General features: G+C 44.1%; 4 protein-coding genes across 11 annotated transcripts; 2 read left to right on the forward strand and 2 right to left on the reverse strand.

Annotated features, from left to right (window-relative positions):
* Positions 1 to 15,670: 15,670 nt before the first annotated feature.
* Positions 15,671 to 42,912, forward strand: slc4a3 (solute carrier family 4 member 3). 7 transcript variants are annotated; one of them, XM_029136515.3, is made up of 24 exons: positions 15,671 to 16,069; positions 17,833 to 18,097; positions 20,430 to 20,797; positions 23,002 to 23,176; positions 23,319 to 23,563; positions 23,642 to 23,826; positions 24,996 to 25,222; positions 29,397 to 29,542; positions 30,732 to 30,912; positions 31,082 to 31,217; positions 33,314 to 33,497; positions 34,057 to 34,162; positions 34,396 to 34,580; positions 34,658 to 34,877; positions 35,793 to 36,008; positions 36,090 to 36,238; positions 36,315 to 36,509; positions 36,629 to 36,820; positions 37,079 to 37,168; positions 37,251 to 37,417; positions 37,499 to 37,752; positions 38,314 to 38,483; positions 38,861 to 39,034; positions 39,955 to 42,912. In XM_029136515.3, exons 3-24 carry the CDS (start codon positions 20,744 to 20,746, stop codon positions 40,030 to 40,032), a joined length of 3,729 nt encoding a protein of 1,242 aa, XP_028992348.1. In that variant the 5' UTR covers positions 15,671 to 16,069; positions 17,833 to 18,097; positions 20,430 to 20,743; the 3' UTR covers positions 40,033 to 42,912. The 7 variants fall into 7 exon arrangements, with proteins under 7 accessions (XP_028992348.1, XP_028992349.1, XP_028992350.1 ...); XM_029136516.3 differs by having other exon boundaries at positions 17,833 to 17,921; XM_029136517.3 differs by lacking the exon at positions 17,833 to 18,097.
* LOC114847123 (receptor activity-modifying protein 1-like) lies at positions 42,646 to 44,968 on the reverse strand. 2 transcript variants are annotated; one of them, XM_055504874.1, is made up of 4 exons: positions 44,656 to 44,968; positions 44,267 to 44,321; positions 44,060 to 44,195; positions 42,646 to 43,408 (listed from the first exon to the last, which is right to left on the reverse strand). In XM_055504874.1, exons 2-4 carry the CDS (start codon positions 44,319 to 44,321, stop codon positions 43,174 to 43,176), a joined length of 426 nt encoding a protein of 141 aa, XP_055360849.1. In that variant the 5' UTR covers positions 44,656 to 44,968; the 3' UTR covers positions 42,646 to 43,173. The 2 variants fall into 2 exon arrangements, with proteins under 2 accessions (XP_055360849.1, XP_028992355.1); XM_029136522.3 differs by having other exon boundaries at positions 44,276 to 44,321; positions 44,656 to 44,962.
* A 2,289-nt stretch (positions 44,969 to 47,257) lies between these two features.
* On the forward strand, positions 47,258 to 62,277 carry LOC114847626 (insulin-like growth factor-binding protein 2-B). The gene is made up of 4 exons (XM_029137560.3): positions 47,258 to 47,708; positions 56,665 to 56,795; positions 59,476 to 59,616; positions 61,609 to 62,277. Exons 1-4 carry the CDS (start codon positions 47,351 to 47,353, stop codon positions 61,780 to 61,782), a joined length of 804 nt encoding a protein of 267 aa, XP_028993393.1. The 5' UTR covers positions 47,258 to 47,350; the 3' UTR covers positions 61,783 to 62,277.
* A 3,254-nt stretch (positions 62,278 to 65,531) lies between these two features.
* Positions 65,532 to 75,592, reverse strand: LOC114847341 (insulin-like growth factor-binding protein 5). Its single transcript, XM_029136948.2, has 4 exons — positions 74,880 to 75,592; positions 68,560 to 68,780; positions 68,359 to 68,478; positions 65,532 to 68,250 (listed from the first exon to the last, which is right to left on the reverse strand). The coding sequence occupies exons 1-4, from the start codon at positions 75,217 to 75,219 to the stop codon at positions 68,116 to 68,118; spliced, it is 816 nt and encodes a 271-aa protein (XP_028992781.1). The 5' UTR covers positions 75,220 to 75,592; the 3' UTR covers positions 65,532 to 68,115.
* Between the last annotated feature and the right edge of the window lie 68,587 nt (positions 75,593 to 144,179).

The raw sequence follows: 144,179 nt of genomic DNA on the forward strand, positions 1-144,179 counted from the left end.
TCTTAAAGGTGGAGAGTGTGTCAGCTTCTCGAACCTGAAGAGGGAGCTGGTTCCAGAGGAGAGGAGCTTGGTAGCTAAAAGCTCTGCCCCCTGTTCTACATTTAAACACTCTAGGAACCACAAGTAGCCCAGCGCTCTGAGAACGAAGTGTTCTGCTGGGAGCATAAGGAACTATAAGGTCTTTAAGATAAAGAAGGAGCTTTATCATTGAGTACTTTGTATGTGAGTAGGAGAATTTTAAATTCTATCCTACATTTTACAGGCAGCCAGTGCAGAGAAGCTAATGTAGGAGAAATGTGATCTCTCTTTCTAAGTCCTGTCAGAACTCTGGCTGCAGCATTTTGAATGAGCTGTAGGTTTTTTAAGGAGCTGTTAGGACATCCTATGAGTAAGGAGTTACAGTAGTCCAGCCTAGAGGTAACAAATGCATGGATCAGTTTCTCTGCATCGCTCTGAGAGAGGATGCTTCTGATTTTAACTATATTTCTAAGGTGGAAGTAGGCGGTTCTGGAGATTTGTTTAATGTATGATGTAAAAGAGAGATCCTGGTCAAACATGACACCAAGGTTCCTCACAGTAGAATCTGAAGCTAATGTTATGCCATCCAGGGTGGCTATCTGACTCAATAGTGTCCTCCTCTCAGATTTTTAGGGCCCAACAATAAGAATCTCGGTTTTATCAGAGTTTAGTTGAAGGAAGTTTTGGGACATCCAGGATTTGATGTCTTTTAAACAACCCTGAATTTTGACTAGTTGATCTGTTTCATTTGGTTCCAAGGACATGTATAGCTGAGTATCATCTGCGTAAAAATGAAAATTATAGAATGCTTTCTAATAATCTCACCTAGAGGAGACATGTATAAGCTAAACAGAATTGGACCCAGCACAGAAACCCTGTGGAACTCCATAGCTAATCCTTGTGCGTGTGGAGAATTTATCATTAACATGAACAAACTGGAATCTGTTCAACAAATAGGATTTAAACCATCCCAATGCTGTTCCATTAATCCCGATTCTATGTTCTAGTGTCTGTAATAGAATGTGATGATCAATTGTATCAAATGCAGCACTAAGATCTAACAGGACAAGGACAGAAACTAGACCATTGTCCGAAGCTAATAGAAGATCATTAGTGACTCTAACCAGAGCTGTTTCTGTGCTATGATGTTTTCTAAATCCTGACTGAAAATCTTCATACAGGTTATTCCCACTAAGGTGGTCAGATAATTGTTTAGCCACAATTTTTTCCAGAATCTTGGAAATAAAGGGTAAATTTGAAATGGGCCTATAGTTGGCTAGTTGTCCAGGGTCAAGGGTTGGTTTTTTCAATAGAGGTTTGACCACAGCCACCTTAAAAGCCTGTGGTACATAGCCTAGTTGTAAAGATTGGTTGATTTGATTTAATATGGATGAGCTGATTAAAGGTAGAACTTCTTTGAGTAATCTGGTTGGGATTGGATCTAAAAGACAAGTGGACGACTTGGAAGAGTTGATTATTGAGGTTAACTCCATATGAGTTATGGGGGAGAAGCTGTCTAGGTAAGACAGAGGATTTAATAAATTTAAAGTTAATGGATCTAGACAGTGCTTTCTGTCATTTGGAAGAAGTCGCTGCTGAATGTTTTTTCTAATGATAATAATTTTATTAGTAAAGTAGTTCATAAAGTCATTGCTGCTGAGATTTAAGGGGATAGTAGACTCAATACAGCTATGACTCTTTGTCAGCCTGGCTACAGTGCTGAAAAGAAACCTGGGGTTGTTTTTGTTTTCCTCAATTAGGGAGGAATAATATGTTTTTCTAGCAGCACAAAGTGCTTTTTTATATTTCATTAGACTGTCCTTCCATGCAATGCAGTTTACATTTATTTTGTTGGAACGCCACTGTCTTTCTAGTTGTCTAGTCCTTTGCTTTAGACTGCGGATGTCTGAGTTATACCACGGAGCTAACCTCCTCTGATTCACTGTCTTCTTCTTCAGAGGAGCCACTGTGTCTAACATTGTACGTAGAGAAGCTGCAGCATCATCTACAAGACAGTCAACCTGTTCATAAGGATTAAGGTGACTGTTCTCTGTGTATCTGCAAGACATTGAGGCAAAAGATGATCATCTGCTTGAATCTGGCAACAGCATTGTCAGATAAACATCTGCTATAGTAACATTTCTTTCCAGCTGTTATAGGGTCAGTTGTGCTAAATTCAAAAGTTAATAAGAAATGGTCAGATAACAGAGGGTTTTGGGGAAGAACTATTAAATTATCAATTTCAACTCCATATGTCAGGACAAGATCTAGAGTGTGGTTAAAACGATGAGTGGGTTGATTTACCTGCTGTGTAAAACCAATAGTGTCTATTAAGGAGTTAAAAGCAGTGCTGAGACAGTTGCTGTCAACATCTACATGAATGTTAAAGTCTCCCACTACAATGACTTTATCTGTGCTAAGAACTAAGTCAGATAAGAATTCAGAGAATTCAGTTAAGAACTCTGAATATGGAGCAGGAGGACGGTAAACAATACAAAACACAACTGGTTTCTGAGTTTTAGAGTCTGGGTGAGAAAGGCTCAGAGTGAGGCTCTCAAATGAGTTATAACTATGTTTAGGTTTAGGAGTAATTAATAAATCTGATTTATAAACTGCTGCTACTCCTCCACCTCTACCTGTACTTCTTGGAACATGATAGTTGATGTGACTCATTGGAGTCGACTCATTTAAAGTAACATATTCATCCTGCTGCAGCCAGGTTTCAGTGAGACAGAACAGATCTATGTGATGGTCACTTATCAAGTCATTTATTAAAAAGGATTTAGATGAGAGAGATCTGATATTTAATAAACCACACTTCATTAGCTTACTATTACTTTGTTCCGTAAGAGGAACTGTTTTGATGTTTATTAAATTCTGGTAAGTCACTCCTCTTTGATTTGTTTGTGACTTGTATAGTTTAGGTGGTCGAGAAGCAGACACAGTCTCTATGCGATAACTAAGACTAAGAGTGGGTCGCGGCTGTAGAGAACATGCAGAGAGGCGTGTAAGACTGCGACTCTGCGTCCTGGGCTCCACTCTGAGTTGTCAAGCAGTGGGGGGGACTAAGCAACATGGCCATGTTACTAGAGAGCAGAGAGGCTCCGTTCAACGTGGGATGGACGCCGTCTCTTCTAATCAGCCCAGGTTTTCCCCAAAAAGTGCTCCAATTAGCCACAAAGCCCACATTGTTTGCAGGACACCACCTAGACAACCAGCGGTGGAGCGATGACAGCCGGCTATACATGTCATCGCTGGTCACATTGGGGAGGGGTCCAGAGAAAACTACGGAGTCCGACATTGTTTTGGCGAACGAACACACCGACTCTGTTAGTTTTAGTGACTTCCGATTGGCGTAACCGGGCGTCATTAGCTCCTGCGTGTATTACGATCTTAGCGTACTTACGTTTATCCTTAGACAGGAGCTTAAGATAAGACTCAATGTCGCCCGCTCTGGCCCCAGGCAAACACCTAACTATGACCGCTGGATTCTCTAACTTCACGTTTCGGACTATGGAGTCACCAATGATCAGAGTGGGTTTCTCGGCGGGTGTGTCGCTGAGTGGGGAAAATCTGTTTGAAACGTGAAGCGGTTGGTGGTGCACCGTGGGTGCCTGCCTAAAGCTACGTTTCTTACGAGCCGTGACCCAGTCGTTGCCCAGCTGCCTGGGACCTGCCGGGGGACTGGTAGCAGCTAAGCTAGGAGGCTCCGCACCGGCTAAAGGGACCTGGCTAGCTGGCCTGTTTTCTAAAGTGCGAAGCCGAGACTCTAAGTCTAACAACCTCGCCTCCAACCCTGCAACTAGCGTACACCTATTACAGATACCATTACCATCACTAAAGGAGGCGGAGGATAAGCTAAACATAAGACACACCGAGCACCGAACAGAGGGAGAGGAAAAGGGGGAAGCCATAGCAGGAAAGTAAGCTAGGAGCTACGCTAGCGGAGAAAACACTTAGATAACAGTGTAAATTAGCAGGACGTTTAATGAAAGGAAAAGATGCTTGAGTGTTACAAGCTTGTTTTGAAACTTTTAGCAGTCGCTATCGGATATAAAACGATAATATTTAGAAAAGAGCGGAGAGTAACGCTGTACACACACAGCGGCAGCGAACCTCAGTAACCGGAAGTGACGCGATACGCTTACCGTCAGTCAGCCGTCAGTCAGTCGGCTGCCAACATACTGCAGAGGAAATGAACTTCATGCATTATTCATGTTGTCATGACATTAGAACTGCTTGAATGATTACTGGGCTTTTCTGCTTCAACGACTGAGCCAACTGTGTTCCTGGAGGCAAAGCTTTAGAAAAGCTATGACACACTGACTCATCGCTTTCCTGTGGTGTGGATTTGTATTGGTATTTAAGCTGAGATCGATAACTGATCAGTAACTAATAAAGCTTTATCTAAATCAGAGTAGATGATGTGACCCCTCAAACCTCTAAAGACACAAACAGAAGCAAACTTTAGGAGCAAAGGAGGAGCCACATACACATGCATCTAACTAGCCTCTGGGTTCACTGGCTATTTTCCACTTCTGCTGACAATAGCAGCCCTGATGCTGTAATGGTGATAAATGCTGCTAAAGACATTGTCTGAGTTTTCTGAACAAGTCCCAGCAAAGCCTGAAGCCAGGACCCCAGTAGGAATGTCAGGATGTGACAAATGACGGATGAGGGGCAGAAGCCAGAGCACAGCGACCGGCTGCCCTGATGAAGCGGGCTGGGGGAGGGATTTCCTGTGGGAGGACACGAGAGAAGACCATGGAAAAAGAGTGATGTCAGTATATTGGAGTCTGTAATGTGGTTTGTGACCACTGTTTAGGATGCTACAGGAGCAAACCTTCTGCCTTACTGATCCATCTCACACTAAAAGAACAGTTAGAAGATGCCTCCCTGCTGTGATGAAGAGAACACCAGCCTCTTCTGGATGAAGATCACTTCTCTACAGCTGCAGCAGGACCGTTTCTTAGCTCCACTTAGTCTGGGAGGTGGAACTTCTATAGCTTTTCTGTGGTTCCATGGTGAACCACTTCACGTGTTGCATGGGGCTGATTTACACCTTTTGGAAAATGTGAGGAGGACTGAGGCCACAGAGCATGAGTCATAGGCTGATATCTTGAGGGGGGTGGACGTCCTGCCTCTGAGAGCTGGACTCAGACATTTGTTTACTTTGCAGGCAGAAGCGTTTAGAGGCACACGAAGGGAAAATGCTTTCACAGGCTGCACGATGCCTGCAACGCTGCAGTAAAAGCTGTAACTGAAATGATCTGGCATGGCTTTAGTTGCAGATGCTTTATTAAACTGCAGTGGACTCGCAACAGTTGGTTTGTTGCATGAGATCACGACAGGTCAGTGTCTGAACAAGACACAGAAATGTATCCAGCTCATTCAGAGCTGAGAGAGGGTCAACACGAAACATCATCATAAATCACATCCAATTATTTGTTATATATGAACAATTAATTTATATCTAAATAATTTCAGTTTATGTTATGAGTAAAACATTTCCTTCTGAAACACAACTTAAAAACAACAAAATATGCTGCATTAGTCGGGGTCTAATAATAAAAATACAAACAATCACAATCTGGAATTACTAGAAATCAAACCACTGCTAAACATGAAAAAAAAACAGAGCTACAGTATCAACTAACCAACAGTCCTGATAAACTGACTGAAGATATGAATGGAGCTGGAGGTCGGGGAGTGGAGGCAGAGCAGAGAAGACAAGAGGTGAGTATAAATACCCAGACCAACAAGGATGATGGAAAAAGGAGAACAGGGACAGAACCCATCAGCACAGAGGATCATGACATTTTACCTAGAGGTCCACTGTCATGTTCAGTCTACTCAATTCTACAAACTTCACCATGTGAGGATGCTTTTAGAGAAGAAGCAGATTCACTGGGTCATCATCTTGTTCATCGTGTTCACTGTTCTCAGAGGGTAATCACTCTTCACTCTTCCATTTAAGACAACTCAAACCTGGTCATGAGACATTCAGTCGGAGCAGGACTGAACCTGCGTGTTTGTGAGCGTGTTCGGAGCCTTGTGTTGTCGTGGAGGTTTTGAGGAAGCTTAAAGCACCTGATGTCAGCGTGTCTGGAAACTGTCAGTTTGCCGTGCATGCGCTCACATGCACTTAACCTGAAGACATGAAGAATGAGTTTATAGCTCTTAGCTTAAGCTGACAGGCCCCAGAGGCAGTAAGTACCAGTCACACTGCAGTCGAGTCAGAGGTGAAACAAGGACCTGATCACGTCAGCTGACCTGTGGTTGTCAGAACCTCTGCTCATTCATTTTTCTCTCATTCTACTGATAAACGACATTCATCATGGAAGTCATCTGAAAACATCTGGTTAATGTTTTTTATCTTGTTTCTATCTAGTCATTTATTAGGATTAAAAGGATTTTCCTTTACTCAGCTCGGTCATTCTGTCGTCTAACCCTTTAATGAAAGGCGAGAAGATGAGAGCAGAGAAAGAAATAGTGTGTGAAAAGTAACGGTGTGATTCAACTGCTGTATGAAATGTACAACAACAGTACTGTAAGGAAGTGAACAAATCCCCACAGTTCTGCTCAGGCTTCAATGTTCAGACCCTCCGTGAACCTTCAGATTGGCCTCTTCCCAGTAAACGAATCTGATGTAGTGATATTGTGCTTTAATATCACTTCAGCGCATTAGGAAATAAAGTTGTCAAAATGAAATAATCTCGGCTGTTTCTCAGAGAATACATGTCTTTAATGGTGCTATTTCTACTTGTTTCTACAAAAGCTGTTTATTGCATCATTCTAAAGTGAGGGATGCTCCCTTCACCATTATGGGTAGATGCAAATGAAGGCCCTTTGACTCTAAGCAGTTAAGTGTGGTGTAGGAAGAAGGTTCTGCTTTGTAAGAGACAAAACAACACAATTCTTTACAGGTGGTAGGACACTTTATAACTGCATAAAGCTGTCACTATCTACCACAACATGGCAGACTGTGCTTTAAATGTGCTCTAGGACCAAGAGACAGTCGCGGGGGGGGGGGGGGGGGGGCACTTCATTCAAAAATAGAAAACCAGAAACACACTTCGACAGTGCTGCAGCTGGAGTGTTGATGAGTTTAGTGACTTGGAATTCTAACTGACTAGCTGAACTGCAAAGAGGCCCAGGCCATGTTAGAGGCCATTACTGGTGTCTATGGGCTGCTGAGCCTTCAACATCTGCGCTGGACATCAGATGCTGCACCAACGTAGACGGCGAAGACCGTAAAACATCCTCAGCAGATCTGTCCATCCATCTGCAGCGAATGAATAACAGTAAAACAAAAAACGGGGTCTACTTTACTCAGCAGTATGGTTTTATAGCACATGGAGCACAGAGGACGTGATCTGCATCCAGGCCCATGTTACCACAAACTGGCAAACGATTGTGCATGCGAAGGCAAAAAACCTCAGGCCTCAGAGCCTGCTCCTGTTACAGACGCTCTGATCCACGCCACAGTCTGAGACGTACACTACATATAAGACACTCTACTGAAGACAAGACTAAGGAACACTTTGACCCAATCAAAATTCAACCAACAGAACCGAGGCGATTGAGGAGCAATTTGCCCCATGGTTGCCATTAGCAACGGCTCCAGCCAAAGCAGCAGAAAGATCAACCCAGGAGAAAAAACACTGGAGCCCATTTTTCTGAGAAAGTTATCGTTTTCAACGGGGAGATAATGACTAGGTATAAAACAAATGCATGTTCTCTGGTGATGTCAGCCTTTTATTAGTGTGTGAGGCCTTTCTTTCCACAGCCAAGGGGGAAAATATTCAACGCTTCCACAGATGGGTGAACCGCCATGTGTGTCTGGAGAGTGGGGGTCTCCTCTGGTCCAAACTGGAATGAACCAGACAAACTCATGGCCCTGTGGTGTGTGAGTCACAGGGAGGTGGATGTAGTAGTAGTTCACCATGGAGCTAGAGAGGGCTGAGTATCTGTGGACTGTATTGGTGAAATGCCATCCACTCAAAAGCTGAATGAGCTGACAGAATCAAATCCCTGAAGCTTCTTCTGGTGGGGAAATAAAAGTAATGGCCTGCGCCTCCCCTGATTCCTGGGACGTGTGTGTGTTTGCCTTTGGTCTTTGCTGCATGCCTGCACACACACGGAGTGGTGCAGAGCGAAAGCTCACCTCAGGCAGGTAAAATCACAAATAGCTGACAAGTGAGTAATGGCAGCTCTCAGAGCTGTGTACTCAGACGTGTAGCTGCTGCATTCACCTCTCTGGCTTTTGTCATGTATTTTTTTTAAAGGAGAGGCTGATGCTGATGTGTTGAGTTCCTCTGCCAATAATTCATGAGTCCACCTTCCTCATCCTGTACTGACTTGAAGCTATGAAAAGCAAAGCGTGTCACTTGATCTTATATAAGGAGTTAGTCGTGCATTTACTGTCGGGGCCAAAGCTTCCTTCTTTGACCTTTTATTCTTGTTTCAACATCATGTTTTAAGTTTGCCAACATTAACCGCTTTTGCAGTTTTAAATGATGATTCATTCAACATGCTGCTTTTTAGAGCATAGTGACTAACACACTGCCTCAGAGCTCACAGTATGTGAGCAGTGCCCTGCACACTCTTCTCCTCTGTACTGCAGCGCCCACAGTAGAGCAGCAGGGCAGATTTTGTGTCTGGCCAGACGCTTGTTGCTTCTTCAGATTCTGATACTTGTCCTGACTCCAGAGGAACAGGAGGCTCATACTGGAACTGAGACGGGAGAGTCTGAGACCACCAGCTCTGCTCCGCTCTGGTGTTGGCCAATCGACTGAAGTGTATGTACAGAATACATCTCATTTAAAACTAACAGACCCGTTATTCGCATGTATATTATTAAATACATAAATGAGGTACTGTATATTTATGCAGTGGCTTCTACACACAACGGTAAAAACGCTGACATTAACATTCAGGGTCTGTCACCTGCTGCTGCTACTAGGGAGGCATAAGTCAAAGGATGATGGGATGATTAGTCCACACTTGCTCTGAGAGCATCCTCTGTATCACATCTGCATGCGTAGAGGCCGTCCCACCACCTGAGGCCTGGCTGGTGATGTTTCCTAGAGAGAGAGGCTGCAGTAGTAATGCTGGGGTGCCGGTGTAACTGTTACACTGTAAACTGGGAGTCTGTTTCCAAATATGCTGCACACTGCCAGCCATAACACAGCACCTCTGAACCCGTGGCTCAGCTGTGGTTGGCACCACCACTGTTTTCATTCTGTCATCAGAATCCAGCTTTTGTTTAACTGAGCTGCTTGCTGCTTTAACCCCCCTGACTTGTTTTTTATGTGTTCACCACGTTTCCATTCATGTCGCGGTGTCTGTGGAGTCATGTGTGCAGGGAGCGATGGTTGTAGGCGTGAAGTGGGAGGCTCAGTGAACCCATCAGGCTGCTCAGCGTCACTGTGGGACAGTTACACACTACTTATTCTCTTCATATTGTGACTGGTTGGTGTTTACGCAAAAGCCATAAAACCAGTGCAAATCCAGCAGATGTGTGGCGACACATAAGTCAAGGTTTAAAGAGGTTTTTTGCATTCGTCCCTACAACATGGTTCACCCATAAAATGCAGAGGTCAACAAACGTCTTGGTCAAGTCTGGGCTGGCGTCCAGTGAAGGAGAGACTTCAAACACACAAGGGCAGTTCCTCCACTCCTCAGTGCATGTAAACTCACAGTACTACCCAAGGTAGTTCAGTATAGTCGGAAATGAAACAAACAGACCCACAGACTGAGTTTAGGTCTAAACAGCGACGCTAGCTTGTTAAGATCAACTAGACAAATGGACAAGGTTCACAGATTTCACAGAACAATCTTCCAGTGACCTGATGTTTATTTAGCACTGACTGAAAATACCTGTACAAACGTGTAAAACTGTAGATGAACAACGTTAATGAAGAAACGGCTGAAACTCAGGTGTCCAGAAAAAACAACAACACAGGATCTTAACAAATGTTCAGGTATTTACAGCAAAATCTAAGTTCATATTGAAAAGGATGGACCGGGCTGAGTTTGTGCTGATTCTGGGGCGCTTTACTTGGTGTTAACTCGTGTTCTGCCTCTGTTTGGTGAGGCCCTCACACATCCCTGCTTTCTTCCTAGTGGGACCGTCTCTCTGCTTGTTGTGGTTTGTTGCTTAGACCTTCTTCTTCAAACAGTGTTTTTCCAGTGGTTTCAGTTAAAACCACTAAGATCTTGTCTGGTTCTCTTTTTGTTTTGAGTTTGTCTGTTGGGCGATTCCTCTAAAAGTTTTATCTTCGTTCATCCATTTTTAATCATCCGACCAACTTCCTTTAAAAGTTTCTGCTTCTCCAACACAGATACATCCTGAAGAACAGATCATTATTTAGAGCATATTTAAACAGTTGCTAAACTATGGGCCCTCGGAATTTATGATGGTCTCCCACCCCCATATGCATATGCATATGCATATAACTGGAAAGCTGCAACTCTCGGCTTTCCATATAAACCATTTACAGCAACAGCAATCACAGTGCAGTCACCTAAAGCTCAAAACCCTAAAACCATAAATACATAAATTGTCATCACTTACTTTTGACAACCCCATGCGTTGTGCATTCACGTCGTGTGTGGTCTTATTGTGTCCATTACAGCCAACCAAATATAATACAGTAAAGCATTTTGGTCCAAAATACACAGCATATCCACAATGATCCGAAAACTGCAAGTGTTCTGCTCGAACTCCTCAGTGAAAAATTATTTTCCTCCTCTTCTATGAGCAATAATTTGCTACGTACAGTAATGAACTGAACGTAAAGCTGAGAATACAAGATGGAGGCCACCTCCCTTACGCTTTGTTTGAAGCAAAGCAAGAGGGAAAAGGCCCAAGTATGGAGTTTCCTCAACAGCAAGTAGCTAATCATGTTTAGTTTCCTGTGAACCCCCCCCCCCCCCCATGAATTATTGTGCCATATTGTTACATATAAGCTTTTAGGTTACAGTGAACGCTAATATAGCATTATAGGGTCGCTCTACAGCCTGTAAGAAGGCTTCTTTTGAGCCCTCCCTGGTGTCTCTACTGTAGGTTGAAGCAGGCCAGAGTTTGTGACCTGTTGGGGTCACAGGACCCAGGCAGATTTGAAGGGGGGTGAGGGGCAAAATGGAATATCATAAATGTATAAGACATTTGTCCTATATATTGTTTTTTGACACTATTTGATTTATTTCTGTATATATGAATGCATTTGGCTTCATTCTTTGAATCCCCCTTTTTAATCCATTCCACCATTCACCAGGGGGATATTTGCTTGTATTTATAAAAGGAAAATCCAGGCGAGGAGGAAGATTATTTTTTTCTCTGCTTTCTATAGTGTACAACTATTTACCATTTAGATCTAAAGTGAATTTGACAGCTGTGGTGTAAATTAGTGTGTTACCTGTTCATCGAGCCCAACCATTTACTGTACATATACTCCAAGGAGTTAAAGAACAGCTTGCATTTGAATCTCTCCGTTTGTTCATACCCCTTGATTTACATGGAATGAAATGGCCCAGCATTAAATAATTAAACCTGTTTTTAGAAACATTCAGTGAGTGGGTTAACGTTTACAATCAACATTTATATCACATTAAGATTTTAATCTTCCTGTTTGATGCCAATTCCAGGTGACTCAACACAGTTTGAACACATTTGGCAAAACATCTTCTCTGCTTTAGTCTCTCCTGAGTTGTTTGCAAAGAGCGAGTCTGCAGCTGCAGAAGCAAGCTGCGACCTGCTCATCACACAGAATCAGTGCACACAAAGAAATTAACAGGATAATTACTGCAGCTGTTTTCTCATTTTAGTAGTTCCCAAAGACATGGATGCTATTAGTATGAGTCTGTTGAACGGGTCTCAGAGATAGTTAAAGCAACTAAGTCCTTATCTAACCTTGATGTTACAGCCTTAGTAGAGTAGCTGAAAGATGTTGAGCAGTTATGTTGCTGACTTAAGATTGTGTTGTGTTTTGTATTGCTAATAATACAAATTCCCCATTATAAACATAAACTACTATCTAAACTAAACTCAAACCACTGCAATGCAGGAGAGAAGTTCAAACACTAAAGATGAACTTAAAATTACAGGCACAAATCTCACTACAGGGTAACTGACTGAATCAAAGATCCAAGAACCCTACTCAGAGCAGAGAGACAGGACCAATAGATGAGGACAGAACCACAAGAGTGCAATGAGAAAGAAAAAGGTGTCAGTGATGGTCATGACAGACACAGACAGGAAGTGACATCACAGACAGATGAGCTGGAGGCCTGGACTGTCCCACATCTGTCCAGGTAACGTCCCAGCTGCTAATGTCAGAGCTATTTTAATGAACACTATTGGCTTCACTATAATTAACACTAAATATGTTGTTACTCATTATACTGATTGTTTTTCTTGGTTTGTTTTCCAAATGAAGCAATAAATTCTTCTCCCTGTAGCCTTAAGGTTCTGTACTGGTTATGGACCAGTTTTATTGATGCACTCAGCTGTAACCGTTTAGCTCTGATGCTAGTTCCTAACCAGTCTGGGACATCGGCGTCTTCCGACCAAACAAAGGCAGCATCCACGTGTCTAGACAGCTCAGATGTGGTCTCCCTAAGTTTGACATGTTCTCACCACCGACTCTATGGAGGTAAACACACTAATGTGAAGCTCTCATGTCACTGCAGGTGGTGACTATAGAATGACTGCAGTGTAACAATCTCTAGCTCTCATGGGATGTTCCAGAGTCAACCTTACCTAAACTACTTGTGTTGGACATTACATTATATTTACAGCTGATGTAAGCACTTCACCAATTGTCCCTTGCAGAAAAGAAACTAAAATGTTCTCAAATCAATTGAGACCAAAATAAACACATGGTGTGAGAACAGAGCTAAGTGAATGACTGTTTTTTGTGGATGACTGGGGTGTTGAAGCATAATTTCCCCTTCAATTACCCATCAGGCAACTTTGCCCACTGTGCTGTGAAATCTGAGCCTCGGGTACAGATGGAAGCGAGGTACATAAGATCAGTGGAAGGTCGCATGAAGAGACAAGCTCACAGTGAGTACCTGCACCCACTGTTGATTCATTCATTCATCGCCTGTTTAGATCAACTCTTTGCAGGCTCAGCATGTTGCACAACTCATCCCCGCATGTAAAACCAACTGAAAGCGTGAACGCAGTAAGTGAAGGTCCTGCTACACTCTGCACAGAAAGACCCTTTCAGTGGGAAGTGCAGCAGCTGGGAAACGTCTGTGTCGTATGCTGAAACATCTGGAAGCTTCAAACACTAACAGAGAGTCCTGCCACCAGCAAGTGTTTGAAGGATATAACATGCTTCTTGCTTCTTCTCTATGACCGAGCATGTTTTATGTTCCTGCAGTCTGTCTTGGTTTTCTACATTACTATAAGCTACAAAGTGTTTAATTACTAGCTTTTGGTACTGTGCTTCATTTAGAACTATCGCATTCTGAGTTCCATATTTGAAGTTAGAGCCCCCTCTAGTGGAGTGCAGCATGTTGGCACATGCACATTAAAATAAAATACAGCTTCAACTAGAAGAGAAACAGAACACATGACAAATCTGTGTACAAACTGCAGAGACTGTAACATGATGGAACACTTACATAGACACAAAGTAGATTTAGGACATAAGGCTAAGCCGATGAATTTCCTAAGAACAAAGGAGGACCAGAGTTTTAATGAACACTCCTTTCAACAACAGCTGCAGCTAAAGATCAGGGGGCTAAAATGCCTGCAACAGAGAAAGCATCTCACCACCACAGCAACGCAAAGACACACGGCTGTGTGCATGGCTACAGATAGGCATGGCTGCAAGTAACAAGTAACATGGCTACAGGTGGACAAAACCTAATACAAGACAAGACAAGAAGTCAGTTACAAGACCAGAACTCTACACGGGTTCCATGGCTGACAGATGCCAGTTAAAAGAGATTATTTTTAATTTGTGGCTTTTTTGCTGGAATGCAGGACATTTCCATCAGTTTTCGGCTCATTAGTGTTATTATTTATATTTAATTCTTTAAGACCTATGATTTTAAGTATACAGTTTCACCAATATGATGTCCACTAGATGCACTAATTAATAATGAATTTACACTATGTACAGTATAAGATGAGAAAATTGACACAAAATGTTTTAATTTACAGTATCTTCATCTTTTGTCCTCTCACTATGAGATTCACCACAGACTTACCTGAAGACAGACAGGACGATTGGACCAGAGACCTGTTGGTACATCGACACCTCTCACTTTTTTTTCTTGTGTGTCAGGTTCTTATGGACAAGTCAGCTTCAACATTTTCTATTTGCACAGCAACAAATCAAACAAAACAAAAGTAAAATAATTTCTTGAGATAGTCAATGTTTCTTTAAAGGGCGCTTTCTCCACACTCAAGATGGAACTATTGGTTTTCTACAGTACAGAGCTCTGTAGTGGTTGTGTTATATCCACTACAGTACATGGTAAAGTCTTACTTTGTTAAGAAACACCAACAACTCTTTTTTGTCCAATACTTTTAACAGTCATGTGTAAATAAATCATCATGATCAGCTGAGGGTGAACCTGCTGCTAAACTTCACAAGGATCCTTCATCAGCTCGGGCTGAAGCTGGCTCTTTATGATAGTGTGCAGTTATTACCTTTGTGGTAACGGACCTTAGTAACTAACAGGACGTTTCATATTTAACGTTAGAGCTCCCTCTAGTGGAGGCAGCGCGTTAGCTATGCGTCACAGTTTAGTGTGACGTGCTTGCTGCTGCTGCCCTGTGTACAAGCGTTGGGATTTATGGAGGTTAAATACAAGCCTTGGTTTCATTAGATGGCGTTAAAACCCGTTCAACACCTTTGACATTGCAGGAGGAATTCAAGCTGAAGTAGAGGGTTTGTGTAGTTTGAGTAGACAAAAACTTGTGTTTTAGTCTACGTAGTTTGGTTTCCAAAAACATGTCATCAGTCTTTGTTGTCTTGTGCATCTGTAACATATTTGTTACCAGTCTCCTTTTCTGTTTCTCTCCATTGAAGCTCATTGAAGCTTACTCTATTCTAGCTTTAGCCAAACTGCTTTTGTAATAAACTGAAAATTAATGTTATCTGCATTGTGGAAAAATTTAAAATTATTTTTTTTTTATTTAAAGCTGCTGGTAAAGTAATTTATGCACTCGGGTTTCTGCATCTAGACATCTAGAGAAAATCAGTGAACTCTGACTGCTGTCGGTGTGGGTCACAGACTGCTGGGTTCACTCCTCCAGCTCCTAGAGGAGGAAAGTGGCTCCACCACAGCTGGATGTGCTGATCTGTGGTCAGTTAGGTCAACGCTGACTCTGGCTTTGAAAAGAGACACAGGTAAAAAACTAAAACAAAAGGAGAACAGACTGGAACTTAAGTCAATGTAACCTCGTGGTGTTTGGAGACTGGGCGAGAGGTAAACAGAGGGCAAACGATGCACGTGATGCAAAGACACCTAATTTATCTATTTTTATATTTAGAGCAGCTTCCTGCTTATCGGAGTACCGACATATTGGATGTGAGACAGTCCCCCAATAACAGAGATGACAGCACACACTCAGAGGCTACTGGTTACTGTACGAATCCCCGTCACTGACTTCACTGGTCACGTGGTCCTGGTGAGGCAGCTCCACTGCAGCCATGTGTGCTCGCAGCATCTGCCGCTTGTAGCGCCGTTCTGCTCTGCGTCATCACAGGTAAATCAGGCAGGAAACTACGCAGAGCCACGACAAAAGCTGCGCGTGGACACGCTGATGCTAATGAGGAGCGTCGCGCGCGCAGAGGCAGCGCACGGCTCCCGACGCACCGTAGTAAAAGTGCGTTGTTGTCCAGTGTGAAGGGATGCGAGACGTTCTGTGAGCCAGCATTCCGAGATTCAAGTTCAGACGGGGGAGGTGGAACAGATCGCGTCCAGGACTAATGACTCAGCATCCATCGTCCGCTGAGGAACCAAACTAATGGCGCCGCACGGGACTTCCAAAAAGTGATCGCAGCAAAGCGGAGGAGCGGAGGTAAGATGAGCTTCCGTCTATTATACAGCATCGACTGATCTGTGAGGCTGAGCCAGTGCCACTCTCCCAGGAGGGTTCTGGATGAATGAGCTCAGAAGGACCGGTCCCTTCTAATGAAACGTTTGCGTGTTTCAGCTTCTGACAGGCCGCTGTGAGTGTAAAAGGAGAGATCTGGACCCGACTCTCTTCAATTTGCAATTTAAAAGAAGAATCAAAGCAGCTCTGTTGTGGACGGCATGCACAGTCTGAGTGTCCAGGCCATCTTTTATTCATGATACAACATATCAGATGTTGATACTGAGACTCTATTGGACCCATTTGAAGCTGACGCCAGTGACGTCCACTCAAAATCTCTGTATGGTCATATGTGTTGGAACAAAGAAACAAGGTGTCAGATTTGGTCATACAAGTAAAAGGAAAAGTAACATAGTTCTGACATGAAATACTGTAAGTCCAAGCTCCAATCAGTGTAGGCTCATACCAGGGCAGCAGGTGTGGATTCGAGTCCAGGGTCTTCCAGCTGGTGCTTGACGGTGTGAGGCACTTACCTCCTAAACATGGAACTATGATAACATTAAACCGACCTCACACTAACTGAGTCCAGGCAGGACTCAAGTTAGCAATAAACACAAAGCTGAGGCTTTGAACCAGGGTTGTAAAGGGACCGTGTCATTTTAAAAAGCCATATGTAAAATCTTATGCTTCTAGTTCTTCATCCTTGCCTCAAGGACAGAAGTGGTTCACTTCCTGTCCCCCAGGAAGAATAGTCCCTCCCCTGCACTCGATCTGCTGTAAACAGTCATTTTAGGGCTCAGGAGCAAAGCTTCATACACTTGTGAGCCACAGTCTCGTGTAGAGCTGTGGTGGTCAGTGCATGAACACAGGAACCTCAGGAGAAGCTGTTGTATCTCAGACTTCTATTTCATTTACTTATTGGGAAGTGGCTTTACGAACTTTGAGTGAGGTTCCTTCTTCCTTTTCCTGACGCCTCCATGATGTAAAGTGGCAGCGTCCACGTCAGAGTCTGCATGTTCTCCCTTTGTCTGCCTGGGTTTTCTCTGGGTAAAGAGCAGATCAGGTTCTAAGCGCTGGACCGGACGCGATACAGTAATACCGGTGTAAACATTTACATCATAAAGTGTCATATCACAATATGTTAATGAGATAGCGACACATTTACGTTCAACATACAGTATTTACGCTCCGATGGCAAACAAACTGTCTGAGAACAAGCAGCGCGTCAGCCTTTAACGAGTCCAGCGTCATCCGTTCAAAAAAATGCCTGGCTCGTCTTTTACAGTTTACAGCATAGCAGTATGAATGAAAACTCTGACTTAAAGAAGAACTGTGAAACACATTTTTGGCATTTGACACTGAAAACTGTGTTAGTTGTTAACTTTGACTGTGAATAACATGACGACAGACTCAAACTAGCAGCTCCTTGTTCCAGAGGAAGTCTTCTATCTGTGTCCTGTTACTGTGTAGTTTATTTAGTCATAATTAATCCTTAAAATGTGAGTGAAAGAGGTGAAAATACTGTAGATGGAGTAAGAGTTATTCTATTTCACTTCAGTCAGACAGTTTGTCATCGTTGTTGTAAAAGAGGGATGGAGACGTCCTTCAAATGTCTGTGAGCTGCAGTTATCCATACAATTTTGTTGTGAATTTGTTTTCTTATATCGTCAAACAGTAAATATATTGCAAATTTTCATGAACTATCATGATATCACGCTGAGGCTGTATCTCCCTCCCCCACGGTCCAGGGTGAAGTCAACGGACAGCCGGGACGCGCTCCATCAGGCCGGCGGCCCTGGACCCATCCACCGTTTCCCATCAGTGCTCTGTGCTCACAGTACTTACACTTCTTCTCTGTTCTCTGCGTTCGCTGCCCTCCTGTCTCTACATGCACACAATGCGGTTGGATTTGGACAAAAGCGCTTCCTCTGCGGGGAGAGCTGCCGTCAGCTCAGTGGTGATGCCCGCACTACAACTGTAGTGTGTGATGCACCAGACTGTGTTGATTAACAGGTTAGCTATGGTCTGTGTCTGCGCTGTGAGGGAAGTTTTGTCATGGACGTAGTGTGAAATCGAGATGACTGTGCACCGATGCCAGCACCCACTGCTGAGCTTCACTCTCAGCTGTGGTCCTGCACCATCATTGCACCTACAGCACACATGAGGCACATGGAATGGTCATAACATGCACGTTTGAATCCAGCCAAGGCTTACTGAACCGGATCGGTACCACTCATTCAACTAGCTTCTTCTTCAGCTGGTTGAATGCCAGCAGTCGTCTGGAGCCTGCAACGTCCATTTATGTGGGTCCAAACCTCCGCTACCACAAGTTTCAGCAACCTTCTTGTTCTTTAGCATTTATATATATTTTTCATCATGGCACTAAAGAGAAGGTAAGATCATTTAGAAAATGTTTGTCTCAGTTTAGATTAGAAAGTCTCAGGTTTGTTGGCCCCCTTCAGTACAACGTCTGTAAGTGAAACCTAGAGACTTAACCCTGACAGAGAGCCTGGTTTTCTCTGGTTTCTTGGTTGGAATTCATTCTCTGATTGCCAGTGCCCCTTGTTCCTCATTCTGCCGCTGCTATTTTGGGAAACATATTTGGCATCAGACTGCTTATTCCTGGAAGTCAGCAGCTATTTTAGCAGGACAATGCCAGCCCCCCCCCCCCACACACACACACACACACACATGTACAGTCAGACTGTCTTTGAAGCCCGACTTCAAACACTGCGTCTGACCGGCCTCCCTGCGTCTTGGTCTGTCTGGACTGTACGCTGTTTACTGGAGAGAGAGTCTGACAACGGACTCCTCAGGCCCTGTAAGACTGGGAACATATTATTATATATTTATTGTTATTATCTGTTCAGCTGACAAGAAAAAAACATAAACGTCTTTGGTGATGAAGTTTCTAGGCCACCAGAGTGTTCCCTAACTGGTCTTACTGGGAGCTGCATGTCTCTATCATCTATTCATAACCACACACTGGTCCAGAAAGTGTGTGACCTGCTCAACACCCTGTCCAAATCAGAGCATTTACTGTATATTTAGTTTTCTACTATGAATGTGGCCAGAAGAAGGAGATGTGCTGTCACTGCAGTACTGTTGCTTTAGAAACAAATAGTTTAGATACACAGGTGGTTCACCCATTAAAGCAGCAACGGCAGGTTACAGGATGTTATGACAAAGTGGTAAAGGAGAGAAGGTCGACACGGCTGTTTCACACATTATTCAGGTCATCAGTTGAACTCATCAGGCCTAAATAGATTACCTACTGTATTAGCTGGGACAGGAAGAGTTTGAAAACCAGCAGGACAGGAGCTCTCGAGGACCAGGGTTGAAGTCCCCTGCTTTAAATCAGACCCAGAATTCAACTGTCATGAACAAAAAACAGGGATCTATGTGTGAAGCAAACCTACAGGTTACTGAACGGTCACACCATGAAGTCTCATTGAACTCATCTGCTTATGCACCAGGTGTGACCTGTGGGATTAGGATGTGACATCACCAAGGAGTCTGACAGAAACAACCAAAAGGACAATGACAGAAGCAAGTTGTCCTAAAGCTTCAAGCTTTGCAGCTTTGCTTTGAAAAATGCCCTTCATTTCATTTCATAGGACCTACCAAACTATTCAATGAAGTTCATTCAGCATATGAACGATTTTAGCGGTTAGCTGTTAACGGTTAGTTGTTAGCGGTTAGTTGTTAGCGGTTAGCTGTTAGCTATCCCTTTTGGAGGACCAACAAGTGAACCTTGTCCTTGACCTGTGCCAAGTCGCTGTGTCTCAGTCAGGTGAGGCCATACTGTACCTGTCATTGTTAGTGTTTGGACATTAGTAAAATGTGGAAACAGGAGAAGGTGCACTTTAGACATACTCCGTGTCTGTCTATTCCCTAGAGTCGTACACATGTAACAGGATGTCTACAAAGTGGACCCTTTAACACCCTTCTCTATCTGCAGCACAATAAACAAGAAGATGTTTGCTGTTGTACAGTATTAGTAAAATACCAAATTACTGGACCACTTCTCACTACTGTATCATACATACATACGGACATAGGATCCGGCCTTGACCACATATAAGATGATCAATGGGTTTGGGTCCAGAGGCTCTGTTTGGCCTTTTACCCTCAGCCACGCGTCATGTGGGTGAAAGCAGCGATTCACAGATATAACAGTAGCTAAAAATATTTACAAAGCAGTAGCTAACTTCTTTTAGAAGCATATTTGTTGATTGCAGCTATTTCGTACAATACAGTAGCTGTCTTTTCCAGTGGCCGAGCTGTTCATGACACATGCAGTGTGTGGGTCATACGTGTGTCTCTGCTGTCCTGTCTCCTGCAGGTTATGCCACTCCAAAGGCTTCCTGGATCCCCAGCCTTAAAAGAAAAGGGCTGATGCCTGCCCCCCCCCCAGGGTCCTTCTATCTTGCACCTTTTCCACCATCTTCCAACCCCCATAGTTCAAAACGCTCCCCACCTCATGCCTGGCACCACCATCCTCCACCACCTCCAGGGCTTTCTATCCAGCCTCCCTCCCAGCACAGACTCCATGTGAGGTTTCTCCTCTTCCTCCAGCCTCAGTGAGACCTCCCTGGAGTCTGCTTCAGTTCTTTGTCTGCTGTTTGGCTTTTATCCACTGGCTGCACGCCAGGCCCCATGGCTGCAGGAGGTTATGCCCCTGAAAAAGATGTGTTGAACAACCTACAACAGGTAAGAATGATTTTGTTCAGTGCGGGGACAAAAATAACCACACCAGGATGAGCCCAGCTGGTCAAAACAAAAGGAAACATACTACTTTTACTTCAAATTATTACTCTAATTTTTAAAGAATCTTAAACATACATTTTAAAGTACATTTAGTCTATTTCCTCATAAACAATTGGTGCCACAGTTTATTGAACATGTCAATTGGCTTCTTGGCACCTCATTGTCTACATGTCTTGCTGTGTGGCAGCTCTGATGTTTGAGTTTTCTCATCCAGTCTTTGAAAGTTGCACCAGCACCACATAACAGATATGCAGACATGGACTTCTGATATTTGGAACAAGTGAGGGGACATTTGGAGGAAAGCTGCTCCGTGCCACAGTACTGTAGCAGTAGAGACAAGCCTCCTGTGGGCTGTGAACAGAGAGATTACTTTTCCTGCCTCACTCAAATTCGCTGTGATTATTAAAGAGCCCGAATCATCCCTGCAAGTCACATCCGAGATGAGTCACACGCAAATCTGTGCTTATTCAAGCTCTGCCAGCGTGTAGGTGATGTGTCATTAGGCCGGTGGGGTCCAGTTGTCTCCGTGTGCTATGTATTTCATGTACTGAATCTTTTTCCACATGCACCCAGCTACACGAGCTGTTCGAGCACTGACAGAACCAACTGGTCAGGATGCACCAGTGTGTGACACTAAGCTCCTTTCATTCATCATCCTGCTGCTCATAATCACCAACCTCTGGACCAGCCGTGCAGCTGTTTCTAGATCAGACTGCTGCGTGTTTGCAGGCCTCCAGCCATCTGGATGAGTCCTTACTTTCACCTGCTTGGTTCAAGTCACACATCTTCACATTTATCCACTGTCATGTCCTTTATCATCATGTTTTGCCTTGGATGGTGTTCGCCCAGCGATGCTCCATCTTCGCTTTGTTGGTTCACAACGCTTTCCTTATATGACTTCAGTTTTTGCTATATGATACGTTTTTGGCTCTTGTTACTTGATGAAATATTTAAAACGCCCACTTCAGTCCCCCATCTCACTTCCTGACTCATCACCTCCCTTACAGTCCAGCTGTGCTCCCGCCTCTTCCTTCACCACCAACTAAAGTTGGTGCTGGTAAGAATCCAAGCAAATGAATCCAAACATGGAATAAAGAGCAGACTCCAAAGCTTGTTTGCTTCTTTAGCATGTGGCTTCACATGTTGATGATAATGTGAATCCATCTCCTGACATTCAATTAAATAGGAAATACTAATGTTACACAGCCAGGACAGAAGGTTAGATGAGATGTTTGCAACTGAAGTGTTGGTGAGTCCCGTCCGAATGTTGATTAGAAGTGGCATGTAGCTGTGAAGCTGTTGTTTTAAAGCTGATTGGCCTCATGCTACTGACCTCACTAGTGTTGATTCTCCACCGCCTAAATTGTGGCTGTCGTCCTCTTGTGACCCTTCAACAAAACTTACCTCAAAGCCGGCATCAAAGAGTTTTTAAAACATCTTTTTTTTAGTATTTGAGGGTCAGGAGATGAAAAATAATTTACAAGATAATTGGTTTGTATGAATACAGAGCATCTGGAGTGACCAGTAAACAAAGCTTTACTGCTTGGTACTGTACCCCCCCTTCAGGTACTGTAGAGGGGTAGATCATTCAGCGCTTCCTGTCCCTTCATCCCTCTGCTAATTAGCCAGTAATGAAGCCCTGGCACACAGAGCTGTAACCAAAGCGCTCACCGAGCCAAAGCAGCCGGTCCCAGTGGTCAGACCCATCAGATGCAGGACACTCCCTTCAACCTCCACCATCTCCAGAGGCGGACGAGTGCATTAGTTCTGCCACTTAGCACTTTATTATATTGATCTGATGTCCTCTCTACATGAAGTGGGGAAGATTCAGGCCCTGTAGCTTTTTCTCCTGACACAGCATCATGTTAAAATATGTCCAATTACAACTACAAAGCACAGAAGAACACAGTTGTGGGCTACACGTGGATTGATGTTATGAACATTAAAACAATCACTTTCTTGTGAGCCTGCTACATCTGACATCAGAACCTTGACACACTCTATCAGAACAAAGCTTACTGATTCCAAACCTAAAAGTCATCTAGATTTCGTATTACTTGTGTGCAGACGTTGGGACGCAGCCTCAAAACAAACACTTTGGCGCATCTACTGAGAAGCTCAGAGTGGCCACATCTGTTTTCTTCCAGGTGAAGGTAGATGAGGAAGATGAAGAGGTTTCAGTGGAGGAGCAAGAGGACGAGGAGGAAGATGAAGAGTGGGAGAAAGCTTTGTCAGTGGAGCGCTTCAGGGACATCATCGGTGACTCGGCTTCCACCAGTGGCGAGAGGATGGGCCGACACTACACCGAGAAAGACTTTGAGTGTAAGCAAAGCTGCCACGTGTCCACGATGGACTATGTCTAGAATGAATTTGAGTTAGACTTTTGTATTTAAAGCACCACGCACACACAGCCTTTCATTTGACAGCATGTGCTTGGTCACTAGACCTTTGGCTTTCTTTTCAGATCACAGACACACTTTTCATCACACACACCACCCGCTGTCGACCCACCTGCCCCAGCCCCAGCGCCTCCGCAAGAGGATGCACAGCACAGACCGAAGGCGCAAGAAGAAGCGCAGGAAAAAAAAGACGTCGCTGCCCCCGTCCGACGTTACGCCCACCATCCACGAGGTAGACGAGGAGGCGGAGTCTGAGGCGGATGGGCCAACAGAGGCCACGCCCCCAGAGCCCTACCACATCCCGCCACAGGTAACATTGATAGAAGCATTAATAGGTGTTACTGTCAGCCAGCAGGTCTGGTTTCACTGATCTTCCTCTTTTTCTCAGTTTAGTTTGAGGAGCCAAGAGGACTCTGAGGAACCTCTATCTCTCACAATCTTCCACCCAGAACATGATTATCATGCGCTTTCGAAGAAAACCGATGTAACTCTGATAAAGGGGGCCTCTCACAGTGGGGGAGTAGATGCTGTTGAACAGTATGAGGTGTCTGGAGAGGAAGTAGACTCCTGCAGGTAGGCTTTATATCACTGTCCGGTCTCCTCTGGTCTTAAATGCAGCAGGATGAATGCATGTAAGTGATGAATCTATTGCTCTGAGTGTTAAATGATTGTAGGTAGAAGCAGAGAACCTTCTGTTTACACAGCACTGGTCTGTAGTTTAAGTCTTACATATCTTCAGCATTGACCTACAGTAAAACCTTAAAGCAGGAGCAGTGTGTCTGTTACTTCCTACATGGTGTCAGTCAGCTAGTTTGGAAGAAGTGAAGGTAACATGGGTTTATAAAAACAGGAAACGAGGTTGACTCAAGTTAAGTGAAATAATTGAAGGGTGCTGCAACCTCCTGTGGAGCAGAGTTAGATACAGTAATCATCTGTCACTAGCTACTACAGTACGTAATACAGAGTTTGCAGCTTTAAATGATTTTTAGACTGTTTATTCTTGTTTGTCTATCAGGGAGAACTAATGTAGGTGGTACAGTAGCATGAAATAGAAACACTGTAAGTTGCCATGGTTACTTGCAGTTTAACTGCCATCGTGGACTGGTTTGGTGTAGACTGGCTCCTGTCAGCCAGTGAGCATTTAATCAGCTGTGATATAAGACAGGAGTGAGCATGATGTAAGTAATATTTGAGGCTTACTATGAAACGTTTTGCATTATACTCACCATCATAAATATATTGAGGTAAAGAGCAAACAACTGCAAATCTTTAAATTAAAACCAAAATAAACCAACATATGTCTTTACGGTTTTAGTCAAAGCTCCATCCGAATTCCAGATATGAACTGGCCCACGTGGCAGCCAACAAACATGCACAACACTCCGTGGGTGTATTGAATTATACATGGACGGTGGTACTGGGAGGTCAGGGCCTCCATGGTGATTCAGGTCTTTGTCCCTTGTAACGTGTGCAGGAGCACCGTCGTGCAAGCAATACTGTGATCATCTCAGTGGTCACAGCTGTGATGACTCACAGGCTCAGTGAGCAGAACTAGGCCTGCCGCTGTGTTGTGAAGCCCTCTGTTGGAGAAGTGGTGACTGTGCAACCCAGAGTGTTTACATTGTTTGTATTTAAATATTCTATTATATTCAACTATTATTAGATATTCTTGCTTTTTGAAGTAAAACTTATCAAATACTGTACTTCGTAATAATATATTAACATTATGTTATGTGTTGCAGTGCTCCCCCAGCAACTGATTCTTCAGACTCTAACACAGTCCATGGCTGGTTCCGGAGGAAGCCCGTCCACCACCGCTTTGCTGGTGCCCAGCGAAGCAACTACGATCTGCGAGAGCGGATCTGCATTGGCAGCATGACTGCTCTGGAGTCCGCCGTCTACCAGCAGGTTCCTACCGATGAGGCTGAGGCCCAGGTGTTGGCCAGCGCTGATCTAGATGACATGAAAAGTAAGATGCTGTATCATACATCATACTCATGCATACTCCCGGTTGTTTGAATATGAAGGTGTATTAAATGGCCCATGGAGAAAGAATCTAAGTTGTGGTTTTTATAACTGTGGCTCCGTTCACGAGTCGGATAATTAATATTCAGTGTGACACTGTGTCCAGACAATCATTTTCTAGATTTTGAGAGGCAATGACAATCTTAATACTTGTTACAGCTCTAAAATGAAATTCAACCACGTTGTCTAAAATTCACTCATCTTTCATGACCATGTTATTTAAACATCTGTGAAAGGCAGAAACAATACTAACATTTGGTTATGACCACATTTCATGTGAAAGGAATATCATATATATATTATGTTTTTATCTTATTTATATTATATGTATATAATATGTCAAATGGAAAAATATGTATAGCGAGTTGTAACATGTTTTGTTGAGGTTGTATCCTCATCTTCGTCCCTTTGGGTTTTCAGGCAGGGTTAGCTGTGAGCCTCCTCTGCTGGTCATACATGTGAATTACACCTTTCTAGTAAACCAGCGCATTAACCACCCAAGCTAATAGTTTTACCATTGAACAATGTTTGTCATGACATGTTGATCAATTGCATTTACATTTTCCAGCACTAGTTTAGTCTAAGTGACTCAACAGTGTCATTTTTATGTAAAATTGTTATTAAGTCAAGTATTTTGCTGCATTTCCAGACTTTTTTGCTTTGGTGATCTTTGCTGTTGCCTATGGTTTTGCTGGCCAGTGAGACTTATACATTGTTAAACTTGCTTCTGGGAGAAAAAGAGAAAAAGAGAAGACAGAAGGTTCTTCTTTCGTTTTTTAACACTGATTGTTTAAAAGATACAAACGATAGGATTGTTATTTTATTATAATTTATGTGCACCTTGATGTATATTTTGCTGATATATTAAAGACACCAGATGTATTTGAATGATGACTTAACAAAAATAACGTGGCTCAGATGAACAGTGAGGCTAATGGGCCCTCTTCTATAGCTACCTTCATAGGCTCACACAAATTGTCATTGTTAGCAGACTTTATTCTAAGGGATCGACTCAAGTGTTATTTTTTTCAAAGGTGAACAAATGCAAAGGTGAATAGACTTGATAAGGAAACAGAATAAAGGCTGTAGCCAGAAAAGCACTCTGCATCCCAGTAATTAACAGAGGCTGCAGTCGATTCCCCTTCACCAGCGACCCTGCCTGCGGCCATTCCCACTTCACCACAGCAGTGCAATCATTGACTGTTTAGGACCCATCTGGACACAGAAAGCAGGGCACCTACACTCACAGTCACAACCAGCTGTCGGATTTGCAGAGGGTGATGCTTGATTTTGTGAGGCTGTCACAACAATCACTGTTTCATTATGGCTAGTGTCTTTGTGACATCATCCATGATCTCGACCAATTATTGCACCCTGACCCATTCCGAACCAAATTCTGACCTGAACCCTAAAACCAGGTCTTTACCGTACAACCTCATGCAGTGAAGCGTGAAGTGGCTCAGTACCGAGGGTCATGTCTAGCTCACGTTGGTGCACTTGTTCTACCATTCAGACCATGGAACCTCAGACCGTTGGTGGTTTCTTTGCAGACGCAGGGAGAGGAATGGGGCAGTTTAGTCGGATAGCTATCCTGGAACCACAGTAAGCGATGCTGGAGCCAACTCCTGCAGTAGCTGTTGCTGATGCATTCTTCTGTTTATGTTTTTTTTAGTGGGAAAATCTGCATGTGCCTGTTTGCATTTTCAGTTCAAGTCAGCCTCCAGACCTTGAACTTTACCCCCACACAGACACTATAGCAGCACTATAAAAACCTATGTGCTCGTTTCTCTGCGGCTGCAGGAATCAATGTGACGAGGACATTAAAAAGGGAGGCGCTACCTCTCAGCTCACAGGCTGGTTCAGTAGTAGTACCAGCGTTTGTTTGGGATTGTTCATACACTTCATACACATTTTCCAGGTTGAAGATCCAGGAGAGGAGCAGCTGCTGATCTCAAATACTGCATTGCTGTTTGTAGTATTTTTGTTAAAAATTATTCTACAACTGGAATTTTCTTTGGCTGTTGACTAGATTTGGTTATTACTCATAATAGTCAATGACAATAGGCAGTCTGGTTGACCCAGACACTTCACAACAGTAACCCAGGAGGAGCAACGGCGTCTAAGTGTTCAAGGAAGCCCTGGATGAGCAGTGTGTCCACTTGGAGAGAGTGGGAGAGAAGGAGGCACCGACCGCGAAGATGACAGATGTTGAGATCAAGGAGAACCAGGGGCTTGTGCCCTCTGACAAGAAGCGTGGCATGGATCCCCGAACCGACCGTCGGATAAGCGTTCAGAGGGGTTTTGGCACCTCAAGGCAGAACCAGAATGAACACTACAGCTCCCTGTCCAACATAAACAGCTTTGAGGACTTTGAGGAGTTTGTTTTAGATTTTGATGACTATGACTTGCTTGAGTCAATCCACACTCAGCTGGGGTCCCCGATCGAGCCCATGCGTAAGTTTCACCCCTACTCTCATTCATTCAGTTTGTCTCAATCAATGAAGGGCTTTAAAATCACAATGTTGAACAGTAGTTAACATTACGCCAAGCTTGTGAGTTTCTAATGCAAACGTCACACAGGGGAAATTCACATGGTTGCGTATTTCATTCTATTTTTAAATACGGCAGATGTATTGATGGGGGCTAACTTGTTTCCACTGGTCCTGTAGCCGGCTGCTAAGCTAACTGGAGCTAAAGGCAACAGGAGAGTTATGCACAGCCACAAAGGGAGCAGAGCAGCTATTGAACAGATTGACACGGGGCTTGACTCCTGTCATTTCCTGCTTCCTTATTGATCCAGCTGCACCCATTTTGCTTTGGGCTTCACCACAGCTGGAGCAGAAAGACATTCATTGACAATCTGTGTGAATTTCTATTTTTATTCCTGTTTCCTGTTTACGCACAAACCCACTCTGATGACTGTGTCCCACCAGACTGGCATCTATTGGCTCAGTGCACTGGGTGACACTAAGTAACCGTAGATCCTCTCATTATTACTGATGCTTCGGTTTGTTCCAGACTGTAGTATCAACCTGGACCTGGTTCTCTTTATTGATAAGAGGCCTGCATAACTTGTTATCAATCAATTAGTGCACAAAGAACCATGAAAATAAAAATAGGTCAGAACAGACATAAAAACTCCAAGACAATAAAACAATAAAAGAAATAAACCTAAATAAATAAATTCAATAAAATCTTATAAACGTGAATAAGAATTTGATAACAGCTCTTTACGGTTAATGTTGTTTCAATTATTTACACTTTCTACATCTGCTTGGGTTTTATATGAACCTTATACACGTGCAGACAAAAATGATACATCGTTCCTTAATTGATGACAAAAGTCCACGATAATAGACATGTAGTGGCCACACCTCATTTGTTCATCTAATTCTGAACATATGTTTGTCATTGACTCAATTGAAAAATCACCATTAGTTCATGTCCAAGACAATGTTCTCTCGCCACCTTGGTCTCCAGTAGTTTAGATCTGACCACACCAGAAACGCTCTCATCCAGCCACTGGCCAGTCTGAATCACACTTGGTCAATCAGCCAGATCTGACATCAAACTCAGGCCAAACCCACAATTATGATTGTTACCATACCAGCTAATAATACCAGAAACTGCCCTGACGTCACAAAGACAGAGATCAGAATAATCCTTTCTGCCTTAGGAAGTATAACAAAAAGTGATTATTTACTGTAAGTAACACCTGTTTGAAATATCCAGTTGTTTTTAGGCCATAGCGACCATAAACTGGGTTTCATAAATGATTCTGTTTAAACTAAAGAGCATCTGGTCCAGAAGTCTGATATTGCAAAGTGGACTGGGTAGAAGATGATAAAGTAGATTTGTCCACAACTATGGAAAGGAGCATATTTATTTATTAATATTTAACTTGTATTTAACTTCTTTTTGCTTTTACATCTATAAATTCTTAATCTCTAGTGATTCCTTTAGGATCATTCTTAACTTCCCCATTTTTTGTTATTTCTAAATGGTTGGCTACCATGTGCATTATATTTGTTAATGCTGTTGTGGTGTATAGTTTTTGGTATTTTTATGTACAGTAGTTTCTCGTGTATTTTTCACTCTCCTGTTAACACTGTGTTCAGGTCACAGGTTTGAGGACAACCCTGGAGTGAGACGCCACCTGGTGAAGAAATCATCCCGATGCCAGGTGAGCCGTGCCAGCATCAGTTCTGCTCCGCTTTCCAGCCTGAAGAAGAAGAAGAGGGCTGCAGAGAAGAAAACGCACGAGGTTGGCACATTCTAGTATTATACAAGTTCAATTAGTAAATTAGCTTTGCTGCAATTGTCACCGCCTGTCTTTAAACACAATATACAAGTCACCTGTACTGGTTTAGGTCAGGTCCCAGGCCCATCAACGATAGGAGTTTGAACATTAATGACGTACAGTAGAAGAATTAGAGGATCCATATGTATACTATACATGGAAGATACGAATTCTCGGACTAACTAAAACCTTCTATTCCATGCCTTAAAATGGCAGGCTGGGGATTCAAATGAGTGTCTAGACCAAAATGGAACCCACGTTATGGGAGGAAAAAAAACACACCTTAATTTATTCATGCCACCAAGACATGAGATAACAAAAAAACACACCTACAAACGATAACTACAACTAAGGACTAGGAGGTAAACACACGAAACAGAGAACCAAGGTCACATAGCAAAGCAAAAAACAATGAGAAGAAAACGCTGTAAATAAGCTTGGCTACAGGGACTGAACAGGATTTACAGAGCAGACAAAAATAAAGTACATGACCTTTGAATTGAGGAGCAAGGAAAAACAGCAAGACTGGCGAAATGACACATCAACGGTCTAGTGAGAGGCGAGTGGATGAGGTGGAGGATTTGAGCAGGTGCAGCGGGGAAGGCACAGGTGAGTGGAGAATGCAATCAGTAAAGTAACAGAAGGCAGAGGGGAAGTTCAGGGAGGTGTGGCCATAATCAGGGGCTTGGACAGAGGGAATAAGTGTGAATGAGTGAAAGCAGGCAGAATCAGGTCATGGATCATAACAGTTTCACTGGAGCAACATGCACAAATTAAGGAGAAGCCTGGCAAACTAACACGTATGTGGAGCCACAGGCCAACACCCAAACAGGAAGGTTTAATGACAAAGTTAGTAAAGTGTGTGACTAAATTACAAAGATGGCCCACACTGACAAAATGGGAAGAGCTGGCGAAACAGGGGGAACCACCACGCTGTAGTGCCAATATGTGGGTGTAGAGGCTTAAACAGAAGGTTACACAATCATACACCCACACACCTGCTTTATTAAAACTTCTTTCTTTTCTTGGTTGAACCACCAACCTATTGATGGCCCTTTTTTATTAGTCTCACACAAACACATGTCCTAATGCAACCGTACTAATACTGTAATGGGCCTGGGATGGGCTGCTCATATTGTTCGTCTTCCTTCAGCTGTTCGTGGAGCTGAACGAGCTGATTGTGGAGAAGGACCATGAGATGCGCTGGAAGGAGCGTGCTCGCTGGATCAAGTTTGAGGAGGATGTAGAGGAAGAGACCGATCGCTGGGGGAAACCTCACGTGGCCTCACTCTCCTTTCGCAGTCTCCTGGAGCTTCGCCGGACCATCACCAACGGTAGAAAACAGCTTCATCTCCCACTATTTGCAGCTAAAATACGACTCACACTGATAAACATAGCGCACAATGTAAGGCAGAACCCTACATTAGTGACAGGTGCAGATATAGTGATGAATTTACAGCTCAGAGTTATGAATTCTTAATATTTCTTTACTTCCTTCCCCAGGTGCCATCCTTCTGGACCTTGAGCAGAACTCTCTTCCTGGTATCGCTCATCTGATGGTGGAGACAATGATCATCTCTGACCAGATCAGAGCTGAGGACAGAGCCAGCGTTCTACGGGCTCTGCTTCTCAAGCACAGGTCAGTGGCCAGTAAAGTAGTAGAGAGTCAGGGTTGGTTGAGGCATTACCATGGCAACTGCAATCTTAATGAGATATGACACACAAGATGAATCCTGATCAACTCCTGCTTCATGGTCCTGGCCCAGCAGAGCTTCTAGATATATTGAACAGCCTTTGTTAGCCTTATGTGGATGCAATGTTTGGAAGTACTGTATAAGTCTGCATGAAGCCTAACCCTCCTCATTAATCATTACTCCATCTTGAATGTTGTTAAATGAGCCTAACTCATGTGAACTGAATGGGAATTTCCAGAAGAACCTGACTCATCTTCTGGGCTTTGTTTGGGCTGAGCTCTGCAGCCTAGACTAGGGCTTTTTTTACAACAGTATTTTAGCCTGTGGGGTTTTGGGATTTTGTGGTTCCTACATATGCAGGTTTTTATTCCAGGCAGCCCTGATCAGTCAACACTGGTACCAAGGTCAATGTTGGTGTTGGAAATTATTGGGTGCTATATTGATAACCAGAGGAAGTTTCCAGGGGGGTAGACCAGGGGCCACTCAACATGGGATCCTCTTAGACTCAGGCTGAGTTTCTGTTCCGTTACATGAATATATGACATCATCCTCATTGACTCGTATTGACACTTAAACTGACCTATGAGATATAACCAATGGAACAGTGCTCTGAACACAAACCATGTTACGTAATGGGGGAAAGTCAGATTGAGCCACACTGTGCACGTCTAAAAGATCATTGCAGTTGCATTTATAGCATTCATGGTCCCCAGAGGATGAATCACTGTGAACCTGACTTTTGTTATTTGTTCAGAATGACTCCGTGAATGATTGGCTGGGTGTTCGAGAGCTTTCTAGCTGATGTTCATCGTTTTCCCTCCATTTTATTGCTCAGGTCATTTATTCTTTGCTACCTGGACTCCATGAGGGGCAATAAATGGATCTGTTGCTGTGTTCATGTTTTTAATGTTAGAATGAGTTGGTCCTTTGGCTTGGTCAGGAGATATTCCAGCTTGACTTCACTGTCACATTGTCTTGTCTGGTGTCAGCTGTCCCTGAAGCACTGCTGCAGTGCGATGGCAGTGCAGACTGCTCTCGGGTTTCCAGCACTGTGGCTGCTAGGTTTTCTGTTGGGCTGCAACCTTAAGCGCACAAAGACACAAAGCTGGCAAGCAGACTTTTTTCAGGGCCGACATGTTTTTGTCCCATCTTTCACAGCCTTTCCACATAAATTCCCAGCATGATTCTGGCTGCTTCCACAGGGAATGCAGCACTCTGCCATTAGAGTCATAAACAGAGTGAGATGTCAGATTTATGATGTGGAAAGATACACATGGTGATGCTGATCCCTTCTCAGACCACTTTAAAGATGCTCTGGAAGCATCTCAAGTATAATTCACTTTGGTCTTACACCTTGTTCTTCTCTAGTGCTGGGCTGTTTTATCGGCCTCTGTGGTGATATGAGGTGATATCGATGATGATGTAATGAAGCTGTGTTTAAAAATATTGGCTGGTAACACTGAATGCTTGGGAAACAAGCATGATTATTTCCACTCAGACAATAAGGTAGCATACAGCAGTCCTGCACTCTTATACCACGTGTCTGACTATGTCTACCAAGAGTTTCCTAATTATCTTTACCTTTGGAGCTGGTTCTGTGTGGGTTAATGCTGAACCGAGCTGGTAATTTAGGATTCCATTGTGATGCTGAAGTTGAATTCTTTCTGCGTGAAATACTGAAAAACAGTCACTGGATAGCAAGCTTTGCTATTACCATGACGATAAGCTAGAAAAACTTTCATAACTTGAGTTTCAGGGCTCCTTTAGTGAAGTTGTTGTTTCTGAAACGAAGCTTGTGTTTGACTTACGTAATAGCGATGAAAACCTGTACCGGGTCCAGATCAAAGAACGACAGGATGAGTGTCACGCTCGCTGCAGCATAGTTTCACGTTGGCCTGTCTGCTTCCCTTTTGGATTTTGATGAGGCCAAATTGTGATAATCAGTTCTAGCAGCACAGAACGGTTGAAGCACTAGCTAATACCTGTCAGAGCTTTACTGTCTTGCTTGCGTATCTCACCACGGTTTCATTTTGTCCTACAGCCATCCCAGTGATTTTAAGCATCGCTTCCATCGCCACCACTCGTCCGGCAGCCTCCACGGTGCCTTCAATCACAACCATGTGCAGGACACCAATGTGCCGCTAGTGGCCGAGGAGCTCGACGAACACCATGACGGAAAAGGGCCTTTGTACGACCCCAAACAGGACGTGTTTGTCAGCCTCTTCGTAAGCTGCCTCTCTTACTGCTCATCCTTCATTTACTACATCTACGAGGCGTGAGACCTGTGCGACAGACAGGGGCGCAGCAGGCGGCCAAGCTGAGTGATTAACTAGGTTTGACAGGAAGCTGCTTGGATGTTGGAACGCAGCAATCGGAATGGATCGAGATGAAAGCAAAGCGGAATAGTTTATGGTTTGTGTTCTGGTTCTAAGAATCAGCTCTAAGCACAGAGTTCACCACAATTACTGATCCTGATGTCAGGGTGGTGGCTCTGGTATTGTTCTCTGAAACACCCTCCATGAGGTCAGAAGTCCAACAGAGTAAACCTCTGTGGACCACATGTGCTGCATTAGATTCTACAGGTGCTTCTAGTTAAAGCTTCTTGATGCATTAACTGTGAAAACTAAATGTTCCCCATGGCTTTAACTGTTGGCAAATTAGAAACAGCCTATTAAATATTAAATGATAAAAATCTCTTCAGACCTGTACAAGTTGTGCTGTTTAGTGAAATGCATTAGAATAGAACTGCTCATACAGGCATTCATCCTGGTTCTTCCCTCCAAGAAATCACTCCACCCTCTGCCTCCTGAGAGCTATCCAGCCACGGCCAGATCGCTGAAGCTTCTTGCCAAAATTCCCAAAGATGCTGAAGCTGTCATCGTTTTAGTCGGTAAGTTCTGCTGTTTTGTCTTCTTTGTTTCCTTGTCCAAGAGTGTAGCTCACCTCAAAACAGTGTTGGTGCTGTCCTCTCAGCCTTCACCTCACCCCCCTGAGGTCATTGGAAGCTGTAACTAAGAACAGAACATCTAGGTTTAGCATAAACATCATTGTAGTTGTACAGAAGATGTAGACGCTTGTGGTGAATGGACCACGAGTGCGTTCAACTGGTGTTTCTGGCATCAGGGTGTGTTGAGTTCCTGGAGCAGCCGGCCATGGCCTTCGTGAGGCTGAGCGAGGCTGTGGCTCTGGAGTCGGTGCTGGAGGTCCCCGTCCCTGTTCGCTTTATGTTTGTCCTGCTTGGTCCCAGTCAAACAAACGTGGACTATCACGAGATCGGACGATCCTTTTCCACTCTGATGTCCGACAAGGTATGAGAAAACATTCATCTTACAGTGGCCTTGTGCAACAGCTGCTGTAAAGCTCCCGCGCTGACTTTCTCCTGCAGAACTTCCATGAGGTGGCCTATTTTGCTGATGACAGACAAGACCTCCTGAATGGCATCAATGAGTTCTTGGACTGCAGCATCGTCATCCCTCCCTCAGACGTGGAGGGCAAAGACCTCCTGAAGACCGTCGCTGACTTCCAGAAGCAGATGCTGCGCAAGAGGAGGGAGCGAGAGCTCAAGAGGCAGCACTCGCTGTCTGGGGTGGTGCAAGACAGCAAAGGTGCCATTACCGAGTGTTACATTAAAGAGTCTAAAGAATTAGAACATTATCTATTCACCACTAAACGACCATGAATCTAGCTGCTCCTTGTTAAGTTAAAGTCCAGTGGAAGCATTTAAATTTTTAAACATCGCTGAACCAAATGATGAATTAACAAATCAAATAAAGTCTAACATGCACTCAGATTAATAGATGATGCTCCTTTGTTTGGTTAAGGTATTTATAATGCAGCTGGCTGTTAAAGGCTAAGGTACAGAACCATTCTGTCAGGGACGCTCGGATGAGGACCCAAATGCACAGCAAAACACAGGTTGACGGTGATCAAAAGGGTGGTTTATTCCGGGTTAGGCAGAGGCAGCGTCAGGGACAGGCAAGGTTCATACACGAGAGGGGTTACAACACCAGAATCGTCGAGCGTCAGATCGTGGTCAGGCAGGCAAGGTTGGCAACAGGCAGAACAGAAAAGCAGGGCAGACAAGACAGGCAGGGATCAGGCAGGCTCAAAATCAGCAGTCAAGACAGGGTTCACAAAACACGGTAGGACAGGATCAACAAACCGGATTATGACGGGAAACACACAAACAACGATCTGGCGGGGAACTAAGGACACAGGTGGTGGTTAAATACAAAGTGAACTAATAGCAGATGAAGTGCAGGTGTGGATAATGCGGACCGGTACTGACAGGGAACAGCTGTGATGTGACGTAGCAGGAAGTCCTTTCAACATAAAGGCGGATCTAAAACCGGGACGTGACAACTGAACAGGAAGTATTACAAAATAAAACAGGAAACAACAAGAAACAAAACCCAGATCGTGACACATTCACCCTTTAACCAAGTTAGAACTGTGGCACCCAGGCAGAACCACATTGACTGTACTGAATCACTCAGCATTGTTTTAATACCAACCCACAGAGGTGGTTCCGGAGGAGGAGGAGGAGGCAGACCAGGAAGTGGACCCACTGAAGCGCTCAGGAATCCTCTTCGGAGGCTTGATCCATGACATCCGTCGCCGCTACCCTCACTACGTCAGCGACCTGAAGGACTCGCTGGACATGCAGTGCATCGCTGCCGTCATCTTCATTTACTTCGCTGCCCTGTCGCCGACCATAACCTTTGGAGGGCTGCTGGGTAAACTGAGCTGGCCGAAACACCTGTGACCTGGATAATGACAGGCTTTGAAGACGGTTCTGGTTGTGTGTCTGTGCGCAGGGGAGAAAACAGAGGGCATGATGGGAGTGACGGAGCTCATCGTGTCCACTGCGACTCTGGGAGTGATTTTCTCGCTGCTGGCTGGTCAGCCCCTTCTCATCATTGGCTTCTCAGGACCCCTGCTGGTGTTTGAAGAAGCCTACTACAAGGTGCGTGACGGGTTCAGTTACTCACAGGATCCAGTTTTCCTTACTCTGACCATGTAGCATGTCTTTGGTCTTTCAGTTCTGTCAGACCCACAACTTCGAGTACCTGACCGGTCGAGTATGGATCGGCTTCTGGCTCATCTTCATCGTGCTGGTGATTGTGGCAGCAGAGGGGAGCTTCCTGGTCCGCTACATCTCACCCTTTACCCAGGAGATCTTTGCCTTCCTCATCTCACTCATCTTCATATATGAGACCTTCTCTAAGCTCATCAGGGTACATCTAGCTGTGCAGTGTAGTAGCTCTGCTAAGGCATAGACTATTAAATGAAGTCTCCCTCCTTTTCTCGTCTTCATAATAAGATTCTTCAAGGCAATTCTTTCCTTTTCTTCCAGGTGTTCCAGGAACATCCGCTCCTCGCAGTTTACCCCATTGACTCCGCTCCAACTACTGGCTTCAACGACATTGACATCCCCATCTTCAACCAGCCCAACACTGCCCTTCTGTCTCTGGTCCTCATGATGGGCACCTTCTTTGTTGCTTTTTTCCTCAGGAAGTTCAGAAACAGTCGCTTTTTGGGTGGCAAGGTAACATGTGTGACTGCCTCTGTCCTCTCATGACTCTGCAGAGGAGAACGTAGACATTTAGTGTTTCTCACCAAGAAACGAGGTGTGAGTCTGTAGAACTAGACACAGCTTTTCTCTCAGCCATGACATGCATTAAACACAGCTCGTTAACAGTTGTTAATCGTCCAATCGTCCACCCAACATGGGATCCTACACAGTATAGGTGCAAGACGTGGTTCCAGCAGTGAATGTTTGATTTATGTGATGTTATGTCTCCAGGCCAGAAGGATCATCGGTGACTTCGGCATCCCTATCTCAATTTTGGTTTCAGTGATGGTGGACTACTCCATCACTGACACCTACACACAGGTGAATCCAGTAGTTGAGTAACATTTCATCACAGCTGATTCCTGTATCAGTGCCTCACTCTTAAACTTTTTTTTACTCATAGAAACTCAACGTGCCGTCAGGCTTCTCAGTCACATCTCCAGAGAAGAGAGGCTGGATTATCAGTCCCTTTGGCGATAAGCACCCCTTTCCCACCTGGATGATGGGAGCATCCATCATACCCGCCCTCCTTGTCTTCATCCTCATTTTTATGGAAACTCAGATCACTTCGTATGTATAAGATTATTTCCTACTAGTGCTCTGGATGTATCAGCAATTAATCGTCCATTTACTTTTTACTCAAACTCTCAGACTGATAGTAAGTAAAAAGGAGCGGCGCCTGGTGAAGGGCTCTGGCTTCCACCTGGACCTCCTGCTCATCGTGACCCTGGGCGCCATCTGCCCTCTCTTCGGCCTGCCGTGGCTCACGGCGGCCACTGTGCGCTCTGTCACGCACGTCAACGCACTCACAGTCATGAGTAAAGCCACCGCACCTGGTGAAAAGCCAGTGATCCAGGAGGTGAAGGAGCAGAGGCTGACTGGGCTTCTGGTGGCCGTCCTGGTTGGTAAGAGGAGAGTGCCTCCCCATCATCCTGACTCTGATTCTCTTACGTATGATATTTAGAGATAGAACACCACCCACACCTACTGTACGGTTACCAGTGAACCTCACCGCCCTGTCTTGGACTGTGGGAGTCATGTCTCTTGGAAGGGGCTTGTTGTTCCACAGCTCAGATGCAAAGGGAGGAAAAATCAAGCACAAATTGAATCTGCATTGATTGCAGAGGAAGCTCACTCACAATGTGGCATATCATACATAACATCATGAAAAAATAGAAATGATCCGAAGCCACAGGTTCTTAGCTCTAAAGCTGGTTTTGAGGCAACTGTTGCAGAGAGGCGCTTGCATTGGGATCAGACAGCTTTCACCACTTTGCGTACGGCCACAGTGACTCATCATGCTGAGATGCTATTTAGTTTTAACTGTTAGCCACATAGCTTAAGAGCCAAGGAGGCGCAGCAGTGACAGTGTGATGATGAATAATTCTCACGATAGTATCAAATTATTGTGCATGTTCCACGACGTCACCATCCCTCCTTGACTTCCTCTCCTCCATCTCCATCAGGTATGTCCATAGTGATGACGGACGTCCTGCGCCTCATCCCGCTGGCTGTGCTCTTTGGCATCTTCCTGTACATGGGCGTGACCTCACTGACAGGCATCCAGCTGTACGAACGCATCACGCTTATGGTCACCCCTGCCAAGCATCATCCAGACCACGTTTATGTCACCAAGGTATCAGCAAGGAGAGAGTTCACAGGATCCTTACAGAAACCCGGTCCAGAGCTGAACACGGCTGAATGTGGCTGAACGTGGGTTTTCAGTCTCCGGCTTAGAGCCTGTTTGTCCTTGATTTCATTACAATCAGTAAATGTGTCATTTCAGAACCTTCATAGAAATTAGTGGTAAACATTAGCAGGACGGTTTAGTTTCACTGGTATACAGTATAGACCAGTTCATAAACAGTATGGACCAGAATAAACCAATTAAATCCTCCATGTTGACACAGCGATTGACCACTAGATGGAGCCAGAAACACACAAATGTAATTATACGGTGTAGGCTGATTTGTGCACTCTCTGATTCTGGGTTCCATCTCACGTGTTCTTCAGGTGAAGACATGGCGTATGAACATGTTCACCATCTTTCAGCTGGCCTGCATCGTGGCTCTGTGGGTGGTGAAGTCCAGCGTTGTGTCCTTGGCGTTTCCCTTCGTCCTCATCATGACGGTTCCACTGCGACGTGTCGTCCTGTCAAGGATCTTCGAGGAGCGCGAGCTGCAGGCGGTGAGCTGTGCAGTAGTGGTTCAGTCTGTGCCACAGTTATTCAGGCTGTCACAAGTTTAACGCCTGACATTCCTGATGATTTTCTCCTCTTTAATCATGGACAACTTTCTTATCCAAATGTTTTCAAATGATAGGCAAATATTTCTTTTCACTCTGGGTTTCAACCAGTGAAAGATTAACGGCCGGTTCGTGTTTTCTTGGTTGGATCTCCTTAATTCATACGTGTCATCAATGTCAGATTACAACCATCTTTTTCCAACTGTTTCAGGATTTAGAATAAACAGAGTTGGTTTTAAGTTGACCAGTGTTGGTGCCGCGTTCATCCAGAGGTCTCTCAGAACAGTAGAACCTAAAGTGAAGTCAGTTCCATCAGCACCAGTGAACTCAGTTTCAGAAGTTAAACCTTACGCTTATGAGTTGTCTTAGCAATCATTGGAACATTTTGACAGACAGCACTTCATCATGGTCACTGTACATGTTTTATGCCTGGATTTGCTCCAATGCAACTAGATACTGTTGCTCTCCCTAGCAAGCACTTTATGAAATATATGTGTGTTTATCTATATGAAAAATATTAGTTTTATCCAGTTTAGTAAAGCTACTATTAGGGTAAAACGGCAAAGAGCGACAAAGAGCTGTGCTTCACATCTACAGAGCTAAGATGCTGAACATTAGTTAGCAGTAGTGATACTTTAGGTTTTAAGAAAAGGTTTGTCTTTATTTATGTGGTCTTGATGTGATGGTTTAATCCAGAGCGAAACAGTCAAATTCATTGAATTAACTTTAATTCATTTTTATTTTATTTATGCCTGGCACAGCTAACTCAACAGATATGCATGAGTTTGTTCCCCTAGCTGTGAAGATTATGACCTGAGCAAAACCTTGAATGAAAACGACAGAGGTCTTCTGTTTTTTCACAGCTGGATTCTGATGAAGATTCTCCTAACTTTGATGAAGATGGACGAGATGAGTACAACGAGATCCACATGCTGGTCTAGGTTTAAATCAGAGCCAATCCATAAATCCCGTGACCTCCAAACATGATCCGCTGATGTGCAGGGAGCAGCAGCCACAGGGGCCTCGTCTTACCTTGTCTTTCCTCCCTAACATTAGTTAGCACTCTCCAACCAATCTATCTGAACCGCTGATGCAAATCCAACAAAACGAAGACACTTTCATTCCTTTCTGTCTCTTTAACTACTCTGCAGCTTTTGGGCGTAGGTGTAATGACGACAGTTCCTGCAGGACTAGGTACGAGGCTTTAGGCTGACTTTTCACGCTCATTTTCCTTACACTTAAGAATAAAGAATTGGGTTTTTATGAAGCATCATTGTTGACAATAAATTCTAGAGCCTGAATGTTGCCTGCTTAGATAGCTGCCCCGTCCTTTGTGCTGCTGACCTTGCCTGGACCAAGATGTGAACAAGGAAGCAGGACTTTAGTGAGAGCTCGCTGATGATGTAAGGAGCGGTTGGTGTAGAGGCTGAGCTCTAAGCTGTGGAGGCCTCCTCAGGGTGTGACTGTGCTCTGTTAGCTGATTAATGCCCCACACAGTCTACTGACCTTATTAGCGTGACCTTGGATGTATAATGTATATAATTTATTAATCTCAACCTTATTTTTCTACTTTGTTGTCAGTGTTTGTTCTGTGTCTTTTGGACTTTGGCCGTTCCCACTGATGTTTAGATTCCAAATACTTTAAAGCGTTAGTATTAAATGAAACCAATATGTAGGCTGACTCACTCAGAGCTGAAAATATTACCATCATTATTCATGAACTCTTTCTTCTTCCCTGCACGACGTCCAGCGTGTGGTGCATTTTTCACATATGTCATAAATAATAAAACACACCTGACTGGAAAAGCATAGAAACTAAGCAAAAAGAGTAGATGAATGATGTGTTGTACAATACGACTGTGCGTGTGGAATTATGAATAAATCTGTGTTCAGACCGGTTTGGAAATAGAAAGAGATTTAGTTTCGACCTCCTACATTGTGCTTAGCGTGGAGCCGTGACTGGCTCCTTCCACACACCGTGGCCGGTGTCACTGAGCTTCATCACGGCATGCTACTGTATGCTCAGTGTGTCCTGGCAAACGACTTCATCGGGTCAGCGTGTGCTTCCATCCATGTCAAATCCAAGTCAGAGGTGGAGAATGCACACGGAGGCCTCAGCCCGGACTCGTATTGACGGCTATGACACGAGTTTGGAAGAGGTTTCTACAGTCTCTGTAAGCTGACAGATTACCACTATTATTACGGCTTTTTCAAAATGGAGGATGCTTCTGCACATTTGGTGCAGCAGCATTTATTGAATAATGTGAGTAATAACCTGTGTTTTTTATTGGGGTCCAGTGTGCAGGGCCTCAAGAAGTTTTGATGTGATCTGTTTGCAGAGTGAACGCGGTTGAGGCTTACGTGGACGTGTTTGTCGTTAGTCCAGTAAAGGTGAGGCAAACGCCTACTGGAGGCAGCTCCACGTCATGACTGAGTGGACATGATTTACAGGTTCATGTTTTAACGTTGAGCAGCTCCGTGACACTGGCCTCACCGCGGCCACGACGCTACTGAATGTAAATGAGGCTGGCTGCTCACAGCTTCAGCCAATCGGGACGATTTAACACTGCATTAGGAGATAAAGTCTCAGTGCGCTGGTACTGGACATGACCCCTGGCCCATTGGTGAGCAGAGATGCTTTCATTCTCTGTGTTTGGTCTGTTTCCCTCCTTCCTTATAAAATCCTCCTGAAAACAGAGTCATTCCTAGAACTGTCATGGAGATGCACTGAGCTATAGCATTTACATAATGGCCATAATAGCCTGAAACCCAAGTAGTTCCACAGTCTGAAGGTCGGACAGGCAGATTTTAACTCAAGATCTAATTGTTCCTAATTCAACATGAATCGATATCAATATCAACAGCACAGGCTTGACAAATGCACAGAAAAGCTCAGTTTGTCTGTTCCCTAAAGCTAAGCTGCAGTAACTGCATCCGTTCATCCAAATGGTGCCACGGCGACCTCACAGTTATCAGACTCTGCAGCTCAGCTGGACTGTTCAACGTTTCCACCAGGGCAGAACCTGTGAGCGTATATCACACTTGGCATAAAATCCTTCCAGTGTTTGCACAGGAGGAAAGGTAGAATTTAAGAAAATAGCATATGTAGAGCTGCCACTTGTCTGGAGGCTTGAAGTTTTCTGACCCTGGAGAAGTTCTGCTTTGTGACTGTTCTGTTCACCACATTTCGTCACTTTCTAGCAGCGTAGTCGGAGGCCGGACCACCCAGCTAATCTAAAGCGCCCTTATTTTGCTAACCTCTTTAAATTCAACTTCATTGACTTGAGTAGAGACATCTGGCACAGTGTGTTACTGCAGCTCCAAGCATCACATGCTCTAAAACCATATAGTACATATGAAGCAGACCTTTGTCCTTTTCTTTGTTTGACCTTTCAACAGGAAAACCCTGCTTACTGGAGCTTTTCTGTGTTTTGATGGCACCCGCTGGATTTATGGCAACGTGATGAATCTTGCGCATGTTGGCCAGTGTGTGATGCTTCAACAGCGTCTCCATCTTGCTACTATATATGAACAGGTTTTCAAACCACACAAGCTTCTGTCTGAAATAAATGTTTATTGTGTGATTCAAAGACAAAACAACCATGTGACATTCTTCAGTGTGTTGCTGTGACATTTACAGTAGTCAGGTATAGCTTCCAGAGATGGGCCATGTTCAGTTCCATCCTACAGGTCCAGCAGCAGGTGCCTTAATGAGTCCTAATGTTTGATCAAGTAACTACGGTGCCAGTATTACACAGGAGGCATCTAGAGACTTCTATACGGAACATAGTGTGGATAATAAACAATGTCCTAAGACAGTCTCTTGTGTTCTACTGCTGTACAGTATGTGTCGCTTTTCCGAGTGGTGCCCAGTTGGGCTCATAGAATCGTGCTAAACTGTGTTACCGTGTCGACATATACTTAATGTATAATATACAAATATCATATGATCCTTGAATGCTGAGTTTGTTTGTGTACCTGTAGCGTCGCTAATTTGAACATTTTCACTTTTGAATTAAATTATTAGTTTGTACCCTGGAGAAGCTTCAGGAGGAAGCGTGACCCCCTGTGTCTCTGGGCATTTAGGTTTCCACATTAACAATGCAAAGACACAAAAAAGGAATAAGAAAAGTGGCAATGACACCGGGTAATATTAAGGTCAGAAGAGTAGTGAGTGGGGGGTCACGGTTGTAGTCACAGACAGAGAAGTACTTCTGATGGACCCCCAAGAACACGTCATCCACCAAGTACTTGTGACCTTTACACCAAAAGGAGATGGCCCAGTGGTCCACGCAGGCCTTCAGTCTGTTATAGGAGCTGCAAAGGAAGCAGGAGACATGCACACCTCAGCAGATGTCCAGGCACTGAAGTAGATCTACACACACATTTACTGTACCTACTGGCCGCCACAAGAAATGCAAACAAAGTATTTAAAATGCTGAGATAATTTAGAGTAGCATCAGCCAAAAGCATCTTGTGTTGGCGATGAAAGAATGACCCAGCGACATTTAGAGGGAGCTTGAATTTCATTTCTAGGTTTTGGGTTCTCACATCTTTGGACGGTGCAGCGAGCGTCGCTTCACCAAAGCAGCATAAATCTCACAGATGGTGTCACAGACCAGATTTTAAGGTGGAAAACATCCACTGCAATTCAATTGAGCCTGACAGCTGGAAGCGTGATCAACTCTCTGGTGATGATGGATGCTCCACCCAACAGACATTTGAGATGTACAGGAGCTCGCCCCCAAACCATGTTAGCAGTAAAATATGGATGATTATAACCATAATTCAACTGGAGGCAAGTCTCCACAAACAACTGCAGTCTGGGAAGAAGAACTATCCAGCACTTCTTCATTCAACGCCGAATAATTAGCTGAATGCCACAAACGCAGCCAGTCAACAGTAAACTCTGTGACTGTTTAAAGACTTCAACAGTAGCTGCAAGACAGCGACGTGCAGGAAACATACCTTTTGACTGCCGGCCACGGGCAGCTCTGCTCATGGCCGCTGGACTCCAGGCTTCTGTTGAAGTCTGACAGGCAGATGTCAATATTACTGTAAAACGCGTGCTGGTCACATGGAGGAACAGTCCTTCGAGACGCTCCTGGACAAAACAAGGCGCAGTGTTAGGTTCAGACCATAGTCCCACACGGAGTTAAGACTACTGTACTGTACCTACTGTACCTCCATAGGTCAGGAGACCTGCCAGCAAGTACGCAGTGAACACCATCTATTCAAAGGAAGTGGACGAACCTGGTTATTCTGTGGTCAACACACATGCTGTGCAATATGTTTTCTATACGCACAAAGTGATGCATAAATCTGTTAAACTGGTCCAACAAGAACGAAGCCCTTCCTGTTTCACTTATATGATACACAGGCTTCCAGACACATAATGGATGCTGTAATGTGCCCAATAATACTTTACAAGCAGAATAAAACCATAAAGTAAAAGTATAATCCTATAACAAAGCCACATTTCCAAAAGTCAACAATAACAAATGATAAGCAGATGTTTCCATCAGTGATGGAAGCGAGGAGTGACCTGGACGCCAGACACGTACCTCAGCGTTGACGGGGTGCTGTCCTTTTCTTTGACTGAGCCTGTGAAGATGCTTCCAGTCATGCAGCTGTATGGTCACAAAAAGCCTGTGCGGTTATCTCAACCAGCCACATATCGACTAATGTCAGGGCTAATTGAATTGTGCAACAGCACTGCTGACAGGCTGCTTCCTTTCCCAGACTGAGCCTGGCTGTTCCCATGCTACCCAGAGACATGCCCCGCACACAAACCCCCAGACGCCTGACCCTGCAATCCTACGAACCTGCTGTGTTCAGGCTTTCCTAACGGAGCTTCTGTGTTTTCAGTACAGTGACTAAAACGTCACATTATCAATATACTGTGTGTGTGTGTGTGTGTGTGTGTGTGTGTGTGTGTGTGTGTGTGTGTGTGTGTGTGCGTGTGTGTGTGTGTGTGTGTGTGTGTGTGTGTGCGTGCGTGTGTGTGTGTGTATGTTCGATGTCCGGGTCACATTTCCAGTAGCCCCTCAGAGACACACAATCACATTACATGACAATCTGATTCTCCAGATCTACTGCTGAGCCTTTTGTGCATGCAGTGCATACGAGCATGTTGTTATCTTTACTGTGCTGTACTACTGTGCTCTATTGTACTGTACTGTAGTGTACTGTACTATACTATACTATACTATACTATACTATACTATACTATACTACACTGTAATAGTACTGAACTGTACTGCGCTGTGTTGTAGTAACACAACTGAAAACCATTTTACACAGGGACGATGATGTGTGTAAATCTGTATCTGGGAAAGGATAAGTAGGTGCTGACTGATGCGAGGCTGTAGGTGCAGTACAGTAGGTGCTGCTGGTGGTTAATAATGTGCATGACATGTTTTTAACAACCAGTCCTGCTGTTCAATGCTAAATCATCAGAGACCCCAGTTCTTTAATCCTGCCGTCGCACCAGCAGTGAGTGCTCCTCTGTTCTGTAGGTGGAAGCCCCCTCAAACACAGGCCTCCTTTGAATAAAACAGTCGACTGTGGAAAATGTGACGGCGTTCCAGTGGCATTCCATTTGTCTCGACTAAATGACTCTTTGAGAGATCTTTCAGGAGACCAGTTAAAATGTCTCTCAACGCTGCACTATCAGGTTGTTCCGCTTAAGTGTAAAATTAAACGTTCCAAGATTGTTCAGCTATTGCCGCTCATTTCCAGTTGCTTAGAAACATGTCCACATAATATAATCACGATGCACTTGTTAGTGGAGAAATGTTGACGAGCGGTCAAACGAAAATATTTCCACTTCTCTAAATTGAAGGGATCCCAGTGTAGGTGACTGAGGAACCAGAGTACACGGCCTGTTTGAACAGGGTCTGTCAGATGGTACAGTCACGGAAAGCAGCAGCAGGTCCTGCTACATGTAGGTGCACTTACTGTAGCACAAACTGGGCAGGAGTAAACTAAACGGGTAAATGACGCTCCAATGGATTCAGTTTTAGTAGATGGCACATGGTTGTGTATTAATAAATGGGCAGCTAAGACCACAGCCCCCCTATTTATGGCCTGTTCAAGGAAGCAGGGTTATTACCATATCAGCAGTGTGACTGGAACTACCACCATCCAGTATGTAGAGTTCTTCTAGTTCAATACAGCAGCCTGATACCGTCATCAAATACTGTATGATGGATTATCATCATCTTCAAGTGACTGGCAGCAGATCTTCAGTTCGATTATTCATCGTATAAATAGTATATTTTTCCAGAAAAATATTTGTTAATTGTGCTTCAGTAAATGGTTTGGAAACTTCACCAAACATTAGGTGCAGACTAATAAAGTGATGTTTTATCCCAGCAATGTCAAGTTGGATGCATCGTCCTCCTTCTCTTCCTCTTCCGCCTGATATTTCCTGAGCTCCAGTGCTTTGGCATGTAATTGTAAATTCCATTGTCACACACCACGCATGTATTTGTCACCCAGCACTGTTACATGCCTTTAGGTCTGGGTTAAATGAATGGAAAGCACCAGTGAGCTCAGCTACACCAGCAGCATCTGGTAACAGCAAACACTGTTGGTCTCCAGGTGTTGACACACAACAAACCCAGGCGCAGAGCAGTGACTTCAGTTTTCCACAGCACAGCCCGTGTTGGGTCAGGTGCACGGTGCTCGTCCTCTTCGTGCTGCTCGTGGCATGACTCACTGCTTTCACTGTTCATTTCCCCCTTTTTCAGTGTTTTAGCAATAATCGCTTTTTAATTCATTCCCCCAAATCAAGCAACTACTGTAAAACACAGTCTCTACTCATGTTCCAAGACGCTCCCAAAGCATTTTCCTCTGGTTGGCCTGAATCAGCTGGTTGGTGTTGGTCATGTCAGCCTGGTTCTCCAGTGAACAGTCCACCGTCTGTCGCTCCACTGCATGTAAATATGATGTACTACAAGCGTGGGATGATCCCATAAATGCCTGCAGCGAGCACTGACTGCTTTGATCTACTAAATGTTTGATTGTCCTTTTTGGATTTGAACCTTTTGAACCAAACGCAACCAGTCTCACCACTCTGCACGGTAACAGAGCAGCGAGTCTGAGCCAGTAACATGAGAGCAGATAGGACCCTGCCGTGGCCATCAGCTTGTTTACCCTCACACAGCTGACTGTCAGGAGCATGACCGTCGCACTGTTAATGTCCCAGCCTCATTTCGCCGTCCAGTAGCTGGATCACACCTGGCAGACGCTAGAATGGTCCTGTCCCCCACGCTAGCGCTGCTGGTCGTCTCCTGCGCTTTGCCTGGGATGGTCCTGGGGGATCTAGCTTTCAGATGCCCGGGCTGCACAGCGGAGCTTTTGGCCGACTGCCCCAAAGTGGCGGCAGCATGCACAGAGATCGTCCGTGAGCCGGGCTGCGGCTGCTGTGCGGTGTGCGCCAGGCTGGAGGGGGAGCATTGTGGGGTCTACACACCCAGGTGCTCCACCGGCCTGAGGTGCTACCCGAGCTCCAACGACGAGCTGCCTCTACAGCAGCTCATACAGGGGTTAGGCAGATGTGAACAGAAGGTGGAGCTGGACGTCATGGGTCTGGAAAACCAGGCAACAAACGGTAAGGACCACACATACGTGCTCAAATGATCTTGTAGCTTCATCTGAACCTGTTTATTTTAGATTCTGTTTTCTTTAAACACGGTTTCTAGCAGCAACAGGCAGAGGCTTTTTGAAAAAGAAGATGGTATAAAGTTGATGAGGCTGTGTGTTGCCTTAATCCTGTATAACAAGTGGCAGCGTAGGTGAGTTTTTTCTCAATGTTGTTCAGTTCTGCAGCTTTACATTGGCAATTCATGTAGGTCTTACCATCAGCAGGTGCAGGAACATTCAATTGTCAAGTTTTAAAAGTTATCCCAGGTTCTGTCTATGTTTTCAATCTTACAGTGGAGCCTAATCTAAAACATGCTGTAAATGTCCTTCCCATTCCCAATCAGACACTAAAAAACTACTGATATGTTCCCAGATGTATTTACAGGTCCCCTATTATACTCATCAGGCTAAACCATACTGGACCTGGATGTTTCAGTAAATCTTGTAGATCTCGTCTGAACACGTGCTCCCTCTGACAGATTAGCTGCTATCAATCTGTGTTTATATGCAAATGAGAGGCGATCCCATGATTCTTTGACGTAGTGGTCGTAGAGGTCAGGTCACGTCCTGTCGTCATACTGTTAACTCAGGGTCACGGAGCAATGACAGAGGCCGGTACTGGAGCAGCCACATGGTTCTGACCCGGTAGCTGGGTCATGACGATGCTGTCCGGGTCAGGTGAGGTCCTCAGAGCCGCTGAGCAGCAGTGGTTTGTATTGTATTACTTGAGCAGAGGCTGAGGTGGTGCTGTGTCGAATGCAGCCCCTGGTCCACGTAGACACGGTTGAGAATGGCAGAAGAATCGAGAAAGAGTCCGTTCTGCAACAAGGTGGAACAAAACCAGAACGTTCTCAGTGTGTCCACATGCATTACATACTGAAGCCTGGTACCAGGAGAGTTTGTGTAATAGGGGACCTTTAACATATATCTACACACAGTCACAATAAAATCTGCCTGTGTGTGTGTGTGTGTGTGTGTGTGTGTGTGTGTGTGTGTGTGTGTGTGTGTGTGTGTGTGTGTGTGTGTGTGTGTGTGTGTGTGTGTGTGTTGATTCATCACTTTACTGAGGTACAAAGTTAAAAAGTTACCTTGAAATGAAGTGTCTTGAATATCTGCACAGTGAGTCAAAACCATATGTTCACTTAAAAAACCGCATTGACTGTACATCAAACACAACATCTTCCCAAAAGAAATAAGCCAGAAATCCTGTGGGGACATAGAAATGTGGAGCCCCGCTCTCCCACATTATGGTTATTAGGGACAAAAGTCCCTATTGATTCCTGAAAATGAATGTTGACATATGCAATGTGTTTGGCAAGGAACGGCAGGCCCACATCTGTGAGAGCAAACAAGCAGTATCCTCGCTGTGAACCCACAGCGTGTCTGTGAGCCACACAACCGCAAAGCTCTCCTCATTCTGATATGTGCATATTGTTTCTGGTTTCCTTAAGGAAGGCAATTAAAAGATAATTAAAAAACCTAGAATGCAGATTTATTTTTAAACGCTCGCACGCAAAAAAAAAATTAAGATGCATTTTATTGGGTTTTACAGCGTAAAAGCACACGGCTCGTGTAGCTTGGGTAGCGGAGATCAATATGCTGCAGTATCTTTAATTAAGTTTGTTTTCTTGGTTTGTTATAAGCAACCACAGCCTTCAACATTTTGGACGGACGCTACAGTAAAAATGAGCTTCATTTCATTTTTTATCGCTTTAATGTTGCTGGATGGGCGCGTCTGCATCCTTTGGTGCCCAGAGCCGTCAGAGAAGGATGAGCTGCGGCCCTGAGCATCAGCTGAGGCCGGTCCATGTTATTCTTGGCTTTTGAAATGCCATCAGATAACAACACGTCTCCTTCAAGTCTACCAGATAGATGGCTTCACATACACTCACTTGTGTTAACTTGAAGCAGAGGCCTGCATCTGTTGAAGTGACATCACGAATATCTGGCATTGTGGCGAGTTCAAATGGCCAACGTCTCTCTAATCAGAGGTAAACAGCATGTCTGCCTGAGTACACAGTCCAGAGTTCAAAAAGCCCAGCAGCTTGTTCTTTAGGGCCACACTGAAAATATGCTGCATTTACTGTAACACGTCTGTTAAAGTGCAAATATCCACATTAAAAGGTGAAAGAAAACAGAAACACGCATGAGTGTGTAATATGAGAAATGGCCAAACGTCTCCAGTGTTTCCACTTGAAGTATTTCTGTAAAAGGAGTCAGTCCAAACCAATGATGATCATGTCAGACCATAATTCATGCTTGAGTACTGGACTCAAAAATACCGTAGCGAGTCTGGTGCTTTAGGCCACAGCAGGTGTAATGCATCATGGCTGCCTCTTCATGCTGTGCTTATTCAGTATTTCCATTTTAGCATGTATTGCTTTGTTCAAGGAACATTTTAGAAAACTATCTGTCCACCTCTCCCTGGATCCCTATCGGGGCTCCCTCTGTGGCCTCCAGTGTTGGCCTTCTTCCTTGGACCATGGCCACATTGACCCACAAACCTCCCAGGAGCATCTCATATACTCACACCAAGCCTTCTATCTCCTTAACCTTCTGGGCTGAAGGCATCCTGCCACCATTAAAACTGTTTAAGACAGATGAGGACCGCGTTGCTCTGCAGAGCTACTTTGAAGACACTGACTGGGAGGCTCAAAGTGAACCTGGGACCATCCACCTCACACAGTCACAGCAGATCAGGTGAGGAAGGAGCTGAACAAGCTTCATTCAACAAAGGCTGCAGGATCTGATGGAATCCACCCAAGGGTGCTGAAAGTCTGTGCTCCCCAGCTTTGTGGTGTCCTCCAACACATATTCCTGAGCCTGCAGCTGGAGAGAGTTCCTCTTGGGTTGAAAAAGAGTCCTCAACAACTACAGACCCGTGGCTCTGACCTTTGACATCATGAGGGCTTTTTTAGAGGCTGATCCTGGACTCCATGCGTCCTCTGGTCAAACCCTCAGTCGACCCCCTCCAGTTCAGTATCAACCCCATCTAGGAGTGGATGACGCCATCATACATCCGCTCCATCGCACCTACAACCACCTGCAGCCTGGCGCCTCAGAGAGGATCATGTTCTTTGATTTCTCCAATGCTTTTAACACCATCCAGTCTGCGCTGCTGGGAGAGAAACTGAAGGACATGCAGGTGGAGCCCCCCCTGATCTCATGGATCATGAACTACCTCACAACCGCCCCCAGTACATCCACCTGCAGAACTGTGTGTTTGACACCGTGCTCTGCAGCACAGGAGCTCCACAGGGGACGGTCCTGTCTCCTTCCTCTTCACCCTGTACACCTCATGCTTCAGGTACAAATCAGAGTCCTGTCATCTCCAGACGTTCTCTGATGACTCTGTTATTGTAGAACATATCCAGGGTGGTGACGTCACAGAGTATCAGGAAATGCTGGACAGCTTTGTGGACTGGTGTGGAAAGAACCACCTCCAACTGAACATCAGTAAAACTAAGGAGCTGGTGATGGATAGAAAATCTGGGAGTGCTGTCAGCCCTCTCACTATTAAAAAGGAAGAGGTGGAGGTGGTGAAAGAGTACAGTAGTACCTGGGAGTGTACTTGGACAATGAACTGGACTGGAAAAAGAACTCGTCAAGTGTGAACAAGAAGGCTCAGAACAGGATGTACTTCCTGAGGAGGCTCAGGTCCTTTAACGTCTGCGACTCCATGCTGAGGATGTTCTATGAGTCTGTGGTGGCCAGTGTTTTGGGCTGTGGCCTGTGGGGCAGCAGCATGAATGTAGCAGACAGTAACAGACTGGACAAAGTGATCAGGAGGTCTGGTTCTGTTCTGAGGGTGGAGCTGGACCCCCTACATGCTGTAGCTGAGAGGAGGATGCTGGTCCAACTCCTCTCCATCCTAGACAACACCGCCACCCCCTACACAGCATGCTGGCTGGACATAGGAGCACCTTCTGCCAGAGGCTGATCAGTAATAGGTGCTCCACAGAACGCCACTGGAGATCCCTCTTACCGGTGCCATCAGCCTATACAATATAAATAAAATATATAATAAAATAATTTACCTCTGGGATTAAAATGTTTTCTGAATCTTGAATCTCGAATAAGAGTTTTTAAAGCATGTGGTCAAATTAGATTGTTCCCATGATGCAACGCAGCCCCAGCTATTTCCTGATTTAAAGTTGTTTTCCCTCCTAGTGTTTAAATAGCGTTAGTGTTGGAGGCGTTTAGTTTTTAGTTTAGTAGCCTGTTTGGAAGCCATTGAGTCTCCCAACTATGGGTTTAGTTCGGTCTTCAGTGTGTTGCTTCTTGCTTTTCATCCCTCACTCCTCTTTGAGTCTATATAAAGAAGAGCTCTATATAAATTACCCACAATTTGCCATCTTACCAGATCTTAACAACCTGACTTGGACCAATCAAAGCACTTCGTACTACATGTTTACATACTGGGCTAGTGTAGAGTGGAAAAATTCAAGTTTTGTGTACAGTTAGTACATTGTTTTACTTTTTTACTTTTTGTCCATCTTAAGTGTCCTGAGGGTGCTGTAACTAATCCCAGTGGTCAGAGCAGGAGCAGGTTGCATGTTTGTTACAGGGCCCACATTTTTATTATACTGCATTATTGCACTCTTGGCTTCCTTTTGGAAGCTGGCAGGTATCTGCTAAAATATGGAGGAGAAGCGACTGTGCTCCAACACAGGTCTCTTCAAACTAAAATGTAATTTATAAGCATCTGGTTCCCATTATGAAAGAATCACAGTTTGGGTATGTTGAGGCACGCTGCAGTTTGGGTAGGCTCGGGAAAAACATTGTGGTTTGGGTTCAAATAGGTTGTTTCTTAATATTACTGGATGCAGTTTGTGTCACGGTAAGAACCCTGGGTTCACATGGGGTTCGTACTATGTCCTCCTGTTGGGAAGGCCTGACTCATCGAACCTCCCACTGCAGCACGTTGCATTGTCAGTCAGTCTGTCGACGCTGTTGATGAGCACTTCCAGAGGGACCCGGCTATAACAGGGTTTATGGGTGGTTTTATATAGCAGGAGTGTCTCAGATTTAGGATTGTCCAGCATTTACATTTTTAGCGTGTTGTAAAGGTCTACTAATTCATGTTACATTACTCAGTATTAGGTGATATTACTGAGGTGTAGTGTCTCCCCTGTAGCATGACTAGCATTCTATTCCACTGTTCTCATCTGTCTGTGTCTCTTTCTTGTGTTGTCGGTGGTCGGCCCATGTTGCCCTGCAGGAGGTCTTCTGCTGAGACTTGCTCCTTCTTTTTCTTTCACCTTTTCTGGTCTTTAATTACTCTATGCAGAAGTGTGTGCACATAGTATACGACATTACACACCCACAGGAAATGATGAAGCCAACAGAGATCATTTTGGGTGGGAACCACATGCTGTTGCCTGCAAATCTGAGAAAGCTGCCCCTGAGGTGTAAAAAGGAAGCTCTCTGTTAATCCGAAACAATTCCATGTGAAAAGGCACATGTTGCACAAGCACATCAATTCTTCGAGGAAAAAACTAAACTACTTGGCGTGAACCATTTGTCAAACAGTAGTAGCTGTCAAAGGCAGCTGTATCTGTGCAGGATGAAGCTCACATCAGGGCTAGAGAACGAGCTAAGCCTCAACGTTTAGACAGATCTCCATCTTCTCTCTCGTCTGCCTTTTGTACCAACAGCAACTGGTGTTTGAAATGGTTAAGCCACGATAGGAGCCATTCAACAGACACTAAGGGGCTCGTTTCCAGCTGATAACGGGACAAATACTGTGACTCTGGAAAGACATTACTCGTTGTGCGCTAGAAGAGAACTGTAAAGGCATCGCTCAAAGGCAGCACTCCCTACAGCTTCAGACAGGTAGTTTCTATGGCACTGGAGACAGGATCAACAGCCCGGCGCTCAGATGACAGCTCTTGGCTTAGGCTGTGTTTTCACTTCTCTCTGGAACATGCTGTGCTCACTTGCTTTTTTAGACACAAGTTCTTTGACCGAACTTCATAAGACTTTTACATCTGCCATGTAAACCTCGGTGAGCTTGGCAACAATACTTCACGTGACCTGTTCACTCTGAATACTCTACATAATGTACAGTATATGTGAGTGTTTTCTGATATAATCACTTAAACTTGTAATAACAAAATTATTTTATTTGTTACAATACTACCAATACCGGGCAACCAATTACAGGGCCCAGGATAGCATAGAGTGTCTTTCTCAAGATCAGAGAGGTGCCAAAGGTGAACCAGAGAACTTCAAGGTTAGTGCTCTACCTACTGAGCTACCAGGCCACTGCATGACTGTATGCCACTATCCCTCTTTGCTGTCTCACAATGTATATCAGCGCTTCAGACTGTGAAATGAGTCATTGTCCCAATCCTGTGGTAAAGAATCCTGACTGTAGTCAGCTTATTGAAGGCTATAAATGTATTTAATGTGCACTGTTTGAACACAGTCAGTGGCAAGAATTGTATGAGGTGATGTCATCAAGTCAGTTTGTCCATTACCATGCTAACATGCTAACATGCCAGGCTGCAGTAGCCTGGTCTCCAACTAAACTGTCTCTGAAATGAGGCACTGTCAGCTTCAAAATGAACATTGAACCACACACAGTGTATTTGCATAGGAAAGTAACAAGTAACCCAGGAAGGTAAATTGTGCATTGTGCATATACAGTAACTCACCTCAAAGATCCTAGGTTCAAGTTTAATCACGACTGTGTTGACATAAAACAGTTTTGAAATAATTCAGATGTTCACATCATTTTAAAGTATGCATGAAGCTGCACACATGGAAAACGCAGCCAAAGCTGACATGCATAGCCAGGTTTTCCTCTGTTGTGATTTACAACCTCACAGCTCAAATTACAGACACGCACACTGTCACACTGCACACTAACACAGATAAGGCCTCTGGCAGCGAGAGATCATCCAAAAAGTCCTTACTCAGCCTGAGAAGCTGTCATCAGAAGAACTTCCCTGCAAGTCTAGACTCACCTTCAAGTCGATGCTCAGGTCTTTAATTCAGTCGTCACGTTTGTCTTAATGTTAGACCAGGTTTATTATGACTGTGATGACTGAGGCTTTGTTGATAACTGTCTACAGAGCGTTAACCGTCACAGTCCTATAGCCGAAGAATTGAAAGATTGACTTTGTGAACGTTAGCATGAGTCTGTTCTGAATTACCCCCTTTGTTTGTGTTTTGTCTCCACTAAATGCTGAACATCCTTGGCTATAACAAGTGACAGGAAACGTGCTGAAAGTCACCCTGCTGTGCAGAGTAAAAACGTATTTTAAGTGCACTGTAATTCCTGTGTTTTAAAACTAAATGGGCTGGATGTAGCACTTTGCTGTTTGATGGAAAAGATCTTAGCTAGACTTTTTAAGCTGTCTCCATACTAATTACAGCCATTACAACACCTGACTGTCCACTATGCTATTAGTAACACAAGGAATGAGGGACACAGGATGTCCTGAGGACACAGTGACTTTATCTCTAATTCCAGGTGTAAGATGACTTGTAAAAAGACCCATTATTAGACGAATACTTGCTTGTGATTAAAGAATAGACAGATACACTGTGTGTGTGTGTATTAGTGCAGTAAGATGTAAACCTCTTTTGTGTGTAGAACATCAGTCTGTTAAATACTATACACTCCCAGAAGCAAATCACACATTACTTTCAAGCTTGGAAGAATCAAAGCATTGAATTTAAAAAGAAGAGACGTCAAGTTAAATTTCATTTCACAGCTTTATTGGGGCCAGTGGCTGTGAATCTGTCAGGATGCACCAGATCAACTGAATGCCAGAGTGTTCTGCACTCTAAGACTTTAGGCTTTAGACTTAAGGCAGGGTTGTCCAATCCTGCTTATCGAGGGCACTGTCCTGGTTGTTTTTTAGTCATCCTTGAATTTACAGCTTTTGACTGGCTAAACCCACCTAATGCATGATCAGCATTTGGTAGGGAAGGGTGAGTTTGAAAGCAAGCAGGACAGTGACCTTTGATGAGCAGGATTGGACACCACAGAATTAAGGTGTACATGAATGATCAAAATGAGGCCTTGTGACAAGTGACAGATTGAATGATTTGGTCCTTCACCAAGTGAACATGTAAATACATGAGATAAGTGAAAGTGAATAAATATATAAAAGAGAACTTATTTGAGTACATGGCCAACATTAAACAAAGAGTTTGGATGTTTGACTAATATATTTCCATTCAAAGTCCATTAGTTCTTAGTAGACTGGAGACATGAGGGTTGACTGAAGTTAATTTTTGGTAGTTCTCTCTAGCAATCAACTAACTTTAGCAAATAAGCTCTGTAAACTCAGACATGTCCATTCAAGTTACGCCGAACCTGTGGCTAGAAACCACCTGTACATGTGCACATGGCAAAGGTTCAAGACAATGTAAATTTAAACTTACAGTACCATGAAATTTGCAGGATTACAATAAGATGTCCAGTGCCAGTTTGCAATGTCACAAATTCTAGAGAGAAAGAAAGGTTACTACCATTCCTCCCATAAGTGCTTTTATCGTTGAAATTTAGACATCCCTGCCTAAACCTTGCATCATTTAGCAACTGTAAAGACCTACACTTGTCATGCACAATAGGACCTGTTTTGTAAATGTTATGTACTTTACTAATTTCAACAAGCAAAAAAAAGCCACTTAAATTGATTATTAAATTGACGGTGAAGATGGGGGAAAATTCAAACTGGACGATTGTCTCAAGCATGTGGGCACGCTAGTTGCTTGTATTCCCATGATGCATTGCAAAAGATATTGTAAAGTACTGTTTTTCCTCCTCAAAGTATTAATATAGTAGAAAACTGGTAAAAGACATTTCACAAAAAAGATATACAGCAATGTACTACGTTTCAGAATCACAGAAATATACCAGTATTTTACGTAAATTAAGTCTAATTGTGTGTCTTTATTTCCTGCAGAGGCGCATGGAACTGAGAACCCACTGACGAGGAGACCTGCCATTGACCCTCGGATATGGCAGGAGTCTGCCAAGAGGCAACACCAGAATGAGCGCAAGACCAAGATGAAGACAAAAGAGAAGTTGTATCAGGTGGGGAAGGAATTTATTTATAGTGATCAACACCAGCATCAGCCCACAAAAGCTCTACAGTACACCCACATACTGTAGATCCTCTGGTATCTACACAAACATAAACTCTGTAGGTCTAAACCTGGCTTCAGCTGGCACACGGACTGGATTAGTGCAGTGGTAGAGAATATGACATGATATATAGCAGGCCGGGACAAAGGGTCAATGATGGGCTACGTCTGGTACAGTAGTGCCCTCCTCTGGGCACCGTTCTTCACACAATAATAGACCCACTCATTTCTTCGATCCTCCCCAACGCTTCAGATTTGGTTTTAACAGTCTAAAATGAATCCAAGCAGGTGTCAAGAGTAGAATCATCCAGACTCATTATAATGAATATTATGAAAGGAAAACATCTGCACTATTCCAATAATGACATTATTAATTAAAACTCTAAAGCCTCAGGTAGGTCTGCCTACATGTATGACATTCCAATTGCTAAATGTTAGAGTAAATATTCTATTAATGCTGTTAATTTACAGTGTATTGTTTAGAGAGTGACACTTTGTCAGGATCACACTGTATTATGTTGTGTACTGTATATGCTTGCTACTGAGTGCTTAACCCGTAGGTATGTGTGTTTTAAGTTCAAATACATATATTGCTGTGAACCTGAGAATCTGAGAATATAAATACTAATAATATGCCTCAAGGCAAAGCTTCCTCAGCTTCATTCATTGTACATAATGAGCATCATCATAATGAAAAAGAGTTATTGTTGAGCTCCAATGAAGGAATGTGTGTTTATAGAATCCTACGTATAAATTACCCCCCCCCCCTCCGTTTTTTTTAACTCTTGAATGCATTCACAATCTTGAATGCAGCACTGCACATAATATTATTCCCTCACTCCTGTAATTCTCTAAAATGAAGTAAAACTAAAACATACTTTAAAAAAAACATTAAAGGCCACAAAACAATTGTCAACATCATTAGAAGACAAAAGAAGGATGCAGCTGCTCAGGGGGGCATCAAGCATGGATGTGTTTGCTTGTGTGTGGTGTGAGTGTCAGATACACTAGTCACTATGCATGCATGCAGACTGTCAGCCCTACAGTACGCCTCGAGCATGCAGTAAATGGAGGCTAGCACCAGCATCCATCTCTTCCAAATGACAGAAATGCAAATGACTGTAAGCGTTTTAGATCCCACACAAGACAAGGATCAGTGTAATAGGAATGACCATATTGTTGCCTTTCCACATATTTAAGTTGCTTTGGAGGGTTTCCTCAATGTGTTTTTTCTTCTTCCTTAAGAAGCATCAGTGAGATCACTGTTTTTAGTCCAACTCATTGAACCTCCTCTAAGCAGTGGCTTTGCATCACCTCTAAGGGTGAATCATTTCACTCTGTGAAACACATTTCGGCTTAATCATTAAGTCATTAAACTTCATGTCCAATGGCGAAAGTATGGTAAAGTGGGAGATAGTTCAGCTCCTTCTTTACTAAATCATGCCACCGATCGGTTTATTGATCTCACCCTTTGTCCTTGGCCTCACTCATGAAGTCCTCAAGATACTTCCTCCTTCCTAAGTCCTCCACTCGAGGCAGAACCTGGAGAGAACAAGACATATTTTTCAGCCTGTGTAGGTGCTGATTGTAATCCTAGCCTCTTCACACTTGGCTTGGGTGTTCCTCCCAATCACCCCCCCCCCCCCCCCCCCCCCCTAGGATTCCCAGAAGACCAGGTGCTCTGCACTGCCATTAAACCAATAGGTACAAATGACCTACAGTATATAAGGTGCAGGAAAACGACTCTGAAATATAGCACTTGTTTTTCCTATTTCCCTAAAGTTGTATAGGCACTTTCTAACAATGACATCTGTAGATCTTCAAGTTAGGTCATTAATGTACTAGTACCTATGGAATATATTACAGTAGTTAATGCCATGCCATCGTCATAACTTGCTATAATTGTTGGAATCCAAAATAAAATCCGGACACCACCAAAGTTCTGGCTGCAAAGATGCTTTTGTTGAAGTAGAAGCTGGGTGTAGGGTAGCGCCGCAGTCTAGCAGGTGCCTGCCATTTATGTGAACAGAATGTGGTCAGGAAATGAAAATGAGAGATGGTGAAGTTACTAACAGGGACATGAGATCAGGAGCTGGAAGAAAACCACAACATGAGGCGACGATGCCACAGACTCAATCTACACACGCAAGAAATTAGACAAGGATTAACAAGACAACGTTATTAGGGATCAACTGAAACAGAAAATATCAAATATCAATGTCAAAATAAAACACCACAACCAAAAATATAGCCGCATTGCTTGTCTGGGCCCCACCTCTTAGAAGCCTGTTTTGAGGGTCAAGATGGGATTTTACGACTGAGGTTATAATTGAGTTTTGGTTAGAATTATAAGGGTTACATCACTGCCTTTAGTTGTGATGGTTAGTGTTAGTGTGTAAGGTGTGTATGTGGCGACCTGCTGAATCCTTCAATCATGTTTCATGCCACCAGAATAACATCATTAATACTGGTTGAACTTTTTTCTTGCATAACCTCAAATCATCGAAATCTGTGTACATGTGAATGTTTGTCCTTTACTAGAAACAAAGTGTTATATCTTCCACAATCGTCTTACTTCCAAGGCCATAGTTACAGCGTGAGCATACAGTAACTGTCTCCTTCCTTAACAGAGTGCCTGTCAGCAGGAGTTGGACAAAGTCCTAGATGAGATCTCCAAAATGACGTCTGATGATAACAGAGGCCCATTAGAGGACCTGTATGGGCTCAAATTCCCAAACTGTGACAGACACGGATTGTACAACCTCAAGCAGGTGAGCCATGTACACAGTGCTGGACACATGTGGATGATCTCCTGAAGTAAGTGTTGCCACAGCAAACAAAGTTCTTAGAAGAATTATGATGGAGCATTGACTGTGGGATAGACTTCAGTCCAGCATATGCTAAGCTCCCTATAAACACTGATGATCTAGATCTGAGACTACTCCTCTAACCATGGACGTCCGGCTTGGATGACTCCAGAGGTGCTGCAGGATGCTTAGAGTGCTACAGCTGTAAGTCACAGATCGACTTCTCTGTTCATAAGTGAACTGGGCACACATCAAGGAGGATGTTAGATGATCTTCAAACACCGGATCACTGGGGCCTGTCCACAGTTGTTGTCATTTGGCTGCATCCAGTTACCTTCCAGCATATCTTGGGGTGCAATATGATTGATTCATTTCCATGACTCATTTCATGATGTATCGCTCATGTCACATCCTACGCTCACTTTATCATGTTCCCAAACTAAAATTAACGGTGGACACATGCCTGATGAGTGGAATATTTCAGAAGATGTCCCAACACTGGCCACACGTTTGCGATCAAATGATGTCACAGCAGGTGGTTTCCATCCACAGTCAGGGAGGAAACACCTGCTGTGACATCACTGCTGGTTCTGGCCAGTGTTGGGACATGTTTGAACATTTTGAGAGCAGCGAAGCAGCAGTTTCTACCCATCACTTACTGGTAACACGTGTAACAGATGTCATCGAGCGTCAGTTTGTGCTTTGACTCAGTTTTTCTGTGGCCACTCAGTTTCCAGTTTCATCTTTAATGTTTTCCTTCTTTTTGCTCTTTTCGTTTCTTGACTTTTCGGTGACTTCTCTCAGGTCCATCGTTTGTGCTCTCCTTTCTCGGAGTTCCCCTCGCGTTTGTCTGACTCAAGTACACACATTCTCTTATATCAGCTTGGCATAACGAAATCCCCCTGCCTCCCACCTGCCACTCATCGCCACACAGCTACACCCTCCCCCCTTCCTTCCCTAAACTCACAACCACCCTCCTCCACCTCCTACTAAGCAGTCTGCTCTTAGACACACAAACACAAACACAAATGCGTGGAGTGATGTTGTCACCATGAATGAGGCAACAAGCTTCTGAGCTCAAGGTTACAAGGCAATAAACCCGGTTGGCGTACATCATGGGAAGACTTTTGTTCGGCCCGGGGAACAAACTGTGCTTCCGACTGGGGGCTTGAATTTGAATTGTAATCGTCCATAGAAATCAGACAGGAGGGAACAAACAAGGTCACATATCCAGTGTTTTCTTACGAGGATAGTAGAGCAGAAAAGAAGATTTGAATAGGTGCCACCGTTTCCTAAAGCAGGGCTCTCAACCACTCAGCCAATTTTCATCACTGGTCACAAACAACAGCGTTGTTTTGGACTGGAGTCCTCAGTTCCCAGGAAGGAACACTGTACCACCTCAACACTCTTCCCTTTGGAGTCGTCCCTCCTCCACGCCGTAATTACTGTAACTGTCACTGTTTTTGTTCTTTTTCACTGAAGGAAAAATGGAAAGTCTTTTCTTCACCCCCAGCTCCTCATTCATTTCGCTGTCCCCTGCGTGCTCGGCGTAAACTGTGTCCACTTCAATTACGACCTCATTTCTGAGTCGAGGGGAGCTCCGCGGGGGGGCCGGTCTACTGGCATGCTCTGTTTTGGTGTGTGTGTGTGTGTGTGTGTGTGTGTGTGTGTGTGTGTGTGTGTGTGTGTGTGTGTAATGACATGTGTGGTGGCTGGGGGCATGACCTGAAGATGGGCTGTTATTGGGTGAGTGTGGTCCCACCCACACCATAGCCCTCGCCCTCGTCCAATAGTCCTCCAGCGCCAGAAGATCATCAAACACATACTCCCAGCACACATCTCATGCTTCATTAACGCCCCCGCTGCTTCCCACTGGGCATCCTTACCCCCGCCCCCCTTTCTATTCCAGTGTTTACCAGCTTCAATCCAGTTTGTGTTTTTCTTCCCTCTTTCCAGTGCAACATGTCCAACCATGGCCAGCGTGGCGAGTGCTGGTGCGTTAACCCCTTAACCGGTGTCCAGATACCAACAACGCCCAAAGTCAGAGGGGATCCCAACTGTAACCAGTTCCTGGAGGAGTTCATAGAGATGCCGACTCCAGAAACATTCCCCTACCAGCCTGCGCCGTGACACTGCCGGGTTGGAAGTAGTTGCAAACGTAACTTTGCAGTTTACAAATACACAATATCGGGATGTACACCCCCCCCCCCACCAAACACACACACACAAACACACATCTAGAGCCATGTTCCATTAGTATGATGCATAAGATACATGATAGAGGCATTAGCATATTTCTTTGCCCACTGCCTGGGAGACACTGGTCTGTTCTAGCTGTTTTGTTGATTCCTGTATTCACGTTTATCTAAACCAACTCACTGGCGCAGTTTAAGTTTACTGATGACTATGAAGTAGCGGAGGTGCTACTCTATGTTGGAACCTTTCAGTATTTGAGTGTTTGTCAATGACTTACACTTTTCCTACAGGCAGACAAGCTTCTGTTTCCCCAATGAGCTGATGTCTTATGTTAAAGATAAAACACTCACATTCATTGATTATCATGTATCTTGTAATTTGTGCATTAAGTTTCCCACCTGCATTTTAGCAGTAAATTCATCAAATGTTTGTGTATCTGAATGTTTTTTATCATTATATAAAATCGACCAGCAAATCTAGGACAATCGAAGCGTTGACTGTGACCTGTCCAAGGTCATCTGCTGAGATGTTCTTGTTCTAGTTTATAAAACTTATCAGCTTGAGTTGTACTGCTGCTAAAAGAAAATATTTCTCCTGTTTCTTTTTCCCATCACCACTTTATGTGTGTGATAGTATGTCTTTGTATATTGTTGGGCTCACTAATGAAGTGTTGAGAATGGATTGGAATGAGAAGTGAGGCTGAGAATCCAGTTTGTGTTTTTCTATCTAGGGTAATATTTAAATTTGTCTCCTCACTTACAACGCTCTTAAGATCAGCCCTATCTTTTCTTCCAGACCTCAAAGCTCCTCAAGCTTCTTTCTCAGAGCTGTTGTACAGGTGGTTCCAGAGGTTCTAGAATGGGAGGCAAGCTCATCTGTGGAACCAGCTTCAGGTCAGGTTCTAGAATCAGACACCTTCTGTACATTAAGACCAGAACCGTCCTTTGTGATAAAGCTTCTACAGTAGTTAGAGATGCTTTAGATCACTGAACTATACTGTATAATTACTATTCTAATCGCGTCTGTGTTCAGTGAACAGAGACATCCAGTATACTGGTCCAACCCTCCTCTTTTTAGTTACTGGTCCAATTGTCCTGTTTGAATTCAGTTACTGATCAAACAGTTCTGTGTTCAGTTGGTGTTTGTAGAATTGTAACGGTGAGACTTCATTAGTTCTTACAAAAAGTCTGACTCACCTGATTTTATATCAAGCTGAAACTGTAAACACCAAGTCCCCAACAAAGGTCAGCACTGATTTGTGATCAAAATGATTCATGACTACGGTGCAAAGAGAAGCTTCTTTGAAGCTCCAGCCAGACATGGATCATATGAGCCGGTTCCTGACTGGCTCTGGCCCTGTAACCTTATACATGTGCCAGTGGGCCAGTTAGCCCAGCACTGGTCCAAGCCTGTAATTAATCACCGTGCAGAATATGAACGCTACAGTACATTCAGTTACAGCTCTGCAGCGTGGTTCAGTTGTTGTGAAGCACTTCCCTTTCTCTCTTCTTTGTTGTCGTATTAATAGCTGGGACTTTGCTTCACAGATCAAAGACAGCTTGGATTGGTTGCACGCATGAATCTTAGGCGTCTTCGGGTTGTTCTGCTCATTTAATGCTAGTTTTGGGCCGCTCTTCTCCTGAAAACAAATCAAAACAAGTGTCTTTTGTTTTGGGTTTAATAGATCAGGCACAATGGGCTGAGCAGGGTAGTAGAGGGGGTAAGTGTCTTGTGCTTGCGTGACTGAGTCTGTGTGTGTATGTGCAAAAGCACACGTGTGTCTGTGTGTGCTGGCACAGACGGCCCAGACCCGCCCTACTTTCAGGCTACATTTTCCTTTGTTAACATTCAACAACGTCCCCTGAAATCTTGATGGTAGGTCTGTGCCTGAGACTCCTGGAAGCTGTACTTGTTGAATGTTAACACAATAATTGTTGTTTTATCTTTCTTTAAATGATACGGTGGAAGCAGGAAGTTTATGCTTGAATATGGACTAAAAGGCCACTTATCATGTTTCAGTGTCGTGGATTAAAACAACAGCAAAGCTGGAGGTAGAAACCTGAAGCCTACTGTAACGGCTCAGGGGACGAAGTGATGTGTGCATATCTGCAGTAGCAGATCAGTTTAAAAAAACAGGTTTAATCCGAGGTTCAGGATATTAGAGAAAGAACTGTTTTATTAAGATTTGTCTGACTGTTTTTGTGCTGACAGTAGCGAGATGAAGCTTGGCTGAAATATGAGGGAGCATCACTTTGGATTATTTGTGTTATTTACAAGCACTGGTCAAATAATTGTGATCTCTAAATTAGTTTAAATAACATGCAGCTGTAATAATCACAGTTGTGTTTGATTCATGTCAAGTCCATCTTTGAACTCGTAGACTCGCCGGCTGTCGTACCACCAGCATCGAAGGATCCCACCTCTAAGTCATATGAATTAGTCCCAGCCACTGTAAATTCCTTCAAGTCTCCTTTCATCTACATCCATGCAGAGCATTACAGAGAACCCGACGTATAGCTGCGCAGGTCATTTGTCAGCTCCGTCTACTACGGCTGACGGTGGGTCTCCAAGCGTCACATTGAAGGATTTGAGCTGCAGCCAACTCGATGCACAAACATGTAGGAACAGAGCTGCTGTGACGTCTGCGCTCCTGCAACTCTGAGGTGTGAGGGGACCAACACCCAGCATTTGCACTGGGTTCGGATGTGCTGGGGTGCATGAGTTGACGTTTGATGAAGCCATCCAACGTTGGTCTAATTATGTAATAAAAGTAGCATAAATGCTTTGAAGTCCTAAGTGCAGTTGTCAGAGTCTTTGAAGGCAGATAGTAATTGTCATGTTCACTGCCTCACAAATCAAATCTTCTACACATGTTTCCTTCTCCCCGAAGTCAGAGTCTGTGCCCTGTCTGCGCACACACACACACACACACACACACACACACACACACACACACACACACACACACACACACACTGAACCCAAGCACAACAGCCTTTACGGCAGCCTTGATCTGCTGGGCCCTCCACCCTTTCAAACCCTGGTTCAGTCACCCACATCTGGACTCGCTCAAAGCCCACAGGTCCCCAGGGAAACATTTTGGTGCCCCTCCACCCCCAGCCCTAAACATATGTGCACACACAAGGGGCCATTCTGCCACTTCCTGGACCTCGTGAGAGGACACAAATAAGGTGATGCCTGCACAGGTGTGTGGTTTTCTACCTTACCAGGTGTTCCCATTCTGTTTCCTAACACACTGCAGCATCAAACGTCCTGTGTGTGTCCTCGCCTCGCATCGCGTCTGGCAATAACTGCGTCTCAGGGGAGTCCATTCTGCCTTCAGGAGGTAATAACAGTGACTTTTCCACAACACGATGATGAGTCCTCTAGGCTACGACTCATTTGAATACGGGCCTGCTCCGCTGTGCGGCGTGACCCCCCTTGAAGTTCAAACTCATGTTAAATGACTTCCTGACTGCTGAGAGCCAGGTGACTTGGCCCCGGGCGAGCTTCATAAAGTCACATCCTGCACAAGAGCCTGGCCCTGCCCTTCGGTGTGTCGGGCTTAGGTCTAAGAGGTTTATCAGCTCGTGTCTCAGAGATTAGTCAGTGTTTACTATCAGGACGATTCTGCTCACGACTCACACTTCTCAAACACTAGAAATGAAAACTGCACTCAGATGCTCAAATGAATACATAACTTTATTTAAATAAATGCTTTGTCATAACAAAAAAGACAAAGGTTAAAAGAGTACATAAATTACAAGTTGAATAAATATTACACAGTGATATTCACTTTAATAATTTGAATTTTTTGTTTTTTTTTTCTTATTTGTCTTTATGCAGTTCCAAATACTGACCATTTTATTTCCCACTATCCTCCTGCCACCGATGGGTCCGTTTCACCAAATTATGAAAACCAATTGTGTAGTTCCATTACATCCGAAACGTGTTATGTATTCAGAAAACGCTGTAATTACTGTACTACTAGAGTATGAAAAGTGAAAATGAGTTTAACCAAGTGCGAGACGAGAGACCCGAGGAAGCTGCTGCTCACACACCGCCGCCTCCACCGACAGCACTAACTTCCCCCGGCCTGCTGGTCCCTGATGACGGCGTCGCTAAGTGTATCTAGTGTCATGCAGTTGGTGACCCCCGTGCTGGGGAAGTGGCTAGGCCCTGGTTACGTCTCCCTCGACCCCCCCCCACAACTTCTCTGTCCACTCTCACCTCTGTGCAATAGGCCATGGGAATCTCTAGCTGTGTTACGTTTAGTCTAGTTTTCCCCTAAGAGATGTTGCTGTGTTTGAGGCCCAGACGCCCCCACCTTTACAAGGTAAGCACACATAACACAATATTTAGCTTGGTGTCTGCTTTTTTTTTTTTTATGTGTATTTTTTTATTCCATTAACTTCATGATATCACATCTTAGGATGTTGTGTGTCAATATCAATAGTGAGTAACTGAAATAAGTGCAAGCGGCTTTTTTGATATTGGAAGAGGGGCAAGGATCGTATGTGCACAACAGTTTCTGATTCTCCCCACACGTCCTGCGGCGTCCCCTCCCTGTCAGACATATACAATGGCATTCACATGAAAAGCAAGAATCTTAGCTTATTGATTGTCGTAGAATGAGAAGAGGAAGGTGGAGCTGACTGTGGCTACGCAGCAGCTCCACACACATCACTGACCCCCAAGGTACAGGAGCTTCCAACATCCACCATGTTCATGGTTCTTCTAATCAGAAGTTCACCCCTAGACCTCTATCATGATCTCAAGTATCAGCCCCAGCAAACGGAGGGTTGTCTGAAAATTAAGTGGCCCCGTACGACATCCATATCCCCTTCACGTCTCAGTTGCATGTAGGAAGGCACTGTCACTGTCACACACAGAACAACTATGTAAATGTCTCGTTTCTCACCACGCTTCCTTTAGGTGTCTGTAGGTAAGGTTTGAACAGGAAGGTTCCAGAGGTTAGCTTCTTCCACTGCCCTGTCGTCGTATCATCTAAGAGAGTTTACAGGCTAATTTTTCAAAACACAATTACATTGTTGTCATACTTTGCTTCTAGAGGAAAAAACAACATTCAATAACTATATTTAAATGTAATTCAATACACCACGGTTACACTGTGTAGCAGTACTGAGGGGAAACCACTCGATAAAGGAAAATGGCTCAAATGTGGGCAGTCGTTACTTCACTGAAGGCAAGAAGAACAGCACAAACAAAACCATGCAAAGCTACACTTCACACAGCTGAGCGGGAGCCGGAGCGGCTCCGCATCGCATCGCACACTATGTCACCAGCGGGAGGCGGCGCCCCCTGCAGGTCCGTGTCGCCCTGCATGGCAGTGTCTGTGCAGTGAGGCACAGTTGGCTTGTCGGGCTAGCTACGCTGTGGAAGAGCCGCGTACTCGCTTGGTCTGCCGCCATCCGCCCACTCTTTGTTTGTTTTGTTTGTTACGTTGAAGAGAAGTCCAGAGTCAAACAAAAGAGAAAGAACGAAGCAGGGCGGGCTCCACTCCATCATAACCCAACACAGGTTGATATGGTCCATACACACACACACACACACACACACACACACACACACACACACACACACACACACACACACACACACACATTGCGTTGTGAAGTTACATATATCTAAGCACGTTCCCCTCGTCATAAGTGCTTTGACAGAACTACAAACCCAGATAGAGTCAACTTTTACAGCATTTCTCCACCAATTGTTTCTTTTTTCTTCTTTTGGAAAACAGACAAAAAACCAAATTACTCAACAGCCAATGGTCAGTTCCAGAGTGGCGTCGTGTCCCACAGCCTACAACTGATCGTGTTCAATGTGCCTAATGATTTTTTTTTTTACTTCCAATAAATTTCAAATCATACAAATTGTAGTGAAGCCCCACATATAAAAATATATCCATTATGTGCATATATTTTCATGAAAGTGCAGCCACAGGACCACGGAGGTCCGCGAGCAACAGTCAGGGGTGGAGTGAATCTTCTGGGACGTCTCCCCTCATTCGGAGATGAGTGCTTGGTAAACAACAGACAGGAAAAGGAAAAAATGCAGGTGTCCGTTCTCAGCCCGTTCGATCAATTTGATTTTTCCTCCTATTTTTTCAATAAAAAAAAACAAAACAAAACATTGAATTCTTGAGGTGAACAGAGGGCGAATTTAGAGAGGAGCGAGAGCCCTGGGCCGTACGATGGCTAGGGTGGTGGTGGTGGTGGGGGGGCCCTCTGGAGGACGGCCTCCCCGTCACTCGTTGTTGTTGCTACTCTCCAGGTCCTTGCACTGGATGTCTCCTCCGCTGTAGTCCGTGCCGGGCAGCTGGACGCCATACTTGTCCACACACCAGCAGATGCCCCGCTTGCGGCCGCGAGATGGTTTACACTGTGGGCGGAGCATCGGAGAGAGAGAGAGGGGCAGTCACAACGAGCCTGCACTGAAACGGGGCTCTACCCCATGAAGCATTCAGTACTGGGCTGATTCCAAACTCACCTGTTTGCGCTTGAAGAATCCTTTTCTGTCACAGTTGGGAATGTACAGAGACAGAGCCAACACGCGAGAGTTGTTCTTCATCCCCTGAATGATGCCGTCCAGTTTTCTCCTGCATGGACCCTTTGAAGAACAGCAACATGGCTCAAATCTACGTGGAAAGTGCTGAAGCAGCCACAGCAGCTAACTGACGTCTATACTTACAAATTCAGGCTCATGCTTGTCGATGGACAGAGGAGAGTAGTCCGTGGTGGAGCCGAAGTTGCGCTGCTTGCCCTGCTTCCTCTTCTGCTCCTTGAGCAAGGCCTGGGCCTTTTTACTGTTCACAATGTCTTTATGGAGGAGGGGCACTTTCGCCGGCTGCAGCTCTGTAATCTCTGTGGTCATGGCGTCCTCGTGTTCCCGAGACTCACGATCTGCAGCAGCTACAAATACAAGGCGATAGATTCGTGTTTAGCCAATGACAAAGCAGCACAGTCATGAAGACACTGGCGCACATCAACGTGAACCAACAGCAATATCTGTTTCTAGGGAGGTTGAACTGCAGCACTGTTATCTGTTACTGTCACCTGCGTGTAGTGTTAGCTTAGGTCTGAGGTCATTCCCACAGAAGCGGGTGCTTTTCCCAGGCTTGGTCACATGTTGCTTAACCTTTGTTTACAAAGGACTGAACCCAGCACTCAAGAAAAAACAGCTGATGAACTGCTACCGCTGAGACCCGTCCACAGACACCTCCTGCTGAGTCTGCTTGGCCTTAAAGTTGCATGGAATCACCCACAGGGCAGTGAAACATGTCTGCCTGTGCCTGGACAATCAGCTAATACGTTATCTGCAGGTCTGTGAGCAGAGTCGCTGCACAGTGACGTGTCCCACGTTAAACAGATTCAAGTGTCGAACTCAGGAAAGTCCAGTGGACTCGTGCGTTTCAGTTTTAGGATGACATCAGCCCCCAGGGGGCGCTGTAGCCCCAGGCATCTGGAGGTCCCTCTTCATGAGGTATTCACAGGTTGAGGGCTCTTTATCCGTAACTGTCCACCCCCTCTCCTATCTTTGGGGCTCAGCCTCTTAAGCCTGGACCCCCAGCCAGAGGTTCTTTGAGGCCACAGAAAAAAGCCCTCTGCTGTCCTCAGATCATAAGTACAGGGTTATTGCGGGGACCGTGTAAGGCCCCAGCCGGCTGAGGCCACGATGCCAGTGGATGACCCTGGTTATATTTATCTGACAAGGAAACCCGCCGTGGTGCACAGGGCCAGACGCGCTGAACCAGAGAGGAATGTTGGCTGCGGACGACGGGCCAACTGCTGCTGAAAGACAAAACAACTTCCACACTTGTTTGGGGGCATGAGAGAAAAGCTGCCTGCTAGCACACAGCCGCCGCGGTGAAGAAAGGCAGCGAGACGTAACAAGGACACAAGCTCAGAGAAACCAGGGTTCAAAGAGCCTGACACAGCATGAGCGTCTGGAGTCTGGGAGGGGAGGGAGCTGGAGGCAGGGTGATTACCAGAATTGGGTCTTTGGCTTGTGCACCGCACTGCCGTCGCTTTGAAATTAATCTCACAACTCATGACTTGGCAGGCCTGGGTTTGTGTTTAGATATGTCCTTGTGTCTCCCCACTCAGACTACGAGGCTATTGCTCGCTATAAATAAATACGTCAAACAAGCATTCCTGTGTACACCAAGCATGTGACCACTGTGGAAAAACGCCTTATTTCTGCCGTATGGCGCAATCATTTCTCAGGGCTCTTGATTAAAATGCCACATATTTGGCCAAACGCTGCTGTTGAAAGGCAGACTCTGTTTTTCATTCCTCATTCATGTGTAATCTCCCTTAAGCGCAGAAGTGGCCACATCAGTGACACTCACCTACAGCGGACGACTCTGGGAAAAGGTCTGCGTGTAGTGAACAATGTTAGCGGGGCAGAGGAGAAAACGCTGGCCTTTCCTGTTCCTCTGAAGTGGGCTCTGCAGCGCTCACTTTTTCCATGTCAGGGTACCCGGCTTGTAACGCGGGCTTAGATGGGCTGTGTTTAACTCCTGAAACTCGGCCAAGACGCTGGACGGGGGCCAACGGAGCCGAGTCATGTGCAGCTCTTCCATTCAACTGAGCCCAAAGCTGTGCTGCTATCTCACCCCCCCCCCCCCCCCTCCTCCTCCTCCAGCTAAAGATTTCATTAACGAGAGGAGCGGAGTAGCCAAAGGAGGTGCACCTGATACTTCACTGTTTAAAAATTAACATCTGCACACAATTATGCTTCATGAATAGCCCAAGATTCTTCTGAGCAGCAGTCCAGGCATGAAAGATAAGCTACCACTTCTTTGGGTTTTTTCTACATTAATGCTGATAAATAAAAAGGCCTGGACAATAGATTGTCCCACCTTTCATTGGATTTCCCAGCATGACACCACGTTTGTTTCATCCCGCCTTTGATTAAGTCGGTCTCTGTGCAGCATCTGAAATTACATCTTTACAAGATGTAAGAGAGCAATGAATAGAGGTGCTGTTTAATCTCAACAGGGGGTAGGACAAGATAATTGTGGGGCTAAATGAGCCCGAGGGCCTGTGACGTATAAAGCCCGACATCGGTTCTGTAAGCCATCCTCCAGCCTCAGACGGTTTCGGCTACTTAATATTTGAAGCAGGGCCACGGCCTGATAACCCTGCAGTTTCTGGAGCAGAAAGGCAGGTGTGAACGGCCCAGAGGAGACGTGTGTGCAATGAGTAAAGTGGAGACGTGCCCGTGGTTTGACCCAGAAAGATGATGAGTTACACAAAGAGCAAAGAGGCTGATGGGAAAGAATCCAAAGCTTCCCGACACGGAGCTCAGGTGATCTGGGCCCGGTCTGATTCGACCGTGTCAGAGAAGCGTTGATGTTCTGACGCCTGTTGTCCTCCTCCGGTTGTTGGGGCCTGCGCAGGAAACCACTCTTCCCATGGTATTGTGCACACAGATTATGTTCGTTGCAATCAAAAAGTTTCCTGCTTTTCTCAATGCATGGTATAAATAGCAACAAGAACAATTCAAGGATTATAAATCACAAAACACGACTTATGAGAGCATGCAAAGTCTTTCCAGGGAGGAAATGCTCCTATAGGTAAGCAAACACTGGCCTGTTTACAGCCTGTGCCGCGCAAAGAAAGTCCGTCCGTGTTGTGAGTCCGTTATCAAAGTCAGGCGCGCGGCTGCTCGGCTGCACATTCCTAATTTTGGTCTGAGGTCTCGTCCCACATCTGACTTTTGGTTTTCGACAAACCACGCGGACGAACGCAACCTCCTCTGGCTCACCATCGCCACAACACAGTCACTGGGTGTGACGGCGTTTGAAGGCAGCGTTTCGGCGAGAGCCGTCCCGCGCAAACAGCATGAAAGGCAAGATGGCGGCGGCCACGCTCGCCGCATTTGTGTGGGGTTTACAGACTGCGGCGCGACGCGTAGTTTTCATGCTTCTAAATGATTAAGACAAAGAATTACCAGCAGCACCTCAGTAATTATGAAGGATTTAGAAGGAAGCAGAGAAGAGGAGCTCAGCGGAGCGCGGAACAGCAGACGCTTCGCCCGTCTCACTTTCGGTGCGACGTCGTTTCAGAGAAGTCACAGGAGCCTTTTGTGTTTCTACGGCTCCCGAAACTTTAGAGGGCTGCTTCTCGTCCCGTTGTGGCCGGAGCTGTCAGAAACTCTGCTCGCAGTTTGGGGCTGACGCATTCCTCACAGCTTCCCTGACTTTTTCTTTCATTTCTGTCCCTGTTGATCCCTTTCACAGCTGTCGCAGACTAGGTGTCAGCCACCAATACACTGTACAGATACCACTGTAAAGCTCAACAGGGACGAACCAAGTGTTGGAACGGACCCATACGATGGTGCTGAAGGTCCTCCAAGTAAGAAAGGCAGCGTTTGCTTTACTTTCCCGATGTTTCCCGGAGCTCTGGCGTGACAGCTTGACCTTTGGAATAATTCTCCGTGACACCGGCAGCACATCAGCTGCAGCATGCTAAGCTTTCACTGGGCTGTCTCAGATGTTCAAGGTGAGACGGATGGAAAGCCTCATACAGTTTTTCCTTTCACATGATCCCTTCGTGAAGCCGTCAGGCAGCTGGCGCCAACACACGATCGCGGCTATAGCATGCCTACGGCCGGCACGCGACGGAGGCGGCGTGTCCTCAGCTACGGAGCGTACGGACAATCATGCTGCATCACAGCCTGGGGAGCTGTGATGAAACGTGGCGTTATGGAGCAAACACCAGGCCTTGGTTCTACTAGCGATGTGAAAAAACAAAGACAAATATTCAGTCACTTGTTGACAGAATACCAACATCTGGCACAAAAAGGAAAAAGCTTCAGCCTTGTCGGTGAAGGCACTGCGGTTCCGGACTATGTTATAAGGGGCACAGCTTCATTTCTGGCCACGTGTGAGTGGAGCCACTCCTTAATCATCTTTTGTTTCTTGGCAAAGAGCAATCTGTGAAAACATAAGGCCCTTTCAGAAGCTGGGAGGACGAGAGGCCTGCTGCCATATCTGTCAAATCTGTTGGCAAGCTTCTGGAGGTATAATTCACTCCCAGGGAGACGACAGAACCCCGCAAGTTCCCTCGGAGCACATACCACCTCCGATGACTTCACTCCACACACACACAGTGTGCGCAGTGTGTGAGAGTGTGATCGGCTCAGCGGACGTGAACCTACAAACAGCCCAAGCGATGGCCACGCTTCTTTGCGCTGGGGCAAAGGAAAGATTCCTCTGTCATTGTTTGGCCTCGCTAGTCAATATTTAGCAAGCCGTGGAGCTCACGGCCTCCGGGCTGCGGCGGATACTCGAGCTCCTCCTCCCTGTGTTTGCCTTGCTCAGCTGGTGCGGCTCAGACAGCTGCAACCCCACACCGCAGGAAACCAGAAGCTCCCCAGTTTACCATCCAAGATGCTCGACGGAGGAAGGAGACCGGCCGGGAGGCATTCTGCTGATTCACCGCGGTGCCACGGAGACTCCGTGCCGTAAATGCGCGGCCGCGGGCGGCAGGAGATGCTCCGATTACCTCCGCGGGCCGGTAAAGGAGCCAGGAGTGTGAGAGCGAGGCAGACCTGCCCGAGGTGTCATCACTCACAAAGACACGGCCCTGCCCCACAGCAGAGCAGGCGGGCACAGCAGTCAGAGCAAAGCCTCCCATTGTCTGGATTAGTGATCAGTGCCTAGCAAAACAAAGAGTTAGTCAAACACAGGCCTCAGCTCATAGTCAGCATTAGGAGGAGAGGTGAGGACTGCTTACTGGGTGCAAATAGCTTAATGGCTCTGTCAACAGTCAAAATGAGCCCAGTGGTGGCTCATTTTATAGAGCGAGGCCCGAAGCCAAAACCTTCGTGGTTACCACCTAATAATCTAGTTGCTGACAAGCTGCTAAAAACCTGAGTGACAGCGAGGCTCTGCGCTTCACGGGAAGCGTCTGAAAGGGTGGAGGATTCCGGTGCTCCCGCTCCTCGTTCTGTCTCTTCCTCCGCTCCTCTCTCACGCATACAGATTTAGTGGTAATCCGACTCTAAACGCCTCCCTAGGGGGAGCCTGAAAACCTAAATCTATCCCAATTCTGCTTTAACGGGACCCAGCCTCATTAGCGGCGCATTAGTCTCCAACGTGCAGCGCGCTTCTGCGCTTCTCCCGCAGTTCCGTGCGCATTTCACAGACACCTGCTAAAGTGCTCCACACTGGAGGTGACTTTCAGCAGCATTAGCGCCACTTTAACATTTCTGCCATAAACAGTCTCCGCTCGTGCTCTGTCGCCCGTTTAGATCAGGTTTATGCCGCGCCGAGATCAGGGATGAGGGACGCGCAGCAGAAGCGCCTTTAATGCTTGGCGTCGCCCACATGAGTCGATCTGTGAAGCGGATCCTCCTCGGTCGCTGTGGGGATCGCGCCGTACCGCGGTTTGACAGCCGCCGCGCCGCGGTACGCGCTCCACTCAGCCCGGCGCTGGCTGCGCCATGTGCGCTCACCGCAGCGCAGCTTCGGCTCGCCCGCAGCGGCTCGCGCCGGCACCGGGCGCGCAGCAACTGGGTTTCGTTATTACGCGGCGATACGTGCAGCCAAACAACAGGACAGGGACGTCGCAGCTATAGATGCTGAGCCCACAGCCCCCGGGGCGCATTTACTGCAGCCTGCACGCGCGTTAGAGCGCCGAGGAGGGAACAATAAGCTCCTGCTGCCGGTGGATAAAAGTTAATCAGATGGCACCTCAAACCATCTGTCAATCAAACGGCTTCTCATCCTACACAGCAACGGAAAGAGGACACTGTAGCCCGTGTGATTCCGAAGTGAAGTGAAGGCACGAAATCTGTGTCCCCTGTATCCTTTATTTCAAGCCGCACGGTGAAGGATACTGACACTGGATACGGTGCTAGACATCAGTAGCCCCGAGGAGCTCAGTGGTGCGCGCAGGGCACCACGCACTCCGCTCCGCAACCAGGAGACGGGACCGTGCGTCCTGCTCTCGCAGCGCTCCCCGCCGTGCATTCACTCAGCCAGCCAGTGTGCGTCTTACCTACGGGCGCGTGAGCCGGCTTGTATCCTTTCTCGTTGGTGCACACTCCTCTGCCGTGAAGAAGGGCGTGCAGGGGCTTCTCCTCCCCGCTCCTCGGCAGGCAGCGGAGGCCCTGGGTGCAGGTCCCGGTGTAAACGCCGCACGCCTGCCCCTCGGACAGGGCGCACGTTAAGCAGCAGCCGCAGCCCGGCTCCTTGACGAGCTGGCAGCCGACGGGGACCGGAGGGCACATGGACAGCGCCTTCTGGTCACAAGGCTCGCACGGCACGTATGAGCCCAAGCCCAAGCACCCGGACAGACCCAAGATAAATGTCACCAGGAGGCAAAGACTCAGAATCATCGTTGTGTTCTCTCTTCAGCTACAGCATAAAGCTCAAATGCGAAGAGGAGGGGAGAAAAGGAGACTGCTCGAATGAACACAATGACTCAGTCAGATAATCCGATTTTTTAAAGCTAAAGCCAAGAGTCTTTATCCAGGAGTGTTGCTATCTATGAAGCAAAAACATGAATTACGGGCTTTGCGCCGTGCAAAAAGAAATCAATTTAAAAACGCGCGTTGCTTCTCCGGAGCCACTGTCCTCTGCAGGAGCAACGCAACTGTGCACAAAACGGCTGCTCTTCCCTCGTTAGTTTGGACGCCAGGACTTTCTCCAGCAGAAGTTCCCTCAGCAGACTGATCAACTTGAGAGCTGCCTTGCCTTTTTAAAAACAGCCGAGCCCAAACCCCTGACTATGAATACACAGCAGGGAAGGGAGGCGCACTTGTTCCACGACTCGGCACGCAGCCAAACTTTTTTCAGCAACAGGAGGATCGCTCTTTCACCCTGAAGGCTGAACTGATGCCGAGGTGCCAAGAAGCAACAGCCGACCGCAACGCTACCCTCAGCAACACAATTCGACAGAGTGCGGCGTACAAAAAAAGACGCTGGATGCGCATTTTGCAGATTCGTACGTTTCTCCAGACACGCACGCGCTCGCATTCAGCAACAGGCTCCCTCCAATAAGTCAACGAGGAGAATTTTGTATAGAAAATCCCCCTGGAAACCCAGATTAAGATTTTAGCACTTAATTCGAGAGAATAACTAATGATCACAGTTTCCCACATTGACAGTTTACTGGATTTCCGCACGTAACAGAAGAGCCAAATGCAGATTCTTGGATTGGAGAACAAGACTAAAGCTGTTATTCGAAGCTTAAGGAAAAAATATTTTCTTACTTCTTGCGTGGCCAATAAAAATAAATCATCGGTACCCCCCCTCTGGACTGCCTCATTGTCAGGAGGTGGAAAAGTAGGACGGAGCTGTGCTGGTTTGTATTCATGGTCTGAACAGAGGGAAAAAGGTTTGTCACCGGGAAGATCACACACTCTGAGCTCGTGCTCGTAGGTTCATTCGTGCCGCAGGATTTTCAGTGAATGTCCAGCTTTCCGTGCAACATGGGAGAGCTGCTCAGGTCCACAATTCACCTTTAAAGCCTGCACCTGTTGCCACAAAAGAAAGCATCAACGCCTTGATGTTGCTGTCATACCCACTACACACACACACACACACACATACAGGCCGTGAGAGAGGGAGGGAGGGTGGAATCATTTGGCAGCTTGGCACTATTATTTTATAGGCTGATTGCTTCAGCTTCTTCTTGCACCACACAGCTAAATCCTCCTGTGCTGTTCCTTTCGTATCTCCCAGCTGTTTGGAAGGTGAAGCGTCAGGAAGCTGCATCGTATCTAGGAGTCCTTCCTTTGCTTCATAACCGACCACAATAGTTTCCTGAAAGTGACGATCACTGGATCAAATTCCTGAAATTGCACCTTAAGGCTCTACAGACAAGGGATCGCTCACGTAAATGCAGTTGTTGGCCACTAGAAGGCGCTGTTAGCAACGACTCGCAGCAGAGCTGTTCACCCGCATGTTGTCTGTACTGTTTGTGCATTAGTGAAACAGCACCTCACCGATGACACCTCAGAGAAAACAGCAGCGTGACGGAGCAGCATCACATACTTATCAACTCTCTGTTGGAAGATTAAAGCAGAGCTACTGAAATATTTAAACTATGGCAACAAAGATGTTCCCCAGTGGGCAATTACATAATGAAATCAAAATCACAGGCATGTAGGATTTTTTTTGGAATAGATGTGAAAATGCCATTTATTTCCCCCATAACACAAGTTTGGCCCGTTTTTGGTTCCATGATTAGTGACAGCGTGGTTTACAGCGGATGCTGAAGGCTTCCATAACCACTGCTCATTTCTCCAAACTGTGTTTTCTTCCTCCTCTCGTTTTGCTCACATGACTCCATCTCCCCTCTTTTGCATTGAACTGTAAACACCGGGAGCAGAATGGAATTAAGGTCTGGTTTGTCAGGGACAGACAATAAAAAAAAATAAATATAAGAGTGGAGGGGTCACACATTATTGAGTAAACTTCCATGGTTACACTGGAGGTAAAGTCCTGAGCAGAGGACTGTGGTGAGGCAGCGCTCCTTCCAAAACCAACAGGAGCAGCAGAAGCCTGCAGGAATAAACGAAGTGATAATGAACGGGATTAAACGCTGGAGCATTGTGGATTAATGATGCGTCCCACCAATTTCAGATGGGCGTGATCTGATAAATGAAGAGACTCATTACAAGCAGAGCATGCTCCACTGGAGCAAGAGAATGAGCCATGTTATCATCACTGAAGGTGAAGACGGTTCTCACTTTTCCATGGAAAATCCAGGGCCCTAAACATCTGTACATCAGTTCTCTGCCATTCCTTTCTATTCTGGTGTCTGAGTGAACAATGACAGGCCTGTTTGCTGGGACAGTGAAACACTTCTTACCAGGAGGCTCATAAGCTGCCACTGATACTGTATGTCCCAGACTGCACCCTCAGTAACTGTACACACCCGAGCTACACATGGCCACAAACCTAGAGCTGATTGGAGCCGGTCACTTTGTCACAGTAAGAGTAAAGTAAAAGCCACATCAGTTCTTTGAGCTTCCTTGCTTGCTTTGATTCCATCTGCACAGACAGACATCACCCTTCCTTATAATCACTCTTTTTAATCATTTGGGAGCAGGAGGAATATTTCTCCATTCCTGCTGGATGGTCACTCAGAGACGTGGCCTCGCCCTAACGTTTATTGACTTACTGGGAAAAGGACGTTGCCTTGATGGTGTCGCTCTCTAGAACCCCATCCCATAGTGTCGCTGGTCTCTACACTTCTGCACCAGCACTTGTCTGGTGGTGTTTTCCATGCGTCCAACAGATTGGACCTGATGCAGCAGAGCTGCTTAGGTCACTCCTCATCATCACCCGTTACTAATGAATGTGATCATGTCATGACCCCTGCGCTGGCTCTTCACTGGCTGCTGGCTCATCGGCCTCATCACCTTACCGTCTTTGCAGACGTGGACTTTGACGGACGCCTACTCTTGTTAGTCCTGTGTTGCTCAACCTGTAAGACGTGCATAGGTACCTGTCGTTCGTCAGCCATGTTCGCCTCATATGCCCTAGCTCACTGTTTCATGTCTAGCCATGTTGTTCATGTTAGCCACGCGTTGCTCTGCATATAAGACGTACATTGGCACCTCTCGCTAGTTCTGTTCAGACACGTTTGTTTGCTCATGCTAAACTTTCCTCATGTCTAGCCGTACTCCTTTTTGTTCATGTCTAGCCTGCTTTAGCTCCTTGCTCATGTTTAGCCAGGCTCTAGTTCACTGTTTCATGCGTAGCTACTGTATGCTTTAGCTCATTGTTTCATCTGTAGCCATGCTTTTTGTTTCATGCCTAGCTCCGTACAGTATGTGTAGTCATGCCGTAGTTCATGCTAAGCCTAGCTTATGCTATGCTTTGCCTTGCTAATGACTTCCCTAGCCTTATGACCTGCCATTTTGTATGGCGGGTCGTAATGGATTGTACATGTACTCCTGAGCAGTGTTTCAGTCCGTTGTCCTGTGACATGAGCGGTGGGTTTGGCAGTAGGTGCACTGATGTGACACTAGCCTTGCATCCACAGCATGGTGACCTTTCACCTCTGGCTGGATAGTTCCTCTCTGCATGCCTCATCCAGCACACTCAACTGTGCTTCGCTCTTTGCTTTTCTCCAGTGCTTTAGAAGTGTGTGATGTACAACGTATGCATGCTTCACTTCTTGTTTGTGAATGTAGTAAATGATGGGGTAATGTGTTTTTTGTCCTTGCATTCCCCATGAATGGAAAATAACTGACGCCAGCCAGAGAATGCAGCTCGTCATGTTACATATAAACTGGAGCAGCGGGAGATACACAACCACTCTTGGACACACAAACGGCCCATTTCCAAGCACACACAGAAAGGTGTCTGGGCGTAGATCTGCTGAGAGCGGACGGCACGGCTCCAGGAACCTGCATCGTGTCACTGGAACCAAGGAACAGAACTTAAAGACGGTGGAGCCAGTAGCATCTATAAAAGTGAGAAGGCTGTGATGATGTGAGTGCAAGCATAATGGTGATGATGGAATGTAAAACGGAACCAAAGGCAGAAGGAGGTTTGACCAACACACAGCAGAACAAGGGCAGCTGTGAAACAGTGAAGCTTTGTGCTGCTACCAAACCTAGAATTACTGTACATCAACTCCTCACTGCAGGAATATGGTCAGAATTTAATGAACCATATGGAATATCAGAGAAAAACATTAGCTATTGACAGCTCCAACAGAAAAGGTTTGAACTCCACATGATCAGTAGGAATCCCATTTCCGAGGACTGAAGGAGGCCGTGGTTTCATCTGCAGCGTGAGCATTGGCTCACTCGTTTCTAAAAGTCTTTACAAATGCGGTTTCTTTTCTGAAACAGATCATTTGGAAGCCTTTTAATCCAGCAAACACTGGGACGTGTTCACCTCACTGCTGTTGGGCTGCGTCTCACGATAGTTGACAGTGTTGCTATAGCGGCATTGTCAACAGCCCGGCGAGCGTGGCGGCGGTGAGCGGCCTGCGGGTTTCCATTAGCGCTGAATGGCCACGATGTGACCAGAGAAGACCTGCATGATGGGGTAACACGAGACGGCGCGAAGGCTGCGATGGAAACTCTGCACATGGAGATAAGCCGCCTGCAAAGTGCATGTTTTCAGTCTATTAATGTACGGTTGGCCTCCAGCGATTCCAAACAAAGCCCATGTGAACACGTGCTGCAGCTGAGCGCCGCCTCTGCCGTGGGGTCTGGGCCCAACGTGGCAGAGACGAGCTTTAGAAGCCGGAGTATTTGTGCTTCTCCTTCACGCTGCTTCACTTCATTAAAGCTACATGACGCTATCTTATTCCTCACACTTCACAGAAGCAGCAGAGCTGGGAGCTTTTAAGAGGCGGCAGCGCGAGACCGAACCGACTAATCACACTTTGAAGCATTGTTTGCAGTTTGTCAGTTTAGGTATTTCGCTAATGCTCCTATCCAGATTGTCTCATACAAAGATCAACATTGTAATTTTGGCCATAAATTAAAAAAACATTCCTCTGCTGTCAGCACTTGAAGGAAGCATGAAGTGCTATGTTCTAAATTCCCCATCCATCATCAGTTCTGAAGTGCAGAGATCAACAGCTAAGCAGAAAACGAGACGAGCCTTATTCTGCGCAACAGAAGTGTGTTTTATGGTGTATTATATGGAAATCAATCAAAAGAGTTTACGTGACTTTGTCCTGGGGCCGGCCGCCGTGTTTCAGCCAGGCCTTGCACATTGACAACAGTAAAACTGGGAAGATCAGGCCGATGCTGAGCCTTGGTCTGGACTCTGCTGGACCTCATATTGTACATATTTCATATATTTATCTTTGTCCGATAAATGCTAGCTCTAATTCAGTGTGATCTTAGGATGTTCAGATGCTGCTCTTCTGTATAAGTAAACCATTCATACCTAGAACAGACTCTTTCTGTTGGTTTGACTCAGCTTTGTGGGTTCATAGAAGGCGTTTACAATGATTGACCCACCAGCAGCTTCAGTGGGTTTAAGTTACAACTGCTCAGTTTTCGAACCCCCCAAAACTGAGGTGAATATGTAACTAACCCGTTGAGATTCCTTGTAGATCTGTGCTCAGAACCAACCTGGTGTTATCCACTTGGTCAAAGTAGAAATGATCTGTGGTGGTGCAAGATGCCACAGTTTGGTTAATAATTTCTCCATCTGCCACCCTTGAGCCTGTCGGCGAACGCAGACCTGGGAGCTGCCGCAACGCAGTGGAGTTCACAAAATGACTCAATTCTTACCCTGCTGTCGTCCACGTAAGCAAGAACATGTCTAGTCTGCAGATACACGCTCTTACTGTACATGGACAATGATAACATCCTTCACATCAGCTCACGTTTAGTCGAAACCAGCCAACAATGCCTCTTTGGCTGTGCTCTGTGTTTTTACTGAGCCGATAAGCAAACTGTCAGAACCACTTATCTCCTTGCCACATTTTTTAAACATACAGAAAGTGGATCATTATGTTTTAAACACATCCTTATATCCACAGATGTGTTGCACATGGTTCCTTTGTTTGGTTCATATGCAGCATTTTTTTCCGAAGTACAAATGGCTCTGGGCTCTTATGGGTTAAGTTAACACAATATGTCCCAAACCATGTAAGCCTCAGGTGCAATAATAGTTCCCTTAAAAGCATTAAAACAACGAGGTCATTTTGTTTGTGCTGTGATGAGAAAAGTTGATTATGAGACATACTGTACGTATGTCACTGTGTCCATGTTACCACATAAGCGCTTCAGTGAATGGAGACGTGTTTCACATTAGTAACTCAGAGTCCAGGGCTTCAGGTAAATGTTGTTTTGCACTGGCTGAAAATGAAGATTTTTAAAGCTCATACAAACTGTGTGACTTACAGCGAACCTGGTTTTCCAGTCTTTTGATTAGAGTTTGGGTTTGGGTTTGATTTGGTCAAGGCTCTGGTTGTGACTGCAGTGCTGCAGAGAAGTCCAGACGGCCGAGTGAACACAGAGGCTTTAGCAAAGTATGTAATTATATAGTAAATTATTCAGTGGGTCCAAACCAAAACATAAAGGCATTCATTTCCCAAACCAGCTTACAAGGTAGCCTCTGGCAGCGCAGAACCTCGCTCTCTCTAAAGCAGGCCGTCGGCGTGGAACAATCTACCTGCTTGTTTAAAAGAGAAATCAAAGTTTCCCTTTTCTCCATGTGATCTGTCAATAAGACGTCTGCTGCACTAATTCAAAGCCTGACTTCAGGTACGAGGTGTGAATAATAATGTCTCATTGATAAAGTGTGTTGAGTGTTGGCGTCATCATTTACAATGAGCGGAGCTGCCCTTTAGCCCGTGGTCCAAATAGTTAGAATTTTAATGAGGCACCACATACGGTGGGGGCAGAACCTAGGACTGCCTACTGCAGTAGGTCATTGCCTTCTTGACCTCTGCACACCTACATCATTTCACTTGTGTACTCTGAGAAAGGATGTGGCTGCCAGAGTCTGAGGTTAACACACATGTCTGTGCTTTGTTGTGCAGAACCTGCTTCTAAGAACACAGCTTTGTCTGGGGCATGCATCTCCCCTCTGCACGTGCTCTCTTTGCCTGGAGATAAACTTGAGTAGGTATAATCAGTTCAACAAATAAAGTGGCTCCATCTGGTCTTTTTGGGCCTATTTCAGTCTGTGCACCATGCATCTGCTCTACTTCAGCTTCAAGCCACATTTTACATTTATCTTACATCATCTTTCAGTCAGTAGTTGGTGGTAAACATCATTCGAATTTTGCCAAACAACTATAGGAATTACAACTGAGCGTCACATCATATTGACTCCACTAGTCAGGAAGCCACCAATTAGAAACTGTACTTATGTGATGCACAGACGTGGATGCAGCAGCTCTATGGACTTACTGGCTGTCCAGCTCCAGCAGTGAAATGAGTTATGGACTGGTGCTTGGAGCTGGCAGTAGCATTTATTAAGTTAAAAGTAGAACTGTAGCCTCTCCATTTCCTGTATAAATCAGAATCAAAAGTGACCAAGCAGTCCCTGGCTGAAATCAGTGATCTGTGTTCCAGGCTCCAGGCGTATGGGTCCCCTAATTGCCAAGAAGCCTCGGAGGGTTGTTATCCCGGCAGAGTCCCAGCCGGGGCGGGGAGCGGGTCAGAGGCTCTGCTTTCAGCATGTGACTGCTGACCCGTGCACTGTATCACACTGCACCCATTTAAGAGGTCGGGGCTTGTGGAACCTGGTGCCTTTTGCCCAAGTCGACCTCTGACCTCTGTGAGAACACTTGCTCTATTTTAACTCCCAAAATAGAAGCCACTCAGAGCAGGACAAGCTGAAACATCTGTTCCTGCAGTCTGAGGTCGAGCACAAACCAGCAGGAAGGACGGCGCTCGGTCGCAGGTGCTGCTTGATAACAACCTAAGAGACACTAGAATGTAATTATCAAATTACTTTCAGTAATAACAAAATAAGAAACAACAGTTTACACTAATTATAGGTTGATTATACCATATGGGGACACACTAACATCACTGACTCTGTGATATGATGTTTTTAACAAAATGAAGGAGAGTCGACCAAAGAACAGGTTGAAGTCTGGAAATACTGTAAGTCATATCAGATCCATCTGTTGTCTCCTCATAAAAAAACAATTGACCTGAAGGGAATTCTGGAAGTTAACACAAAACATCCGCAGCATATACATGTATGACTTCATGTAAACAAGTTATTCTCTGCATCTCCAATTTATTACATACAGCCCTCGTGATTGAGGGAACATTTTTTTTGTTCTAAAATGTATTAAGAAGAAAAAAAATATTTTTTTGTTTCACTGAACAGGAGGTGATTTCGCATTATGGCAGGATGTGAGATAAAAAGGACAAACTACAATATGTGAAAGGATCTGTCACAGCAGATAGACAGAACACAAACTACAGCAACATGCACTAAGCGTGGTCACATGATCGTCTGCCGGAGTGAGCCCAGCGACTGGTAAAGTGATACTCACGTGCATGGTTCCAGGCCTGGGCCCCATTATTTGTCCTGCAGTAGCATTTAGATGTGATGTATTTACCAGCGACCACCGAGCACCTAATCACAAACACCTGCCGGACTGGATCCTGAATGTTCTGGAAAACTACTTCCTCAAATAATGAGGCCTACGAACACAGCAGCTGCGTTTGCTCAGCAGTGATGTCAAGTCAAGCAGGTTTGGTTTTGTCTCTGTTCATTGACTGACATTTTTTCAAATGAAGCAGCGTCTTTGATGACGCAGATGTTTGTCTTTGTTGGTCCTCAGAGGATGTCGAGGTCTGTTTTACAGGTCCTAGAACTTAGAACTTGTCAGGTTTGACTGGATATTGATGCGTACGTATGAAATAAACCAGACACTACAAAACAGATGCTAATGATGATACATGGTAATAGTTTGTGTTGTACTTTATAATGGGAGTTGACCTGCCTCCCCCTGCGGTAGCTGCACTGTGCGGGTTCTGTGCCATGCTGTTCTACCGGTGGGAGCGCGGAAGCACCTCAGGCGCCGATGATGTTGGCAAGCTGTAACAAGAGAAGGTGCTGACAGGCTTGTTTCACTTCATCAGCTAAGTTACTTTGTTGTGATTGTTAGTTTTCCTTACACAGTGTTTTCAATTGGTTCTAGACTTTTATCTTTAACCCGTCAAGACGAAGTCGAGACGGTGAAGCTTTAAAAACACAGGGAAAACACAAAAACATACACATGCACAGAATTTGTGATAGTGTTTTTTTAAACAAATAATAAAAATACCCACATGGGATGTTGACCACAATACTAAATGTACAACAGACACAAAACCATGATTTGTATCAACTTTCATAACACTGATTTGTTAAGCACTAATCCTGTACTACTTTAAAGACAACACAAACCTTTTTTCCAGCAATTACAGCAGAAATAAATGTCAAATTTCACCACGTCTCTGCCTTTGTACTTAGAACCGTGGTGAACCGGGCCACATGCAGTCTGGCTCATCCAACCTTCCATCATCCCAACCACTTTTTTCTTGTAGAGGTCGCAGGGATGCTGGAGCCGGTCCCAGCTGTCACTGGGCTGAGGCAGGGTACAGCCTGGGCATGTCTGGAGCCCACTAAAGTATTGCCAGTGATCTTTGTGAATTATGTTAAGGAACACACAGTTCCTCATGAAAGTCCATGAGCATCTTTAATTTGCATGTTCCCATCGCTTTCATTTGTTTCAAAACTGTCATCATTCTTTTCATGAGACTTTTACTGTGTTTCCTTGAATGTATGAAGGTCAGTGTGTAGTAACAACAGTGTGGCAGTAGCACATTTCCCTAACACACAATGTTAAGAGAGTGGTGTCTGATTTATATCTTTTTTTCCTCTCTATAATAATAATAACGTCAATGTTCATCGTTGGCTGTATTTGCTCAGTATTCTCACTTGGATGATGTGATGCACACGGTTAAACGTTTATGACGCTGATCCAACTTGTCCTGATTTAATTTGTAGAAACCATTTCAATGTATTTACAAAGGCCGTGCTGACAGCTTTCCAGCAACGTGCTGATAATATACGATCACACCTGGACGTCATGCAGTGAAACCGTAGTCAAGCAACACTGGAGCAGTTCAATGACGGATCAGCTTCAAGGCACGGGACGTGTGCTCCTCATTAGCTTTCTACATATGGATGGAGCTGTAGGTCACCACACATGGCACATGTCAAGTCCAGGATATCTATAAAATATCTGATGGACACAATATGTGTAGTGAAATATTCAATAAACATCAAGAGTTCCTTCATTGCTAGAACAGCATCATAAATTTCCTCAAGCTCAATGTTCCAGACTGTGAAGTCCGACCAGAATATTCTCAGTTAACTCAGTGGTGCATGTCAAGTTCCATCACTTCTTGTCTGTGGTTAAAAAGCTGGTGAAAAATGGACCATATTGAAAAAAAGTGGTGAGAAACAAGTTACTATAATGCAGATGAAAGTGGGAGACTCACTGGTGGAAGGTTGTGATATTTGTCTCTTGTAGAAAGAAAAAAAAAATGGAAGAGTTCTTGAGATCTATTATTCTTGCCTGTTATAATCAAGAGTATTTGTATATTATTATTATGCAAATCTTTTTATAGCAATGTCAAGAACCATGGACAGAAACCATATCAGATTTTCCTTCATCAAGCACAACATGAACACATCCAACCTGGCAACCCAGCATTTGTGGTGTTAGTAATGGTATAAAATTAGAATGCTGGCAGTTTGTGAATATGTAAGAAAAATAAAATTAGATTCTCAATAATGATATTCACTAACGTGCAAACAAAGCTCGTTCTCCCAAGAGGCAGAAGATGTAAAGGTAGACATGACATCACAGGGCAGATGGAAGAGCCTTTCATAGTGGAGTTTTAATATCCACAGGGATCCAGTTTTTGACATTTAGTTTTCTTTGAATCAGCAATGGTGTAAGTTTTAGGACTGGACAACAGCAAACTGCTCTGAAACGTGCTGATACCAGATGGGAAAGGGAGAAATATTGTAGTGTCGCTTTAAAGTTGTTGTATTTCTGAGCTACCTCAACAGAACAAGCTGAAAATTCAGCTCGTAACACTTGATTCTGATGCTGATTCTGATTAGCAACAGGTTGAGGCTTGAAGGTAATTGTATATGTGGCACCACTGTCAGGAACAAGACTGTAGACCTACATGAGGCTGGAATGGTCTACAAGGCCATCGCTAAACAGCTTGGGATAAAGAGCTGGTCGGTATCCCTGGGTCTTCCTTGGCGTTTTATTGATCATGAGGACAGTGAGGAGCCTGCCCTGAACAGAAAGATCTTCTCAATAATCCCAATAGAAGGTCTGTAGAGGTTAAAGTTGCTAAACGTCAGGCTCCAAACCTTAATGAGTTAGGATGTGGTACTGTAAATGGAGTGCTAGGGGCCAACTACAATAACATTGTGACCTCTGTGATTGCTAAGAAGGGTTTTGATATTAAGTCCTGTTTTGTGAAGGGATCAAATACCTACTTTACTTATATGCACTGAAATGCAACTTTGGATTTTGTTGTTGTTCTTCTGTCTCACTTCTAAAATACACGGACCATTACAATAACAGATTCAGCATTTGTTGGGAAACAAAACATCAAGGGGTCAAATGCTTATTCCCCTTCTGTGTCTAGTCTAAGAAGACTGTAGCATTGCCAGACTGTTTTGAAGACACAAGATGGGAGCTTCCACTTACAAAAAACTAGACTACATCAGGCTCTGCGTTAAGAATACAAGCAAAAGCAAACATATCACGGTGCCTGGTACACAAACACGCTGGTTTGACAGCACTCTCAACTCTACTGACAGCCAACAATGCAGCACTGCGATCAGGTGACAGGGAGGCCTTCAGAAAAGCCAAGACGAAACTAAGAAGAGGAATTAGAGCTGCCAAGGGAAAACACTATAGGACAGTAACAAATGCATAAGGTGCAAGGAAATCAGGACAAATCACATACAAAACCTCTGCCCACCCTCTAGTTAAACCCCAATCCTTCTCGATGGTTCTGACTGTTTTCTTTTCTGTCTTTGAGAGTACCATTACAATGATCAAACCTTGTAATGGTAACATCGTCCCTTCTCCCGCCACCCATAATCAACACCTCTCACACATCACGAGCTCCCCTGATATGGAGAGGTCCAGATTAGGGACTTCCTGTTCAATAGGGCACAACAAGTCAGCCCTGGAGACCCTATCAGGTCTAAGACCCTTCTGACCACACTGGCAGTCCCCAAGTTTGTGTCCCAGACCCCTCCTACGTATATTAAACACAAACTATATTCTCCAATGAAAAAGCTCTAGTGGGGACTATTAAAGTACCAACAATGATGAGGGAGGTTCAGCTCCTCAAATGCCAGGCTGGCGGACATGGTAGAAGAAACGGTCCAGGAGAGAAATTTCAGGTAACTCTGTGTTCATACCTCAGAGGAGAGAACAGGAAGCACAAAGCTTTGATGGAAGCTTGTGCTGTACTGTGCATCCACCCATTTATATGACAGTACTACACTCATTTACCTTCTTTATCTTGTTATATCTCGTTTTGATACTTGTTCATACATGATGCTGTTAAAGGATTGCCTAAAACTGAATTTTATTGTGTAAAAATTACAATGAGGGGCTTATTATCTTATCTACAGTATGCATCTTTGTCTCATTTCTAGTATAATGTGCAGTGCAGGCTAAGACCTGCTGGATACAATCTCTCCACTGTGTAGTGAGGATAGAGTGACTGAGCTGTGACGATAAGTCAACACATTATTGCAAACACTGGACCTTTCTGCTTGTCTGCAGTTAAAATAAAGAACAGACATGAATAGTGGTTGGTGGCAATGAAGTAGGAGAGATGTATGGTCCAGTGTGAAGGGGCATCTACAGACGGAGGCTAATCTCAATCTGACTCGTGAAACAGAAAACAATGGAGCTACAGACTCCTCTGCTTTTCTTTGCTGCACAGGTTTGTCAAAAACCTTTACTTGAAGCGGGACCTAAAGCTGTGAACAATAGCTTCATACATGTTTTTCTCTTTACTCCTTTTTTTAGCAGGTCAGACATTCCAGGATTGTATTTCTCCAATTCAGGGCAATGTCTGTACAAACCAATCTTTCATTGTGTGGAATGAATGTTACAATGATGCCACAAAACAAGGGAACATGATACACATATTCAGATACAGACAGCATTGCAAAATGTGACAGTGGTTTGTTTTGTTTTTTCCCCTCATCAGAATTTTGTCAGACATGCTTGCCTGACTCAGTACCTACCCCCCTAATTTTTGGTTTGATGGGTCTACAATGAAGAGAGGTAGTAGTAGTTGAATGAAGTAGCATTATTAGCGATGCTGAAACAAAGGGTTAGGGTTAGAGTCAAACTAAAAGCAAAAGCTCCCATTAGTGTCCCAGTCCCTGATCTTGGTTTTGTTTACTACCTGTTTTTGTCCCTCTCACATTGGCCACGCCCCCTTCAGACACTTACTTCCTGTTTTTCACTCGCAGACTATTAATAGACAGTAATTTACAACTAGACTCTGTTTCTCATTACGTGTGTCAATCTGTTGCTTTCAGTTCCCGTGAACCCCAATATAAAATAAAAAAATAGCTCCAATCACACACAGAATTAATAAAAATAATAACCTTTCTGTAGGTTTGTGCATAGTCCTAAATTTCACACGTTCTGCTTTGATTGTTCATTGTTGAATCAGTTTTTGTGTGTTTAAACTACCAGTTTTTTGTATGTGAGTAAATCAACAATAAGCAGTGGTTTTCACTCAGTGCAGTGATTTTACGTTCTCTTACTGTATATTTCCGCCGTGATTGTGTTGGTGTTCTTTGAATTTCATTTTGATTTGTTCGTTCTTTGCTCCTGCATGAGCTGTATATTTACATTTGGACTTAATGACCTGTTGTTAGTATTTTGTCTTGTGTCTTCCAGCATTGGCAGTGATTTGGGGTTTCTAGATAGTCAGTACACGATGCCTTGTGTTTTGTGTTGTCCTGTGTATCTAACTTGTTTAAAAAGTTACCTCTTTGTTTGCAACACCTTTGTTTATTACTGATGCCATTCGTAACATCTTGATAATTGGCTTAAACAGTGTATAAAGTATATGAAAAATTGTTGTGTTCTGTATTATGACCATGTACTGTTTGATAGAACATTGCTTTCATACTGTATTGAAGAAGACAATATAGTGGTAAACAACTTTGTTGCCCCAACAATCCTAGAACTCTCATTCTTCCAACTGAGTCTGAGCCATTAGTTCCTTGAAAAAGTGTTTAAGCCTTTAAATGTTGTGCAAGACAATAAAGAATAATGATCTAAGCTTTAGTAACTTTAACAACAGTTTTTCTGGTGGATCTCTTGTTTATGACTCAAACACTTTTGTTTCCACTGGAGCAGGACTCTCTTGGTGCAGAGAGAAGTTACATCTCAGTGAGGTTAGAAGCTCAATACACCCTGTAGGTGTGATGTTGAGCTGAGATACAGCAAAGGAAACAAGGAATGGGGAGAAACGAGAAATGAGAAAAAAATGACAGAAAGGAAAAACAAGACTGTGTGTGGAATGGATATCCGAACAATGTAGAGTCAAAGCAGCATGGAGATAAGGCCCCAACAATGTCAGAGCCAAGCAGATCACAACACTGACAGCTGTAAACAAAAGTTAGCCATTAGGACTAGAAATAGAAACAATGAGCGGCCATATCTCGTTCTCACCTACCACTGCTTTGGAGAAAAAAGCCTGTTTGGCTTCATTGTGGTAAATGAATCTGACTGCCTGTCATTATTGTTTTAGGAGAGCATGTGGCTGCAGACCGAGGAACCAAGTTGTCTATACTTGAAGTCAAGTTGGGCGTTCTCACGTTTCCTTCTCTGGGGAACCTGCCCATAAAAATATGGCCAAAACCCATCTTCCCTCTTTGGAAATTCATTCTGCATTAAATCGAACAAAATAACAAGAATCTATAACAGTAAAACACAGACACGCTGGCAATAGGAAGAAGGCCTGTCACAGCGTATCATTGCTACTTGTGCTAATAGTTGTGTTGGATTTGTGTAGATCGGCATACAAGTCATGCTGAGCACAAACACAACCATGGACATTAGTAAGGGTAATGGATGAGAATCACTGTCTTCGTGAGTTATATGCATAACTAAAAGGCATCAAAGCAGTCAAGTTTCCACAACACGTTGCCATACGCTCCTCCTGCAGCTGAGGGTGTAGTTCAGTCTAAAGGGGACAATTATTTCGACTTCACTTTAGCCAAACACACATTTTGAATATGAACCTAGTGTATAACAAATATACACACATCATATCACATAACACAAGAGATTATTAATGTGAATGTGATGTGTGATGAGATCAGATGTGAAACCGGCAGCGTGGCTCCTTAAAGGCTTTTTAAATATATAGTGCTAAGCTATGGGGAGGCTGAGGTTCGGCGGTTGGTGGTTCGATCTCTTCCTGGCCATGTGGTAAAGTTTCTATTGGCAAGAGTCCGAAGCCCAGAATAGTAAAAGCACAACAAATAATTCAATGCTATTGATTAAAAGATTATAGTTATTTAAGCTATATATCATTTCTAGCAGAATAAATCATGTGTGGTTATTTGTTGTGTGTTTTATGTGTCAATGTGTTCAAAACCCACACGCAAACCTTACTTTGTAAAGGGCCTTGAGATAACTTTGTTGTGATTTGGCGCTATATAAATAAAATTGAATTGAATTGAATTGAAACCTTGCATTAGCTTAGTATAAAAATTTCTAGATGAACTGCAGGCTAGCTTATACCAGATACTTCAAAATGAGCCAAGTGATGTTTCTCCATGTTGTTGAAACACGTGCATTAAAGAGGACTCAAAGCTGAGATCTTTGAGTGTGACCAAGTCTTGTATCAAAGTTGTGTTCTGATTGGCTGGTTCACTATGTGCATGATGGTGCATTGTGCATGCTGTACCAAAGTGGGGGCAAATAAAATGGTGGATCAACAGGTGGAGACAGGATTGCCACCATCAAACTATGACGAAGGTTTGGGAGGATACAGACCTAATATATCGTGTCAGCTTTTGTTTAATTTTTTCTTCCAAGGCCTTAATTCACCACATTCAGATGATTCTATTTGCCTTCAAGGACAAATAGAAGCCACAAGTCGTCACACAGTTTACAGTTCCGAGAATGTAAATCCAAAAAGGCCATTGTTTGGCATTTACGCCAAGGCCTACAAAGCAGCTGGCAAACACCGTGACAGGTTTGTTCATTACTGCAGTGTTATAGCACTGCTTCCTTTATAATGAGGCCTGGCTGTAAAAAAAAAAAAAGCTGCTGATGGGTTACAAAGGGTACAGAGTTCCCTAAGCAGCCCACACACAGACCATGACTGGCTGCTCGGTCCTTGGACTGACAGTGTCACAGGCATTAACGAGCTAAGAAGCTGAGGGAGGAGTTAGAGGAAGCACAGCTCGGGGGCAGCAGAGAGCGACTACGTCAAACATCCCCGTTAACTGGGAAAGCTTCTGACCCACTCTTTGGTGAAACACTGATTTGTTGTTACTGTACAGTGAGAACATTCTGTTCAGTGAGAACGAGGCCACGTAGGATTTGTGAGAGAGCTTCCCAGTCATCTATTAGGATTAGGACCTAGATACACGAGAAGCTTTTAAACAAAGGAAAGCTTCCTTTGCTGCACGAGGCCTTCCTCTACGGCACAAACCACCACAAACAGGAGCTCAGCCCAAATCAAAGGCTTCACCTGGTGTGTTGTCTTTGAGAGGACGGTGAATCATTTCCATGCAAACCTCGGTTTTGCTTTAACTCTTTTTCTCCAGTGTACAAACTGATGCTGAAGTCAGATTTTTCCACAAACTGAAATGTTAATCTTTGAACAAGACAACAGTGTTTCCCGTTTTTCCAGTCGTTACTGCAACAATTCTGTCAGGACTGAAACTGCAGATGTGGCTCATTGTGGTATTTGGACTTTATTGAGATATTTAGTAGCAAACAACCTGTGTGATGTTTCCCAGACGGCTTCACTCCAAAAATCTGGCCATTGTTTCATTTTTCATCACATTTTTTCTATTTTTGTAAAGGTGCCAAGATATAGAAGCCAGGTCACATCCTTCTGTGCTGTCACATCCTTGTTGACTCATGGGACATAACATGAGGGAGAGAGAGGACACGCTTGTGAAGGCCTCACTAGAAACAGACGGTGGTGTGAAGCGTCTGTCACCAGATCCTTCAAACCTGCTGAATGTGACAGAAAACAAAGGAGGCGACCGACAGATCCCTGGCAGAGGATAACAACGGAAGATTTATGTTCTGTAAATACAAAGGAGAGCAAGTCAAAGTAACTAAAATGGGAAATCTATCTTTAGTGCCATTAAACCAGGACTGAATGGCTCCACTGGATGCTCAAACTGCATCAACAACTGTAGGAAGGCGTCAGCCACAGACAGAGCAGGACGGAGTTTCAGACCAACAGCAGCACATCATTAACACAACTGTCCTCCTGCAACCAACAATTAGTATGAAGTATGGGAAGATGGGTTAAATGCAGAGAAAACCATTTCCCCCAGGGGTTCAATAAACTCTGACCTATCTTATTAATATGAGAAGCATTCTCCAGTGAGAGCAACAGTTGGTACACGTAATGCGGTCAATTTTATAGTCTTCTCCTTTTCATACAACTTGTGTATTCTGAGTCACCTTCCAGCACTAATTGGCCTTCAATTTGTAGCTAACCACTTAGCTTTGTTAGCTTGCCTTGCTTTTGTTTTTACTTCTCCCACACGCTGCATCCAGCGTAGTCTGCCAAAGTCACCGTCCGCTGTTTGTTTACGTGGGTGATTTGTTGGCATCAACACTGTGTATTGCATTTAAGTGATACTTCAGATTCAAAGTACTACGATAATTCAGCTGTCGTGAATTACTTGTCTCCACGAGCTCCACCATTTGGAAGAGATTTAAATTGATAATGTTTACGTAAGACACCTTCATTCTATTCTGTTCCGGTTCAGCAAATGCTGCAGCGGTTTTAAGCCCCCAAAGCCCCTGATTGGTTGAGATCTGATGACCCAAGCCAGTACTGATCAATAGCTCACTCCCCCTGTGACCCTTCGTCTTTCTGTATTTGTATTCTGAGGCAATGAGAAACGGACTTTCTAAATATTAATAACAAAAATAAACTGCCTTAATGCGAGATTAACACATTAACGTGCCCAGTCCTACTCCTGACACAAAACTTAGTACTGACAGAGAAAAACAAGAAACCAACTGCAGCAAATGCAGGAGTGTGTGAGGTCACCAATGATCCATTGACTCTGTTTACGTCAGACGGCTCCTGTTACAGCAGGGCAGTACGATGCAGCCCAAGTACAAAGTAGTGGCTGCTTGTCATCTCTGAGCTGCTGAGCTCAGTAGCAGGTGAGTATAGTGTCATCCTGATGAATGACAGCACACTGGACTGACCAGCTTCTTATGACTCAATCAACAACTCTGAACCCAAAGCTGACTTTCTCATACTGTTCCAATTAGGGAGGCCATGTCTTTGCCAAGTCAGCTTAAAAAAAAGGATGCCACCTTTATGATCTTACTGTATGTCCTTGGCAGCAGAGAGTTTCTCAGACCTCCCTTCTCTGCCTTGTTTGAATATTACTCTTACCTGGCCCCGCTCAGTCACTTCCTTTAGTTTGTCATATGATGATGTTCCTTGTCAGGTCACACAAACAAACAGACCTCCAGCGTAGCACGATCTGTGTTGTGTTGTTTGGGTGGTTAAGAATGGTTGGCTCAGAATTAGTTAAAAACAACAGACATGTAAAGCATCACAACACTGTAAGGTTACTGACATGTAGAGGCCAGTTTCCAGCTCCACTTGTAGCAAGGCGGGTTAAGACTTGGGATCTAATGCCAAGGACAAAAACAGCTGATTAAGACAAATGGCTCTAGCTCTGTAGTGGACTACAGACGTTAGCTAGTCAGAAATGGGAATGCTACAGAGGAGCAAACGCTTCCAGGCCTTCCCCAAACAAGTGGCATTAAAGGAATTCATACACGTTTCATTATGAACCCATCCAGCTTTGTAAGACTCACCCAGTTTATAGCTGTTTCTGTTGTGATGTTGTGTAGTAGAGCATGTTCAGACCCGGTGTCATGATGTTGGTTTGGTTGTTAAAAGCCAGAAGGTGTCTTTTCTTATGTTGTAAAATGAATCATGAGATTGTTATGCAAGTAAAACTCATCAACACCAATAAAACTGCAGTTGTTTTTTATAATTTTGCTGAGAGGCTTGATGGTTGCTCCTTCTAAAAGACCTGGGACAAACTCATTTTGTAAGAACCTTCTCTATGATGCTCCTGTGGGCTCTTAGTTATGTTGTATGAACATCTTTATTTGAGAAATCATAAAATATTACACGGTTGCTGACTTTTCCAAGACGGAGCCAGCGCTGCTCTGGAGAAGCACCTGCTCCTTGCACGCCTGCTTCACTTAGCCTCCAGGAATGTAGAACTTGCAGCGTTACAGACGTAGGTGTGGTTACGAGTCCCACTTGGAGCAGGCAGCATTAAAACTGGCCTTGGAGTTCACATAGAAGCGTTCCCACATGAATCTTTTATTGAGGATGTCGGAAGGTTGTCAGACGTTTAAGTCATGAAAGTTTAGTGCAAACACATGAGTAAAGGACTGATGCACTCATTTATGCACTTCTCAGAGACAGAGCGACTTTAAAGCACACAACTAATTCCCCGTCTGGTTTCCTTATGTTTCCGTGATGGAAACAATCGATGGAACAATGCTACTTTGCAGTTACAGCGCTGTCTGTGTAAAAGATTTGAGTTTTAGCTTATTTCTGTCAACTTTTAGTTTTGATGCTACCTGATGCAAAACCACAGTCTGGCGGTTGCTGCATCATATAGCAATCAGCTGTGCTTCTCCATAACTGGGAGGAAACACCCAGGCCTCATATACCAAACGTCAAGAAAGATAAATAAAGGTTGTCTAATGCGATCTAATCTAATCTATGCTGCATTTGGCTTGTACTCCAGTCAGCCAGGGATGCTTTGACTGTTTTTTGACAGTTTTTAGTCCCATCTTCTTGTAAATAATGTCACCTCTTGGTTGTATCCCTTCTTGTACAGTAGTTAGTGTCATCATTTCCACATGTTCATTACCCTTGTTGCTGTTGTGTCCTTAATCAGATCTATGCATGTTCTTCATCTTTGTCTGTTAGTTTGTTTGTACAGTGATTCTTTGATCGACTCTTCCTCATGTTACATGTGTTTTTGATTCCTAGCTTTTAGTAGTTAATTTTTGTCCTGTTCCTGTTTAGGATATTTGTTGGTATTGTGTTACAGTGCCTGCAAAGATTTTGTCTTTAGTATCTTAGGTCAGTTATTATTTTTAATTCATTTTCATCACCTTGTGTGTATTTGTAATGGTCTTTTTATTAAATGTAGCGTTAGTTTGTGTTTGTCAGACAGACCAAACCATTATTTAATTACATGTAACACAAGGTTGGTATGTGGGCTGGTCAACACCAGAAGAAAAACACACTTCAGTTACATCTTTTACATCAACGTTCATTAAAATATTACTTTTGTTACTTAAGTAAGTTTATTTAACTTTACTGAAGTAGAATAATAATGTGTGTCAAGTGGCTTTTGTATGTTGTACAACATTAATGGAGCATCTGAAGCCGTGAGCTGTCTTCCATATACTACACAATAGAATTACTGTATTCTATCAAACAAAACCAAAGGACTTTGAACTACTGAGGTTAAACAGTTTATTATGCTGAGGGTTCGTTTATCTTGAAAAATGAACAGTCAAACCTCAACAATAATCCCAAATGACCAAATCATGTATAAAGAGCTGCTTTCAGTGAAGCACACAATGCACGTGGTTGGTTGGGTTTGCTGTGACCCCTCAGCAACCGGACTGTACCAGGAATCAATCTTTGTATGTGGACACACACAATATTCCAAGTAATTGTGACAGAGGTAGAAATCATAACAAACCTCACATTGTGCTAAGTGCAGTTTTGTTTGAAAAAAAAAAAACAAACAAAAAGGACGAAGTTCGAGCTCGAAAAACTGCTACTTCACTAATGGACTTCAGATGGAATGAACTTGGTTATCAGTTACAGCTTCTGGTCTACACTGAGTTCCTGTATTTCCATGTCTTCTATCCAATAGCCTCCCATTGTAGTTCTATGTTTAACTAACCTTATCTCTTTCTCTACAGTAGTTGTGCTTTTCCTTCTCTGTCTCTCCCACTCTGTCCTCACCTATAGGTATCATCGGACTCAGAGTATGTGTCTGTGATGGGCAGGTGTGGATCCAACCATCCTGTCTGTACCCAGTCTTTGGTCCAACCATCCTGCCTGTGTCCATTCTCCGGTCCAACCATCCTGCCTGTGTCCAGTCCAGTCTCCGGTCCAACCATCCTGCCTGTGTCCAGTCCCTGGTCCAACCATCCTACCTGTGTCCAGTCTCCGGTCCAACCATCCTGCCTGTGTCCAGTCCAGTCTCCGGTCCAACCATCCTGCCTGTGTCCAGTCCCTGGTCCAACCATCCTACCTGTGTCCAGTCTCCGGTCCAACCATCCTGCCTGTGTCCAGTCCCTAGTCCAACCATTCTGCCCGTGTTTAGTCCAGTCTCTGGTCCAACCATCCTGTCTGTGCTCTGTTGTTACTAACAAACAAACTGGAAAGAAAACGGCTGTATGTGCTAAACAAACTAAATCCCAGGAGTAATAAAATAACTGTACCTTGCTAGTTTGTCTGGCTACAGACAAACTAGCAAGGTGAGTGAGAACCAAAATGCATGGCCACACAAGACACACATACTACAGTATATGTTATATACAAACTTTAATGAGCACAATATATATAAGGATGCAAATTAAGGTAAACCTAAGGCACCCTGAGAAGTTCCACCAGAAGAACAAAACTTTGACCCACTGCTTAAAAGTCAGGAGAATAACTTTAACACAAGATATCTAAAGGAGGTGTAACTACTGTAGAAAACGCTACCAAATAATAATAATCACTAAAATGGGAAACAAAAATTCTGGAAACATATGCTGCAGGATAACGTTGACATTAAGTAAGACAAAGGGAGCCATTCGAAGAGACATAAATAAGACCTGAGACAAGATGAGCCACATTACAAAGATTTATGGATGATGGAAAACCTACTGTCTGGGAAAAGTGGAGACACAATCTTCAGTTTCCATTGGGCAAATCATTGCAGTATAAATTATAATTGGTCTTTTACTTTTTTCCTTCTTAGATAAACTGCTCACCAGCATGTTCATCTTGTTCTCATCCCTTCCTGGGAAAAGCTGAGTGTGCACTTTCACTCTTGACATCTGCAACTTTTGACCTCTGCCTGCTCCTTCCATCGCCTTGGAACATGCATAAAGCAACAACAGGAACACAGGCATGTTGCTATCATCAGGCCTGAAAACTGGGTGCATCACCCTCTCAACCTGAACCTCCTAAATATTAATGGCTAAAGCCTGAAAGCAATGTCTTTCGAAGCAAAGTTTGATTTGGAAATGAAATGTATCATTCTGTCATGTGCTTTAGTTTCAGATCTATGTGAATTCTCCTGCGTTTGCCAGGCACAACACATATGCAATTGCAATTCCAGATGCCTCCTCCCATGTTTGGATAAGGTTCATACCCGCACTGTGTTTCCACAACAGAGATTAGTCCATGATTCGCCAAGTATAAATCTTAAATATACTGTAGTATATCAAATTAAATTGTTATAAATAGCGCCTACATACAAATACAAGCACTGTGCCAACCACAAGCCCTGGTCCTGCACTCTGTGAAGCACTGCTCTCTGCTCTGTGCATGAAGGGGAAAGTCAGGTTCCTGAATTCCATCCACATTCTACTTGTTCTGTCTTCTGTTCTGATTTTTACAGTCACAGTTGCTGTAGGCGAAGAAACTCTGCAACACTGACAGTTTGGTTATCAGTATAGTTATTAGGGTAATATATTATCCAAAGAGTAAGAAAACAAGGAGCAACAGCTACAGAGCAGCTACTGAACATCAGCCGAGGGCTATTCCCAGTAGTCTTGTCTTTGAAAAAATGATCTATTCTAGACACGACAGGTGACCAAATACTTCTGTCTATAGCAAAACCCACCGTTTGTGCCTTAACGCCTCTACTTGTCTACGATGACAGCATTCCACTCTCAGTCCATCAGTACATACTGTGAACACATGACAAGCAGCACTCCGCTGATCAGCAGCCGACGCTTAGATTACTGCACAGCTCAGTGAGTCGAGTAAGGAGTCTCCATACGCACTGTAAACATCCTCTGCAGAGCCTAGCTGCCACTTGTTGGCTGGGGGGTGCTAACCAGGGGCCCAGGGTCGTTTTTTTGCACCAAGCTGATGATTGCTTCCATGATTAAAGTTCGAGCTGGCCTACTTTGTGGCGCCTGTAGCCCTCATTCATTGGAAGGGAACTCTGTATGTCTTGCCCAGTGAGGGTTTCAGTTGTTTAGAGATAAAGTGATCTGTCTGATAAACTTTATATTAATATTAATACAGTGTCTTACTGTGCAGAGAGTGCAGACAGATTCTAGTTGCTTATTAAACCACAACTCTCTTCAGTGTCAGAAAAATCTAATGCCGACTTTGAACGTGAACACTGATAATGTAAAGTTATAGTGAAGGTCTCATTATGTGCTGCACACCATATGCAAATGTAAATAACTCAGCCAGTGTTTTTACATTTACATTTAGAGAAAACAAATCCTCCTTTACTTCTACTCATGGGGAAAGGTAAATAGTACTGTGGTTAAATCATGACAATCATTTCAATTGCTTGTTTCGAGAAATGATCCCAAACCAATTTGTTGACATCCAGTGGACACTGGTGATGCGATGATACATCAAAGACACTTTACAGTGACATCATCCATCCGTCGAACTATGGACTCTGCACTATGTTGCAGGTTAGAAGTTAATTCCACAGCAGACTGTGATCTCATTAGCTACTTCTTGTCATAAGAACAGAAACACAAAGGTTTTCACAACTGTTTTTTAAAACTAATCCTGCAGTATAAACATGCATACTGTACAGTGAGTGTGTGTGAGGACCCATTGGTCACTAGTGATGTGTTGTTCGTTAACGATTTGTTCAGTATGAACTAATCTTTTATATGACTTGGGAGGAGTTCTCTCAGTGAACGATTCGTTCATTTTCATGCAGTACCTTCTCTCGCCACATGGCAGCAGCTGCTTAATCTCAGTAAGCAGGACAGGGAACACAAATGATTAATTCACGACTCACTCAAGTGAGGGTCCTTCCTATGGGATTTGTTCTTTTGTCACTTGACAGCCAGGTCGCTCAGGCTCTGTAGCGAGTAGCATTTTGTGATTATAAATTTTTCGCTACATTTTTTTACTAAAGCAAACCATCTGCTGTAAATGAACGAAATGAACAAATGACTCTAAATGATTGGTTCAATTTACCGTTCAAGAGTTAAAGAGCACTGATTGAGATCCCACTGGCTGTGTTGGGCTCATCTTACCCTGCAGCAGAAACACATCGCTAAAGACTAAACTCTAATTTTTCATCTCTCATCCACATTCCTGTCACATCTATTTATAAATCATCATAGCCTCAAGTTTTGACATCATGTAATAACCTTGTGATATAAGCTGTACATACATACTGTATTATCACCTTTTAGCATAATCAATGTTTTATAAATATCTAGGGTAAGTAATATCAAGCCTAGAACTTGTCTAGAAGTTCTCAAGAGCTCTGGGACTGTGCTGACCAGCTGTGAGGTGGTCACATACATGTACAACCTGAGCTGAGTCTACAGATGGTCCCTGAGCTGTAGGAAATCTCCTGTGTGGTTCGGGTTCCTAAGACTATGCAAGCTAAGGAACCAAACCACTACAGACAAGTAACGTGACTGCTGACAGCAATGGATGATGGTAGGCAAACACGGGAGGCTGTAGTGATAGATGTACCTATGGCAACATTTGGAAAAAGAAACAAGAGAAGCTTGAGAAACACCAAGGACTGAAGGAAGATTGGTCCCTCTGGTAATGGGAACACTGTAGTCTATGGCCCCTGAACTAGGAGAGTGACTCCAGCAGCTTCCAGGATCAACAGCTGGTTCACAGGAACAAGACAAATGGAGTTTATAGTCCCCCTATATGTCACGGAACGGCAGATAAAGGACCCACATGCACAGCACCGAGGCAAGATGAATATTAAACGCAGGTTTATTTCTCAAGGCAGGGTCGGGCAGTCCAGGTCATACACGGAAGAGTTCAATAAGCGGAAAACAAGGGAGCAGGCAATCTCTGATACAATGTCCAGGCAGGGTTCGGTACACAAGTAGGCTCAGCGGAAGTACAGGCAGGGATAAAGCAAAACTCACAGTCAGTAGTTAGTCCAGGGTCAGGCAGGATACACAAGGCAAAACCAGAACAAAACACGAGGAACAAGAAACACGAACGACGATCTGGCAAATGATGACGGTGACAGGTGGTGCTTAAATGTCCGGGAAGTGATGATGAATGAACAACAGGTGCGTGAACTGAAAACCGGAAGTAAGGTTAGCGTGAGTGTGATGGACTGGTAAACCGGAAACTATCAAACTAAAACAGGAAGCGGAAACTGGAACCCAAAACATGATGATGAGACAGAACAACAAGGTGCCTTCAAGATAAAACTAAAAACAGAGCCGGAACCTGACAGTACCCCTCCCCCTAGGGCGTCTTCCACGGCGCCCACGGAAGCCCCCCTCCCCAAACCAGGGCGGGCGGAGGGCGGTCTCAGGAGGAGGGACCGAATCCCCCTCCCGCAAGGCAAACAAGCAGGGTGGGCGGAGGGAGGACTGGAGGAGGGTCAAAACGAGAGTCCAGGGGTCCCTCACGAGGGTGGTGGCAGGAGAGTCCACCACGACGGCTGGCGAGGTCCGGGAGAGCAGAGCTGAGCCCAGCCCCCTCCCCGACGGAGATGCTCCGGGGATCCCAGTTTCGCGGCGGACGACGACGGCAGAGACCGCGCCATCGTCGCGGCAGGAGGGGACGTACCCCAGGCGAACGGCCGTGGCGGTGACGGAGTCGAGGCGGACGGCGCCGGAGGAGGCAGCGCCATCCAATCACCAGGAGAAGCCGAGGGCGAGGCCACCAGTCCGGCAGCCGAGACCAGGACGAGGCAGGAACCAGCGGCGTCCTCCTTGGACCACCGCGACGAGGAACCGATGCAGGTGCGGCCAGAGCCGGGCCGCCAGGAACCGATGCAGGTGCGGCCGGAGCCGAGCCGCCAGGAACAGATGCAGGTGCGGCCGGAGCCGGGCCGCCAGGAACAGATGCAGGTGCAGCGGGAGCTGCGACGGGAACGACCCCCTCCTGGAGGTCCGCCGGGACTGCGACGGGCGCGACCCCCTCCTGGAGGTCCGCCGGTACTGCGGCTGGCGCGACCCCCTCCTGGAGGTCGACAGGAACTACGACGGGCGCGACCCCCTCCTGGAGGTCCGCCGGGACTGCGACGGGCGCGACCCCCTCCTGGGGGTCGACAGGAACTACGACGGGCGCGACCCCCTCCTGGGGGTCCGCCGGGACTGCGACGGGCGCGACCCCCTCCTGGAGGTCCGCCGGGACTGCGGCGGGCGCGACCCCCTCCTGGAGGTCCGCCGGGACTGCGGCGGGCGCGACCCCCTCCTGGAGGTCCGCCGGGACTGCTTGCGGGCGAGACCCCCTCCTGGAGGTCCGCCGGAACTGCGGCTGGCGCGACCTCCTCCTGGAGGTGAGCAGGAACTGCAGCTGGCGCGACCTCCTCCTGGAGGTGAGCAGGAACTGCAGCTGGCGCGACCTCCTCCTGGAGGTGAGCAGGAACTGCAGCTGGCGCGACCTCCTCCTGAAGGTGCGCAGGAACTGCAGCTGGCGCGACCTCCTCCTGGAGGTGAGCAGGGACTGCAGCTGGCGCGACCTCCTCCTGGAGGTGCGCAGGAACTGCAGCTGGCGCGACCTCCTCCTGGAGGTGAGCAGGAACTGCAGCTGGCGCGACCTCCTCCTGGAGGTGCGCAGGAACTGCAGCTGGCGCGACCTCCTCCTGGAGGTGCGCAGGAACTGCAGCTGGCGCGACCTCCTCCTGGAGGTGCGCAGGAACTGCAGCAGGCGCTGCCTCCTCCTGGAGGCCAGCGGGCGCTGCGGCTCCGAGGGTGACAGGGACTGGAACGACCGCTACTTGGCCGACAGGAACAGGAACGGGGACAGGAACGGCCTCAACATGGCCGACAGGAACGGCCGCAACACGGCCGACAGGAACGGCCGCAACATGGCCGACAGGAACTGGGACGGCGTCTCCTCCGGAGCCGGCATGCCTGCTTACAGCTGCCGAGCTCGACGGAGGGGACGTCGGGCCTGATCGGGTGTGCACAGCACCCGTTCGACAGGTGGAGTCCTCTGACTGGGATAAGGCCTGCACGTGACTGGACTGAACTGGGACAGGAGCGTGACTGGACTGAACTGGGACAGAGCTCGACTGTACTGGGCTCGACTGGACAGGGCTCGACTGTACTGGGCTCGACTGTACTGGGCTCGACTGGACAGGGCTCGACTGGACAGGGCTCGACTGAACTGGAACCGGGACTGGGCTCGACTGAACTGGAACCGGGACTGGGCTCGACTGAACTGGAACCGGGACTGGGCTCGACTGGATTGGAACCGGGACTGGGCTCGACTGGATTGGAACCTGAACTGGGCTCGACTGGACTGGGCTCGACTGAACTGGAACCGGGACTGGGCTCGACTGAACTGGAACCGGGGCTGGGGTCGACTGAACCGGAGACTGAACAGCTCGCGGCTGGACTGGAGACTGAACAGGGCTCGACTGAACTGGGCTCGACTGGACTGGGCTCGACTGAACTGGGCTCGACTGAACTGGGCTCGACTGAACTGGAACCGGGACTGGGCTCGACTGAACTGGAACCGGGACTGGGCTCGACTGAACGGGAACCGGGGCTGGGCTCGACTGAACCGGAGACTGAACTGGGCTCGACTGGGCTGGAGACTGAACTGGGCTCGACTGGGCTGGAGACTGAACTGGGCTCGACTGGGCTGGAGACTGAACTGGGCTCGACTGAACTGGGACCTGAACTGGGCTCGACTGAACTGGGACCTGAACTGGGCTCGACTGGACTGGGCTCGACTGGACTGGGCTCGACTGGACTGGGGCTGGAACCTGAACGTGACAGGGCTGCACTAGAGCGTGAGCGTGGCGAGGCTGAACGGCGACTGGAGCCTGAGCGGAGCATGACTGAACTGGGGACTGGGCAAAACACGACTGAGCTGGGGGCTGGGCAAAACATGACTGAGCTGGAAACTGAACAGCTCGCGTCTGAACTGGAGACGGGGGACCGCATGAATGCAGGGAATCCTCCCAGCGGAACACACATGGAGCTGGGCAGGTTGATGCAGACACAACGGTCCGACGGGGCGGGGAGAAGGAAACCGAAACCTTCGGCGGTGCGACCGGCGCTGGCGTGGTGCGGAGCGCGTCGCTTAGTTCATCAGACCTAGCGCACAGTCGCTCATAGAGGCGACGAACACTGGGACGCTCTAACACACTGTCATCGTCCTCCAGCGTCAATATCGCCACCTCCACGGCGCTGCGCTGGTTCTTCGGGGTAACCGCCCGTCGGTAATCCTCCGCGAGGATCTTAAAATAAACTCGTAGCTCGCTAGGTAGCTCGGCACAGGTGAACTCCATGCTCCCTCGGGTGGATTATACTCGCCGTTAAAAAAAAGGAGCGAGAAAAACAGTTACTGACCTGACCGGAGGCTGAGTGCTGGCTGGGTCCAAGTCTGGCCAGATCGTTCTGTCACGGAACGGCAGATAAAGGACCCACATGCACAGCACCGAGGCAAGATGAATATTAAACGCAGGTTTATTTCTCAAGGCAGGGTCGGGCAGTCCAGGTCATACACGGAAGAGTTCAATAAGCGGAAAACAAGGGAGCAGGCAATCTCTGATACAATGTCCAGGCAGGGTTCGGTACACAAGTAGGCTCAGCGGAAGTACAGGCAGGGATAAAGCAAAACTCACAGTCAGTAGTTAGTCCAGGGTCAGGCAGGATACACAAGGCAAAACCAGAACAAAACACGAGGAACAAGAAACACGAACGACGATCTGGCAAATGATGACGGTGACAGGTGGTGCTTAAATGTCCGGGAAGTGATGATGAATGAACAACAGGTGCGTGAACTGAAAACCGGAAGTAAGGTTAGCGTGAGTGTGATGGACTGGTAAACCGGAAACTATCAAACTAAAACAGGAAGCGGAAACTGGAACCCAAAACATGATGATGAGACAGAACAACAAGGTGCCTTCAAGATAAAACTAAAAACAGAGCCGGAACCTGACACTATACATGTATATACTGTAGAACTTTCTGGGTGAAAAGTATAGGGTCCAGTTTATGTGGAATTGGGCAATCTGATAAATCTGACAATCAGATAGTGTATGCAAACATCATATCAGTTTGTACTGGAGTTGATATAAGGTAATAAATCAGGTAATGGTAAGTGATTTGACACCTTATCTTACAATGAATGACTTGTTGTGCATGCAGCCGCTCCGTTTTCAGTCTGACTTCATGCTTATGTAAATATAGCTTCTCTCTGTGGGGACACCTCTCTATCTAGGTTTGGAAGGAACTGAGTGTTTAGTGCAGTAATCACATACCACACAAACATCAGTAAATTTGACAACTATAAATTAAGTTTTCTTTATAACAGTTTACTTTTCTCAGTTTGTAGTAGTTGTGTGTATGTCCAGTAGGTGCCACTCCAGGTGATTGGCAGCCTCCTACCCCAATAACTCCTCACTCACTGCTTTGTAGCTGCTGGTCTGCTGGAGGCTAGTCAAACCTTTGTTCCTGTAGCTCTTTACTGTTGGATGCCAACGTTGTTCTCACTCTCAATAAAAAACCTGACCTGTATTTACAACATGTTCAGAATGTTTTCTGTTCTCTACAAATTTCTTATGACTCTATATATATATCGATATTTTCCTTACTGTGGTAACAAAGTACAAACTTAATTTGTACTCAATGACTTTACCATCTTAAATTAATTGTTCAAAAATAACTTAATAACTACCAGACCGTTTAAGGTAGAAGTGCTAAGCACATGTCCAATTTACGACAGGACTGAGCTAGCTTACCGAGACAAGCAAAGCACCGCGACTCGGCAGAACAGCACTTCTCACGCTAAACTTCATCTGCGCAGAACGTTCCTCGCTCTGTCGCAAAACTTCTTTTGCTCAACTTGAACTTCTACTGTAACAACTTCTTGTAACTTTTCAGCATGCTCAATGTAGCGACACAAAGCAATGCTCCTTTTAAATTCTCACTCTTCTCTCTTCCTGCTGCACTGCTCACTGCACCCTAAAAATACCACACTGCAAAACTAATTGTTAACAGTAATTAAAATTAATTCAACTGCAAAATTAAACAACTTCTATAACTTAAAACAGGTACATTATATAAAGTGTTTTTTTTTTAACTGTATTTTATTTTATAAATAAACTCCGGCGAAGTACTGGTGGCTGGAGAACAACTTGGTCAGAACCCAAAGACAACCCATGCCGAGGACCTATAAGATCCGGAGGACATGGCACTGGGGCTGTAAACGGCCCTGAGTGAGGGCATCTCAGCAGAATGGTTAGTACCTGTAACTGCTGGGTTAGCAGCAGACTGCTGGACCTCAGAGAGCAGGACCATAAAGTCGCTGTCCAAGGATTTGTCCAATTGGGACTGCACAGGTGTTGAAAATGGCTCGGGTGGCAGAGAAACCACATCCGCATGCTGAACTACACCTTTCAGCATGTCCCTATGGACGTTCCTGACTTTATGCACCTCATCTACAGGGGCTACACCGTACACTGCTCCCCCCTCTGTGGGTGCCTTAACCACCTCGTGCACCACAGAGCTGACTGAACTGACTGACTAACAGAGGCTGGTCCCGCACCCGCTGATCGTGTCTCTCCTTTCTGCTGCAGTAGCAGACAGCTTCTCACAAGCACAGCTGAAAGTGATCTTCACCTTCTCCTGGTGCTCGGCCACCCATCTTTGCACCTCCGCAGGCAGTGGTTTTTCCACTTGCCCCAGAAGGAAATCGAAAGGGAGGTTTGGTTCCTGTCCAAACATTAAATAGCATGGGGACTCTCCAGAACTTTGATGATGGTGTGGTGTGAGGTGTCATGTTTTTGGTATAGTGACAATGTCTGCAGGAGGTCATGCAGGGTTCGACTAAAATGCTTACATTGCCAGCTGGGTGATAAGGAGTACTGCCCCCCCCCCCCGAGAAGGTTCAAGCAGCATGAAATCAATGGCCAGGTTTTCATTAGGCTGGGAGGCAAACTGATGACCCATATGCTGTAGCTATGAGGCGCACCACCAGCGTCTTTAGTCACCTGGCACCACTCACACCTCTGGAGGCAGTCCCGGAACTCTGAGAACATACCTGGCCAATAACAGCGCTGCTAAACCAACTCTGTAGTTCGCTCTTTGCCTTGATGGCCATGCTGTTGATGGAGCTGCCTTAAAGTCTCCTGCTTAAGAGCAGCCAGCAAGAGCAACTGGATGCATCTAGCCCATAACTGGCATCTACCTCCAGAATTAACGGATGTGCAAAATTGGCATAAGCCAACAAAGACGCAGACACGAGTTTGGCTTTGAGTGTCTCAAAGCTCTGCTCACATTGCCGGGTCCACTTTGAGGTCAAAACCCAGCCTGGACCTTTACCTCCCTTTTTGCCTGCCAGCTCTGCTAGCAACCAGTGTAATGGGCCACCCACTCCCTGACCTGAGATAACATGGCCTAAGTATCCCACTTCCTGCTGGAAAAAAGCACGTTTGTCTTCAGTCCTTCAGCATGGAGATGGTGAAGCACCATTTCTAGCCATCTTTAGACATAATGTAGTATCCAGACATTATCTAGAAAACAATAATGTCATCTAAGTAAAAGACCTTGTTGATCCCCAAACATTATTTGCATTAATCGCTGGAATGTACTTGGGGCATTCCATTGCACAGCCCGAAAGGCATGCCGTTAAACGCCCAAAGAGGGTAAAAAATGTTTTAGGACTGTCTTGTTGCTTCACTGGCACCTGATGGTAACCGCTGGCCTGGTCTAAAGTGGAAAACCAGCAAGCCCCTGATAGTGTGTCTAGGCTCTCCTCAATTCGAGGGAGGGGAAAAGCCTCCTTCTATGTTTTGTTTTGCCATTGAGAAGGAGATAAACCACGCACAAGCGTAGACCACCATCCTTCTTGCGTACCAACACCAGCGGGGAGGCATATGGGCTACTGCTTTCTCGGATTACCTGAAACTCCAGCAGTACTCTGATGGAGGAATACAACAATACCGCTGTCGAACCAGTACTTCATCCAATAGAGGTATTTCATGTGAAAGCAGGTTAGTACAAGCCAAGTCGTGGTCATGAGTAGCAAACAAAGAATTATTCTGTACCTTTGCAACAGGGACTTTACCTTTTTTCGGGAGGGTTTCAACAATGCCGCTCCTTGGGCAAACTACTCGGCACATATAGCTGCCACCAGTTTTATAGTGTGGTCACAAGGTCCAGCATTGACAAGCCTCAGCTCCGACTGCAACGTTGGTCTGACCCATCAGAAGCTACTATATGCTGCAGCCAGCACACACTGATGTTGACTAGGACATGTTTTGGTTCAACTCTGATGATGTCAACATGTTAACAGAAGTTCTGACGACTTTATTGCTAAGCTGCTGATGACATTGTACCTATGATTTCCGTTAGAGTCTTTCCTAATCAAAAACCATGGGCACCACACGCACTGCTGCCTACAACATGGCGCTCATCATGGGTGAGATGATCATGTACAAGACCGCTTCCTACAACCTTTGGAAAGTAGTGACAGAGGCAAAAAGGTGCTACAGGAATAAAATGGAAACACAGCTAGACCATTGCGACAGCAGAGAAGTGTGGGTGGGACAAAAGATAATGACGGACTACAAGGTATGAGGCACAATAACACATAAAGTGAAGCTGATTCAGCACTCGTTAACGACCTGAACATCTTTACGCTCTTTGAGAACAATAGGAACACCGCTGGCAGTGATAGTTCAGCCCACATCAGTAACTGTCTGGACTCTCTACTCAGTGTCTCAGAGCAGGACATAAGGAGAGCTGTAAAGAGTGTAAATAGCAGGAAGTCCGCTGGTCCTGATGGATTTCTGGAAGAATTCTGAAATTTTAAAAGTGTGTGTTTACTCTCATTATTATTATCCATTTATTCAATATGTCCCTAACCCTGCCCATAGTGCCTACATGTTTCAAAACCTACTGTACAGTGTATACCGTCTTGTGGCGCTAATATGAGTGGTGATGAAATTCTTCGAGATACTGGTAAAATATTTGATCTGATAATGTAGTCCCTTCATGACTCATTACAAAGCTCAGGGAACTGGGTCTTGGTCAATCATTATGCTCCTGGGTCCTGAGCTTCCTGACTAACAGTCCAACAGTGATAGAAATTGGACAGCAGTTCTCAGAGTTGATTCGATGTTCACACTGAACATCGGATTACCCCAAAGCTGTGTTCTGAATCTCTTGCTTCTCTCTCTACACCCATGACTGTTTTACTCGACACAGCTCCAACTCCATTGTGAAATTTGCACATGATACATGGTGGTGTGACTGATCCAGAATATTGATGAAAGAGCTTATTCGGAGGAGACAGCAGAACTATCTTCTTGGTGCAAGGTTAACACAGGCCAAGGAGTTGGTGGTGGACCTCAGGAGAAGACAGCAGGTCTCTCCTAAAGGAGCTTTGGTAAAAAGAGTGACCAACTCCAAATGTCTGGGAGTCCATAACACTGAAGATCTTTCCTGGACATCTTCACTGGTTAAGAAGGCTAAAAAATATTTGTACTGGCTCAGACAGTCAAGTAAGTTTAGGATTTCCAGGAGTCTGCGCAAACGTTTTTACTGTATATCTCAATTAGCCAATTTGTCGTCTCTGGGAGTATTACCATCTGGTATGGGAACAGCATCTCTCAGGCCATAAAAGACTTGACGAGAGTGGTCTGGTGCGTTGAGCCAGCACCCGGAGTAAATTTCCTGATCCCCACAGTATTTACATCAGGTGGTGCAGGTCCAGGGAGCAGTGTATTACTGTACTGTACATTTACCACCCCGACCATAATCTTTTTTAGACACTGTAATCGGGCAAGAGAATCCAGTCACTCAGGGCATGAACTGTAAGACTGAACAAGAGTTATTTTTTTTTATCAACCTGTGAGGGCATTGGACACAACATCTTATCTGACTGGCATGTGTATTATGTAGTAGTGAGTTAGAGTTCTTTTTTTTTATTCTGCACTGTCTGAAATATTGGCACAGCTGAATTTCACTACTGCTGCGGTTGTACAACCATGTATGACAAATAAAACTCTTGGATCTTGACATGTAAATTTAAACCTTGAATAAATTGTCTTATTATGAGCAAACTTGTATTAAAGATAAGGTTTGTTCAAGGTAAAACTCTATGTTTATGTTAAAAATATGAACTGTGTAGACCACAAGGAAGCTGCACATTAAATCTGCTCTATTCGTTGGAATAAAAAAAAAAGCATTATGTCAGTTAAAAATAGTGGAGAAGATTCCGTTTAAGTTGTTGTAGAAGCCTCAGCAGCCATGAACCCCACCACACGTCACTGGACCCGACAGTGTAAATATCTGGCAGATCAATAATCAAAATTTATGTGCTGTGTCTCTTTTTGTCCCCAGGGTAGTTTGATTGATTAATGATCTACATTTATGTTTCAGACCTGGTTGGCTCATCAGCAAACTGACATTAAGACAGAGTTTTATGAGAATCACACAGAGGGTAAACCGTCATGGGATGTCCAGTATAGTACGTGACTCCTCATCTGTTATTCATCTGAACATTGTGATTACACTTAAATGTTGCAGAATTTCAATGTTTCTGTTCTTTGTTATCAATAAAGTGTTGAATCAGATTCAGACAAGTTGATGTTTGTGCGCTGGATCTGTACTCTGCCACTAAGCAGAACTTGAACCAGACTTTCCCTCTTTGCCTTTGTGCAGCAGTTGACATGTGTTAACTCTGAATTCAGATGCCTGGTTTCCTGCTGTTTGCTGCTTCAGTGTGAAGAGGCCACGAAACAGGAAGCTGAGCCTGAGATAATAGAGCTATTAGGACAGATGAGCAGTGGGATGAGTGACTGAGGAATGAAATGCAAAATACACATCTTCAAAACAGGCCAAAGATGCTGTAAATTCCTGCAACTTGTCTGTGAACCTGTTTTATGAGTTCTACAGTATGTACCTGTAGAACCAATGATATCCACTTATGGAGCAATTGACATCTATCTATAGAATCAATGACACCTATCTGTAGAACCAATGATATCCACTTATAGGCCATGTTTACCGACATTCTTCCAGTGTGTGTGTGTGTGTGTGTGTGTGTGTGTGTGTGTGTGTGTGTGTGTGTGTGTGTGTGTATGTGTGTGTGTGTGTGTCTGTGTGTGTGTGTGTGTGTTTACGTAAAATTAGAGATCATGCACCAGTTCTGTGGGGTTGTGGGGTTAACCTCTGATTAATTGCACAGCTCCACTCGGTTGCGGTTCGGGCACGCTACTGTAATTTTGCAGCTGCTTGATTTCAGCCTGTGATACGTGCCGTCCAACTGGCCTTCCGACCGCATACCAGAGCACTGAAAATAGTCTTCATTTCTCTGGGCTCTTTGCTGTCAACAAAACAATATATGCAGTTATTAATAATGTGTTTTTCTCTCATTTCGTAGCATGTACTAACAGTTTCGAACTCTCTGCCCTGGAGCTTGTTCATGGTTTTTTTTCTTTCTCTTCAAATTGTTTTTATCCTCTTGCATGTTAGGACTTGTTTTAATCTTCTTAATTTTTTTTGTCACATGCCTGCAGGAGTGGGAACAAGTGAAGAGAAATATTTACTAATGGCACGGCAACGTCACTGTGTTTCACTTAGCAATGTGCCATAATGAACAGTATTGATTTGCTCCCGACCTGCATCAGCTGCACAACTCAAACTAATGATGTCAAGCACGTACTGTACCTACGTACCTTTGACCTGAGTCGGGTTTGTTTGCCCTGCTGCAATATGTTTTTAATCACCTACAGATTGTCCTGCGAGCTGGATCATGCAGGTCTGCGTAAAACACAACAGATGGAGTTGTCTGTCGTCTGACAGACACGGAGCAGTGTCGCAAGCACGCCTGACTAAACTGAATTTGTTGCCTAATGACCATGGCGCCCTGACAGTAGCACTGCAGTAAAAACGTCAAGTGATATATCACATCGTAAATTAAGGTACAACTTCAACTTTAACATTCTTCTTTGAGAGTCACATGGTGTCTATCCAAACAGAGAAGGCTGCAAATATGAAAATATGTGACGCAAGCCTGAACCGTGTGGAGGCTGGGATGTGTAGTAGCCACGTTAGTGCAGGGCCGTAGCACCTCCATCTAACTAATGCATAATAAGAAGTGAACCGGGGGCAGAGAAAAGGGGGTCGGGAGGCTGCAGACACACAAGGATCCTGGCATCACGCCTCATGGGCTGTGCAGCTCAGTAATGCAGACCTCATGCAGGTCCTTTCCCGTCCCTTCCATCCTGTTTGCTGCTACAGATGACCACACCTGGACTAAATCAGGTTTCTTCCCTCGTGTGCCTCTAATGACATGCGGCAGCAGTGTGGAACTGGAGAAGCATTAGTGGAGGTGATGAAAGGCCTGGGAATCTGAGGTGGAGTGTTTCTACTAATACCACAGTTCTAGCATTTGAGGAAGGTTGAGAATTGTTTTCACTCACCTGCTGACTAGTTTGAGCTTCAAAAGACTCTCCTCATTGCTCACTCCTCCATCACCATGTACAAAACCATCTGCAAGTATCAAAGGAAAATCAAAGTCACTGATTTATTCATCGATGGATATAATCAAACCCTGTTGCATTATGGGACATGTACTTAGAGAAGCACATTTAGCTTTAGTCCAGACACTGATAAGCTTTTGAAAATGTCTGAACTGGATGGTGACAACATTAATACCACATAGAGACAAGGGGAACCCTCTAGTGTTAGAAGCTTGACCAAGGTGGACTCAGCATTGATGTCGCTGCGCTGGCTTCTTCAGTGCAGACTTTGCTCCAACTACTTGTGATTTTGGAAAAAAAGTAACATCTGCTGAATGTGAAATTTTTATTACGTAGTTGTCCAACAGCATTTTTTGGTTTGTATTCATACTATAGAGTCTTTGCTGACAAAACTTTTTATTCTACATCTTTCACAAAGCATGGCTCTAAACCCTTTGAGTTATGATAATGCCTGTGTGTACAAACACTTTACATTATGAGCCTGTAAAAGGCCTCTGTTGTGCACAGTGATGCAACATTTACAGGTCGCAGGAACTGATTTCATGGTGTCTCATGATAACAAGCATTTAGAGATTAGTGAGCGTGAATGCTCAGACATCATGGATCCGTTTTCCGTTTCCATCAAGGCGGACGGGACGGAGCGGGGCCTCCCTCTCCCCTTGTCCCATTCTGGTTTCCCCAGTAGAGATTCTCGCCACCCAGAGCTCGACACAGAACACTAAATGAGCTTCCCCCTGACATCTCAGAAAGTATAGGGGTGTGCCGAATTGTAATGGCATGCAAAGTGAGTCTAAAGCAGTGCTTGAACTTTTGAACCTGTCACCTCGTCTTTCTTCACTGCGAGTGCATGTGAACTCTGCCTGCCTTTGTGTTACGAGCTGAAGATGGAATCAGGGAGGTTGGACTTTCTGTGAACTTTTCTCATTAACCTAATTCCCTCCTTAATGCACACGCACACACTAATATATAGATACAATACATTATGCTGCTTCCCTTCTGACACATGGCCGGGAACTCACTTTAAATGCAACGTTTTATGTACAGAAATTACTCATTAATGCTATGAGATTATGTCATTTGTCTGTGCGAATGAATGAATCCATTTCAGTTGGGACACAGTGTTAACAGGTGGCACTGCTGTTGAATAAACTCCCTGATGCATATAATTAACATATTCGCAGCATTTATACTGGTCATATGTGTTAATTCTCTGCGGAATAGATGCTCCTGATTAATGTAAAGTACAAGTCACATGTACAACAATGCTTTAGTAATAATTAAAAGTAAAATTTATTTGTTAATAATCTACAAAAATGAAAAAGTTTTGGTGGCTTAATCATTTCACACTTAACTTCCAGAAACAAGCTACATGAAACTGCTTCATCCTCCTTCAAACAACCTTCCTGTCAACGCGTGCCTCCCTTTAATCATGGACGAAGGCTGAGAGTTTGAATGAATTGCAGTTATTCAGCGCTCTACCACTATTCATGTTTGTTGCGCTTGTTTTCAGTGATTCCAGATGATTATCCAATTTAGTTTAGTTTAGCTTTGTGTCTTATTTTACTGAGCTCAGGTTATTTTTTCATGAGCACGTTTATTTAGCTCGTTAGCCTGGACCAGGAAGCCTTTCTGTACATCTGTAAGGTTCCCCTGGTCTGGAACCACGTTTGATCCATTGATTTATTTTACATCTTCTCCCTTTTCCTCATTTTCCTCTTCTGCATCACTGTGTTACTGACTCACTTCAAATATTGATTGATGAGCAGGTGTAAGACATACTGTAGTGCTATGAAATGCTTGATTTGTAGAATGTTATGGACTAACACACACACTGGACAGATGACTATGTTGACTTGTATATGCGGGTCAAAATGACCTGAAGACCATACAAAGGATGTAAATGTGTGAGGTAAAGTAACAAGTGTGCTCAGGTTTTTTTTGTTTGTATACATTTATCACGAACAAAAAAGCTAAGGCCATGGAGTTTCGTGTAGCTAAAACTTATCCTAGTAACATTTTTAAGTTTTCTAATGGGTCAGTTTGATCCGAATACCACACAAAGCATGGCTCTCTGTTCTGTTTGTGACACACCTTAGTGCCAACATGATGGAACTGCCCTCTGTGAGCAACCAGCACCCTCTGCTCTCTGATTAAACCGTTATGAACCCAACTATTCCACGGTTCAGCCCTTTGTTCTTTTATTAGCTAGTTTTGTTTTAGATGTACATTTGAGGTTTGCTCACTGGACTAAATGCAGATCAAAAACACGGGTCAGGTGTGATCTGACCCCTCATCCTGATCCAGTCAGTTTAGAGATTCACATTGTCTGCAAACACTTACGTACAAAAACTCAATGATTTTAGTAATTACCACAGGTTTCTGGACATTAAATATTTCATTAAGGTTCTAAACATGTATTTGAGGCAAATTGCAGCTGGCTTTCATGTGTCCCACATGCAACCACAGCCACCACCATCACGTTAGGACCTAATACATCACATTGCTATTGCTCAGTGTAGGTATTTGCATTTTCTCTTACCTGCATTTTACTCAACTTGGTAACACAACCATGTACTGTATATGAAGGCAAACAGCTTTAAATCACTTTGTGAGTCTTTCTTATGGGCAAAATCTCAGTTGTAAACTTTTTCATTTAATGTTGACGCTGCACTCACAGAAGAAATAAGTGCAATTATTGCTTTGGTTCAGAGAAAACATTCTGGCATATGGAGCCACTGTGGAAGAGACAAGGTGTTGGGGGTTGTGTGTGAGTTAAGCTGCTGAGCCTGGTTTTTCCTATCTTGCCTTAACACCTGGCTCTGCATACTGCTTGGTGGAAGCAGCTGGGGGACATGTTTGGCCCAGAGTCTCAAACCTGGCTCTTATTTGGCTTCAGCTTCCAGCCGGCCTCCGTCTAGTTGGAAAGTGCTTTTCAGCTGGTGGAAACTGAGAAGGATCCTATATTCCCAGATGCCTCAATAAACTGTATCAAGTGTCCTTGCCTGCACAGTGTGGGATATCTCAATTAAGCAGTCATGACACACTAGTTGCCGTAGGGTATCTGCCGCTTTTGTCAAGAGTCAGTAGTGAAAGGGAAAAAGGGAGTATGTCAATGTAGTCAGCAGTGGTTGTTGTGATTATTGTCCCCTATGACAGAGTATCTTTGCACATTAGGCCAATTTAATAATACTTTTAGAATAACTGACATACTGGAAAATGGCTAGAATGATTTCATAGAACATTTTAAGGGCTGTTTGTCTCTAAACATTTTTCAACTTCAACCTTTTGCTCTTACTGCCTGCGTAGACGTCTAAGCTCATGCTCCTTCGTCACCAAAGCCCAACATACACTAAGAACTGTGTGAAATCCAGGTAGCTGAGAACAAACTGTGCAGCCAAGCAGCAGCCTGTGGAAATGACAAAGTCTGCATTCGACACCACATGACAAATGAGGTCACAGTCAAAGTGCTTCACCCTGTGGTCTGGTAGAGCATCTATATACCATCCAGCACCGTCCACCTCATCAACTCATGATCAAAATAAAAAATAATAGAACACTATTCGCAGACGAACAAGGGCTCAAACTTTTGCCAGCAGGATTAAATTCCCAGTATCAGACATTTGTGGCCAGTGGTGTCCGGGCTGACGGATAACTGGGCAGGACCAGTTACGTCTGTTGCTGCTGAAGCCATCTGGAAAAGTGAAACTCAAGGCCTGACGACGAGGTGAAGAAAAGTGCTTCCACCGCGGCTCTGAGAGGAGCTGCTCCTTCTTCTCGCCTTGAGATTCCTCCATCACGGCAGCACCTCCTCGTCTCCATGCGTGCCTTCCCCATTCTGTCTGGCTTTGACCGGCTTCCTCTCAGAGGTGCATTCATTCTGCTTTCTTGACTTCTCTTTCCTCCTTTGTTTGCCTACAAGTGCGTTTGCTCTTAGCTGCCAAACTAAACACACTGACAGTTGAGGAAATCAAATTCTTCTAAAAGGCTCATAATTTATTCATGTGTTCTGAATTACAGTTCAACAGAGTGTGCTTCCTAATCTCATGTATAATAATAAATAAATAATATATCCAGTAGTTGAGCCAACTGTGGACCGAGTAGGAGAAGGTTATGGATAGTTCCCATAAGAAAGCAGAGCACTGTAGCTGGACAAGCTCACAATGTAAAACACTCCTGTTTTACACGAGTCTGTGACTGTTTGGTATCTGGTGTCACATTAACGGTGGGACTGATTGTTTTTGTTTTTAATCCACTCTTTGAATTTAATTTCAGTGATAAAGCATGGCACATGTTTTGCACCTGTTTTCAGGTGCGTTCCCTGCTCACAGAGATGAACTGAGGCGGTCAGTGCATTAGCTCTCGTTGGCTCCATCGTGCTCTGTAGACTAACTGCTCACATCCAGTGACATGAGCGGAGGCATATGGAGCGTGTGGTGGGGGGTTGGGAGTTCTAGGGAACAAAATGTACTAATGTTTTGGCCTGATGCGAAGCACTTAAGGCCTTTTTCATGGTTAGAAGCTTCCAATATCCCTTTTCAAATCCTACAGTCCAGCAGAGCTTCAGCTTGTTGCGGTTGTCTTCAGCTGTTTGGGGGCCATAATGTGAGAGCTCTGGGCTCCTATCAGCCGTCCTTTGTCCCATCCTACAGAGAGGCTCCTGTTGATGACTTATTTTGGAAACCAGAAGCACGGGCCTCTCGGCACTCAGGACAAGATGGCGAGTGATGGGGCCTGGCTGGCTGGGGCTTGACTGTGTGAAAACTAGGAGCCTGATAACAGTTTGTGGGAACTCATCCAAGAACCAGTTTTCTTTGTTTCTTTGGGTTTTTCCTCTTTTATTAGTGTGACATGTTGTTAGAGTTAGAGAGATAGCCAATGACTGGACTTGGTGATGGGTTGTGTTTTGCTCTCACTTAGCCGCATTTAGGTGTAAGAAGTATTTATGAAGGGCACCTGTGTGCATACCTGGCTGTGAAATGACTGTGATTTGAAACAAATGCACTTTACATCATCATGATGCTGTTGCATGAATCCATACCTGAGTAAGTTTATTGAGTTGCTTATCCTCATACTGTCTCCTTTTCCACTCCCATACATCCTGTCATGTTTTAACCTAGTCAGATCTTTGATTTCAAAATTATTCTAAATTATGCAGTATAAGATGTAATAATTATATCAGACTTGAAAGAAATTGAAAAAATTAGAACACTGGGTTGTATTTATTAACCTTTATTACAAGAGATGAGCAACAGAAGAAAGTTCTGTGTTAAAGTTTTACTGGCCTGATGGGACCAGTGTTAATGTCTACCAGAATGGGCTAAAGGACGATGGCGGTGGAGCACAGTAGGTACAGGGTCACTTACTGTAGCTTTGTCTCTATGATGGCAACAGCAGCATTTAGAGAATCCAGCTACAAAAAAATAAAAATTAATAAAAATAACTGTCCAAACACTTGTTTTTGAAGTTTCGGATGCCAGCTGTCTCCAACAGGTCGACATGGATCACAGAGAGAGAGATGACAGTGCACACTCTCTTCTTACTCCTGATTGAAACTAGGTCCTTCTGTGCCAATCACTGAGATGCTGGGCTGTCCTGCATTCGATTGTGTTCGCTGAACCTGCTTTGGAATATTAGTGGGGATGTAAAAACAACAGTGGGGTGTGAATGAATGGATCACTGACATCCTTACCTCACAGAGCACGTCTTGATTGCCCTCTGTAATTCGTGTGAATCCCTTCAGAGACCTCTGTGCTGCATGAAGTAGACACCCAGCATGGACTCAGTTTAAATCACACATTTCTGAATCTGTCTCTAATGAAGCAGATGTTCCAAAACTACTATAAAACAACAACTAACGTATTGCTGTGATCGGCTCAGCAGCACAGACTTAAAGTTTTAAATCCAAATGACCACGAGTGTCAAAGTTACACAGAAATATGTGAATAAGCTCTGCACCCAGACGCCTAGCGCAGTACAAACTGCACATGTTCATACGCAGCCATTTAAAACTCAAATTCAAAATAAGATTTTATTTGTCCCATACATAAGCATATGATATGCATTTAAAAGCTTACACTTGTCCATGTAGGATGAAATGAGGTACAGTAAGAGTGAAATAGCGAAACAATAATTAGAATAAAAGAGTCTAGATTGTGAAAATGTAAACCTTATGAAATGTGTATAAGGTGCAAAAGTGCAATGTGCAACACATTGGGGTGTGCTGTGTGCATCGTTTGTGCACACGTTTGTCACATGCAGACACATGTTCCAGAGGTCAGCTGGAGTTAACATCCTCAGCGTGACTCGTCATCTTTTTATTATCACATTCTCTGTCTTTTATTTTCCCAGGCTGCTTTGCTGAGCTGCAGCTGGGTGATACTTCTCAGTGCATGTGCATTTGTTGCAGGGAAAACATCTGTGTTGTGTTTAAATATGTTTCCCCATTGATTGTGTTTCCCCTAACCTTAACTCAGTCTCGGTGCAGTCACCACTGCTATGCTTGACCTTCATATAACCCAAGACGTAACCCCAGCACTACAGGAAACACATGGGGACGCATTATTCGAAGAGGAAGCTAGCTTTGACATGAGAACAATAAAACCTTAGCATATTCTCATCTGGTGCATATTCACCGGACCTGTCTCTTTGTACATAAAGGCATCAGAATCAGAGCAGTATGTTGAAAAGGAACGATTCCAGCTGAAATGAGAAACTCCAGTTCCAGCTCCGGGTCATAGCATTTAAGCGTTGAAATATTGGATTTCTGTGCGCATCCCAAGGTCCAGATGGCTGCTGACGCTAAACTGCTAAAGGTGTCCCCTCTTATTCACAGCTGGGACTGAGTCCAGAGCCTCTCATCCGGTTGGAGCTTCCGGTTTTCAATACAAGCTTTGCCACCATAGTTTAATGCCAGCAGTTTGCTTGTTGCTGTGAGTCAGTACCACTTCTTTCCTAAAGGTGCAATTGACATTCCTTACGTGACGCAGGTCTGACACAGCAGCTGCCCAGTTAGTTCAGACTGAGCAACATTTCAAGTGAGATCTCTGCAGGAGCTCCGTCTTTAATCAAGCCCTGCTCCCGGTATGAGTACTGTATGTGGCTCTTTGGAGACCTGTTCGTTTTATGTTTTCACAGGAAGGAACCAGGTTGTTTTCAGGATATTTCAGCTTCTGCAAAACTCATTGTTGAGTCACACATGATAAATATCTCTAGCAACCCTTGAAAATACATTGTGGAAGAGGAAATCCATTTTTCAGGGTGTGGGGTATGATTAGCTAACCAATTAACAACACAAACAACCAGTGACTCCTTCGTATGTTTTCGTGCCACCGGGGCCTCCAGCTTAGCGGAGACTGCTTCCTGCGCTTCTATGGCAACCGGTAAGCAAAGCTATCTCTTGTTTCACAGCTCTATTGTTTCGTTTTCTATTTTAATCAGGAGACCTCGTTTGCCCTGCTCAATCTATTTTAACGTGGCACTTTCAGCTGTGGTTTTGTGTGAAGGGTTAATCAGAGCACTGACCTTACTGACATCTTCACAGGATGGACTAAGTGCAGGCCAACAAGCATCACACATACAGTACTGTACATCAACAGAACAAGCTATTCATTTCCTTACTTTAGTAATACTGTGAGTCATTATCTTTCTTTTTACATTTCTTGAGCTGTTTGATTGGTGAAAGGTTAGAAATAATGATGTTCCTATGCTGAGCTGGAAAGTTGGAATGAAAACCACCTGTGTTTCCCTGAGCTTTATCTCCTCAACGGCTGGTTTGTGACCTGATTACCTTCTGCTGTGCGGGATTATCTTGTCTGTTTATGAAATTATGAAATTGTTAAACTGTTTGACGGCCCTCATTTTCCAGTGATGTAAGCATCTCCCTCTTCTCCGCCCATTAAATTTCAACCAGCTTCCTGTTCACCAGAGGATCTGCTGCACACATGTGTAATGGAGCTCTCTAGTGAAGTCTTTACTGTACGGGGCGTTTATTTGAATGTGTCAAACATCACAGATTTATCATTTGAACCAAATATCATTCCATTACAAGTGGAAGCCAAAGTGTCATCATACTGTAATAGGAAGCACAGACACATCACATGACGTGTCAGAGATTCAAAGTGTTTCAATGTGCATTAATGAAGGGCAGTTGAGTGGCTTCCTCCAAAAATGAATATTTATTTAATTTACAGAACCTGTAAATGGTGGCGTCAAACTGTATAAATCCTTTTAATTAAAAAGATGGTTTTTACAACCTTTTCTGATTTTAAAGTGGAAGCAGGGAGACGTTGAGAAGTCAGGTCTGTGGAGATCTGCTAATGTTATTTTTTCTTGTAGCAGAGAAAAACACAGACCATTTGACGGAGGTTCTATTTCATACAGTAGACGCAGCAGCAACATTTGTTGATAAATTAACTTTGGTGCCTATTTCAGACCTGGCGCCCACTTTGGCGTCTATTTCAGACCTGGCTAAGAATCCATGTGTGCAGTAATATGTTCATATCAACGTAGGAGCCTCGCACAGATCCTTTATATGCAAATATGTATGTACCAAGTGACGCAATGTGGGTCACAGCACAACGCCATCATTCCGTTCCACGGCTCCTATGTGTCTATGGGGTGGGTAGGTATATATGTATATACTGTATATGGACACACAGAGTCAGATACTGTAGAAGTCCTTTTCATACATTTTCTGATAACCTGACAGAAAATGGCCAATCCTCTTCTGGCTTTGCTGAACCTCACCAAGATGGACCCAGATCAGAACCAGCGTGAAAGTTCAAACAGTGCACTTAATGAAACACAACAGACTGGATGTCACATGCAGGTGCCTTAAGAAATACCTGCTAACCTAACTAACCTAACAATTTGTATTATAATGAAATATTCCTCCACCTCATTTTTTCCTGATCTTGAATATCACATCCAGTTTCTTTGACAGGAATACTGTTAAACCATCACATAGTTGTGTTCAGGCTTGGTGACAGTTTACAGTCCCAAAAGTCCTTTTTCAAACCCAACCAGTTTACTCTTTCAATGTTCTGTTCCTCTTATGAGGCACTTGCTGGTTGCATAAACAACACAGCTTTAAAAGGTGGGCATTGGGAGATGTTTCTTAGAGTGCCTCGCAGAGGGTCTGCTGCAGACACCCAGCTGACCTTTTTCGACCTCTCAGTTTGTTCTGCAGAAGAACCTCCAGGTGAATTCGGCCACCACCTCTCTCATGATTATTCTGTAATTGTACTGTTTCATTATGTGTAATAAATTCATGTGTTAATTTGAGCATAAAAGTTTGAGTCCGTGTGAAATCTCTGACAAGGTCGGAACATCAAAATACACAACAAGACCAAGACATTGATATCTGTTTGGACCCAAAGAAAACCCACTACAGAGATGGCAAACACTTCATGATTTAATTAATGCCAGCAACACACAAAGAACCAAAAACACTCCTCTAAACAATACCTAAAAAAGAGACCAGGAGGAAGAACACTAAGAATTCAAAGTACAAAAGAGCGCATGGCTACAAACATATGGTAATGTAGGAAAATCAGGAGTCAAAACTAAACAAAGCAGACCAAATAAGAAGGAATACAAGAGCTGGTTACACTGATGGAGTAAAGTGGAGTATATAGGCTGATACAGATGGAAAGGCACAGGTGAGTGGAATGAGTTTGTCAGTGAAGGTTACAGGCAGCAGAGGGGAACAATGTCCTAAAAGATTTTGTACGTACACACCACAGATCCAAGCGAATCAGGCCACACATGGCAAAATGCTCATTGAAGCTTTTTGGTCACCTTCAAGAAAGATGTCAAAGCTGTGTTCATGGTGTTGTTTTTCAGCATGGCACAATATCAGGAATCTTTGCAGGGTACAATGAAATCTTAAGATCATCCAGAATTTTTGCCACGTGCCAGCAAACATTCAGCCTTGTGTCCTGGCTCATCTGACAATAAACAGCAAAAACCCCACGTGAGACCACCAGGAATGAATGTGGAGATCATGCTGCGCCTTCTGAGGAGCTCTGAGCGCAGCTTCACATCCGAGAAAAATGTAAAAGTAATAAAAAAGACACTAAATGCTTTTCAGGCTGTGTGTTGTGGTAAAATAATATTTTGTATAAATATGGAATAGTCTATTAGACTGTTTGTTAGTTTTAACACACAAGTCAAGTTCAGACATTGCTAAGTTAAGGAACCGCTCTCGCTTGTTGACGTAAGGTGAAACAGCGTTTGCCTAATATTAGAGAGATGACAGTTTAAGCAGATACCGCATTCATTTACGGGCGGCTGCACTTTGTGATTACCAGGGGGAGCGTTGGAGGAGCTAGGTAGGACAGTTATTTTCAGATCCATAAAGTCTGCAGTGCAGGTCTGTGGAATAATCTGCCACCCCAAAGGCCTCGCTACCTCCAGAGCAATAACAGCCTGTCTCCAACCTTAAAAATAGCCGGACGCTGGAACTCTCATTATAACCATCCATCCCTGCAGTGGAAAAGGTCCGACAGAGGGAAAGAAAATAAAGTTTGCGTGTAAGCACATGTGTACTGCCAATATTTGGACTGAATGATTTCAGCACTTTAGCTAGTGATACGTGCAGGATGCTGTACACAGGGCTTGTAAAACTAAAATGGCCGTACATATAAGAGTATTAATATTTTGGGGGCCTCTTCAACACTTCTCTTTAAAACTTGTCCCTAAAACCTTCTAGGGTCGAGCTTAATAAAAGGCAAATCCAAGTTGAAAGACTGTCTTATAGTTAAACTGAACCAAAGTCACAGAGACACGAACTTGAAGAAAACCATGTGATCTTGCCTAATGTTTACTTTATTAAGTGAAAAGAGGCGCATTTGTGCAAAAACTATTTACAATCAAAAACCCTTCCCAGTTATGTGAGGATATCTCCTATCTCCTATTTATCTAAGAGATCTATGAAGGAAAACATATAAATTAATGGTAAATAACATTTTGATTTATTTTATTCTATTACTAAATTGATTGAATCAATGTGTTCCTAGATTAGACCTTACAGTATATGGTTTAAATGATCTCATCTAAACTAGAATCTAATCTACTCTCTATCTAATCATTAAATGTCAAAAAAGCACCTTCATTGCACCCAGTGAGCTCAGGGTGATGGTTTTGTGGCTTTTTCTCTTGATTGAGGTTTTTAAACTAAACCTTGGTTCTTGTGTAGCTGTTAGTAGCTAATGTGGCAGAGCTCAGAAATCCAGCTGGACTATGTTAGCGTTTGTCCCAAAAGTTCACACTTTTTGACCAGGTACACCATGTTTTTCTATGCTAGACAAGTGTCCTATGTTTATACGAACTGCTAGAAAAAGAGAGTTAGAGTCGGTCCTGGAGGCGGCTGTAGGTGTTAAAAGTCAGACGGATTGTTATTCACACCAGCTGTTGGGATCTCAGTAGAAGTATTAGTCGTGCTCAGAAGCTCTGACCAGACTTGTGTTTGAATCTGTTTATTCAAGTGCACGTTCATTATGTGACGTCATCTCTCATGTCTGGGTCTGCTGGGAAGCCAGTGTTCTTTGGTCAGGATCGTTTTGTTTCCTATCAGCACTATTTCTCCTGCTGTCTGAGGCTCTCCAACACTTTCCAGGTCTGTTCGGCTCATTTTTCTACGGCTCCAAGTTGCACTTTGACATTGCGCTATGGCTTAGCATATTTTGTGTGTTGTTCAGGCTATGTTGCAGGAAATTATTTTACAATATGTTTCTTGCATTAATATGTTTGATTAAATGGTTCTTCAACTAGAAAGAAAAAAAATTATAATTTCACAATAACTAACATTAATAGAAAAAGTGAACATGAAAAAGTGGTGGTGCTAGCAGTGCATTTAAATTAGCATGTGGGAACTATGAGGTTCAGATAACCAGTGTTAGCTGCTAGCTGAAAGCTACATACTGTATCTGTAGCTTTGTGACGTGGTAAGGTGAAAGTTTTGGTGACTAGTATTAGAGCTTCAGTTAAAGAAAGTGAGAGGTGAGACAACCCCACCTGGACAACGGAGAATGTTAACAGATTCTGAGACGACACATCTTCAGTAGAACTGAGCACCATGTGGCAGAATGGAGGAGGACTAACTGAGCGCAGTCCTGCTTAATAGTTAAAATAACTATTAGAATCAAGGTGGCTCTTGTGTTATCAGAGAAACCAACACCAACACAAAACACCTTTAAACTAAAATACTTAATACCAAAAATGCACAAGAGAAAACTACAAAAATGGCAGCGTTCAGCTATAAGAACCGTGTCCAAACAGTTCAACCAGTTAATTCATTATACAAATCAGCACATGTACAGATACACAGTAATCAGCACATCCCAAATCTTTAGCTTTTAAACTTGAGCATGAAGCCCAACAGTCACTGATATGTTACACAGATGAGTGCTTTAATCACACACAGTCTTTGATTTCCACAAACAGTACTTTCCTGGAATCATGTCCCATATAACCAAGAGTTATGAGTAGCCGTTCAGAGGGTTAGAGAACCAGGCGTAATTCTTTCAGTAGAAAGAAAACATTTTTTATTTTATAAAAACAAAGCAGACTGAGTAGGAAATGTAATTCAGCAGCTTGACTTGACAAACAAAAACAAAACTGAGGAGAAGCAGGAGCAAGAGCCAGGCGGTGACAAGGGAAGGAAACAAGGAGTGAACACAGGTGAAAACAATTAACCATAGTAACACAATAATATTAAGGGATGAGCTAAACCAGAAATAGACTCTTCTAAATAAAACCACACCGGTGGAAGTCAATTTTATCACAGAACCTCCCCAGCAAATGTAGTCCCCAAACGGCCCATTAGGTGGTTGGAAATCAACTACTGGTTCAGACAGAAAGTACAGTGGAGCAAGTACAGTACACCTGACCCTTTGTATGTTTACTGTTTATCAGATGACTTTAGCTTTGAATAGAATGTTGTTTAGTTAGACATTTATCGGGACTACTGCTCTTTTAACAGGATCCTTGTTTTACTCTACTCTAGGTATAGTAGTACAAAGATATTAGATATCATCCTAAGTTATAGGAAACAAATTCGTACATTTTTTGAAGGCAACTAAATCAAGTGTGTCATCTATCCCTCCACCTACCCATCAATGCATCAATCTATCAATCGATCCATCCATCCGCCATTAGCCAAGTCAAGGAGTAACCATTTACTGGAAATTCAAAAGGTCTGTAAGTAAAAACATACATGGCAAAATTATAATTTTATATAGGCTAAAAAATAACTAACAATAACAATGACCCATGGCATTTGTAGCACTTATCACAAATAATGAGCTTCATTTAAATGGTGTTGACTGGGATGGATATTAAGCTTTTCCTTGAACTTGAAGTTGAGCTTTGAACTACCTTTAAATTGCTTTCTGGTCTTTTGATAAATGCTAATAGAAGTTAGTTAGAGGCTAACAGAACTGATATGGTTACTATGGACGCACGATATTGTGGGCCAAATATATGATAGTCTTGAAATCCTGTGCACCCAAGAAAAGGTTGATTTGATTAATGTGAAAACACCAACACATCTCCAGGACACGCTGCTCACACCCAATCAGCTTACACAAGAAAAAAAAAACTGCTACAAGGGAGTTCAGCAGCAGAGACATCAGTTAGTAAGATAAGCTACCCCCTCAGGCCCAGCAGTTCGATCGCCAATGTTGTGAGATGGGAAATGAACAAATATTGTACTTTACAGTGATTGCTCTGCCTGTGAGTTAGACCCTACGTTGGCTTTTTGTACACGCTAAAAGGCAGGATGTTGGATTTAAATGCAAATAGAAAAAGTGCCATTTATATCTGGACACTGTTTGATTAACCAATATTTGTAAATCCTAAGGTCTGGACATAGTTGGTGCTTTCCCTCAGGTAGTAGTCTTATTAGGTTGGCTCTGAAACAGACAATCACTCACACCAATGAACAATTTAGACCTAATTGTCTTTGTACTGTGGAAGGAAACCAGAGTGATATTACTCAAATTACCAACAAGGCACCCACAGCCCGAGCAGAAGACAGAGTTGCCCTTAGCGCTGTGGTTCTGTGTTCAGTTGTTCATTCAGATCATTTAATCCCATCAACTCTACCACATACTGCATTGTGTCAGTCAGTCAATAGCCATGTAATTCTATCCAAAATGTGCATCTTATAGTTTAATGACACAACAGTTTCATTGTTTTATTTTATTTATCATGGGAAACCAGCTACAAAGGCTCAGAGAAATATCAAACGCTTCCTTTGATAAAGGAAATGATGCATGATGGAAATAGGGGAGAGCTGCAGGAGGGGTCTTTGCCACCCACACGCTCTGACGTCACCCAAGCAAATCTCTGGATACTGTAGACCAGTCATAGAGCAGCAGGATGTTTACTGTATGTTGGGAACGTTAAGTTAACCGATACGCAGCAGTGTGTGTGTGTGTGTGTGTGTGTGTGTGTGCGTGTGTGTGCGTGCGCGCCTTTGTAACAGAAACAAAAGAAATGCAACAAGCATTGGGTCAGAGTAGGTTTAATCAGGGGATTACTGTTGTGATAAGGATGGCGAAGCTTATTTTGCTGAATCGTGACTCAACTTCAATTACACACTAGATTGGTCTTGATGTAATGCATGTAATCATCTTGTAATTATACCTCTGGAGGATGTTTAGTAATGCAATATGCCAGTCTGCATTTTATAGTCACAGAGAGAGACACAGTAGATGTGTGCCAAAACTAAATGGGAATGTAATTTCCAGCTCTGCTTCAAGCAAACCTGATGCTCCACTGGAGGGAGGGAGGGCCGGCACCTTTTCATTGTTTTAAAGGGAACCAAAGATTACGCTGAAAGGCAATCTGTGTACAGTATTTTGACTTCTGTACATGTCTACTAGAAAATCATCAGTTTATACTTTATACTGTATATGTTAAACTGTGAGCTTTTGGATCCATCTGATACCATCGGACTTGCTTGATTCATTATTCACTGTAAGTTTTTTCTGTATTTTATATTATATTACAGATGGAATGAGCCAACCCTAAGCAGAGACAATCTGACACTCACAGACTATATAGGTAAGGCTTAAAATGGACCTACAGTACAGTACAGACAGATGCATCACAAGATATTAAAATACATGTAACATATCTTATTTTATCTTATCTTATCTTATCTTATCTTATCTTATCTTATCTTATCTTATCTTATCTTATCTTATCTTATCTTATCTTATCTTATCTTATCTTATCTTATTTTACATATCTTATCCTGAAAGTAACAGATACAAACTATAGTACAGTACTTTACCTCATAATTAACAGGATAAAGTCTCTCTAGACAGCTGCCTATTTATCACTTCCGACTGCTATAACTGGAGGCTCAGACCTGCATCATCTCCCACAGGCCATGAGACACAGTCTCTTTAAGCTGAGCGCCTTTGCTCTTTAAGGCTCTAGCTGTCTCGGTGCCTGGAAAGCTGCTGTTGCTTTGCTCTGTTATAGAGGCTTGTTGCATTCGGAATGTTTGTACGTTCATAGGCACCTCTCCAGACTCTAAGTTTGATTCAGGGTCATACCAACGTGGCTGCTCTGCTGGAGCCAGTCTTGGACATATGAGTACATTCCTTGGCTTCTGATGTAATTTTCCAGTTACCATATCCGTAAATGAAGGGAGGGAGGCCAGCACAAGTTCACATATGTCGTGGATGCTTCTCCCTCTACTGACTCTGAAACAAAGCCGTTATAAGAAGTGAGGGTCATTTAGTTGGGTTGAAAAAGCCATAATATAGTCAGTAAAGAGAATTTTATCTCTGCTACTAATATCTTGATAGACATGATACTGTAATATTAAACAAGAAAAACCTGAATTATGTTAAAAACCTACACAGTGTCTTTAGTGCACTGATGAGTTTTGTGTCTTTACTGAATAATATAAAGAAATAATTGAAATAGTTGAAGAACCAGAAAGGATTTTGACCAAAGCCTGCCAGCAGGCTAAGCACTGCGAGTTACTGTGTACAGAGGAGACCAGCAAAGCTGGTTGGAGAAGTGGAGGTATGGGCCCAACAGGTCTGCACGTTACCTTTGTCCAGTTAGGAGAACGCTGACGAAGGACGGACACATGAAGTTGACCTGGACAAGCAGCTACTCCTCGCCATCCCGTATTAACTGATGGATACAGTAGATAGTGTATCAGGCTTCCCGGCAGCTGTGGATGACGTCATTATATGTGGTCTTAGAGTTGTGTGAGATCCCAATGGAAACACTAGAGATCAAACAGCTTAAGTACTCTAGCAGCAGGTTAACACCCTGGTAGTGGGATGCAGAGTGGGGTGTGGAACTACTGTATAATAAACTGTTGGAGGTTTGGAAATACACAACAACAGATCCTGCTTGTAGTATGGTAATTTCTGGTCCCATCTCCTTTATCCTGTTGAAAATATATCATCTGACAAATACAGAGTCCATTTATTAAAACAACTCATCATTTGGATTTAAAGGTGACCCAGGGATGTCCAGCATTAGCAGAGGTGTGTTTGGATACGCTCACGCCCATCCTTTGACGTTCTTTCTGAATAGGCCTCCTGCCGAGACAGGATGACAGACAAAACATAATATTCCTTTTCCCTTTGACTCACGTCCAGCTGAGATCAGGATCACATCTGCTGACCTCCTGCGCTAACTCACAGGATAGAGGAGGAAATAAAATAGAAGGTATTAACAGGCCGGCACTGCCCAGGTCACATGCTTTATGCTTGTTGTGGTTATTTGTTGGGTAGGAACTGAAGAATATTGAAACAAACTATACAATTTACAATATGAAACTTCATCAGGATAAACCTGCAAACAGTCGTGCTTAAAGGTTTGCAAACCATTGTGAAGTTTCTTCATTTCTCCTTCACCTCAAGCGGTCGAGGCAGATGACCACCCACCTCATGCCTGCTTCTGCCAGAGGTGTCTTCCTCTACAGGAATTTTTCTTCTCTATAGTCATCGCTAAGATTTTGTTGACATTCATTTACATTTACAGAAACATTTATTTATTGATTCATGAATTACAAATGTCACTCTATATCTCTATACTGTAGTTTTGTTTTAGAATTCTGTAACCCTTCATTTTGAAATGCCTTGTGACTGGTTCTATAGAAATACATTGAATTAATAATGTGATTCCCTAAAACTAGATGAAAGGATAAGTATTATATAATTATTATTTATTAAAATTATTTAATTAATTTATTTTGGTAAAATTACATGACACTAATAAGCAAACAAACGTCTCTGTGATGCAGCTGTTCTACCAGGCCAGTTTATATCAAACCAACATGTTGATGAATACTGGTCACATTTAGTTTGGTCATCATTTTACTAAAAGATTAAAGACTTTTTTTTTTTTACTAAAGAAGACTTAAAGAAAGAAGACTATAAAACTTTATTACTTGGCATTCCACATTCCACCATCACTGTTCATTTACAAAATCAGACGCTTTCCGAGGTGGAGCTTTCGTGGGCTGTTTTTTACTGCGGTCAACCTCGCCTACAAAGGTGTTTCTAGACAACCATGTGAAAAAACATGTGAAACGTGTACAGTAGGTGGAGTGTAGTGCATCACTGATAGGTGTAGGTCACCAGCTTACTACTGATGCAGTGGCCACTCTCCTAGGAGGTTCCATGGAGGTGAGGTGCACTCTGTCTCTTTAGTAATTTAAATTCACTAATTTAAATTCACAGTGAGACTTACAGATATGCTGCATGGATGGTTACTGTATTTTGGTCCTGTCTTTAGCTTCACAGGGCCATTTAACATAAGATCAAGCAAAGGAACGAGAGGTCACGTTCACCCCCAAGAAGCTTGTCTGTATACAGTACTTTGTGGTGTGGAAGCCTCGCCAAGAGTCCCTGGCACAACCTCTGCATTCTCTTCTTGACCATCACCCTTGGATTCCTCGAGGGCACTGCCCTTACACGGTGACCGCTGTGTGTCCTGCCAACTCACTGACTTCCATTCCAGCACCCTCCGCCCTATGGTCAGAGGGAAGTTCTTGAAATGAACGACTCTTCCCAGTAGTTTATCTGTAATTGCGCTGCTGATGCTGTTGGCATTATGTTACTATTGTCTCAGTGCCTTCAGACATTAGCAGAGGAGCTGAGGACTGTTTTCGCACACGCCAACGATGGAACTCTGCACGGATACTTGCAGACTATTATGACAGCAGGCTATTGAGGGCTAGACAAATAAAATCAGCTGATGTGGTGACGATGTCACTAATTGCTGAAACGCAGGCTACTGGATAGGTTTGGACAGAATCCAAAACAAACACTGCCACTGCTGACACAAAGGTATGTACCTACCTGAAATCCTCCACTGCCCTGCCCCCATTTACTACAAAACAAACCTTATAATAGTTTCCCTCTGAGAGGCTTCACCGCCTTGACTAAAATGTGACACCTTTTATTGCAGGCTTTAATAAAATCCCATAAAAAACAGTAGTAAAATAGTTGTACACTTTTTACTTTTTTACAATAGTAAAATGTTTGTGTCTGTTCATTACAGATGTTGTGAGTATATACTATAGAGTATGTGTATTCATTGTTATGAGATTTGATCCTTCACCTACACTTAGCACGCCATGCATCAGGGTAATAAAACACCTGGAGCTGGCTGGCGACAATCAAACACCAGTAGAAACATACTGTAACTTCTGCACTTTTGCAAATCAGTGACAGCAATGACATTTGAGTCATTTAGTAAGCTACCAGAAACACTTGGATGAGTCCTGAAACTTCTCTCTCTCATTGATTTCTCTCATCGGTGTGTGACAGGGTGAATGAGATGCAGTGTCAAAGTACTTTGAGTAGCAATAAGGTAGAAATGTGCTGCATCAGTGCAAACCATTTACATGTTAGCGATCTACCTGTTTAGCATCTAACCAGAGTCTTGGCTTGAATCCTTGTTGGATACAGTTACATCCAAAACTCATTCCTTCTGCTCTGTAAATAATTTGTATCGTTGGTCTTAGTCATAATTCCCTATTCATAAGGTAGTTAAAATGACTTTATGTCTGTCCTGACAGTCCTGTGAGGAACCTAAAGGTTTTATGGTTACGTAATGATTCTAACTGTATCCATGGCCCATGATTGATCTTTGGTATGGTATTCACCATGTCAGTGTTAGTGGCATGATGTCTGGCAACCCAGACGTCTGTTGATCCACAGACGGAGGTGGACTTCCTCAGCTCTATGCCAAGCTGTGCATCAGGGAGAGCAACATCCATGCAGTCATCCACATGCGCATGCTCCCAACATCTCATTAATGAGTTAAGTGTCAGTGATACTGTATGAAAGTGGGGATTGCCTAGAGTCAAATGAAGTTGCACCACTAACATGCATTTGCACTTACATGAGGCAGGCAAGGGCATGTATTTTTAATGTTGACAACTTCCAATTTTCCAGTGTCAGTTCCAAAAAAAAATACAGCAGAACAAGCAGGGGCCATGTGACAAAGCCTCTAGCTTAACAGGAGACGGTGTCAGCTTGCAGACAGCACAAGAGTGTTTTAATGTGTCAAAAATCTTTATCTGAAGGTGAGCAGACGTTAGAGGAGGTCCAGGCTCTCATAGCTCTTAAGCACTTTACTTACTCAACCTTGAATCTTTGTCTCTGAAGTCGAGGGACTCAGCTGTTGAGATGTGTCTCATTTGCCCAGAATGGAAATAAAAACAAAACCAGCTGCACGTGTTGAGGCTAATATACAAAACTGTGGTGTCCATGGTTACGTGTGTAAAATACTATAGAATAGAAGCTGGCATTGTTGGCACTCTTCCACCACCCATGGACTCATGTTGAAAAGCATCTACCTAAAGGTTTACCGTTGCCACCACAACCCTTACAGAGATAATCTCAGAAACTGTAGCTTCAATGGAAAGCAGCTTCGCCTACACTTTATTCTGCTGTGTCACTTGCGTCTGACTTGCTGCGACCTGCTTAAATTGGTGACAAAGCAAACATTTCAATATATTTTTATGCCTCTGCAGCTCATGCAGTCATCAATCACAGACGGAACATCACTGGACAAAGCCAGAGAGAGAGAGAGAAACTCCTGCTGTATTATTCAGAACTGGTAAGTCAACAAAGACATGTGTCACCAAGTGTTTACGAGTGTCAGTCAGTGGCCTCATGGGATGAGGGAGTGGAGGACCAGAATGCAACAAAAGGGAGAAGTTTGCTTTCATAGGTGTGTACCTAACAGTCTACAACTGAATAATGTGTTGAAAAGTGAAATGGCTGCTTCAATAGAGAACCTATAGGGAAGCGTTGATCATAACTGAGCCACAATCTTTTCTTACTAATCCTAACCACGTGTCCAAAACTATAAAGTGGTGGTTATGATTTTGTCATTACAAGAAAAAAACAATGGAGTTGTCTCTACTACTCACACAGTATCTATATATTTCTTCATAAATTATTTAGTTAGATAATCTATGAAATCACAGAAAATGTAATATGTTCATAAAAAAATCCCCACTTGCCCCTTTCTTGGAGCTTTTTTACTCCTACAAGCTTGGGTTCTCTAACAGAGGCCTGGGAGCTTATCTTAACTGTTCCTAGGACTGCACTCTTCTGGACAAAGGTCTCAGATGTTGTTCCTGGGATCTGCTGGAGACACTCTCCCAGAATGGGAGTTACAGGCCCTAGTGTTCCTACAGCGGCCTTGGACGTTATCACGCCATTCAATGGTCATTATCAGTGGTTATCAGCCAGTACTTATAGGCCGGTAGGTGCCCACCTACCTGCTGTGGTGAATAGGTGCAGTAGGTCGCTGTCATCGAACCGTAAGGTTGATCATGGCTCGGATGATTTAACCAGCAGAGTCAGTTGGGGCGCTGTTGAGCAGTTGTTGTTCAGACGGGAGAATCAAAGATTTAGATTTATTAGCGAGCAGAACTTAGCAAATAGCTAGCTGTATTGTGTTAGCTAACTGTAACCTTAACCCCCCACCCGTTATCTAAACCTAACCCTAACGTCCAAAGCCGCTGAACGTAGCAACTTAGCTAGCTGCTAGCTGTTAGCGAGTAGGGAGAGCAGGCACCTACTGGCCCGTACGAATGCGCTGATAAGTACTCTTCTTGGTACCTTGGTACTTCACGATCTTCTCATGCTCTTCTTCCTGATGTTGGTATCACCTGAGATTGCTACTGTACATCTATCACTACAGCCTTGTTGTCTTGTCCCATTTAGACTTTAGGACTTACATAAGGGTTTCTCCTCTTCCTTCCCCTCCTCCTCTGGTTTCTGCTGCCAGAGGTATTCACTAAGTACAGTACGTCATCTGTTGGGGCCATATTTCTGATGTATTTATGGAGCTTAGTTGTTTCATCCCGGATAGTGGCTTTGACGTTTACTAATCTTCGGCCTCCTCCCTTCCGCTTGGCGTACAGTCTTGGCTGTAAATCCTGGTGGTATTTACTGTATCAGCGAGTCGATATCTTGTTCGTTCTTGGCGTACAGCTTGATGTCATCCATGTGGGGGAGGTTACTGGTGGTTGCGTTATTTCGTAGTGGGTACCCATAACCAGTCTTGGTGAAGATCTGGCTGAGGGGGTTCAGGCCCATGCAGAACAGCAGCGAGGACAGAGCATCTTCTTGGTATATTCCGCACTTCATGTTGACTTGGGCGATGGGCTTGAAGTTTGCCTCTAGGGTTGTTTTCCACTTTCCCATTGGGTTCTGGATGAAGGTTCTTAGAGTCCTAATTAGAGTTTGGTGTATCTCCAGGTAGCCAGGGCTGTGAGCCTTTGCTTGTTAGTCTCCAAGGCCTCAGGTATGGTCATGTTGCTGTACTTCATAGGTAGGTGGCATTTCTTCGTCATGACTTTCATGCAGGAGGAAGACACCTTTTTACTTTTACAGTTAGACTTAATTGTTCCCTTGTTCATGGCGTTGATAGGGTTATTGTTATTTTTTTACTCTAGATGTGTTTCATGTCATCAAATGGGAACATACAGCATAAGAAGCTGTAAATGTGCCCGTCAAACCCATTAAGGGCATCTTCATGTATCAGCAGTGTATGTAGACAAAATATGGGCCCATTGTCTGGGAAGCTGTTTTCTACACAAAAACTGTAAAACAGTAAATTTTTATTTTCTGCTAATCTAGATTGAAGAGCAGAGTCCAGGCCGACGGATAGGAGGAAGAACCCAAAAGCATAACCCGCAGCCAGGCAAAATGGATGATGATAATGATTTAATTGAAGCCGGAGAATCCAGATGAGTGTAAACACATAGCAATCACCACATGAAGCAAGAAGAGAAAACAGAAACAAAGCATGGCAGGCAGCAGTAACTAGAAGAAAAAGATGGAGAGATCGTAACAAATGCAGACTATCATCACCTGAGTAAAGGATACTCAATGTGCTCAAAACTAGAAACTGAAAATCAGAGAAAAACTAAGAGTGAAAAACACTCACAGAACAAAGTGACAGGACAGAGAACAATTAGGACAGAAATAACAGAAAGTAAGACACGACATCAGTGGATGGGAGAATAGGTGTAAGTAATGGCATGATAATGCCAAGAAACTGAAAACAGGAAGTGATGTAAGATTGGCAAAGAAGACATCACTGAAAGAAACCCAAGGTGCCTCTTGCAGGCCAAAGGGCCAAACTGTAACAACACTTGAAAAAATTATTCTTGCCCTTAATAAACACATTTATAATTTTTAAGTATTATATCCTAGAAAAATAGGATTTCAAATGAATCTAAAACCTAAAGTTTATGTAGTTTTATTCAATGTAAATTTGCACATAAACTATTTAACCAGTTGTGAAATATCTACAGTACTAAAAGATAAGATAATATATATTAAGAAAATTCATACATAATTGATTCCCTTGGGGAAATACCAATTTCTAGCAGGATCAACTGGGCTTGAGCCGAAAAACCTCCTGCTTTGCAAGTAACACTATACCAACTGAGTCGCAAATGAAAACATTTTTATAAAGTTAGATATAACTTTATATATATATATATATATATATATATATATATATATATATATATATATATATATATATATATATATATATATATATATATATATATATATATATATATATAATAAATATGTAAACATAATAAAAAATTATACAATTTCCATAATAACTGCTTTGGTGGTTCAGTCGGTATAGTGTTACCTGTGAAGCGGTGGGTTTGTAGTTCAAGCCCAGTTGATCCTCCTGATGTGTGTCTTATCTTAGTAGATGCTATCTTACTGTATATTTTAGTAGATATTTCATATAACCATTAACTGATGAAATAGTTAACATACAAATTAAATGTCATTAAATTACATTAACATAATTTATTCATGATTACTTTTTAGAGTACAGACTGACCTGTTTTATTCATTCATTTCAGATTTCAAATAAAGGTTATTTGATGTTTTTGTGTATGCATATTGGCATTATGTTTATTTAAAAAACACACACAAAAATAATTTGAAATCCCATTTTTCATGTATATAATATTTAAAATTATAAATATGTTTTATTACGGGCAAGAACCTCTGTGCCAGTCGTGTCAGGAAGGGCATCTGGTGCAAAAAATCATCAATAATAACAATGTGAATCATTCACTGTGGTGAAAAAGTGGTTTAAAGTGTGGTTTTAAAGTGCTTCAATCTGATTCCACCAACCACTATGAATTAAAAAACTAATGTACTGTAGAATTATCACCTTACTGACAACTGAAAATTAGTGATGGTGATCAAGCGGTCCAGCTCTGTCCTGGGCTGTGCCCTGGACGCAGTGCAGGAGGTGGGTGAGACGAGGGTCCTGTCAAAGCTGACATCCATTCTGGACCATGACTCCCACCTACTGCAGACACACTGTCTGCTCTGGAGAGCAGCGTCAACTCCCTGCTCTAATCAGACTCTACAATAAGCAATGTTACATTTTTTTAAACCTGTCCAATAATTATAATGTGCAATAATCGTCACCCATGATTACATACGTACACCTCTCACCAATGTCACCTCATTCATCTCATCCTTATACCTCATCATCCCCACCTATAGTGTACCAGCTGAGCTTTTTCTTTTCTTTGTTCATTCCTAATACTGAGCTGAAATGCAATGTCACTACTGTGGGACTGATAAAGGTAAAACATGGAAGTTACTGTATATCATTGTAAAGAATTGCTGTGTTGAACTGTAACGGTGCACAGTAAGGCTGCATTAGCCTGACACTGCTTGGTCATTAAGGGGAAGTAAATCTGACCTGCCTAAAATCAGCAGCTCACGTGAGCTTGAAAGAAATCTCTGATCCTTAGCTTCTAATTAAAAACTGAAAAGGTCCAAAGAACCTTTGAATCCACTGCTGCAACATAATCCACTCCGTTGTTGCCCCCTTGTAGCAACAACTGAGCATTTGCAGCATTTCATAACATCATAGATCGAAAATAAAACAGTCATCAGAGTCAAATTAACAAGTGGCAATTATAGAAAAGCAGAACGTGGTGTTCCGCGTCCCTGAAAAGGAATGCCACACAACCATGTACTCCATTCCTTTAATTAAGGCCTTTACAGTATGTTTAGGATTCCTTTTACATGACACAACTACGTTTTCAAAAGAGTAACTAATGAAAGAGTTATTACATGTCCATTATCATTATGGTCATTATAATAACAAGCTAATGATCATGTCTCGTGAGTGTATCTGTGACTCTCACACACACAGACACACCTACACAGACGTGGACCCAGAGGCAATCTGTGAAAACATGCCCCCAACTATCTTGATCTCATGTGTGAACAGAGGTTTGGCTCCCCTCTGTTTGGGCTTGTATCATACGAGTTCCCAGAGAGAAATGATTCTAACATGACCTCATCAGGCAGAACAAAAGAGACACAGAGTGAAACCGTGGGGAAAGAAAGGTGGGGGATGAGGAGCTCGACGAGCACAGCTACCTCAGTGGAGCCAGGCCTGGAGATTTGGCTGATGTTTTAGAGTTTAGGATTCGGGAAGTAAATGCATCTAATGGGGGAGGAGGGGAGGAAGGAAGGAAGGTAGGAAGGAAGGAAGGGAGGAGAGTGGGTGTAAGGGAAATTCACACAGGAAGGAAGGCAGGAATATAAAGAGATGGTAGATTTAAAGCAGGTCAAGCTGAGCTTTATTTGAGGATTAGTTGATGCTCATTAAGTTAAGCGCCATGCAGTCCGTTGTTGTGTAGCTTACTCTGCACTGGTATAAGTTCATATTTATGTTTTATATACTATATATTATTTAGACATGAAAAAAGGGAATCTTGCCATTAAAGAAAAATAAACAGATTTACGCTTTCTACTATCACAACAAGATAACATCATTTATCTTTTGCAGAATATTTGTGGCATTTATTACTGAGAGTCAAGGTCAACTGATCACCTGTAACTGTCCATTACAGTAATAAAATGTTTGGACAATATTGTGCAATAACGTCATGTTTACTATGTTAAGCTGCAATGAAAATAGTTTAGTTTTTCCTCCACTTTACTTGTAGTAATTTGTCAGCGTGCCTGTTTAAAGATTAAGGCATGAACAGTTTTTTATTGATTGGGTGTTTCATACAATGGAGCCAGTTGTCTGCATTTGGTCCAGTTTTATTTCTTGCTCTCTTTATTTATTTTTTGCAAGAAAGAAATGCAAAGTGTCCCACTCAAGGTGACATCTGGTGTTAGAAACAAGGCTTGAACCAGGGACCTTGTGCTTCCCAAGACATGCTGCACCAACTGAGCCAGCAGGCCACCATGCTCTCTGCATGTGACCAATCCCCTGGGAGAGCAGTGGGCTGCGGGACCCACGGCGTTAGTGTGCTCAGGGATGCACCCTGGAGCCAGAGGCAGGGATTCGAACCCAGGAGTGATTTGGTAATCAGTTACCTGTTTCAGATTCATCCACTCATAACTGTACTGTATGTTTTTTGTTAATTCTACTGTAAATCACTGCTTTGGCTACAAGTCCTACATTTTTAAGGTCACTATAAAATCACATGAACAAGCCGTAAACAAACGCAAGCGTATGAGGAAAAGATTGATGTGCATCAGGGCCACAGAAGAAGGCAGCAACAGAAGCTAGGCGTGACCGGGTGTATAATTAAGGCCTCTGGCCTCAATATCAGATTTTTCCAGCTTTAACAGGTCTAGAGTGCTACAAAGACAAAAATGCACTAAGTAGCTCTGAGCCCTTAGGAATAAAGAAACAAATACCCAGGAATAGATCCACCACTGGTTCGCCAGGTGCTTGTGCTATTAAACATGGTAGCAAACAAATCCCCACCCATACCTCCAAAGGCACAAAGGCATATGCGTGGGCAAAGCTCTCTGTCATCACCTGCCCAGTGGAGGAACATACAGCTTTATACAGATGCAAACTTTCTGTTTTTTAGTGGTTCTTTTACATTTGATCGGCAGTCGACTCAGACGCCAATCCCGATTCCCGAATCCTGAGCAATTAACTGAAAATCCAGATGGTTCACACTGTATAAATTGATGTTGAACAACACGTTGGTCATTATGTGTGGTAATAGACATAACATTTATTTTGGCAGCTGGCATTTAAGTGTCCACTGACTAAGTGAACGTGCTTATTTTGATGTCTGTCTCCAGATGTTGTAGTCTCTGTCCTCACTAAACTAGTTGGATGAGTTGTTACATAAAAATAGAAGCTAAGAGGGTTCTTTTTACATGCCTTGTCCTGTTTAGCTGTCAAGTACCGCCGTGCAAGACACTGTCTTGGGAAGTTCTTTGGGCCAAGTCAGAACCAGAGATATCACCAGTGTTGATCAAAGAACACATTTTAATAGCAACAAGAATAACAGGGAAAAGCAAAAACGCTCCCTCAAATCTAAAACTGTAAATGTAAAATTCATTTTGCGTTGTCCTGTCTACTTTTTGTTGTCCCTTTATCGTATAATTAAGTCCTGGTTTATTAAAATTCTCAGTCTGTCGCTCCATGGCTGTTGAATAGAATCTTTCTAATATATTTTTCATTAACAGTAAGCTCCTTCAACTGAAACTGAACCATTGACTGTGCTGTCAATAAGCCATGTAATATAGATGTGATGTCTTTGGTTGAGAACATTTGAGGCTTGTTATTTTATCAGAGATGAGTCGTTGAGGTTACTGTTTAGGGCCATTAAATGTTGCAGAGCTGAAACAGCCATGGCCATGGGGATAAAACCTACAGGTAAATGCTAAAATAATAAACATCAGGGTTTTATTTTTTGTTGGAGATCTTCAGTTTCTCTGACTGACAGTAAAACGGAGCCTGTAAGATTTCAGCAGCTGTTTATAATTAAGTAAGTTCTATTGCATGTGTTGTGCACTGTCTGTTACATAGACTTGGTGGTGTTTTTGTAGAATATATAAGAATATAAGCTGCTTTGTTTTTGCCAAACTTCATGACTAATATGTCCTTTTCTTAGAAAACCCGTTTAGTAAAAGTTAGTGAACATGTCCGTGTCCGTGACATAACATTGATGGTGAAGTTGCAGTTTCTGCTATGTCAAGGTCAGAGTCATCCTGTATGGGTACAGGATGTACAGTATGTCAGGCTTTGGTCTGGAAAACCTGCAACACAATCAAAGTGTGGTCTGTAAACTGGTAAATGCACTCTGGTGAGATCGTTTTGTCAATTCTCATTTCCAAGGTCATAAGGAACATTTAATCTCTGCTTCTAACCAGGAAGAAATGATCCTCCAAGCACTTAAGAAAATGGAAAAGTAACCTTGTCCAACTGTGTGAACACTGAGTGCTGAGGAAAATCAGTTTGTGCGCACTACTGCTTCCAAAGCAGTTCACATCTTAATAGTTGCACAAAGCTACTGGTGCAGTCTGTTTTACAGAGCTGCCAGAGATTGAAAGATGACACCAGGTGATCACGGAAAGCAATGTGATCTCCAATGGTGTCTGGCAAAGAAACTTGTAAATGAATGACTATGCTCATGATTAACCATTCTTTCCAATCCATTAAATAAAAGATTATTGGCCTCACGGTTTTTGCAACACAATGTACTTTGTAAAACAGCACTAGGACCAAAAGTAATACACAAATTGTTTAAGGCACTCCTAAACAATGTATTAAGTTTAAATTAAGGCCTTTCTAGAGGTAACTGGCCTAAAGCCAAATGCTTCATATTGTGTCGACTGATGCCAGTACTATTTCAGTGTACTTGAGCTCTCCTAAACTCTGAAAGACATTGGAAGGAATGAGAAAATGACACCTAGAAAAACATTCCATGAAGGGGACCTGGCTCATGCTCAGGGTTTCATCCCTGAGCTCGCCTCGTGTCCAGTGAAGCCATATGAGCATATTAGCATTCTACTGACATGGGAAGGTAACATGACACGAGTGGATGACTGTGGAGTTTCAACCAGAGCTGGTAAACATTTATTTCTAGGCACACTACTGCCAGAGAAGCTCTAATATACATTTCTGTGGAGCCTCACAGAGGTTGTCAGAATGCAAAACTGACAGCTTGTGATACCCCATGTGTCAGTGGAGAAATGTGTCACACAGCGCTTTCAACTGAACATTTTGAAAATAAATATGTACAGTATGAGCAGACAGATATCAGACCTATTTCTGCCTGATAAATACTCTGGCAGGGTGGCATGGCGGTGCAGTGGTTAGCATTCCTGTCTCACAGCGAGAAGGTCCTGGGTTCTCCTTGCGTTCCCCGTGTCTGTGTGGGTTTTCTCCGCATGCTCATGTTTCCTCTCACAGTTCAAAAACATGCAGTTAGGTCGATTGGAGAGTCTACAGTACATTGCCAGTAAGTGTGAGTGTGAGAGTGAGCGGTTGCCTAGATATGTGGCCCTGCAATGGACGGGTGATATGTCCAGAGTGAACTCATCTCCCACCAGATTGTTAGCAGGGATAGACTTCAGCCTGCCCAACCCTTATGAGTCATCTTGAGATCAACGGGCAGCGACAGAACATAGACAAGATGGTTGGACCAGTAGCTGAACAAACTCAACTCAAAGGGCAGGAAAAGGTGGTGCTGTTTCAGCACCTGATGGGTGGAGGAATCAGGGGCAGAGCCTCTAAGACCTGAGGCATTCACTCTATTGTCATTTCATCCTATGGCTCGTGATGTCTAGGCAGCTGGTTTTATTGTTTAGCAAATTTCTCTATACTGGTCATCATCATGGAATCTGAACCCAGTGAGACAGCAGTGATGTTGTGTTTTTCAGTGTGAGCCTGATGGAAAACTGCATCACAACATACAGTACTGTAAATGAAAAAAAACATTTCATCTTGGCATCTCGTGGGCAAATAAACCCTCACATAAGAACAGCCACTTTAAAATAATGGTAATATTCTCTTCTCTCTCTTTATTTGTTCTAGGATATGCTCACTGATTAGCATGTAGTTATGCTAATAATGTCTCCAGAGTTAAGATTAATTTTGGCAAAACCACATTGCTTCACATAAAGAAAGAAACTCCATGCCTGCCCAACACTTTCACTGATCTTCCCAGTTATGTGTTTAAGCTTATTTGCACTGTACAAGCATGAAATGTTCCTTTAACACTTGGACCATAGTGGAATGAGTTTAACAGCGTAAGACGGGACGTACTCCAGGATTCCTGTATGCTGAAGTGTGAGACAGCTTGAGGGGCGTGATCTCAGGGCCCCACCTGTGACAGCTCCCTCATCAATCATTCCCGCAGATTCTTTAAGTAAACTTTTGACTTGTAATTGCCGCGGCCTGCTGTTGCTATCTCTCTGAGATGAAACATGTTTAACTCTTTTCATGCACTTTGTGACGGCTGGTTCTGAAGTTCCGACTCACAAGTGATGGAAAGCGTCTTTGGCTTTGCTCAGCTGTTCTGTTGTTCTCCTAAGGCTTAGGCTAAGTGGGAAGGCTCTGTCAACCATTTAACATGTTAACCTGTACTACAGCACACTCTATGTTTGGCTGCTACAGCTGGGGTCAATCTGAAATGTCTTCACAACATAAAAAAGACACAACCTTTGATTCCCACCCAGTAACATCTCTTTAAGAAGTGAAATCAACAGGACACGTTTCTCTCCATGATGACCTCATGCCTCAGAGATGTCTGACGCCATTATGGGAGCTCTCTCTTCAGACAGAGAAATCCCCACTGGTTTCTGATCAGGGCTTGTCGGGTTTCGATAAAGGAGGTTCCATCCCCACCCTGCGTCTCCATAGAGATTCAGCTGACTAATAAAAGTAGCCTGTTTGCTCTGTTTAGAGTGAGTTTTTACTGTTTTTCTTTCTCTCTCTGTCTTATTCCTCTTACAAATATTGTTTAGAATTTCAATGTGGAAAGTGCTTTTATGTGGAGGTAAATACATAAAACGATTTGAAACTGAAAGTAATGAAAGTGAAATACTTGTTTTGAAACTTATAAAAAAATAAAATAAAAGTGTGCATAAAGTTCTTAAATTCAAACTAGACCATATTGCAAATAATATCACAGGGCAGGGTGACCTCCTTTACTGAATATCTGCTCGGCTATGACGAGCACGTTACCCAGAATGTGTTATGTCAGGCCACAGCCTGACAGCAAATCTGGACAAAAGCTCTCTGATGACTCCAGACCAGGGATGTCCCGGCGGTTAGCACGGTGCAGGGGCGCATCACAGCTGAGCAGATATTCTTTACAGAAAGTCTCCCTGCCCTGTATTATTAGTTAGACGAATCACTTTGTTTGGCCATTTTAAACAAAGGTAAAAACTACTATACAATGTGTAAAATGAGTTTTACACAAAGCGTATCTAAAGTCGTTCCCTTACATTTGTGGCAGTATCAAAGTATTATGTTGCAAATCCATAAGCATCCTAAGCATGCTATGCTGGAACAGTTTTTCTATTGATGGGAGATTTACACATGGGACAAGAAATTTCTTGACTTTGATGCCCATTTTGTTTGAAGCTAACACTTAAGTAGATGGTTTCAAACTTATAATTCAAACCTAAATTATAATTTTCCCAGTTCTCACAGCTCTAAAGGCTCTAAAGTCCATAAAATGTTTGATAGGTCCTCCGTGTTAGTCCCACTTCTGCCCTGTAGGTTTTATAAGTAGAAAGGACCCATGGATGGCCCATGACTGCTTTATAAGACTTTTATTAAGCTTTCATTTTTAAATAATTTAATTTCACTCTTAAAATCTCCCTGATTTAACTCCATAATTTCAGTGCCAGCCTGCACGATCAGGTCATGAACACCATGAAAGTCATGAGGGGGCAGGTGAAGGTCAAGGAGGTCCTGTAGGATGGGACCTTTCTTCCGCTCAGATGTTTGGAGGGGATAGGTGAGCATGCTTCTCTCCGTTAGCCTGTTTTTTTCTCAAATCCTTCTGAAACATGTTAAGGTGCACACTCCTTCTGTTAGGCCCCATACGGTGGTACCACTCATTATTCTGTTCACCAGCATGTTACACTTTACACAACTGCACTAGATGCACCAAGGAGGTTATGAGGGGGGACTAGATCGGAATTATGAAACTTCAGAATTTGGATCAGGTTGTGTATCTTTATTTATTTAGTTCATCATATATTATAATGTTGACTTATTCAAATTCTAAGTAAGACATTGAAATATGAATCAATAGAAACATCATTGTTGATCATTCCCTGATCCTATTTTAACAGCATTTCGAAAATCCCACCAGGACAAGCACTAAGATGATGTCAAAGACACCGTCACATGTGGAACTGCAGCTATGCGGAATTCTGGGCCGATAAAGAAACACAATGTGCTTTTAATCCAGCTAGTGGCTGTTTGACTCAAAGCTAAATTCCTCTCCAGTGATTGCATATCAGCATCCTGATTGTCTCCGACTGGTCAGAAGACA

The sequence above is a fragment of the Betta splendens genome, chromosome 21, assembly GCF_900634795.4.
Source record: "Betta splendens chromosome 21, fBetSpl5.4, whole genome shotgun sequence".
Lineage (NCBI taxonomy): Eukaryota > Metazoa > Chordata > Actinopteri > Anabantiformes > Osphronemidae > Betta > Betta splendens.

What these genes read in the sequence shown, in the direction of transcription:
- slc4a3 (XM_029136515.3), top strand. Translation starts at nt 20,744, where the DNA reads ATGGCTGCAGGAGGTTATGCCCCTGAAAAAGATGTGTTGAACAACCTA. An exon ending in AACCTTTGGAGGGCTGCTGG is followed by an intron (nt 36,009 to 36,089) that starts GTAAACTGAGCT and finishes GTCTGTGCGCAG; the next exon opens with GGGAGAAAACAGAGGGCATG. An exon ending in TCACTGACACCTACACACAG is followed by an intron (nt 37,169 to 37,250) that starts GTGAATCCAGTA and finishes TTTTACTCATAG; the next exon opens with AAACTCAACGTGCCGTCAGG.
- LOC114847341 (XM_029136948.2), bottom strand. Translation starts at nt 75,219, where the DNA reads ATGATTCTGAGTCTTTGCCTCCTGGTGACATTTATCTTGGGTCTGTCC. An exon ending in GCCGGCTCACGCGCCCGTAG is followed by an intron (nt 68,781 to 74,879) that starts GTAAGACGCACA and finishes TTGTATTTGTAG; the next exon opens with CTGCTGCAGATCGTGAGTCT. An exon ending in GATTCTTCAAGCGCAAACAG is followed by an intron (nt 68,251 to 68,358) that starts GTGAGTTTGGAA and finishes CTCCGCCCACAG; the next exon opens with TGTAAACCATCTCGCGGCCG.
- LOC114847123 (XM_055504874.1), bottom strand. Translation starts at nt 44,321, where the DNA reads ATGGTGTTCACTGCGTACTTGCTGGCAGGTCTCCTGACCTATGGAGGT. An exon ending in GACCTATGGAGGTACAGTAG is followed by an intron (nt 44,196 to 44,266) that starts GTACAGTACAGT and finishes TGTTTTGTCCAG; the next exon opens with GAGCGTCTCGAAGGACTGTT. An exon ending in CCGTGGCCGGCAGTCAAAAG is followed by an intron (nt 43,409 to 44,059) that starts GTATGTTTCCTG and finishes CTTCCTTTGCAG; the next exon opens with CTCCTATAACAGACTGAAGG.
- LOC114847626 (XM_029137560.3), top strand. Translation starts at nt 47,351, where the DNA reads ATGGTCCTGTCCCCCACGCTAGCGCTGCTGGTCGTCTCCTGCGCTTTG. An exon ending in GGAAAACCAGGCAACAAACG is followed by an intron (nt 47,709 to 56,664) that starts GTAAGGACCACA and finishes TATTTCCTGCAG; the next exon opens with AGGCGCATGGAACTGAGAAC. An exon ending in GATTGTACAACCTCAAGCAG is followed by an intron (nt 59,617 to 61,608) that starts GTGAGCCATGTA and finishes CCCTCTTTCCAG; the next exon opens with TGCAACATGTCCAACCATGG.